This window comes from Leucoraja erinacea, chromosome 3 (assembly GCF_028641065.1).
Source record: "Leucoraja erinacea ecotype New England chromosome 3, Leri_hhj_1, whole genome shotgun sequence".
NCBI classification, from domain to species: domain Eukaryota; kingdom Metazoa; phylum Chordata; class Chondrichthyes; order Rajiformes; family Rajidae; genus Leucoraja; species Leucoraja erinaceus.
The window spans coordinates 44,166,616-44,310,794 of NC_073379.1; the positions used below are offsets into that span (position 1 = coordinate 44,166,616).

A 144,179-nucleotide genomic window follows, 5' to 3' on the forward strand; every position below is an offset into this window, starting at 1 on the left:
TCTAAATGTGCTGCTATCCCATCTTTAATATCTGATTCTAGCAGTTTCCCCACTCCCGATGTTAGACTAACTGGTCTGTAATTCCCCGTTTTTTCTCTCCCTCTCTTTTTAAAAAATGGGGTTACATTAGCTACCCTCCAATCCTCAGGAACTATTCCAGAATCTAAAGAGATTTGAAAAATTATCACTAATGCATCCACTATTTCTGGGGCTATTTCCTTAAGTACTCTGGGATGCAGCCTATCTGGCCCTGGGGATTTATCGGCCTTTAATCCATTCAATTTACCTAACACCACTTCCCGGCTAACCTGGACTTCACTCAGTTCCTCCTTCTCATTTGACCCCCGGTCCCCTGCTATTTCCGGCAGATTATTTATCTCTCCCTTAGTGAAGACAGAACCAAAGTAGTTATTCAAGTGGTATGCCATGTCCTTGTTCCCCATGATCAATTCACCTGTATCTGACTGCAAGGGACCTACATTTGTTTTAACTAATCTTTTTCTCTTCACATATCTATAAAAACTTTTGCAGTCAGTTTTTATGTTCCCTGCCAGTTTTCTTTCATAATCTATTTTCCCTTTCCTAATTAAGCCCTTTGTCCTCCTCTGCTGGACTCTGAATTTCTCCCAGTCCTCTGGTAGGCAGCTTTTCTGGCTAATTTGTATGCTTTATCTTTTGTTTTTATACTACCTCTGATTTCCCTTGTTATCCACGTATGCACTACCTTCCCTGATTTATTCTTTTGCCAAACTGGGATGAACAATTGTTGTAGTTCATCCATGCATTCTTTAAATGCCTTCCATTGCATATCCACCGTCAACCCTTTAAGAATCAATTGCCAGTCTATCTTGGCCAATTCACGTCTCATACCCTCAAAGTTACCTTTCTTTAAGTTCAGGACCCTTGTTTCTGAATTAACAATGTCACTCTCCATCCTAATGAAGAATTCAACCATATTATGGTCATTCTTGCCCAAGGGGCCACGCACAACAAGACTGCTAACTAACCCTTCCTCATTACTCAATACCCAGTCTAAAATAGCCTGCTCTCTCGTTGGTTCCTCTACATGTTGGTTTAGAAAACTATCCCGCATACATTCCAAGAAATCCTCTTCCTCAGCACCCTTGCAAATTTGATTCACCCAATCTATATGTAGATTGAAGTCACCCATTATAACTGTTTTACCTTTGTTGCACGCATTTCTAATTTCCTGTTTGATGCCATCCCCAACTGCACTACTACTGTTAGGTGGCCTGTACACAACTCCCACCAGCGTTTTCTGCCCCTTAGTGTTTCGCAGCTCTATCCATATCGATTCCATATCCTCCAAGCTAATGTCCTTCCTTTTTATTGCGTTAATCTCCTCTCTAACCAGCAACGCTACCCCACCTCCTTTTTCTTTCTGTCTATCCCTCCTGAATATTGAATATCCCTGGATGTTCAGCTCCCAGCCTTGGTTACCCTGGAGCCATGTCTCCGTGATCCCAAATATATCATATTTTTTAATAGCTATCTGCACATTCAACTCATCCACCTTATTACGAATACTCCTTGCATTGAGACACAAAGCCTTCAGGCTTGTTTTTACAACACTCTTACCCCTTGTACAATTATGTTGAATAGTGGCCCTTTTTGATTTTTGCCCTGGATTTGTCTGCCTTCACTTTTACTTTTCACCTTGCTACCTATTGCTTCTACCCTCATTTTACACCCCTCTGTCTCTCCGCTCACACATTTAAGAAACCCTTTCCCTTTAACTCCATCCTCGACTATCCCATTTGACACCCCACTACCCTTATTCAGTTTAATGTTGGACCAATCGAGGTACCAACGACGAGCAAAGCTTCATCTTTGCGGCAACAACACACCCCACGCCTCCATTGGCGTTACTGAAGATGGTGGCATCATGAAAGCTGGGCAGAGGTCTCTAAGCCGAGGCCCAAGTCGGCCTCAGGGGAAAAATATTGGACCATCTACGTTGTTAATATTTACACTTGTTTTTTTGTACAAATGATAATGATAACGTGTTTAGTTTATGTGTTGTATGAAAGTAGAATTCCTTGATAAGGATGGTAGGGGCCCTAGTGGCCTTACAACACACAAATGGTTGTGCCATGTAACCATGTAAAGAACTGCACAGTACTAGGGTTCCGAGCACAGAATTGGGGCCAGAATTGTGTTTCGTGGCCAGGATTGGTTTTCAACACAGGCTCGGAATTCGGGCCAGAGTTGTGGCTAGAGCAGGTACGGAATTGGCAGGCATGGCCTGTTCATTGTGAAAGATGCAGAATGTCATTTAACTCGCATGTGGAGTATCAATTTTTCTGAATAGGAAACTTTGCATCTGATATCCATAGGATGCTCCCATTTACAGAGATCACCGGACACATTTGTAGTTTATCTGGATAAGGGCAATGATAAAAACATTGCAAATGGGTTAACTTCAGCTCCCAGGTTATTTACCAGATTACTAAAACCGATGCTTGCTCAGAGCTCAAAAACATTTGTTATGTCTTGTCTGGAGGATATTCTAATGCTGTATGTTGGTAAAATCAACTGTTTCAGCCTCAAACTATGTTTAAGAATAAGGTGATACCAACTAGACTTGTTCATCATTGGGATTTACCTTTAACTATTAATTAGCCTGTGACTCCGCCCTGGGGTAAGAGATTGGAATTAATAGGAGCCTGTAACAATCTTGTTGTGATAAAGCAGCCTTCTATTCATCAAGTGTAATTGGCACTACAGTTTTGTCCAAATTTATACAGATGCATCAAAAGATTCAGTAGATAAAGTAGGAGCAGCATTTATTGTACCAGAATTTCACATCAAAGTAGGGAAGAGGATCAATAATGAGGTCTCAGCATACACAAGTGAAATGATTGCAATATTGTTAGCGGTACAGTGGGTCGAGGATACTAGGCCTTTAAGGACAGTTATTTGTTCAGATTTAAGTTTAGCAATAAAGAGTTTACAGCACAGCCATTCAGATAGTAGACCAGACATTTTGATTGAAATACAACAAACACTATTCAGAATTCAAATGATGGGGCTTACAGTCATATTTTTATGGGTACCAGCACACATTGGCATTAGAGGAAATGAAATGGCAGATAAGGTAGCAAAAGAGGTAACAAAAATAAGTAAGATTGATTTAAGTATTAACATAGGTAAAACTGAAATCAAAGACATTATTAAGCAAAGACTGAAGGAAAGATGGCAAAAGCAATGGGAGGAAGAGCGGAATGGACGGTGGTTCTACAGAGTCCAGAGGAAAGTGGGAGAAATGAGATGTGCGGGAAAAAACAGAAAAGAGGAGACAGTAATTTCAAGAATTAGATTTGGACACACTGGTCTGAACAGTACACTTTTTATAATAGGCAAGCATAATACAGGCAGATGTGAATACTGTGGGCAAGAAGAGACAATAGAGCATGTCATTGTACATTGTGAGAGGTATGAGGAGGAGAGAGGACGGATGAGTGAGCAGTTCAGAAAAGAAAGAGTACAATTTGATTTGGTAGATATTTTGCAAGAGAGTTCATATAAGTGCTATCAAATCCTGTTGCTTTTTCTTAGGGTAACCAATTTGTTCAGAAGGATATAGGTTATTAGTATATGTAATGGTGTTGTTTGATCCACACTCCATGCCAGTTGGTGGCGGTAATGCACCAAAAAAGTTGTTTGCCAACCGCCTAAAAACACTACATAGAAGAAGAAGTAGAAGAAGTGTAATTGGCAATATAGTAGCTGTGATTCAGCTGTGCAAGTAGGGGAGCTTACATCGTGCAGAGTAGTAATCTCTCAAGTGCCATGTAGGGCTTTGTGACAGACATTATGCTATTACCAGCTGAAGCTACCAAAGTCATAATGGTGGACGAACAGTATTTAGCATTGCCCCAGTAGTCTGGTCAGTAAAATTGTGTTATATTATAAACTGATGGGGCTCTAAGGTGGAAAATTATGAATGCCATCTCTAGTTCGGAGATGGAGGAGATTTGCATGAGTTATCAATTATTCAGTTATTGGTATCAACTACCTATAGACACTAGGTGCATTCTATAGGTTAAAGGGTTATTGAGTGAATATGCATAATCTGCATGCTCAACATTGAGTTGATACACTATGGTGGTGACATAAGTTAGTCACATGGGTGCAATCAAGTCAGAATATCCTGTAATAATTTACCTAATCTCATTTTGCGTTAGAGTATCATCGCGTACAATCAATGACAACACAAAATGGATATTGGATCATTAAGTATTTAATGAAATTATGGCTCGATGGAACACCGAATATCGATAAGTTTGTTTCCAGGCTCATTTACCGGTTGCAAAAATGTGTGGCATAACAGTGGTGAAGGATACATTCTCGCTTCAAGGAGAAGGAAGTTATTTTTGTCTCCCTCTATTTTGCCTCATCAGTCGGGGCTTGCAATAAAGTCAGCAAGATCCCGCTTTAGGTTGTCATTCTGTCTGACTGGCCTATGCAGCCATACTTCTTTTGTCGGGAATAATAATACAACCTTTTATGGTTATTCTAAATGTAAAACTTTGCTGGTTCAGCCTGTGGCTCGGGAAACCAGCCTCTGCATGATAAAATCAATTTATTGACTTATAGATTCCGAGTAGACTGCTCTTGTGGCTCGGATTGTCAGACCAATCCATGTTTGTGCTCAATGCAAAGTGCAGGGATAGCACCAAAAAAGATAAGCATTACATTTCCTCTTCAGGAGATGGGAAGTGTTTTTTTTTTAAATATTAATGTTACATCTAATACGGTACAGATAACTGACATCTTGGAGTTTGTTTCAAATGAGTCTTTGACAACAAATTAAGTTATAAGACCATTAACTGTGTCCAACGTGTCTTCCCATCATCTTTGCTGCAGCAAACAGGACTCACTCTGTTGGGTTTCACCCTCTGATCCAGAGATTATAAAGGATATCTTTCACAGAAGTTCTCCCAGGACAAGCACAGGGCAGTATGGGATATTGACATGGTATTAACACTATTTCACCAGGGGGGCTCCAGCTACATCCTTAGCTTTGGCTCGGCTCTCATAAGGTAGTTATGCTCATGGCGCTGGTCTCAGCGCAACGGGTTCAGTCACTACATATTGTGACTGGACAGGATGGTTACATTGCAAATAATATTATATTTTAATGTTTAGTTAAGTAGAGCAGACTTGAGGTCTCAAACTAGTTTCATGGCATACCCCATGGACCTTCGATTATGTATGGTCACACATATACAACAATACGTCAAGGTCATGAAGAGCCTTAGAGGCTCTGAACTAGCAATGTTTGTTAATTACAAAAACTTTATAGAAAGGTATTGGTTCAGACCATCTCCAGGTGGTTAAAACGCGATTTGGCTCATGCAGGAGTAGATACTGATATTTTTCAAATCTCACTCCACCAGGGCTGCTACAACATGAGCAGCAAAGGTTATGTACGTTCTGCTGGACCACATCCTAGCGACTGCAGAATGGTCGAATGAACAAACTTTCTGAACATTTCATAATAACCTATTGCCAGACCAGGGGTATTTGCCAACTCTATTTTAAGTTCAGTGGTTAGTTTACTCCCGGATGAGAGGAGTTAATATTATTTTTCATTATGAATGTTTCCCTCATTTGTCAATGAAGCAGTTGTGGTTGTGTAGACTCGTTTCTCACGGCATGAAATCACAGAGCTTTGAAATCTTCACGGAATCACACGTGACTCCGAAGTAAAATAGTAAGATTAAGCGAGAACTTACCAGTTTGAAGTTTGGATCTTTATTTCATGAGGAGTTACGATGAGCGATTTCTTTCCCTACCGCTCCCTACCCTCTCTCATAAAGATCACTCGGCAGTTCTAGTCTTCTCTAAGTCTTACTATGTTACTTCAACTACTGTTATCTGTGATTTCACACCGCTGCTTTGAAGATTGACGCGCATGCGGACTGGCGGGGACTTTTCACGTAATCACTCATCGTAACTCCACATAAAATAAAGATCAAACTTCAAAATGGTATGTTCTCTTTATTCTTACTATTACTTGTCACTAAGAATATCCAACTGCATAAAACTCATCTTGGCAGATACATTGGTTAAGGTATATATGAGTTTTCAATAGACAATAGATGCAGGAGTAGGCCATTCGGCCCTTCGAGCCAGCACCACAATTCACTGTGATCATGGTTGATCATCCACAATCAGTACCCCGTTCCTGCCTTCTCCCCATATCTCTTGACTCCTATCTTTAAGAGCTCTATCTAACTCTCTCTTGAAAGCATCCAGAGAATTGGCCTCCACTGTCTTCTGAGGCAGAGAATTTCACAGATTCACAACTCTCTGGGTGAAAAGGTTTTTCCTCATCTCCGTTCTAAATGTTCTACCCCTTATTCTTAAACTGCGGCCCCTGGTTCTGGACTTCCCCAACATTGGGAACATGTTTTCTGCCTCTAGCATGTCCAATCCCTTAATAATATTATATGTTTCAATAAGATATCCTCTCATCCTTCTATATTCCAGGGTATACAAACCCAGTCGCTCCATTCTATCAACATATGACAGTCCTGCCATCCTGGGAATGAACCTCGTGATCCCACGCTGCACTCCCTCAATAGCAAGAATGTCCTTCCTCAAATTTGGAGGCCAAAACTGCACACAATACACAAGGTGTGGTCTCACTAGGGCTCTGTACAAGGACCTCTGCAGAAGGACCTCTTTGCTCCTATACTCAACTCCTCTTGTTTTGAAGGCCAACATGCCATTAGCTTTATTCACTGTTTGCTGTACCTGCATTGTTCAGTGACTGATGAACAAGGACCCCCTCCCCCCCCCCCCCCCCAGATCTGGTTGTACTTCCCCTTTTCCTAACTTGACACCATTCAGATAATAATCTGCCTTCCTGTTCTTGCCACCAAAATGTCATATTGCCACCACCTCATATTTATCCACATTAAACTGCATCTGCCATGCATCTGCCCACTCACCAAATCTGTCCAAGTCACCCTGCATCCTCGTAGCAACCTCCTCACAGTTCACACTGCCACCCAGCTTTGTGTCATCTGCAAATTTGCTAATGTTACTTTTAATCCCTTCATCTAAATCATTAATATATTTTGTAAATAGCTGCAGTCCCAGCACCGAGCCTTGCGGTACTCCACTAGTCACTGCCTGCCATTCTGAAAGGGACCCGTTAATCCCTACTCTTTGTTTCCTGTCTGCAAACCAATTTTCTATCCAAGTCAGTACCCTACCCCCAACACCATGTGCTCTAATTTTGCCCACTAATCTCCTATGTGGGACCACTGATGTCAGGCTAACTGGTCTATAATGTAGCAGTTAATATATATGTGTTATCATAGAGGATCATGTGTTGTACTGACTTATTGTATTTGGCTTTGAACCTGCAAAAAAATATGGGGGGAAAAAACACTTCACTCTTAGCCAACTTCTCAGTGTGGGTACAAATCTGTTTGTAGCTAGCCGTAACAGTAACTATGAATTTATAGCAAATTAGCAATTTCGCAGAGAGATAATGCAAAAATAAAAAAAACCCAACAGAATAGGAACTGGTGACAACAACAGAATAGACATGACACTTACAAAGTTAATTTGAGCACAGTTAAAGGAACCACTCAATCTGGCATCTTTAAAAACCTCAGGATATTGCATATTAAAATCAATTATATTGTACTTTAGATGTGTTATCAGTACTGTGGCACAGATAAAGAGACAACCGGTTTGCACATAAAATACCCTACAGACAACTAGCTGTTTTAAGAGGTGCTGAATATAAGACCGTTCACCAGCTGGGATGCTATAAAGAATCTCCTGTTTGAATAATGGTATGTGATTTTTTTAATGTCCATCAAGAGGCAGACAGGGTTTTTACTATCTTATTCAAAAAAACAGCACCTATAACAGTGTAAGATTTACACTGAAGCTTCAGCCTAAATTATTTAGTTAGGATTCTCATGCGGGGTTTGACCTTTCAAACTTGCGAAGAAAAAGCAGGAATAATATCGCTGAGCTAAGGTCTTTTAGAACAATGCTATAGGATTAGATTGCCTCATGTTTATTTTACATTGGCCATTCCAGGTTTATACCTATCATTTCTAGCAGTCGTGACTTATTATTGTTTCTTGCTTCCTCTGTTGTAATGTCTCTTCCTACTTACACCTCCGCCTGATCCAACTTTTGCTATTCTTTAGCCTCTCGGACGCTGTCCCCACTTTTGGTGTTCAACCACTACTATGTTACACCCTATCACAGATCTTCCAGCTTGTTTCCTTCACCCCTGCTGCCTCCCTCCCATTTTTCTGGAACCATTACTTATTTTACCACCATTGTTTCACATTCTGATGAATGATGATTAACATGCAACAACAACTCTGATTATCCCTCCACAGATACTGCCTGACCTGCAGAGAATTTCCAGGATTTTCTGTTTGTTTCCGATCTCAGGTATCTGCAGATTTTTGCTTTGGATTTATATATGGTTAAATAATTGTCGGTGTACTGCTTTTTAAAAGGCTGGTTTCCTGTAGTGACACAAGTTACTTCAGATGTTGGTCTTCTCCAAAACACTAAGTGTTGGAGGAACTCAGCAGGTCAGGCAACATCTACGGAGGAAATGGTCAGATGATGTTTCGGGTCGAGACCTTTCTTCAGACTGATGTGAGGAGAGAGGAGAAAGGGAAAAGAATGGAGGGGGTTGATGAAAGCCTGCCAAGTGAAAAGTGGATATAATTGTGGAGTATTTTGATTGCCAGATGGATGGAGTAAGTGACAAATGAGAAGTGAAAAGGCGGCAAAGATTGTCAAATAAGGAGAAAAATTAAGTGGAATGTAAAACCAGAGGAAGGGATCGGTGAAAGTGAATGGGGAGAAGGGAAAAGAGGTGGAATAAAAAATAAATAAAGGATTTGGGAATGGAAGTGTACAATGGAGAGGAAAGGAACAAGGTGACTTGAAGGGTGGGAGATAGTGGGATAAATGGTTACACACCAGGGGAAAGGAGGTGCAGGGAAGAGAGTGGGTATAGTGAGATATGACTTGAAATTGGAGAATTCAGTGTTCATACCATTGGGTTGTAAGTTATCCAAGTAGAATTTGAGGTGCTGTTGCTCTAGATTGTGTGTCGATTCAATCTGGCCATGCAGAAGGCTTAGAACAGACAGGTCGGCAAGTTTAAGTTTAGGTTTAGGTTTAGGTTTAAGTGTTTATTGAAATGTATACCAAGGTACAAATACATTTTGTTTTGCACGCTATCCAAATAGATCAGATATATCATAAATAAATACAATCAAGTCAAATTCAAGCCCAATAGATGGAGCAAAGAGGTACATATAAAGTACAGAATATAGTTCTCGGCATTGTAGAGCATCAGTTCCATAGACAAAGTCTATGGAATGGATGGAACGTTAGTTATAGCGCGTATCTAGTCCTACCTTAGAAAGAACCTGGACCCAATACAATTCCAGCTCAATCGGCGAATTCACTGATGGCACCACTGTTATTGGACAAATTATGGATAATTATGTCAAAATTATAAGGAAGATCGATCATCTGATTGGATAGTGCCAGAACAACAACTTTGCTCTCAATATCAGTAAGATTGTTGTCATTAGAAGAGAAAGACTGAGAATCCACAAACATGTGTTCATCCAGTGATGGTGAGAGTCAACAATTTCAACTTCCTGGGTGCATATCTCTGAAGATCTGTCCTGGACCCAGCATATTGATGCAATCATAAAGAAAGCTCATCAACCCCTCAACTTCCTTAGAAGATTGAAGAGATTTGCTCTGTCCATTTCTACAGGTGTACAGTAGAGAGCATATTGGCCAGTTGCATCGCAGCCTGGTTCAACAAATCAAATCAAATACATTCTAGGGTGCATCTGTAGAGGGGGCATCTCGAGTCACAGGGGGAACTGTCAGTGTGCCTTATGGCTGTCACATAAATTTAGTTGGTTCACAACTGATCATTGGAAATAGTAATGCCAAGGAACTTGAAGCTCTGAACCATTTCCATTTCGTCACCATTGTTGCTGATTGGATAAGGGGATGCTTTCTGAAGTCAATAACTAGCTACTTCATTCTGCCGGCATTGAGGGAAAGATTAGTGTCCTGATATCACGTCATTAAGTGCTCTATGTCCTTTCTGTATTCCATCGTCATTTTTTGTGATTTGTCCCATCACAAGTTTGAATACTGTGCAACCCTGTAGATGGAATTAGAGCCAAATTTGGCCACACAGTCTTGAGTGTATATGGAGCATAGTACTGGACTGAGAGCACATCCTTGCAGGGCACCAATGTTGAGAATTATTGTGGAGGAGGTGTTGTCAATAATCCTCACTGATTGAGGTATGTGGGTCAGAAAGGTGAGGAGGTGATTCCTAGGTCCAGGAGTTTGGATTGGATTATAGTCGATACATAGTTTAACACAGGAGTCCTTGTTGTTCAGATGTTCCTGAGATTAGTTTATGGCCAGGAAAATGGCATCTGCTAATGACCTGTTGCAAAATGCTGTGGTTCACCACTGGCTGGGAGGCTGGAGTTAAAGTGTGGGAGTGTGAATGGGTATTAAAACGGTGAGCAATTGGGAGATCCAGCAGGCCGAGGTAGAGAGATCATGGTGCAAGTGCATGGTGAAAGGGTCGCCTTGTCAACTTGATCTCTTTGATGTAAAGGAGGCCACATTGTAAAGGAGCACTGAATGCAGTAGAAGTTTGAAGAGGTCCATATGAATCTCTGTCTCATGTGGAAGATCTGCTAGGGTCCCTGGATGGAGCTTTCTGTTTCTTCATTATTAACGCAGATTTCTCAGTCCAGTTGACTGAGATTGGCATTCATTTCTCATATGTCAATCTCCATATCAGGCAACAGCCTGAGAGAAACCAGGACTTCAGTCTGAGGAAGGGTCTCGACACGAAAAGTTGCCAATTCCTTCTCTCCATAGATGCTGCCTCACCCGCTGAGTTTCTCTGCCATTTTTTGTCTACCATCATGAATAATTCTGTTCGGTATTCTCCGAGTTATGTTTTCTGTTTTATTTTCACTGATGCCTTTCTCTACGGGCCCCATCCATTTCCTAAGTGTTTTCTATGCATTTTACCATCTATTCATCAGTAATTTATCGAAAGGATTAATTGTTGTTTTGAGTAAATATCAGTAAAGTCGGATTTTATTCTCATGTATTTCTTCTTCTGTTTTTCAAATCCTTATTACTTTAGCATTGATTTGAGTTTCAATGTAATTTGCAAAGATTTTACAAGATTGTTTTATTGCTCTGGACATGTTTATTCCCCCAAAGTTTGTTAATATTCTCCAATCCACACCTGTCAATTTTGCACTTCAAGAAAGGTGGAATGACAGGGAAAGGTCCTCTTGGATTTCTCAGACAGGCTCCATGGAATACATTTGTGAGATGGCATTGATTAGGAATGGCCCTGGAGGAATTAAGTGTGAAATGCTGGGCTCTTAACTTATTAGACCAGAGAGGTCACCAACTTCAGCCTCATGATGCCCTTGATTAGTATCTTTCAATAAAATAAACAGATTTCATAACTGAACTCATTGACTGTCTTCAAGTTTCCTATATTTTTGATTTTCTGCCCTTTCCTATTTTTCGTTCTTGCCAACATATGTCTTTAACGATGACTCCTGGGACTGTTTCAGACTTTCAAATAACTTACCAGAGCATTTTTGTTTAGTTTCATTTATGGAGATTCTATAAATCTTTTGTCCTTGATTTTCCTTTTCTCTTTTGTTTTTCACTAACTTTTCTCCCCAAGGCATTCTTGCAAAAAGTTTGCTTTTGGGCCTGTCTCTATGTTGATTACTGCATTTTTCATTTTTTACCCTTTGACCTTTAAATCCATCCAAGATTCACTGATTTTCTAAAGTAAAACATGACCATGTTGCAACATTGGAGAAGTTCATCTTGATTTTTTTTGTATTTGATCTTAATTGAAGGCTGAAAATTTTAAATAAAACACAATATAGAAAAAGGACGCCAGAGTTTTGGACGTTATTGAAAATAACACATAGTAGATTGATCAAGACCACAATCTAACCTTGTCTGAAAATGCCAATGATGTGGAAGAGGGTTTCACGTGCAAAAGGACAAAGGTAGGGGAGATCATTGATGCGATTGAAGAGAGGATGTTGAGTCGAAAACGAACACATGATTTTAAGGTTGACAATAATTTGAATCAGCGTGTTGGAAGGAACTGCAGATGCTGGTTTAAACTGAAGAGAGACACAAAATGCAGGAGTAACTCAGTGGGAGAGGCAACATCTCGGGAGAGAACGAATAGGTGACATTTCGGGTGAAACAGTTTGGGAACAGGGATCACCAACAGCAGAGCAAATTTCATCAGTAATTTTAGCTGCTGGAGAATCTTTAAGGTGGCCAAGTGGGATTTTGAGTTTAATCCATGTTTAAAGCAAAGTACCAACTGTGTGAATGAGTTGGTGCAGTATTTAAATCACTGAGAGAATGGCCAAGGACTAATTGTCAATAACATTGCTTTACTGCCCTCCTGATTGCCAGTGACAGGGTGATCTCTGACATTAAGCCCCACCCCAACCCTACCCGGCCCCCGAGGAAAGCTTCGCATCCCTTTGATCACTGCCAGAATGATCCCTTTTGGCAATGAACATGTACCTTGACTTCACATGGAGCCCAAGAAAGGGAGTTTGTTGAGTGCCTCCGAGATGGATTCTTAGAGCAGCTTGTACTGGAGCCTACCAGGGAGAAGGCAATTCTGGATTTAGTGTTGTGTAATGAACCGGATTTGAGGGGAACTTAAGGTAAAGGAACCATTAGGAGGTTGTGATCAAAGTATGATACGTTTTAATCTACTATTTGAGAGGAAGATGGTAAAACCAGAAGTGTTAGTTTTGCAGTTGAACAAAGGAGATGATGGAGGCATGAGCAAGGAACTGGCCAGAGATGACTGGATAGGGAGCCTAGCAGGGATGACATTGAAATGACAATGGAAGGTATATCTAGGAATAATACAAAAGGTGCAGGAGTACTTCATTCCAAACAGGAAGAAAGATTATAAGGGGAGTAAGAGGCAACTGTGGCTGACAAGATAAGTCAAGGACGGTATAAAACGAAAAGAGAAGACTTATATCATAGCAAAGATGAACGGGAAGCCGGAAGATTGGGTAACATTTAAAGAACAACAGAAGGTAACCAAAAAGGTACTACGGGGAGAAAAGACGATGTACAAAGGTAAGCTAGCCAAGAATACAAAGGAGGATAGTAAAAGCTTCTTTAGGTATGTGAAAAGGAAAACATTAGTTAAGATAAATGTGGGTCCCTTGAAGTTAATTTATCATGGGGAACAAGGAAATGGCAGAAGAGTTGAACAGGTAATTTGGTTCTGTCTTCACTAAGGAAGACACAAACAATCTCCCAGATGTACAGAGGATCTAGGGTGATGGAGGAACTGAAGGAAATTCACATTAGACAGAAAATGGAGGTGGGTAGACTGATGGGACTGAAGGCTGATAAATCCCCAGGGCCTGATGATCTGCATCACAGGGTACTCAAGGAGGTGGCTCTAAAATTGGTGATCATTTTCCAATGTTCTATAGATTCTGAAGCAGTTCCTGTTGATTGGAGGGTAACTAATGTTATCCTACTTTTTAAGAAATGCGGGAGAGCGAAAACAGGGAATTTTACTTCGGAGTCACGTGAGTGACTACGTGAAGAGCCCGCTCAGCACGCATGCGCGACATTGCGTTCACGCAGGCAACAGCGTCGCAGCGGGAGTAGGCAGCTCCCGCTACAAGCCTGAAGGAAAGGAGCGTTAGGTAAGTACTTACCTTCAGTTTAAACTATCGACTTTGCATTTGTTTTTGCTCCAGGGGGAAATCTTGCTTGACTAAACTTCCGGAATTTTTTGAGGATTTAACATGTAAAATTGGTATGGGAGAGCCAGTGGATGTCACATATCAGGACTTTCAGAAAGCCTTTGATAAGGTCCAACCCTCAGTATAGCGGCCAAAATTAGAGCACAAGGCATTGGGGTAGTGTATTGACATGGATAGAACATTGGTTGGCAGACAGGAAACAAAGGGTAGCAATTAACAGTTCCCTTTCAGAATGGAAGGTAGTGACTAGTGGGGTGCCGCAAGGCTCAGTGCTGGGACCACACTTATTCACAATATATATTAATGATTCAGATGAGGAATTAAAAGTAACTTTAGCATATTTGCAGATGACACAAAGCTGGGTGTCAGTGTGAACTGTGAAGAGGATGCTATGAGGATGCAGGGTGACTTGGGTAGGTTGGGTGAGTGGGCAGATGCATGGCAAATGCAGTATAATGTGGATAAATGTGAGGTTATCCAATTTGGTGGCAAGAACAAGAAGGAAGATTATTATCTGAATGGTGTCAGATTAGGAAAAAGGAAAGTGCAACAAGTCCTGGGTGTCCTTGTACATTAGTCACAGAAAGTAAGCATGTAGGTACAGCAGGCAGTGATGAAAGCTAATGGCATGTTGACCTTCATACTAAGAAGATTTGAGTATAGGAGCAAGGAGGTCCTACTGCAGTTGTATAGGGCCCCGGTGAGACTGCACTTGGAATATTGTGTGCAGTTTTCGTCTCCTTATTTGTGGAATGACATTCATGCTATTGAGTGAGTGCAATATAGATTAACGGTTAATTCCCGGGGTAGCGGGACTGTCATATGATGAAAGAATGGAACGACTGGGCTTGTATGCACTGGAATTTAGAAGGATGAGAGGATATCTTATAGAAACATAGAAACATAGAAATTAGGTGCAGGAGTAGGCCATTCGGCCCTTCGAGCCTGCACCGCCATTCAATATGATCATGGCTGATCATCCAACTCAGTATCCCGTACCTGCCTTCTCTCCATACCCCCTCATCCCCTTAGCCACAAGGGCCACATCTAACTCCCTCTTAAATATATGGCCTCAACTACCCTCTGTGGCAGAGAGTTCCAGAGATTCCAGAGATTCCAGAGATTCACCACTCTCAGTGTGAAAAAAGTTCTCCTCATCGCAGTTTTAAAGGATTTCCCCTTTATCCTTAAGCTGTGACCCCTTGTCCTGGACTTCCCTAACATCGGGAACAATCTTCCTGCATCTAGCCTGTCCAACCCCTTAAGAATTTTGTAAGTTTCTCTAAGATCCCCTCTCAATCTTCTAAATTCTAGAGAGTATAAACCAAGTCTATCCAGTCTTTCTTCATAAGACAGTCCTGACATCCCAGGAATCAGTCTGGTGAACCGTCTCTGCACTCCCTCTACATATAAAATGATTAAGGGAATTGACACACTAGATGCAGGAAACATGTTCCCAATGTTGGGGGAGTCCAGAACCAGGGGCCACAGTTTTAGTGTAAGGGGTAGGCCATTTAGAAATGAGATGAGGAAAAACATTTTCACCCAGAGAGTTGTGAATTTGTGGTATTCTCTGCCTCAGAAGGCAGTGGAGGTTGATTGTATACTGGATGCATTCAAAAGAGAGTTAGATAGAGCTCTTAGGGATAAGGAAATCACGGGATATGAGGAGAAGGTAGGAACCGGGTACTGATTGTGGATGATCAGTCATAATCACATTGAATGGTGGTGCTGGATCGAAGGACCGAATGGCCTTCTACTGCACCTATTTTCTATGTACCTATGTATCTATATGCTGGGAAATTTGAAATAAAAACAGAAAATCTCTAGAAATACTCTGCAGGTCAGGCAGTACCCCTGGGAAGAGAAATAGTGTTAGAACCTTCTTTGACCTGAATCCTTAATCCTATTTCTCTCTTTATTGATCCTGCCTTCCCAGGATATTTTTCTGTGTCATCTCTAGATTTCTAGACCTATTGATTTGAATTTACAAGCTTTGCATTATACAGTGCAAAGGATGTTTTTTCCCTGAATGAAAATTTGGAATTGAGTTTTACTGTGTATAGAAATGACTGGCCCATGACCTGAACAGAAGAGTAAGTGGATGGTTATAGAACAAGGAGGGAAATGGGGGGGAGTGGAGGGGGTGGAAAGGCTTTGTGGAACTCAACATTTTTTTCTGAGACATGCTGCATGCGGTATGTTCTTTTTAAAGTATGTAGCAACTTTTTCTTTCAAAAACTTTTAATTTAGTTTAGTTTCGAGATGCAGCATGGAAACAGGCTCTTTGGCCCACGGAGTCCCCGCTGACCATCAATCACCTATTCACACTAGTTTTATGTTATCCCAGTTTTGCTTCCACTCCCTACACACAAAGGGCAATCTAGTCTAGTTTAGCTTAGTTTATGTCACATGTACCGAGGTACAGTGAAAAACCTTTGTTTGTGCGCTATCCGGGCAAAGAAAAGACTATAAGTGTATATAATCAAGCCGTTCGCAGTGCATATATAAAGGATACAACATTTAGTGCAAGATACAACATTAAACTCTGATAAAATCCGATTAAGAGATCAAAGGCCTCCAATGAGGTAGATGATAGGTCAGGACAGCATTCTAACTAATGAGAGATTGTTCAGTTACCTGATAACAGCTGGGAAGAAGCTGTTCCTCAATCTGGAAGTATGTGTTTTCAAACTTCTATACCTCCTGGAGAGGAGAGAAGAGGGCGTGACCATGGTGAGACTGGTCCTTCATTATGCTGGCAGCCTTGCCAAGGCAATGTGAAGTATAGATAGAGTCAATGGAAGGAAGGCTGGTCTGGGCCATATCCACAACTCTCTGCAATTTCCTGCAGTCTTATATGGAGCTGTCCAGAAAACAGGCTGCGATGCATCCCGATATGCTTTCCAAGGCTCATTGTAGTTCATGAAGTTTTTGAGTACATGCCGAACTTCCTAAGCTTTTTAAGGAAATAGAAGCCTTGATGGGCTTTCTTGGCAATAGCTTAGATGTGATTTGTCCAGGACAAATTTCTGATGACGTTCATTATGAGAAAATTGAAGGTTTTGACCATCTCTACTTCATTCATTGTAGACCAGGGTGTGGGTACGACTTCATTTCCTGAAGTCAATGACAACCTCCTTTGTCTTGCTGACATTGAGGGGGAGGTTGTTGTCTTGGCACTAAGTTCCAAGGTTCTCATTCTTTGTTCTGTACTCCATCTCATTCAATATCGGGTCCATGACAGTGGTGTCATCTGTGAACTTTTTAAATTGAAGATGGACACAAAATGCTGGAATAACTCAGCGTGTCAGGCAGCATCTCTGAAGAAAAGGAATAGGTGATGTTTCAGGTCGAGCCCGTCCCTCAGACGGTATCTGGCTGCACAGTCGTGAATATATAATGGGGCTGAGAAAGTATCCTTGCAGGGAACCAATGTTGGGAATCATTGGCCAGTAAACTTACTTACTTACTTAGTGACAGCCTGGAGAGACTGCTAACCAGAGAGAATAGACCCCACCGGGGCTGGCATGGGCTAGCTCCTCTTGCCAGCAGGATCCATCGTTAATCAGCCTTTTGGATCCACCCTTATATTGCTACAGAAGGAATTGACTATGAATAAGAGAACTAGCACAGCAATTGACAGAGCAGCTGCCCCAGCAGGACATAAGCTACGAAGCTGCACCTGTTGCTGGGAAAGGATAACATCAGAGAAGGGTCTCAAGATCCACCAGGGCAGGTAAAAGTGCCTGGGAGAGCTTGGTGTGGGGCCACGCATTGACCATTACCTTCTAAGAGGTAGGTCAAATCAGTCGAGTGAAGCCCAGTGGCAGGTTAACCACCACAGTCCACAGGGTATCAGCACCCCAGGCGAAGCTCAACCAAGTACTGTCCCACCAACGGACACGAGTCCAGAGCCCAACCAGCCACAGTCAGCGGTAGAGAGGAAGATGGAAGGAAAAAAGCAGAAGGGAGCAGTCACTGGCTGTGGCTGCAGAGAAAAGATGCTGTCTGGGCTGCCACGTGACTATCTAGAGGCTAACCATAAGACACACACCCAGGGTTGATAACCCTGTGGTGGGCCTGCCTCGACTGAGGGTGCCTTGTGATAAAAGGCCGAAACACCCAGTGATGTTGAGGTACACAACTGAAGATGTGTCTGTTTGGTAGCAAAATCACCTAGTGGTCACCCCCAAGAATACCGGTTGTCAGTTGTGGTGAAGAACCTTAGGGATTGTAACATCCAGTCCTATTATTCAATATCTCAAACATCTTAATGAGTAAGGGGATCATCCTGACCTGCTGAGCATAAACACTTCAATGGCAAAATCCTGGTCTCCAAATCTAACAGCACATGCAGATATCGTCAAGAACCACCGCGGTTCACAAAGGTAATTCAGCATCCTCTCGTCTGGGGCAAAAGGAGATGGAGAAATCCCACGTGAACAAAATGTGCTTTTATTTCTTGAGACATTCTTTCATATTTCTGTAATCATTATTACTGATTGGGATGAAATGTTCTTTCCCTTTAAGTTAATTGTGTTTTACAATGTCTCAGTATAGCAAATCTCTTTCACAAGAGGTTGAGAAAGTATTAGTTGTATCTGGAGACTAACATAAACAAGTTGTACTAACATATTTCCCCTTAATGTACTGAACATGTAACAGTGAAAGTAACATTTATTTTTGTTCTTCTGAACTATGCAATCCATGTGATGCAAGACAAAGCATAACATTGTTTTCAGACAGCACAGTGACACAGCTAGTGGAGCTGCTGTCTCATAGCACCGTAGACCCAGTTCAATCCTGAGCTCAGATGCTGTCTGTATTGAGTTTGCATGTTCCCCCTGTGACCGTGTGGGTTGCCTCCCATATCCTTGCAGGTTGTGACCGTGTGGGTTTCCTCCCATAAGGCTTGCAGGTTTGTGGGCCTCCATAAATTGTCCCTAGTATAACAGGACTGGATGCAAATGGGAGATAGGATAGAACTAGTGTGAATGGTCAGCATGGAATTGATGAGCTGAAGGGGCCTGTTTCCATGCTGTATCTCCAAAGTTGTCACGGATCACCATATTGGGTGCCATTCTGTAGGATATTCTCCTGGTTGATAATATTATTGAATGGTCATAATTTGGAAGCTTCTTTAAAATTTACTCTTTCTCAAATGTTGCAAGGGCTTAATAGCATTCTTGTTTTGTGCAAAAGGGCCAAGTTCATACATTGCAGAGACAACCTAGATTAACACTTTGTTACAGGGGCAGCAGTACAGCTGGAGATGCCATCTGCAGATGAGACGTGCCAGAAATGTTCCTGGGTTCCTCACAACAATTTCAATATAAATATTATATATACAATTGGTTTTGCCTGCCATTTATTTCACCCTCCATACATCCCATAGAAAGATTAATACATTTTTTTAGCTATTTTTAGCTGTTGATGATGTGAAGAATGCATTCTGCCTTTTATTTTTAAAACTCCCAGTAGTTTCTGCATTGTACAGTCTGATTCTTCTATCAGAATGTTCACTGCAGCTGGGATGACTGTTAATAACCTAAAGGATTGTATAAAGGTGTGCAGGCCACATTAGCCTCTGGAAAAGACAGCAGAAGTGGTAGGTTTAGATTCAGGACGAAGTTTATTATTGTGCCCATGTACTGAGCTACAGTGAAAAACTTTGCTTTGCATACATTCCAATCAGATCTATAATATTATACATGAATATAAACGTCAAACTCAAGTTTTATGATTAGGTCTTTGATTAGGGAAAGGTCGCTTTACTGAGGCAGCATGAAGTGTAGATGGAGTCAATGGCGGGAAGTCTGGTCCATGTGATGGACCGGGCTACATCTACAACTCACTGCAATTTCTTATGATCAGAGCTATTTCAAAACCAGGCAGGATTATTTCTATGGAGCATCTGTAGAAGTTTGTTCGAGTCATTGGAGACATACCAAATGTTCTCAGTCTCCACAGGAAGTAGAAGCATTGGTGTGTCTTCTTGGCTGTTGCATCAATAGAGTTAGAGCTATAGAGGCACAGAGTCATACAGCAGAAGGACAGGCCTTCAGCCCAACTGCACTAGTCCCACCTGTCCATGTTTCAACCAGATACCTGTAAACCTTTCCTCTCCATGTACCTATCCAAATGTATTTTAAATGTTGTTACGTTGGTCTAAAACAGATTATTGGTAATATTAACGCCAAGGAACATGAAACTCTCAACCATTTCCACTTTGGCACAATTGATGATGATTGGAGCATGTACTTGCCATGTTTCCTGAAGTCGTTAACTAGCTCCTTTGTCTTGCTGACATTGTGGAAGAGGTTTTGTCCTGACATCATGTTACTAACATGTATGTGTGGAAAGGAACTGCAGATGCTGGTTTATACTGAAGATAGACATAAAGAGCTGGAATAACTCAACGGGTCAAGTAGCATCTCTGGAGAAAAAGAATGGGTGATGTTTTGGGTCGGGACCCTTCTTTAGACTACTGACATATGTGTTGTTACAAGTAAGATTTATTTGTTCTGTTTCAGACTATATGAGTGTGGAATTCTCTGCCTCAGAGGGCAGTGGAGGCAGGTTCTCTGGATACTTTCAAGAGAGAGCTAGATAGGGCTCTTAAATATAGCAGAGTCAGGGGATATGGGGAGAAGGAAGGAACGGGGTACTGATTGGGGATGATCAGCCATGATCACATTAAATGGCTGTGCTGGCCCGAAGGGCTAAATGGCCAACTCCTGAACCTATTGTCTAATGTCTATTGTCTATTGACAATAACTTACTCTTGACTCATGGCTATATTCTTTAGCTCCTTTCTATACTCTGTCTCTTCATTGTTCATGCAAAGAGGTTTTTATATTTAGGGTTCATTCAAAGATTTAGTCACAATTAGAAAAAATAAGAAAATTCAGAACGTAGTTCTGCATAAACCCTGATTTCTAATTATTGATGTTGGCAGAATCTGGTCATTGTGACTGCTGACTTACATTGCTGGCATTGAATACAGAAAACAAATTATTCAAACATGGTCTCCTGTTTTAGGCAAGTTGATAAACACAATTACGCCAGAGAGATACAACTAATTTCAAACTCTCTTCGCATATTTATCAAGCGTCAACTCCCCCCGTATACATTTCTAGACAACATTTTTTAAATAATTCAATATATCACAATCAATATTATTTTAATATTTTATTGAATATATTTTCACAATTCTTCTTGCATTCTAACCCTCTTGAAATTTGTCATCAGCGTAGTTTGTAGAAGCAATGATAAATGCCAATATCTTTAATGTCTCCTTGAATGTCCATGCTTCTACTTCAGTAGAATTCCCAGCTATAAAGAACCGTTCAATGTTTTTATTAGTACAGTGTCTGGGGACAATGTTCTTTTAACAGTTCTATATTTTATATATTTCTCAAATTGAGATTGTGTAATTGGCTTTCACTGGAACCTTTAGGTTTTATTTGTACAATTCAAAGTAATTGTATACCAATTTGCAATTAAAATTTGAAGATGCTGATATTTGGTTGCAGTATTCCACAGCCTGACCTAACACATGCTTTTAGAGTTTTCAGTATTATTTTTGATACAGTAATGTCCACTTGTATGCTGCTATCATTGTTGTAACCATTGTTGTGCTAACATGTGTGAAGTGATGAGTGTTGAGTGTTGAGGGGTTGTGTGAGCGGTGTGTGTGGGGGGGGGGGGGGGGGGTGACCTTATAGAGGTGTATAAAATCATGAGAGGAATAGATCAGGTAGAGGGACAGAGTAGGGGAATCGAGAACCAGAGGACATACCTGTAGGTTTTGGTGAAAGGGAAAAGATTTAATAGGAATCTGAGGGGTAACATTTTCACACAAATGGTGGTGGGTGTATGGTATTCGCTGCCAGAGGAGGTAGTTGAAGCAGGGACTATTACAACATTTAAGAAACAATTAGACAGATACATGGATAGGACAGGTTTGGAGGGACATGGGCCAAATGCAGGCAGGTGGGACTGGTGAAGATGGGACATGCTGGTCGGTGTGGGCAAGTTGGGCCGAAAGGCCTGTTTCTACTCTGTATGACTATGACTATGATTTTATGATATGGAGGAATAAAGGTAGGAAGCTATATGATGGTCTTAACATCCAGTTCAGCACAGGTATTGTGGGCCGAAGGGCCTGTTCTTGTGCTATACTGTTTTATATTCTATTTTTTCTATGCATTATCATAATTTCCTGTATTTCAATCTTAGATTTATAGATCGGATTAAAAGTAGGGTCATAGCGTTTCATTTTTTTGTAAACTATGAACTCCAAAGAAAGATGCACGAGACAACCAAACTCTCAGTCAAGGGGTTGGTTTTAAGAAGGGTCTTAAAAGGAACAGAGGAGAAATCGAGGATTGCGGAGGGAATTCAAGGGTTTAAGGCCCATTCATAGAACATAGAACTTAGTACATTTCAGCACAAGAAAAGGCCATTCTGTCCACAATGTCTGTGTTGAACATGATGCCAAGATAAACTATATGCAATTGCCTGCACTTGATCCATATCCCTCTAGTCCCTGCACATCCATGTGCCTATGTAATAACGTCAAACACCACTAAAATATCTACCTCCACCAACACTCAAGGTTCCAGGTACCCACTACCCTCTGTGTAAAAAAATTGCCCCACTCATCTCCCTTAAATTTTGTCCCTCTTACCTTAAAGCTATGGCCTCCAGTCTTTGTAATTTCCACCCTGGGAAAAAGACTGTCTGACTGTCTCTCACTTATATACATCTCTCAGGTCTCCCCTCAACCTTCAGTATTCCAACAAAAACAATTCAACTTTGACTTTCTATTTGTTTAGTTTAGAGATACAGTGTGGAAACAGGCCCTTTGGCCTACCAAGTTTGCGCCGACCAGCAATCACCTATACACCAGTTCTATCCTACATACTAGGGACAATTTTCAGAAGCCAATTAACCAAAACCTGCACGTCTTTGGAATGTGGGAGGACAGCACCCGTAGTAAGGGTCGAACCCAGGTTTCTGGAACTGTATGGCAGCAACTCTACTGTTGCAGGAGGCTACTAGCATGGAGGACTTGCAGTGAAGCTGGATAGAGACGGTGGAATATTGGTTAATTTCATTTTTACGGAGAGTTGAATTCTCAAAGAGCCTGGAACTGGCTCTGGTTGATGGTTTCACTACATGATGGATTCAGCAGCAGGGGCAGAAACAGATCCCCTTCTACTTTCTAACTTTACTAAGAAATGCAACTACCCAGAAATCTCATTGCACAACCTTTTTTCTCCCCCAACTTTGTTCCACAGTATTGATTTTCGTTTTCCAGAGTGAAAAACAAAAATAAACACATCCAGAAACTGATGGTAAGTCAGTCTCGTGTCATTGACGTGATTTCCACATGTTAGAACAGTGCAGGGGATGGGATAGGGAGAAGTCTGCTCGAGTTCCCAATTAATGTTGGTAACCGGTTTAATATTGCTCAAAGGACACAACTTGTGGGCAAAAGACATCCTTTTGGGAGGATGTGAGGAAAAATATTGTTTTTATATAAACGGTTGTTATGATCTAGAACTCGTTACCTGAAAGGAAGGCGGAAATAGAGTCAATGAAGACTTTTGAAAGGAAATTATAAAGTCACGTGAGCCAAAAACATTAATGGGTCTACAGTGAACATGAATGTGAATAAATTGCTCTGCAAGAGCCAGTATGAATTTGATGCACTGAATCATCTCCTTATGATTCTATAATGGCATTTCTTATGTTACAGACTATAGTGAATTTGATTGAGAAGTCTTTGTGGTGGAATAGTTTGCTAACAACTATTGTTCAGCGTCTTGCATAAAGAACAGCCATTTGGATAAGTCATGTTGGAACTGCTTACATGATTTATAAGCAATGATTTGAGAACAGGAACCATTTTTTAACAGAAGTAAAATTCCAAACTATTAACTTGCAAATCATTTGAACATACAAGCTTCAGCATGACAAAATATTCCTATTTTTACCCAGAATTCTTCTGGTAGTGTGAAGTTCTGATAAGTTTGTGTTAGCATTGAATAACATGTTCTCAATGTGATAGATTGAACTATCCACCATTAAGATCAACATTTTCAGTTCTGGTTAGTTGCCAGCACAGCATGCAAATGCACTATGTTTGTTGTAGACTTAAGTCCAAATGAAGTATTAAGGTTTCATCCAATTGTTTAAGTAAAGTCATGAATTTAAGTGCAGTAAACTTATACCATAACCACCTACAATTCAATGCAATGCAAAGCGTTAAATCGAGAATGGAACCACTTTAGCCTCTTCACTAATGCATAAAACAATTTAAAATAAATTGCAGACAAAAAGAAACAATAGGCAATGTAAAAAGAAAATTAGTACAGGGAGGACAAATTAAAAGCATAACAGCAAAGCAAATAATTCTCTAATGTTTCTGTTGCCCTCTCTCAGTCCCAAAAGAACAAATTTCCCTTTAAGTTCTGATGAAATGCTTATGCCTGAAGTGTTCTCTTTCCAAAGTTAAATAAAACAGGAAATACTGGAACCCCTGCTTCTCTCTCCACAGATGCTGCTGTTTCTAGCATTTTCTGTTTTGGTTTCAAATTTCCAGCATTTTGTTTGATTTACATTTTCTTTCCATTGTAATTTAAGTCTGGTACATTTCTATTTGTATTTTTGTTGAATTGTTGAGACCTAGTCTACCTAGATCCACTGTCCCAGATTTTTGCAAGAAAAATGATATCACTACTCACCATTTTGACAGAAATATCATATCACTGTAATTGTCTTCATAGAGCAACTGCATAGAAACTGCTTCTTCTGGTAGATGAGTGAATAACTGAGATCATAGGTTTAAAATAATTGGATAAACCTGGAGGCGAAATATACATATTTTGTTTTACTCAGAAGAGTTGTTATGATCTGAAACACAAGAGCATAAAAATCTCATGCATTTCTTGTTCTCCCCTTTATAAACGTGTTTGTAGTCATACGAATATTCATGCCCAGCTTCTCTTGAGCTCTCTTTATTATTCTACATAATCATCGTTGATCTAAGTTAAGTGGATGTGGGGAGAATGAAATTTGTTAAGACAGGATAGGTGTAAAAAGTAGGTGCTTGGTGGTCAGTGGCTAAAGAGCTGGTTTTCTTTCTATTTCTCTCCAAAGCTCTACGGATCTCCAAATTGATCCATTTCTCAATCTCCCCAAATCTTAAAAAAAAATGTCAGTCTTGCATATAGGCAATAACTTCAACTCTGCCTTAAATGTCTCACTCCTTATTTTGAAATGATGTCTCTTAGTTCTAATCTCTCCAACAAAGGGTAAAAAACATTTTGTCATCCACCGTGAACATAAATCTTAATCATTTAAGGAGATCCTCTTTCCTCCAAACTCCAAGATATAGGTCCCATCTCCCCAATCGTTTATGCGAGGAAATCTCTGTCATCCCAGGAAACAATAAAGTACTGTAGTGGCACCTGCTGGTGCCCGCAGGTAATCAAACCCTGCGGTTGGGTGCCTCGGACATGTGACTCTGGGGAGGGGTTGTGTTTCGCGTGCTTTCTAGGCGATGCCCCTTCAGTCGTTCAGGACCACCATTGTGGCTGGATCTGTGTATTGACTGTGTTGAGTTGTTTCATTGATTGCATCGTTTTATTAATAAAACTCGTTTTGGAAAATCAACTCTCGTCTCCTGTCCATCCCGATGACGTTCCGAAAACCACCATCATCACCCCGTTCGGCCTGTTCGAGTGGCTTCGGATGCCTTTTGGCCTAAAGAACGCTGCGCAGGCGTTCCACCGGCTCATGGACCAGGTCGGTCGGGGCCTGCCTTTTGTTTTCATTTATTTGGATGACATGCTTGTCGCCAGCTTTTCCCAGATGGAGCATATCCCCTACCTCCGTCTTTTATTTCTGCGCCTCCGTGAGAACGGCCCGGTAATTAACCCCGCGAAGCACCAGTTTGGCCTGCGTTCCATTTCATTCCTGGGACACCGGGTTACCTGCAGGGCACTACCCCACTCCCTGCAAAAGTTGAGGCCACCCGGCAGTTTCTCCGGCCGCTCACCGTCAAGGGGCTACAGGAGTTGGTCGGCATGGTGAATTTTTATCACCGTTTCGTGCCAGCGGCTGCTGCCCTCATACGCCCTCCCCTTTCTGGTGCCTGGCGGGCAAACTGCGGGATCTGGTGTGATCTGTGGAGACAGACACGGCGTTTGATGGTGCCAAGCTAACGCCACCATGCTGGTGCAACCGCGCGCGTCCGCTCCCACAGCGTTCACCGTGAATGCCTCGGATGCTGCCGTTGGTGCAGTTTTGGAACAGTCTGTTGACGGCCGTTGGCAGCTGTTGGCAACCGTTGGCATTTTTCAGCCGGAAGCTGCGGGCCCCTGAGTGCAAATACAGCGCTTTCGATCGCGAGCTCCTAGCGCTCTACCTGGCCATCAGGCATTTCAGGTATTTTCTCGAGGGCCGCGCTTTCATCGCGTTCACGGACCACAAACCCCTTACTTTCGCCCTCAGTAAGATCGCGGATCCGTGGTCTGCCCGACAGCAGCGACACCTTGCCTATGTCTCGGAATTCACGACAGATATCCGACGCGTAGCTGGGAAGCTTAACATCGTCGCTGACGCCTTGTCCCACCACGCCATTCCCTCCATTTCGGCCCTCGACCATGGACATGTGACTCTGGGGAGGGGTTGCGTTTCGCGTGCTGTCTGGGCGATGCCCCTTCAGTCGTTCTGGACCACCGTTGTGGCAGAATCTGTGTATTGGCTGTGTTGAGTTGTTTCTTTGATTGCATCGTTTGAACTCATTTGGAAAATCAACTCTCGTCTCCTCCACCAAAGTACATCCTTTTACATCCAGGATATGTACATCTTCCCAAAGATGAGAGAAGATCTGCATACAACAGGTGTGTTCCCATGAAAACTGCACACTGGCCTCACCTTGCACTAAATGTTATTTCCTTATCATGTATCTATACTCTGTGAATGGATTGATTGCAATCATGTATTTCTTTCAGCTGACTAGTTACCAAGCAACAAAAGCTTTTCACTGCACCTCAGTAGACGTGAAAACAAACTAAACTGAACTGAGCTGAACTGAACTGAACAGAATTGAAATGAACTACTGTTGCAGGCTTATGTTACTTTTGTTTTTTATTTCCAGAACAGTTGCAGAATCTGACTCACTTTGCTAGATTCCAACCCAAGAGCGGAACTCGCTATCAAAACATGGAGGGGATGGGGGACACAATTTTTTGGCAACCACGCGCGCACGCGCGCACACACACACGCACGCATGCACGCACACGCACGCACACGTGCGCGGCTTCGGAGGCTCAATCCAGCGCTAAATGCAGCTCAACTCTGCCTGTCTCACCGGGTTAACTATAGCCCTGTCTGAACTGATGGGATACCAGCGCTACTTCTCCACGCTGGCCATATTTCCTGCAGGAAGGCTGTAGGCTCACCTGGCGGGACAGGCAGAGTTGAGCTGGTTTTAGCACTGTTTCTCTGCACTGGCCCGTCTGATTCCTGACCAAATATCCTATAGCGGAGGATCCTTGCTGCCGACCATGGGGGGTACTCGGGAGGGGACAGGACAGCATCGGTGACCCGGCCGGGTTCGATCCTGGCTGCGGATGAAGCGCAGGTTTGTGTCACGTCTCCCTCCTCCAATCACCGCACTCTATCCTCAGTCCCACCCCCCCCCCCACCTACTCCCTCCTCCAATCATCGCACTGAACCATGTCCAGCCCCCATTGCCTGCTGACCGATGTCTCTCTCGTCCAAACGGCGCCCTCGATCATCAGTCCCATCCCCACTGTCTGGCGGAAAGCGGAGATTTCACCGGGTTTTAAAATCCGGATTAAAAAACTTGGAGGGGGGGATGTCCCCCACCTCTCAAATCATGGAGGGGACGAAAAATGGAACTTCCTCAATAGGTCAAACAGCATATGCAGAGAGAGAAAGTGTTAACTTTCAAGGTCAAAACTTCTTCAGGATCATTATTGTATTTTACAGAATTATGAGCTCTTTAATCTAAGACTATCTTCAAGATCTTAATACATTATTTTTGAAACGTTGATCATCACACCTATGAATTAATTTCTTAATCCACTTTAGCCAGCTCATGCCTTTATATGGCTTTAATAATATTTATGACTGGTTTCATGTTTAAGAATCTCACCATTGAACTCAGTGTCAAATTATGATCATTTTTCCTCAAAGTGTACTTTACTATGATATTACTAATTAACTCTGTCTCATTACAGTTATGTGATCTAAATTAATCTCTTCCCCATTGATCTCATTACATATTGTTCTAGGAAACTGCAATCTATCAAATCATCGTCAAGAATACTCAAACAAAAAGGATTTGAAAATATGTAAAATTAACTTCTCTCATAGGTTTATTGGCATATGCCAGAGAGAGACTATATGTTAACTTTCTAGATCAAACACTTCTTCAGGATCATTATTGTTATTATCAGGGCCTATAAACTATTAATCTAAGGTGACTATCTGACAAGATCTTAATGCATTATTTTTGAAATGTTGACCATACACCTATGAATGTATCTTTTCTTAATTTTCCCACTTTGCTGATGCTGATATCTCTGTTAATCTGATGCCAGATCATTCCTTGCCACCGTTTATGTCATCATTAACAAGACCATGATAACTCTTCCGTCTTCACCAGACCCATTGATCCTTCTTTCTCTGTGTCAAAAGATCTCATATGCTTTTTTGCCTCAAAGCTTGTTCTTTACTATGCATATTACCAATTAACTCTGTCTCATTACATTATGTGACTCTAAAAAAGTAATCTCTTCCCAAGGGATCTCATTACATATTGGTCTCGAGGAAACTGCAATCTATGAAATCATCGTCAAGAATACTCTTGCAAACTTGATTTGACCAATCTATATGTAAATTAAAATCTCTCATATTTATTGGATTGCCATTAATGCACACTATATTTAGCTCTGATTCACACATGCTCAACAGTATAGTTATTATCAGAGGGCCTATAAACTATTTCCACTGGTGACATCTGACCCTTGCTTTTCAATTGATTTGGTTGCTGTGCAATGTTCGATAAACTATTCCACTGACGTTATCTTTTCCTTGATTTTCCCATGTTTGCTGATGCTGATTCTCTGTTCTGCTGAGCACAGATCATTCCTTGCCACCGTCCTTATGTCATCATTAACAAGACCATGATAACTCTTCCGTCTTCACCAGACCCATTGATCCTTCTTTCTCTGTGCTCAAAAGATCTCATATGCTGAGATATTTGCTCTCCAAGCTTGTTCCATTTCAAAGCACACTACCAAGGCAATGGAATGGCTGGTGTTATCAGATTCCATTGGGACTTTTAAAAAGGATCTGACATCCAAGGGAGGGAAAAGAAGAATGGTCTCGACGAGCAACGTCACCCACTACTTCTCTCCAGAGATGCTGCCTGATCCCCCTGAGTTACTCCAGCATTTTGTGTCTACCTTCGAGGGAAAAGAAGCAGTGGTTTTCTTCAAAACAGTCAAATTGAAGAATTCTTAAGAACTTGATTTAAATGGTGTATAGAAAGTCACATTAATATTTGGGAACACGAACAATATTTGGAGGGGAGGGATAAGCAAATCAGAAAAAGTACAAGTAATTTTATGTAATAAGACTCCATAATAATAAAATAAATGATTCTGAGTTAGATATGTTGCTCAGTAGTAATACGTCCTGCATTCTTGATCGCATTGTCCTCATCTGGAAAGAAAAGGATATACCAGGAGACCTGAAAATGCCACTAATGTGATCATCTTCTAAAATGGAGGCAGGTCTGAGTCTTGTAGATGCATAGGGATTTCCCTGCTGTATGCTGGGGATACTTCTGAAACTTCTCATCCCATTGACCAAGTAGCTCCCTGCATCGCTGCGTGGATTCAATCCATGCACATTGGATATGATGTTCATCACATGACAAGTCCAAGAAAATGCAAAGATGGCATAAGTCAATATACAAGGCTGTTTTAACTCACGAGAGCCTACTCTATGATTATTCATAGTGTCATGGAGTCTTAGGGTCATACAGCATGAAAACACCCCTGCAGTCCAACCTGCCCACGCTGACCGAGATGCCCCATCTACACTAGTACCCTGTGTTTGGCACATATCCCTCAAAACCGTTCCTACCCATGTTCCTGTCCAACTGTCTTTTAAATGTTGCTGTAGTTCCTGCCTCTATTACCTCCTGTAACAGGTTGTTCCATATGCCTACCACCCCCTGTGTGACAAAGTTGCCACAGGTTCCTATTAAATATTTTCCCTCTCACCTTAAACCTACAGTATGTCCCCAGGTTCTTGATTCCCCTGCTCTGGGTAAAAGATGCTGTGTAATCATCCTATCTATTCCCCTCATGATTTTATTCACCACAATAAGGTCACCCCTCATCTCCTGCGTTCCAAAGAACAAAGTCCTAACCTGCCCAACATCTCCCTATAGCTCTAGCCCTCAAGTCCTGGCAATATATTCATGAATCTTTTCTGCACTCTTTCCAGCTTATTGACATCCTTTCTATATCAGGGTGACCAACATTGAAAACACTACCAATATGGCCGTAACAATTTATTGTACTTTCTGTTCTTCTGTAACATAACATCCCAACTTCTATACACAGTACTCTAACTGATGAAGGCCAATGTACTAATAGCCTTTTTGAACCACCCTATCTACCTGTGATGCCACTTTCAATGAACCTGCCTTCCTAGACCCCTGTACTCATCAACATTCTCCAGGACCCTGCCATTCATTATGTAGGTCCTTCCCTGGTTTGACTTCCCAAAATGCAAAACCTCACACATCTGCATTAAACTCCATTAATCATTCCTCAGCCCACTTATCCAACTGATAAAGATCCTGTTGTAATTTTTGATAACCATCTTTGTTATCTATGACACCACCTACTTTAGTGCCATCTGCAAATCATGCCTTCTACATTCTCATCCAAATTGTTGATATAAACCCAAAACAGCTATTGGGCCCAATACCGATCACGGAGGCATACCACCAGTCACAGGCCTCCAATCTTAAAAAAACAACCTCCCACCATCACCCTCTGCCTCCTTCCATGAAGCCAATTCTCTATTCAGTCAGCTGGTTCTCCTTGGATGCCATTAAATTTAACCTTCTAGAGAAGCCAATCATATGGAACCTTGTTAAAGGTCTTGCTGAAGTCCATATAGATAATTTCTACAGCTTTGCCATCATCAGCCTTTTCAGTTATTTCTTCAAAAATCTCAGTCAGATTCATAAGAAAATCATGAAAAACTATGAAGCAATATTGTGTCCATCTTTACAATATCGTGAAAATCATGCCCCTCCCTAGTCAATCTGAAGAAGCATCAGTGTAACATTACCCCAACTTCTTTTGCAATCTTCCCTGCCCTTGAGTCTTATCTCTCCTTCAACAAATATGTTATGGGAGTATAGCTACTTGGGGGAAAAGATTCAACCATTGCTGACCACACTTCACAACAAGGATCACCAGATATCTCCGAAGTTGGGCTGCAAAAGCAGATGCTGTTTATGTTTCGCACCAAGCCCTAAGCCTTTTGATTAAATTACCATTATATACACGAGGATGGGCCTTGTACTCAACATCTGCAGAACAAGCATCGACCAACAGCCCCAGCTGTGCTGAACTGCACCGCACTGTCAGCCAACAATAACGGTTCATGGCAAAACCCTGGAAAACAAAGAGCACTTTTCAAGCCTTAGGAACCACCTCTCAGAGAAGACATATTGATGATGAAAATAATCATCCCTTACAATGCCACAGCAATGCCTGTGTCGCCAATTGAGATGTTTGAGCATCAAAACCGCCTTTCTGCCAGCAAATTCATGATCTACTGGGCAGCAGTGATCCCTGTCTCCTGCGGCCTGCAGCAAGACATTGGGAAGATAGCATCAGTGATGTCTCTGCAAAAAGTCTCCCAATCTTCACAAAGGGTAAGGGAACAAATGTCAAAACACAAAGTGCTGGAGTAACTCAACAGGTCAGGCAGCATCTCTGGAGGGAATGGACAGGCAATGTTTTGAGTCTTCAAAAACCCGACCTAAACTGTTGTCTATCAATTCACTCCAAGATGCTGCCTGACCTGCTCAGTTACTCCAGCACTTTGTGTTTCACTCAAGATTCAAGCATCTGCAGTTCATTGCATCTCCAGGGAAGTAATGTCAGTCCTTTTCAAGGTCAACATTCCCAGCACTGAGGTCCGCGTTCCACCCAGCCGGTTACATTGGACAGGCCATTTCACCTACAATTCTAGATTCTAAAAATGGAAGCTTGATTCTATGCTCTGACAGGAGAAGAGATTAACAGATGGACAAAGGAAAAGATTCAAGGCGTGTTCTCAAATCTTCCTTGAGAAAATAATCCTCCTTGAGAAAAAAATCCTCCTCATAATATCCCCATTAACTCTTGGAATTCATGGTCCATGGCCATTCAAAATGGAGAAGAAGCATTTAGGTTGTAACTAGACTAAGTGGGACCCGTTGGGTCCCAGCATCATACAGAAGGGCTGGTCATCCAACGCAATATTCCACCTCTCCACCAATTCTAATATTGGTGTCCAGTTGGGGGGGGGGGGGGGGGGGGGGGCTTTCTGGAGCGCTAGTATGGATGTTGTGGGCTGAAGGGACTGGTTTCCAGAGGGCTAGTATGCACATTGTGCGCCAAATGGATTCTTGGGCTGGCGTCTCAGTCAATCAAGCCTGTTGTGCTGGCAATTCATTCACTCACGGCTGGTGGGCTGGTGGTTGACACGGCTAATCCTTGAAATTCTATTTCAAGCAGGGTATAAGGCCACCAAATTCAAGTGCAGTTTCTTACCACTTCTAGCAGGGTGCAAGGCCACCAAATTCAAGTGCAGTGTCATACCATTTGAAGTAGCGTGCAAAGCCACTAATGACAGCGAGTCGTGACCTCTCCCTCCTCCATCTTGCAGAAACTGAGCCACACCCACATTTCCGGGTTTTATAACACCCCCCCCCCCACCGACCACCCCCACCAGAAAAGGTGTGGCTTTCATGGAGTGATTGACAGGAGAAAGATTCTCAACATTTAAAAAAAAATAACACTTTTATTTTTCACTGATGGGGAGATTTCTCTGCACCTGCTCAGCGGAGGGGGACTGAGTAAGATGGCCAAAAATCACAGCCTTAAGTGGTAGCATTTTATCTAAAATCAATATACAGTATACACAGTGCAAACAGGAAGTAAGTGCATTTACAGTAGTGCCTTTTAACTTCAAGCCAAAGCACCCAAGCCACTATTTGCCGTAGTAAGTAGTGCCTTTCAACTTCAAGCCAATGCACCCATGCCATCATTTGCAGTAAGTAGCAGCTTTCAACTTCAAACCACACCCAGGCCACACCCAAGCCACCCAAGCCACCATTAGCAGTAACAGGTGTCTTTCAACTTCAAGCCAAAGTAACCAAGCCACCATTTGCAGTAAGTAGTGCCTTTCAACTTCAAGCCAATGCACCCACGCCCCCATTTGCAGTAAGTAATGCATTTTAACTTCAAGCCATTGCAGCCAAGCCACCATCTGCAGTAAGTAGTGCCTTTCAACTTCATGCCACCATTTGCAGTAAGTGGTGTCTTTAAACTTCAAGCCACACCCAAGCCATCATTTGCAGTAAGTGGTGTCTTTCAACTTCAAGCCAAAGCACCCAAGCTATCATTTGCAGTAAATTTGCAGTAGCCTTTCAACTTCAACTTCAAGCCAAAGCCTTTCACCAAGCCACCATTTGCAGTAAATAGTGCCTTTCAACTTCAAACCAAAACTCCCAAGCCACCATTTGCAGTAAGTAGTGCTTTCAACTTCGAGCCAAAGCACCCAAGCCACCATTTACAGTAAGTAGTGCCTTTCAACTTCAAGCCAAAGCAACCAAGCCACCATTTGCAGTAATAGTTTGCAGTAGTGCCTTTCAACTTCAAGCAAAAGCTCCCAAGCCACCATCTGCAGTAAGTAGTGCCTTTCAACTTCAAGCCAATGCACCCACGCCCCCATTTGCAGTAAGTAATGCATTTTAACTTCAACCCATTGCACCCACCACCATCTGCAGTAAGTAGTGCCAATAGAACCAATAGAGGCACATTTTGCAAGCTTTAGAACCACTAGACATTTTTTGGCAAGCTTAAGAACCAATAGACATTTTTTTGCAAGCTTTAGAACCAACAGACATTTTTTTGCCAACTTTAGAACCAATAGACATTTTTTGCCAGCTTTAGAACCTATAGACATTTTTTTGCAAGCTTTAGAACCAATAGGCATATTTTTGCAAGCTTTAGAACCAATAGACATATTCTTGCAAGCTTTAGAACCAATAGAGACACTTTTTGCAAGCACTTTGCAAGCTTTAGAACCTATAGACATATTTTAGAACCTATAGACATATTTTTGCCAGATTTAGAACCAATAGACATATTTTTGCCAGATTTAGAACCAATAAACATATTTTTGCCAGCTTAAGAACCAATAGACATATTTTTGCAAGCTTTAGAACCAATAGACATATTTTTGCCAGATTTAGAACCAATAGACATATTTTTGCCAGCTTTAGTACCCATAGACACAATCTGCAAGCATTGTAGAACCAAAAGAGACACTCTTTGCAAACATTTTATAACCAATAGGCACATTCTGCAAGCATTTTAGAACCACTAAGGACACTTACATTTGAGTAGACATGTGTTCAGTGTTATTCACAGCTCAAAGAAACGTGACCCTCTGCCTTCATCCATCTTGAAGAGACTGTGTGGCACACCACTTCCTGGTTTTATAGTCCCTCCCCCCTGCCGCCAGCGGGGGCAGCAGAGAGAATGGGGAATTTTGTTAAAACATTAATATCTCTGTCATTTTTAATCAACGGGAAAAATCCTCAGCACACATGCGGCGGAGGTGGGCTCTGAGCAAGTTGGCCAAAAATGACAGCCGTAGGTGGCGGCGGTCTCTCGGAAATCGCAGCACAGATGGCCAAAACCGGTCAAGAACAGACTTTTAGTAATATAGATGAGAAGCTCAATTCTCTGCACTGGAACTACTGAGTTACTCCAGCACTTTGTGTTTTGACATTTGTTCCCTTACCCTTTCTGCACTGGAGCTCACATAAGTAGTGGAAGGTGCACACCACCTCTTAAACCACTCCAGATATCCATCAGGCACCTCAATCCTCATTTGTGTAAAAGTCTGTAGTTCCCACATTGACTTCATTAGTCATTTTAGAACATGCAAAACGGGAGTGGAAGCAAGTCACCCTCCAGCTCAAGGGACTGCCCGAAGAAGAAGAAGAAACATTAGGATTAGCTCCGTTTTTACTGAGTGATGAAGCAAGCTCGCAGTCGCCACATGGTCTACTCTATATTCCGTTCCTTATGTTTTTAATAATTCCTCAGGTTAACAGTTAATCTCACCTCTGGTTTCTGCCAAAAGCATTGTACTGTTCAATCAAGTAACATTTGAAAGCTCCAGTCAGGTAAATGCTTTGTAATCACAGCCAGACTTACAGTACTCTGTCTCTCTCTCTCTCTCTGTCTCTCTCTCTCTCTCTGTCGCTCTTGCTCTTGCTCTCTTATTTCCCTCTCTCACACGCTCTCTATCTCCCCCTCTCTCCCTCTCCCCCTCTCTCTCACTTACAATATATAACAGGTTTTAAAAATATATATATTTATCCAATGAACATCCTACATATTTATTAAACTTAAGTCCAATGTTCTGTAACTCATAATTATGAAGTCACATTAAAGTAGAAGAAGTACAGGTAAAGAATGATTTGGCTAAATGTTGCCATAGGCAGAGCCTTTGTGCAATCAGTGCACCACTGAAAATTATTATGTGATCATATTTCTCTAATGTATCCTTGCTGTGCAAAGCCCTCTAGTTGTAATGTAATTCACAAATGTTGTTGTGTTTTGTCAGCGGTAAAAGGATTCAGCTCTGAAACGTCTCCCTAAGCTGATGTTATCCAGACAGAGAAGGGTGGGTTTGCCACAAATTAGGATCACAAAGAAAGAAAGAAAGAAAAAAATGGGACTCCTAACATGTTGGGACTTGTGGTGGTTTGAGTATTGAATAACTTGGTAGCCTACTTTACACTGTATGCAATTTTTCCCAAAGGCTGGAAGCATGTGCCTCAGTTAAAAATGGTGGGTAAATGAAACGAGCTGCCAGAGGAGTTGGTTGAGGTAAGTACTATAACAGCATTTAAACACTTGGACAAGTACATGCATAGGAAAGATTTAGAGGGATATAGGCGAAACACAGGCAAGTAGGACTAATTTAGATGGATCATATTGGTCGGGCGGCATAGACGAGTTGGGCTGGAGGGCCTGTTTCGGTGCTGCATGCCTCTACGACGCTATGTGTACTTCTCATCTGGACCCAATTGATAATTACTCCATTATTCAGACCTTCCTGAGAAATGCATATCATTGCCAACATGAAAGTTGGCAATGATAATTTATTAAGTCTATTCCAGCCATCAGTGAGATCATGTTTATTAAGTAACCTAACTGGATATCTATGTTTTTTACCATAATCCTTGATTCTTTTGAGTTGCAGTTGCTCTTGCAGTGGTAATTGGTCCATCGATTATTTTTTCTCTACTTTTTAGTTTTGGTTAGTTTCGGGACACAGGCCCTTTGGTCCACCAAGTCCAAGTCGACCAGCGATCCCCGTACACTGGCACGGTCCTACATACACTAGGGACAATTTACAATTTTATCAAAGCCAATTAGCCTACAAACCTGAATGTCTGGAGTGTGGGAGGAAACCGGAGATCACACAGTGAAAACCCATGCAGGTCATAGGGAGAACGTTCAAACTCCGTACAGACAGCACCCACAGTCATGATCAAACCCGGGTCTCTGGCGCTGTCAGGCAGCAACTCTACCACTGTGCCACCATGCCACCCTTTTTGTGGACAGAATATATCTGGGCAACTTTACTTACGATCTATATGTATTATACTTCAATGTTATTAATCTCATCATCGCAATGGACCAGCTTGGTTAGAGTCACAGCTAGGTTTGTCGACAAGCTGATCAGGAAGGCCGGCTCAGTGGTTGGGGCTGAGCAACTGACGGTCCAGCAGGTGGTAGAGGCCAGAACTCTGACCAAACTGGGTTCAATAATAACCAACCCCACTCACCCACTCCACGCCCTGAAGGTGATCAAGGGCAGCATCTTCAGTCAGAGACTGATTGCACCAATGTGAAAAACTGAGAGATATAGGAAGTCTTGTATACCAGCTGCCATAAGGTTTTATAATGCACAAAAATAATTTTGCATTTTTTTAGTATTCATTCATTGTATTTTAACTTATTAAGTATGGAAGCTATCTGAGGAAATGTGTGATGTTATGTCTGTCTTGAAGCTGTTGTGGCACTGTAATTTCCTGTAAAGAATTATTAAAGGATCTAATCTAATCTAATCTAATCTAATCTAATCTAGTCACTTCAGCATCTTGGAAGTTGTTTAGTCCTGTAAATTTAACAGCTCTTGGCTGTTTCTTAATGCAACACAGATAAAAGCTATTTATCTCAGATGTTCAGTTCAAGTGTTTATACCAAGACTATTACTTTAATTATCACTTTTCACCCATCTCCCATTTTCTTCCGGTCTATTCGCCATTAAACATTCACCATACTTACTACTAACTCCATCTGTGTTAAAAATTCCAACTGCCCCAAGTGGCAAGAAGTTTCACATTGTTACATTACTTTTCTGAGGTTGTGTGCATAGTCGTTCGATGTTTTTTAAATAATATGGTTCTACTAATGCAAAACACTAGCAATTTTGCGGATGACACAAAGCTGGGTGGCAGTGTGAGCTGTGAAGAGGATGTTAGGAGGTTGCAGTGTGACCTGGACAGGTTGAGTGAGTGGGCAGATGCGTGGCAAATGCAGTATAATATAGATAAATGTGAAGTTATCCACTTTGGCGGCAAAAACAAGGGGGCTGATTATTATCTCAATGGGGTTAGGTTAGGTAAGGAGGAGGTGCAGCGAGACCTGGGTGTCCTTGTACACCGGTCACTGAAAGTTGGCTTACAGGTACAGCAGGCAGTGAGAAAAGCTAATGGAATGTTGGCCTTCATAACAAGAGGATTTCAGTATAGGAGTAAAGAGGTTCTTCTGCAGTTGTATAGGGCTCTGGTGAGACCACATCTGGAGTATTGTGTACAGTGTTGGTCTTCTAATTTGAGGAAGGACATCCTTGTGATTGAGGCAGTGCAGCGAAGGTTCACGAGATTGATCCCTGGAATGGCGGGACTTTTCATATGAGGAAAGATTGAAAAGACTGTGCTTGTATTCACTGGAGTTTAGAAGGATGAGGGGTGATCCTATAGAAACATATATAATTATAAAAGGACTGGACAAGCTAGATGCAGGAAAAATGTTCCCAATGTTGGGCGAGTCCAGAACTAGGGGGCCACAGTCTTAGAATAAAGGGGAGGTAATTTAAAACTTTTTCACCCAGAGAGTTGTGAATTTATGGAATTCCCTGCCACAGAGGGCAGTGGGGGCCAAGTCACTGGATGGATTTAAGAGAGAGTTAGATAGAGCTCTAGGGGCTAGTGGAGTCAAGGGATATGGGGAGAAGGCAGGCACGAGTTATTTACAGGGGATGAACAGCCATGATCACAATGAATGGCGGTGCTGGCTCGAAGGGCCGAATGGCCTCCTCCTGCACCTATGTTCTATGTTTCTATGTAATGCTTTTCCTTCTAGTAATTAAGTGATGTCATAAAGAAAATTAATTTGAGTCTCAGTAAATTTAGGCATCAAATCTTTTAACTTTTATGGTATACGTTCTGCATTAACCACTTTGTTTCTATGGGAGCCTGTTTAAAAAAAAAAATCATATTAATCATTTATACATTGTTTAGCTCCTCCTCTACTGCTCCTAGAAACTTGATATCTAACAGGCAACTGAGTAAAGCCAGATGCAAAGCAACTTCACAATAGCTCTTGTTATTCCTTTGTCTTACACAAGCATTCCATCGTCATTTTTAGGCAAACAAAACCCCTCTTTCACTCTGTTTAAATGATACATTGTTACCATCCAAGTGCCTTGTCATCTTACATTATTTGCTTGGTGGTTCCATGTTACATTTTCTCCTCCCTACTCCCTGCAAATCCTCCCAATCACAGACATTTCTCCTGTTATTCTACCTCTGAACCCTTTGAGGGCCCACTTTTAAATTTGGCTACAATAAAACCTCAGCAGAATTTCCCTGAGTACATACCACTTTCTTGCAGTGATATGGTTAGCACTTTTATTATAAATGCATCATATGGAATCTTTTAAGACCATTAAAATTGTGTCAATGATATTGTGATAGATATATGAGCAAATACAAAGGAGAGAGTAACATGATCTGGCTTGGTAAGCATCCAGTGGTGCTGCTGTGCATTTATGTTAAATAACTCCCTTTCTCACAGAATGGTCTTGCAATTAGTTGAAAGGCCACAAATAAACTCGGAATATGGGTTTTCCCCCTGTTTATGCTCGAGATTCATGACAGTGAAAAATAGATTTGAAATCGAAGCAGCATGCCCTGAAGAGTCGATGGAATTAAAACAAAAATATTGTAAATAGACTGTTTGTAAATTAAGGCAAATTCATAAAGACAATGTGGTACTAGAAAAGCTGCTGAATCCAACAGTTCTGCCTTGCATTAGCTTTCAGATTGAGTTTAACATGGATATAAAATCTAAAGCGTGCTGTTGTATTATAACACTTAAGTGAATGCATACTAGTTGGAAATCATAAGTGAGGAGTTTCAAAGTAAATTTGGGATTGAGATTATTACATCTAGAAATCAGTCTTTGCCTCAGTGGACATGTTAGGCCAGTAAAGCTAAAGCTAAGGACAAAGTGCAAGAGACTCCATTAGCAACTTTCTCTTATGCAAAAGCCGGAGGCATTTAGTGATTGGGTTTCTGATTCAATTCCAGGACACCCTGCAGCAGAAGGAAGAACATATTTCAACTACAGATCTTCTACACTAAACTAAAGCACGTAGCACTTTAGCAATGATTTGTAACTAGACTGTAACAGGAACTCTTTGCCTCATTGTGGTCAAACATACCTCAGAATAATACTAATTATGTGTAAATTCAATGGGAAATATATCAGTTATTCTTTGTGATGGGAAGAATCCTTTACTGGTCAAATTACTAATGTGTGTAAGCTGGCCCAGAATAACATCAACGTCATCATCAAATCATCAACACTGATTTCCATATGTGGTCATACTTCTATGGAATGCTGAACTTAGCTGATGTAAAGCCTATTTGTAGTTTAGTTTATTTTAGAAATACAGCATGGAAACAGGCCTTTTGGCCCACCGAATCTGCGCCGACCACGGATCCCCAAACACTAATGCTATTTTACACAAACTATGGACAATTTACAGTTATACCAAGCCAATTAGCCTACAAGCTTGTACATCTTTGGAGTGTGGAAGGAAACCAGAGATCCTGGAGAAAACCCACGCAGGTTACAGGGAGAACGTACAAACTCCGTAAAGATAGCTCCCGTAGTCAAGATTTAACGCAGGTCTCTGGTGCTGTAAGGTAGCAACTCTACCACTGCACCACTGTGCTGCCCTATTGTTAAGGGAAAGCTTTCATTAGATTTATTGACTAATAGTATGTAAAGCAGATATATGATTGATTAAGAAAGTGGATAATTTTTTGACTGATAGAAAGTTAAGAGATTTTTTTTAATTTAGTTGTCAGAGATGGTGCAACATGGGGAGAGGAACTCTTATTATTTTTTGAGGTTGAGAAATTATACAATGCAACTTGCAATGATTCGTTAAAAATATACCCCTTTTTCCATCCGTTTGGAAACCATAAAAGGCCAACCACACTTTATAATCCAAATGTTTCTTCTTCTTTGGCTTTTGCTGTAATTTTTAAATGCTGGAGAAGACCACAATGGCCTGGGGAATCAGGACAGCTGCTCTGTTTCTTTTGGAAAAACGTTCAAAGTGAAGCAATGTTGGTTATGTTTGGGTTAGATGGGTTTCCCCTCAGAAAGGGATATCAGTCTGCATGCAAACAGATGGCAAAGCAACTTACCATAGCTTCTGCAGTCATTAGGTCCGCCATGTTCATATGCAGGAATTTTTTTTAACACCTTGAGGAGGTTTGTTGAGGTGAATGGATAGCAAATAATTTGATTTACAATGCCCTGTTATGGAATGTTGGAAACATATACTTCTGTTTCTTACATAACTACACAGCCATGTGGAATAGTTTAGTTTAGTTTATTATTGTCCTGTGTACCGAGATACAGTGAAAAATGTTTGTTTGTGTGCTATCCAGTAAAAAAAAATGAATACAATCCAATTGTCTACAGTGCACAGATAAAGGGTAAAGGTGCAACATTTAGTGCAAGATATAATATTGAAGCCTGATAAAGACCAATTAAAGATAGTTCGAACGTCTCCAATGAAGCATAGGAAGTCAGGGCTGCACTAGCTGATAAGAGGACTGTTCAGTTGCCTGATACCAGCTGGGAAGAAACTGTCCCTGAATCTGGAGGTATGCATTTTCAAACTTCTGTACCTCTTGCCTGAATGGGAGAGGTGAGAAGACATTGGTCCTTGATTACAGATCACTGAATATATACTGATCAACCAGCATCTCTGCAAAGAATTCTAAGCTAATACAGTATATTCCATGTTCATTTATCAAACACCACTCTCGCTCCAAGGAATCATTCAATGATAATACAAGAAATCACTCAATACATTATGTCTACAGCTTGCTCCTATATTTTTAATTTCAAAGACGCTTTCGCATTCAAGGATCTTGAAACAGTCAGTGTACTATGAATCTCAATATCACTGGAGGAAAACAAAACTAGTTACGGGAAGCAAGCAACTGGTGCCAGCACATTCAACCATGAGCCCAGTAATAAATGCGTGGAGGAATTTGCTTTGCTTTTTGTGGGGGAATACTCTGTAAACACGGGATAAAGTAATGTTATTGCCCAATCCCTAGCTTCAAATTAATAACATTCTTATTTCTTCTTCTTTCTGCTATGGATTTGTCACAGTCAGTCATCCTGTCAGTTTAAGACTTATATGTGCAGCAAAACAATATAGCATACCATGGGTTGCCTGGTGAAGTATATTTTGAACAATGTTGGGCAGAAAGCAATAAATGCGTCTACACTAATATTAATTCATTCTCTTTGTTTTCCTTTATCTACAGTATTTTATCTATACCTTGATATTAGTTTGAACATATGGCTTATGCCTGTGGATGACTACATATCAAGTCATCCCTCAGACTGTATGTTGGAAGATAGAGCACAGTATTCTGTGTGGCCAGATGGTTTCAATTGCTGCTTTGGTGGGCGGAGAAGTGTTCTTTATGAGGATTATAAATGGCCAAGATCTTCCATTTTCCTCTGGCAGTGAACAATATGAGCTTATAGTTACATTGCCAAGACCTATATAAATTACAAAACACAAAGTGCTGGAGTAACTCAGCAGCACAGGCAGCATCTGTGGAAGGAATGAATAGGTGACAATTTGGGTCAATACCCTTCCAAAAAATCTGCTATGTAGAGCAGAATGTGAAGAAGGGTCCCAAATCAAAATGTCACCTATCAATTCCTTCCACAGATGCTGCCTGACTGAGTCACTTCACCACTTTGCATTTTATTTTAGACTCCAGCATCGGCAGTTCCTTGTGTTTCCAGGTGGCACATTACTCATGCATTTTGCTGTTGTGGATAAGGTCCAAATCCAAACTGGGGAAGTGATAAATACTGTATGCTAAATGGCAGGAAAATAATGTTTACTTATTTTTCGGTTCCCGGCTACTTCTCCCATTGAAACTATGAGCTTTCAAGACTGAACCAAGTTCAATGATTACTAATTCATTGGGCAGTTTTCCAAGGCAAAAGTACTGAGAATTCTTTGAGATTTGAACCTGTGGAGCACCATCAATGGTGCATAGATGCCTTGGTATTGTAATTCACTGAGCAGAAGTTAATGGGCCTGTCCCACTTAGGCATTTTTCAGCAGACTGCCGGCGACTGTCAAACACTTTGCTTCCTTCACCAGCCCATGTGAATTGTTTAAACAGTGCTCTGCCACTTGCCCTGTCTAAAAAATCCACACAGGAATTTAATAACTTCACAAGATGCCAAGCCAAGGTGATACAGACACACACTTCAAAGCCAAGGTGATACAGACACACACCGCGATGAACAGGAAGGTTGGTGCTGTAAAAAGACAGCTAAAGCACAGGGTAAGTCCTTTAAAAGAGGGGGGGAGGAGGAGGAGGAGGGAGAGGGGGGGGGGGGGGGAGAAGGGGGGGAAGGAGTGGAGACAACTTTTAAGAAGCCAGCGATACACGGCTGTGAAGCTCGGCGGACATTTAACATTACCAGTCGGTTATCCTTGGTTCTGAAAACTACTGCTTACCTCTTTATTTCCCAAATGAGCCAATGAAATTCACTGGTTAGCACTGGCTACAACCTATGAGATCCTCCGAGAACCTTCGACCTCCTGGCAACGCACTAGGACTTTCTGGCGACCCACCTGTGGCTCGAGAAATCTCGCTACTCTCCATTGCGGCTTAATTCTAGTCGCCGCTAACTTTTCAACATGTTGAAAAATTCACGGCGACCATAATGAGGCCGCGACTAGTTCCCAGAATGCGGGAACTCCTCGCGACCATGAAGGCGACTCCCTGACAACCACCCGCGAACATGTGGGGACCATGTGGCAAACGCACAGTCTCCTGCAGTCGCCTAAAAAGTCGCCTAAGTGGGGCAGGCCCATTAGGGCTTCCATCATCTTTGGTTGAAAAACACAAACCTTCATCTTGTGAAGTTATTAAATTACTAAATTTCAGTCTGTAAATGTTTAATGTGCAGGCTAAAAACCGGTTCTTGTGCATGGATGTGTGCTGGAATGCATGGGAAGAAGTTGATGACTGCTGAAGGAATGGCGTGAGATTGAGAAAGACAAACAATTGCTAAAGTTACTCATAGGTTACTATGATGAAAGAGCTCAAACCAAGTGATAATATAATTAGACAACCAATGGAGACCTTGTAGGAAGACAATGCACTCAATGCTGACAAATGTTACAGAGGCGGATAAAGGACTAGAGCAACTAGAGACTGCAGATGCTGGAGTCTTGAGCAATACATAAAATGCTGGAAAAACTCAGCAAGTCAGGCAGCATCTGTGGGAGGAATGGACAGGCAGGAAGTTCATAAGTGAATATGGTTACCTTGCTGTTCCTCAGAGGTATTGTGAATTGTGAGTTTGATTAGGCTGCAGCAAGAGATATTTCTGGCTTGAGATATCCAAAACATGGAGTTTTAGAAAGATGGGCATGGACTTAGGAGGTTCCATTTGACGTTGAAACTTCAGCAGTAGATCTTATCTTCGAGAGGTTGGTGGGAGAGGCGATAGTGACAACCTCGATATGGAGAGGTAAAAGTGAAACAATTCTTGAAGAAATAAAAGCAGTTCTAAAACTTGTTGTTTGTTAGCTTCAGACAAAGGAAAAGATGGGTGTTGGGATTGGAGAAAAATGGTAACAGATAGCCCAGGAGATAAATGCAAGCAAGAGGAACTCAGCAAGTAACCACAAGCCCAGTAGCTATCTTGAGAGAAAAAAAACCTCCTAATCTCCTCCCTCTCCTCCTGTCTTCATTGGGGACATCCGACACCCACTGGTGCCATATTGTTTGACATACTTGCAGCCATATGCTGTGGCTGCAGGCTGAACATACCACAGTGCTATGCAAGGACTTCAAGTGTGTTCTTCCAGAAGAGTATAAGCAGCTTTAAAACTCAATTTTTATTTCAAATCTAGATTTATTTATTGACATTTATTGACAATTTTCTGCACTCTGAGCTGCACAATGAATTTTGCACATATCATGGACTGAACACAAGATCAATAATCTCAGGCGTACCAAGAGCATGGATCAGCACAAGAGAGATTGGTGCACAGAAGCAACCCAATTTACAATATGAAGTTCTCGATTAATGGTCAGTATGTGAATAAGGTGAAAGTAGACACAAAATACTGGAGCAACTCAGTGTCCATGGAGAGAAGGAATGGGTGATGTTTTGGTCGAGACCCTTCCACAGACTGCAGATTTTAATATGTTTTGTCTGATGTATGATGGTGATCAAAAAAATGATAGCTTATTCTGCATGACCCATTGTTCAGTCTGAAGAAGGGTCTCGACCCAAAACGTCTCTCCATCTCTCCATAGATGCTGCCTCACCTGCTGAGTTACTCCAGCATTTTGTGTCTACTTTCGATTTTATCCAGCATCTGCAGTTCTTTCTCACACATTTTGTGAACAAGGTGATACTGGTCAGTTTGGTAGTGTGAGCTGGTTGTGTATCTATTTTTAGTGAAGGTATGAGATGTCAATGCCTTTATCAGGCGCTGTTCCTAAAACCTACCTTTGCATTGTGCCACTTGACAGTACGGTCTAGTTTAAGACAGCGCAAACAATTACTACTCCACCACAACAATGAATCAGCTGTTGAACATAACGGTTAGGCTAAGGCTACATCTGGAAGTAGCAGCATTGATACTGATTATAATTGAAGCTACCGGCCCTGGCATCTGTTTTTGACAGTGTCCCCACACTAACTAAGGCCATGTACATCAGCTTTGGAAGTTTCAGTTGGAGCCAGCCACGTTGCGCTTTCTGCATCAACCAAATCACGTTGTGGTACACAAAATCTGGACAGGAAGTAAACTGGACTGGACAGCTTAAACTGATGTGCATTCAACATTTCATCAGAAGCAGGCAACAGAAGAATTTCCCTGACTGTTTTAGCACAGATGGCTAACAGTTGGTAAATGCATGAAAAATTAGGTCCAGATTTCAATTGCATTCACTATGTGTACCTCCCAAAAAGGCATTCCTGCTGTCTCTTTTGTTGCTTTACTCAAATCTTCCACAAATTTAAAATAAACTCAAGTCCTTGGCCATTTGCAAAACAAATAAATGGTTCACGTTATGTGGCGGTGTTTCCTATATTCCTTTTTTAAATAATATTTCATAGTGAAAATGGTAATCATGTGGAATTTAAACATGTCAGCGTTTTCTCTGATAGATTTTAATATGTTTTGTCTGATGTTTGATGGAGATCCTTACAGAGCTATGATTAATTTGGCTCCGGACAATAAACAGAATATAGAACTGGATTTGGAAATGGAAGCAAATGACAACAGCTTTTTCAGCAGATATTAGCCCACAGGGAGGAGAAAATAGTCTTACCTCACTTTAAGACTGATAGTCATGGGGCTAGGGGTGGAGAGGGGGGGGTGGCGGAGGGGGTGGTTAACAGTGTTGCAATAGCCCCTGGGCTAATCATTCACGATGTACATGCATATGCATGTAATATATGTTTAACACACCTCTCCAAAAGCAGTCAGTTTAAAACTCCTGCCTGTGTCTCTCCCCCAAAGTAATCAGTACATTTCACGGAGGAGATTTACAAAAAGGCTACTGGACTGTAGCGCTTTATTTATGTAAACAGATTGGATGGGGCTACCTCTCTTTTGCAGTTTTTTGCCTCCTTCTCCCATTAGTCTGAAGAAGGTCATGAACCAAAACATAATCTGTCCATTCCCTTCACTGATGCTGTCTGACCCAGTTCTTCCAGCATTTAGTTTTTGTTATTGATTAAAATGTATTGTGTCGGAGTAAACCTGCAATGAAGGGGTGGAGAAAATAAATAACGATGCTGGAACACTGTAAAGGGTTGAGAGAGTGTAAATGGGTGGTTTATGGCATGGATTTGGTGGGCTTATTTCCATGCTGGATCTCCTCAAGACTATAAGAAATTTTACAAGCAGGAAGAGGCCCATCAGGGTAATCTTCTTTGATAAATCAATCACGCCAGCAGACTTTTCACTACGAGACCCAAACTCTGTTTCCAGGACAGCGTCTTCATCTGGATTCTTTCTGCTTTGGTTATTTACCTGACAGTTTAGAGTTTGGAGTTTAGAGCTACATCATGAAAACAGGGCCTTCTGGCCACAGAGGCCATGTCGGCCATCGATCACCCGATCATTAGTTCTATGTTATCTCATATTCTCATCTACTCTCTACACCCTAGATACAATTTATAGAGGCCAATTAACCTGCAAGCCCTCACATCCTTTGGTTGTGTGAGGAAACCGGAGCACCTGGAGGAAACTCCCGTGGTAACAAACTCCAGGAAATTTCCATTAATAGCAGGAACATGACAACTTATAATATTAATCAGCTGACATTTGAGTATTTCGAGCAGGAATCGTCATTTCTATCTGAGAGCACTACAACTTGGTCTGTTTCCCTGGTTCCATACAGTTCTTTTCAATTGAAAGATTGTGCCTGCCAAAAAGTACCACTCCCCCAAAGCAACATAACCAAGCCACCTACCTTCATGTCCAAACATATACAACTGTGAAATTCTTAGGCCTTTCTATCTTTTGCACTCAGGAGAGGATCCAGATGAGGACATAAGATAAACGTTTGATGGCATTGGGCCTGTACTCGCTGGAGTTTAGGTGAAGAGTGACCTCATTGAGACTTACCGAACAGTGAAAAGGCCTGGATGGTGTGGATATGAAGAGGGTGTTTCCACTAGTGCAAGAGTCTAGGACAAGAGGCCATAGCTTCAGAATAAAAGGACATAACTTTACAAATTTATAAAGGAGTTGAGGAGTAATTTGTTTAGTCAGAGGGTGGTGAATCTGTGGAATTCATTGCCACAGAAGGTTACGGAGGCTAAGTCAATGGATATTTTTAAGCCAGAGACTGACATATACGAGTGTAAGGGGTTATGGGGAGAAGGCAGGAGAATAGGGTTGAGAGGGAATGTTAGATCAGCCATGACTGAATGGCGGAGTAGACTTGATGGGCTGAATGGCCCAATGCATCTTCTATAAATTATGAATCTATGAACATATGAATGATACAAGTCCATCTGAGGCATTCCGAAGGCCTCAAACATTTGGAGAAATAAGTTTGCGTTTTGACTGAAATTCATGTTGTCTTGCTCGTACACTTGGTATGCATAGAAGGGTGATAGGATCTTTAATGACCCCTGAATAAGACATGGATATAGTTGAATCCAAAACTTAGCAACACTAAAACCAAGGGAAGAAATGATCATGCAGAAAATAAAGTAGTTTTTAATGCCCCACCAAAAGGAATTTCCTAGATTGTTGTCATAGTACTATATAAGTTCATGTGTGCAGTTTCAGACAGCAGTAGTGAATATTAGTCACTATTTATGTTTCTTATACAGATGATTGCTGTAGCAGCATCAGCTCACTTTCACTTCATAGAAAACATCCCAGGAGTCTATAACAGATGACCAAAGATTTTGTGAAAAAAAGGCACTAAGGATCATAATTGAGAAAGGAAGATGTAGATGGGTAAAAGGTTTTAAAAGCGGCATCCCAGAACCTTAGCCTTAGGCAACAGATGGCCTGGAGTGGAAAGATACAAATAGGGAAGCATCAGAGGCCAGGATTTAGTGAGGGGCTTCAACCTAAATTGTGATGATTTGTGTGGCTCCTTCTGCCACACTGGTGAAGAATGATAAAATAAATTAGTACTTTTCAATCAATAACTCAAAAGAAAATAGAATAAAATAATTTTTAAAAGTCAATGTATTTTTGTTCTGTTTTCAGTAAATTATTTTGTGATTAACTGGAAAGAAAGCATGGAGATGGCCTGAATTACACTTGTCTCATTATGGTTGCCGCTAATTTTTCAACATGTTGAAAAATTAGCGATGACCAGAATGAACCTGCCATGGAGAGTAGCGAAAAATTTTGTGCCGTAGGTGAGTCGCCAGGAGATCCTAGTGGGTTGCCAGGAGGTCGAAGGTTCTCGTAGGTTCTCATAGGTTGTAGTCGGTGATGACCAGTGAATTTCATTGGCTCAGTGGGGGAAAGAAAACGTAAACAGTAGTTTTCAGAACTAAGGATAACCGACCAGCAATGTTAAATGTCCGCCGAGCTTCACAGCCGTGTAAATCTGGCTTCTTAATAGTTGTCTCCACTCCTTCTCCCTCTTTCTCCCCCCCCCTTCCCTCCCCCCTCTTTTAAAGGACTTACCATACACTGTGCTTTAGTCGTATTAATTACGGCGCCAACTTTCCTGTTCATCGCGGTGTGTGTCTGTATCACCTTGGCTTTGCACCGTGTGAATTTCACTCAGACAGCGCTCCCCCCACTTTTCCTGTCCCCCACCTGCATAATGGGCTGGTGAAGGAAGTGGTGTGTGTGGTTTGTGTGTGTTCCACTCTGACAGTCACCTTTCCAGTTGCCGGTTTTTAACGTGACTGCCGGCAACTTAACAGTCGCCTGAAAAATCGCCTAAGTGGGACAGGCCCATAACATAAACTATTAAATTGTAATTATTTCTCAAATGACTCTAGCTAATATTTTTTTAATTTACAACAGTACTGAACATGTTGAGAATGTTCTAATTAATGCACACTGTATTTTAAACATATAAGCATTGACATAAATCTGTGATGTAAAACAATAGGATGGAAAATATAGTTTTCATAACAAGACAGCAAGAACACATATGTACTGAAATGAAATAAACATAATTCCATTCTGAAATTGCTTTGGACTTTTCACATTTCTGCTCTAGTGACATTTTACTTCATATATGAACGGGAGTTCTTCATTGTGCAGTATTTCAACAGCTTCAGCAAAAGCCTTTACATCACCCACTCTTACTGATAAATGTCTTGGATGCTCAGTGAACAAGTGTGGAAAAAAGCTGCACCAAAGAAGGCAGAAGCTACGTCCTCTGGACTCGGCAGTGACGGATGATGCATGCACTTCTTCAAGTAATTCTTCTGTGGCCAGACCAAATAGATAGCGCATCTCTTTGTTCCAAATGCTACAGCAATGGAAAGGAGAGACGGCAAGGAATAGAATCGGTGTGGCATTTTGTTTCTGGTCATTAATCCAGGATGTCATAAAGGTGGCACAGTCATGCAGCTGGAAAGGCTGTTGTCTCACAGCATCAGACACTGTTCAATCCTGACCGTGGGTGCTGTATGTGTGAAGTTTGCACATTCTCCCTGTGATTGTGTGGGGTTCCTCTGGGTGTACGGGTTTCCTCCCACATCCCAAAGACGTGCAGGTTTGTAGATTAATTGGTCTCTGTGTACAGGGAATGGATGCAAAAACTGGGAATACATAGAACAAGTATGAGCAGGTGATCGATGGTCAGTGTGGATTTGGTGGGCCGACGGGCCTGTTTCCGTGCTGGACCACTCAATCAATGCCTCATGTCCAGATGAATTGAAAATAAAATTAAACTACAGATGCTGGAAAACTGAAACAAAAACAGAAAATGCAGGAAACACTGAGCAGGTCTGGCAGCATCTGGGGAAAAAGAACAGAGTTAATGTTTAAGGATGGATGGAAACCCTTTATCTGAACTGGAAAAGAGAGAAAACAAATGAGTTTTAAGTTACAAAGAAGGTGGGGAGGAGTGAGTAGAACTAAGGGAATATGGAGGAAGGAGGATCTTATAGAGAGGACTACAGAGGCTAGAATCAGAGAAAAAATAAGGAGGATCTTTGTAAGGCTCACAGTGATACTATGGAAGAAGTCCAGACCAAGTTAGAGGCTCAATTCAATCAAGCCGATGCCAGGCAAATGTATCAAATTCTGAATACTTTCACGACAGGGTGATCTCTGGCAATGCTGCATCTCTACCAGATAAGCTCAATGCATTATATGCACGTTTTGAAGCAAATAAAGTCCCATCAGTGCAAGAGCTCCCCATCCTTCACTGTCTCTGCCACTTATATCCCAGTGGCAGAGCTTAGATCTGCTTCCATGAAGGTAATCTCTCGGAAAGCTGTTGAGTCCTTATGGAGTCGTTGGATGGGTTCTGAAATTGTGCGCCAAGTAAATGGCCACAGTCTTCGCCAACATCCTGAGCTTTTCACTGCAACAGCCTTCTGTCTTCAATGAAGCCTCCAACATTTCAGTCACCAAGAAAAATAAAATGACCTCTGAATGGCTCGGACCCAGTTGTTGTTATATTGACCATAATGAAGAGCTTTGAAAGATTGATAATGGCCCACATTTGCACCAGCCTCCCTGACCAGCAGATGTCAGTCTGTCAGAATTGGTCAAAACTCTTCATCACCCTGACCCTCAACATGGTGCTCCTGAGGGTCGTGTGCTCAGTCTTCACCTGCTCTTCCCTCTCTGCACTTACAACCCTATGGTCAAAATATAATGCCAATCCGATCTTTAAGTTCACCGATGATACCCCGCTTGTCAGCTGAATTAACAACAATAATGAGACAAAGTACAGACAAAGATCATGCACTTTGTGTCATGGTGTCAGAACAACATTTTAACTCATTAATGTCAGCACGATGAAAGAATTGGTTGACCTAAAGAAGTGGGGGATAGGGTGTGTTGGGGTGAACACAACCTTCTCCTCATCAACGGGGCTGTAGAGACGGTTATCAACCTCGAGTTACTTGGCGTTCATATCATCAGCAAACTAACTTGATCCTTTCACATTGATGTGGTGATCAAGAACGTGCTTCAGTGTATTTACTTTCTGAGGCATCAGAGAAGTTTCAGCAGGTCCATGAGAATTCTCTCGAACTTCTACAGAAACGCTGTAGAAATATAGGATGCATCTCATCCTAGTATGGCTACTGCTTTGCTCTTGAACCATCAGAGAATGGAGAACATTGTCCAGTCCATCATAAGCTTATCACTTCCCTCCATCCAGTCCATCTTTACAATGCGTTGCATCCAAAAGACTGGAAATATCGGCAAGGATGACAGTAACTCTGGCCATTCCCTTTTCTCTCTTCTACCTATTGGGAGAAGGTACATGACCTTGAAAGCCCAGACAAACAGCCTTAAAAGAGCAGTTTCTTCCGGACAGAAAAAGAATCCTGAATCAATCACCTCTTTTTTACCCTCCTCCTGGTTTTGCTGACATGATGATGCTGATTACAATTTTTCAAACTACCAGTTATGATAGCAAAGGATTGGAGAATGACTAAAATTGTACCATTGCCTGCAAAGCAAAGGTGCTGAGCAAATTATTGGAATCCATGCTGAAGGAGAGATTAAACCTCCACTAAGAGAGACAAATTAATTAGGGATAATTGGCATGGATTTATTCAAGGAAGTTTGGACAAACTTGTTTGAACTTTTTGAGGAGGCAGCAAGTAGCACTGATGAGAGCAGTGTTTTTGATATTCGACATTGATTTTTGGAAACTTATTTTAAAGAAAACTTCATGGAATCTAAGAGAGAGTGTTAAATTCAATACAAAACCGGCAGGAAGAAAAGGATCAAGGCTAATGGGTGGTTTCGTGACTGCTATGGTTCACTGCACAATCTCTTGATTTTTGTAATATACATTAACCATTTCAATGAATGGGGAATGATAAAAGCATTTGCAGATGGTACAGATATTGGTCCTGTGTTTGAGAATGAAGGGAAACATGTTAAAACTGCTGGAAGTTATGGAACTTGAGCCATAGAATCACAGTCATACAACATGTTCTCAAGCCCATTCTTCCCAACTTTCCCACACCAACAAACATATCCCACCTACACAAGTACCACCTGTGACCTGAAAATCTGTAAACTGGTAGTCCATAATCATCAAATTTTATATTATCAAGATGTATGGATCTGGGGAGATGCAGTGAGCAGAGCAAGAAAGAGTAAAAAAGCCTTATTATAGATTCCATACTCCTGCTTCCATATCCTGATCATCTAGTTTCATCTCTGTGATAAATTAAATCCTCATTGCCAAAATAGAACCCTCGCAGTTGATTTATATATATATTGTGCAGCTCACTCTACTGGGTCCTAATATTGTGCCGACTTATTAATCAGTCAGTGGTAGCCATATTGTAAATTGCTCCTGCTAACCTTCCCACCAATCTAGTTTCAGTAAAAACATTGAATCAAACAACTAATCTGTATTTTATCAAAGCGCAATTACAGTTCAACTACTGTACCTATCCCACCGCGGGTTAGATCCTCGTATCTGCCTGATCAAGCCCTCTAGGCCTCGCTCAAACAGAGACACTCCAGAAGGTCACGCAGTCCCAAGCGTTCTCCCAGAAGATCAACACTGGACCTCATGGTAGCAGACTTTTATAGGTCCCGGACCTCGAGAGGCCGAACCACATGGTGGTGGTCTCTTAATAATCCAATTACAGATATCGATTAACCCCATACATAACAGACATTTCCCTAACCCAATAATACAGCAGCTTAATACATTGTATTCAATCAGGACTTCTCAAGGAAGCCAACTTAGAAACATTTACCCTGATCAAGAAACCCAGACAAGGCTCAATACCTCATCCAATCAACACTCGGCAAAGTAGAACTCTGTAACATTATTTACAATTATTTACAAGGTGCATGTCTGGTGTGCAGCCATCCAATTTATTCTATGCATTTTGTACCTAATTGACAGGGTCTGCAGATGTTCTTATTCTTTTCTTGCAACTTGTATCTAGGCTTTAGACACACTGGCACCACTCCGCAGCTTGTCCCAGCTCTGCAGAGAGCAATTCCAAATTGACCAAATCTCCCAGCAGCCCCGAAACTTTTACCCCTTTTTAAAGTCCTAGCCTCTCCAATTTGGCCAGGATTAACAATATCTTCAGATACTACATCCTGGATCATGGAATTTGGTTTCTTAAAATGTATGGATTGCTATTCTCTCCTTACCCTGAAAAAGTTAATAGACCATAGACACTAGGTGCAGGAGTAGCCCATTCGGCCTTTCGAGCCAGCACCGCCATTCAATGTGATCATGGCTGATCATCCCCAATCAGTAACCCATTCCTGCCTTCTCCCCATATCCCCTGACTGATATCTTTAAGAGCCCCATCTAGCTCTCTCTTGAAAGTATCCAGAGAACCATCCTCCACCGCCCTCCGAGGCAGAGAATTCCACACTCACAGCTCTGCGTGAAGAAGTGTTTCCTCATATCCGTTCTAAATGGCTTACCCCTTATTCTTAAACTGTGGCCCCTGGTTCTGGACTCCACCAACATATGGAACATGTTTCCGGCCTCTAGCATGTCCAAACCCTTTATAATCTTATATGTTTCAATAAGATCCCCTCTCTTCCTTCTAAATTCCAGAGTAGACAAGCCCAGCCACTCCATTCTCTCAGCATATAACAGTCCCTCCATCCCGGGAATTAACCTTGTAAACCTAGACTGCACTCCCTCAAAAGCAAGAATGACCTTCCTCAAATTAGGAGACCAAAACTGCACACAATACTCCAGGTGTGGTCTCACTAGGGCCCTGTATAACTGCAGAAGGACCTGAAAAGATATTTTCTTGCACATGTAGTTAGCCACCTAAATTGTTTTTTCTTTTATTTACTGGACATATCCACTATTTCTCTGCTAAATACCTTGGCATGTTTTGTTGGAAGAATATTACTGTATGAATATAAATTGTTGATGATGATAATTTCCTATATTATTCCCATGTTTCCCTTTTGACTCTCCATCTACTAATTATTTTCCTTCCATATCAATTTATCCAATGTGCAACACTTTAACTTTGTGAGTATTTAAAGTTTGTCTTCCATCTGTCTACCATTTACATAAGTGATCCAAACCCCATTGCAAATCCTCAGCTGAATCCTTGTAATTATTCATCTTTGAACAGTTGTCTTTCCTGGCAAGATATTTGTACATTCTCAGCAGCTCTCAAGCCAATCTTTTCCACATAGTTTATGCATAATCACAACCTGTTTTTATTCTATAAACTACATTTAATTTACAAAACCTATACTCAATAACTTTTCAATCAACACAAACTTTAATTGCTGGGAATTTATTTGTGGTTCAATGGAGAACAATGGTCTTCAGTCCATTATTGATGGATTGTTAATTTTATATCTCCATTTCTGCAAATCTGTTACCATGGTTCAGGCTGAAAACAATTTTGGCATAAACAATGCCTTCAATTTGAATTTTAAAAATAACTGTTGGCATTATTTTATTTTTCCTTCCACTGTTAAGCCAACTTGCATCTCCCAACTTTGCTCAAATCAGTTCAAACTCCCAGTTGATCTGTTTTTCACTCTGATGCTTCACTTATATAGCATTGCATTTTAAAGGTAGGCTCAATGTTGTATTCAGTTTTAGAACTGGTCCCATTTAAGAACTGAATTATTCAATCTATTTTTCTGTGCCATTACAGATGCTCTTCTGCAATAAGTCGTGACATTTTTTTAAATTCATATAAAGAATGTGGCAGCATTCAAGTACCCATCCCATGAGAAGATGTGCAGAGAGATGCCTTCTTGAGCTGCTGCTGTCTTTGCGGTGTGAGTATAACCACAATGTTGTTCAGGAGAGAGTTCCAAGACTTTGACCCACCAATATTGGAGGTACAGTGCTACATTTCCAGGTCATATCTTCTGAGATCCTCTAATGATAATGCAAGGGATCCTCTGTAATAAATCATTGGTGGCATGGCCTTAAGTCAAGTCAAGTCAAGTCAAGTCTATTTGTCACATACACATACGAGATGTGCAGTGAAATGAAAGTGGCAATGCTCGCGGGCTTTTGTGCAAAAGACAAACCAAACAACCAAACAAATTATGAACACAATCATAACACACATATTTTACATGATAAATAATGGAAGGAAAAACGTTCAGTAGAGTTAGTCCCTGGTGAGATAGGCGTTTACAGTCCGAATGGCCTCTGGGAAGAAACTCCTTCTCAACCTCTCCGCTCTCACCGCATGGCAACGGAGGCATTTGCCTGACCATAGCAGCTGGAACAGTCTGCTGCAGGGGTGGAAAGGGTCTCCCATGATTTTATTTGTTCTGGAGTTGCACCTCCTGTTGTATAGTTCCTGCAGGGGGGCGAGTGAAGTTCCCATAGTGCGTTTGGCCGAACGCACTACTCTCTGCAGAGTCTTCTTGTCCTTGGCAGAGCAATTCCCAAACCAGATGGTAATATTTCCGGACAAGATGTTTTCCACCGCCGCTGCGTAGAAGCACTGGAGGATCCTCGGAGACACTCTGAATTTCCTCAATTGCCTGAGGTGGTAAAGGCGCTGCCTTGCCTTACTCATGAGTGCTGAGGCGTGTGATGCCCATGTCATATCCTCGGAGATGTGGACTCCCAGATATTTAAAACAGTTCACCCTATCCCCAGGATCCCCATTTATCCTCAATGGAGTGTACGTCCTCGGATGATGTGCCCTCCTAAAGTCCATGATCAGCTCCTTCGTTTTTTTGATGTTCAAGAGGAGGCTGTTATCCTGGCACCAGAGTGCTAGATCAGCCACCTCCTACCGGTAGGCCTTCTCGTCGTTGTCTGAGATCAGGCCCACCACCACAGTGTCATCAGCAAACTTAATTATTGAGTTGGAGCTAAACCTAGCCACACAGTCATGTGTGTACATGGAGTACAATAGGGGGCTGAGGACGCAACCCTGGGGCGATCCTGTGCTTAGGGTGAGGGACTTCGATGTATTTCCTCCCATCTTGACTACCTGGGGCCTGGCGGTGAGAAAGTCCAGGACCCAGGCACACAGGGAGATGTTGAGCCTCAATTCCATTAGCTTCCCGGCCAGTCTGGTAGGGACTATCGTGTTGAAGGCTGAACTGTAGTCTATGAACAGCATCCTCACGTAGCCCCCCTTCTGGCTGTCCAGATGGGAGAGAGCGGTGTGTGCAAGACCTGGGGGAGACCGCATCGTCCGTGGATCTGTTCGGACGATATGCGAACTGCAACGGGTCCATGTTCCGAGGGAGGAAGGCGCAGATGTGATTCTTCACCAGCCTCTCAAAGCATTTCATGACTACCGAGGTAAGGGCCACCGGACGGTAGTCATTCAGACAGGCTGGGGAGGCATTTTTTGGTACCTTATACAATGTCAGTGGCTTCCTTGTCGGAATGAGTTGAGCTAATAAATGTCTGATCACTTTGACTGCCAGATAATTCATGTCCTTTGATATATCTAGAACTCTCTCAGATTGTAAAAACAACAAAACAAGTTTTTCAAAAAAAAAGAGGAAAATATATTTAAAAACAAGGGAATAAGAAACTGAGTAAACTCATTCAACTCAAGAATAAATAAAAGACCTTTAAAAGACCTAAGCTCTTAAATATGTTTTTAATCTAAAGAATTAATTGCAAATGTAAAAACAAAAGCAGAATGTTTTCACACTAAGAATCTAAAACTTTTAAAATCAACAACCTGAGACTCTCACAATTATTCGTTTCCTTTCAAAATAAGAGAGAAAATAAATTTACCGCTCTGTTTTTGTGCAAGGTTTTCCAAAGAATGAGAAACGGGAGCGCAGGACATTCTGTTCAAATTGCTGCTCAACAAGGACCCAGTCTTGAATGGCTGGTGGCAAGTTCTGGGTTTTCACATTGGCTTGTGCATGTGAATGAGGAATGTGCTGTCATTTACAGTGGGTAATGTTGGCAGCTACAGCCACGAAAACAGTTGGGATTCATCTTCTTGCACTTAACCATTTTGAAAACAACTTCACAGTGACAACCTGACCTTGGGCAGCCAGTAATAAGAACAACTTCTTGCTTCTCTCTGTTATTTAGATATAAACATTTTATAAACATACAAAATATTTTTAGCAAGCGTGACCCATATCGGTTCAGAAATCTAGAAATCTTGTTGATGGTTAGTACTGGCAAAATTTCTTGGAAACATCATGGGCTTTTTTTGCATATGTTCTTTATGGATGGTACAAAAAGGGGACTCAGGAACTTTTATGACTTTATAGCTCAGCGTCTCATAGTGAAAGCATACACATTTAGTATCACCATCAATTTTCTACATTATTGAGTAATTTATTATTTGAGCTATATTGAGTGTTTTCCAGTAACATAAAATAATTAGATTTATTGAAGACCTTCTGTAGAGATGCTACCTCACAATGCCAGAGGCCATGGTTCATTCCTGACCTTGGGTGATATCTGTGTGGAGTTTGCATGTTTTCCCTGTGATGAGAAACATGCAAAGCCCTTGTTTCCTGCAATGTCCCAAAGATGTGTGGTTAACAGATTAACTGGTGGTCATAAGTTTCCCCCTCTGAAAGAGAATGGTAGAATCAAGGGAGAGTGTAAGTTGGTGAGAATGCAGGAATAACAAAAAAAATAGGATTAATGTAGGATTAGTGTAAATGAATGGTTGGCATGTAATTGGTTGGCCAAAGGACTGGTAACCATGCTCTATATCTATGACTATAAAACTGGATGACCAGAGGTATAACTACCTGCAAGTAGTGTCTCTCAATGTAATTTTGGAAGGTGCTGTCGTGATATTGAAATCAGTGCTCATCAGTTCAAGCCTTCATTTAAGACCAACTTTATCTCTTTCTATAAAACTAAGAGATGAGAACGATATCTTCAAAATGCTCTCACACTGATGCTTCTACAACTTATTTACAAACATTCCCTTTGAATCTCGAGATACAATTCTGTTCCTCCATCAGAACTATCTGAGTTCTGGCTCAAAAATCACTCCTGAATGCACTTTCAATATTTTATCCTCTCAATGCCTTTCACACTGAAGCAATCCCAGTTAATACTGGGGAAGTTGAAGTGGCCTACTAGCCTAACCCCATTACTCATACATCATCCTGTGGTTTACCTCTGTATCTGCTCTTCAGTCTCTTGCTGACTGTTAGGGAGGCCTGAAGTGCACCTCCAGCTAAGTGATCATCCCCATTTTGTTCCCATGCATGGGTTTTGGTTTAAGTTTATTATTGTCACGTGCACCGAGGTACAGGGAATAACGTTGTTTTGCTTACTATTCAAACAGATCAGATATTCTATGCATAAATACAATCATGTCAAACTCAAGCATAATAGATGGAGCAAAAGGGAAGATGCAGAGTACAGAATATATTTCTGCCCATATAGTCACATTTCAAGAACCTTTTGTGGTATCCTCCCTCATTACTGCAATCATGGATTCGTTCATCAATGGTGTAATGCCACCTATTCCTTCTCCATCCCTTCTCCATTGCACCTGGAGTCATAAAGTCAGAGCGAGATACAGAGTATAGCAGCCCCATCACACTAACAATTAACTACCTCTTTTGCATTAATCCTACATGAATCCAATTGTGTTCTCCCTACATTCTCATGGACTCCGCAAGATTCTACCACTCACCTACAAAATAGAGGTGATTGAACGTGGTCAATTAGTCTACCGACCTGGGCGTCTTTTGGATGTGGGGGGAAAGTAGGGCACCTGAAGGAAACCCACACAGTCACAGTGAGCACAAACTCCAAATAGACAGCACTGCCTCACAGCACCAGGATTGAATCCAGGTCTTTGGTGCCATGAGACATTGGCTCTATTAGCTGTACCACTATGGTGGCCAAGGCGTTAAAGTCTGTAGTTATTCTTATAGACTAGCATTACTGGACTGATTTTGTTTCCCTTCTATTTACTTTACTGCACCTTACCCACAGTCCCGTCCAAATGAGCTGATAATTAAGGCAATCGTGGTTAGTGACTGAAGTGGGTAGATCATGCCACTTTTTGCTCGTTACACATTTTCAGCACTGTTGTGCTGTTTCCGAAACATCAAGGACTTCTGTCAAAGCCTTTACCCTATGGGAAGGTAGTGAGAGGACAAGGACAACAAAGAAGCACTTATCTGAGGTTAATTCAAGAAATCTGTTCAGGCAAACTGAATAGCAGAGACTCCAGGTAAATCATGTTCTAAAGCAAATCTTGATCCAATTCAGTGAAAGGTTAAACCAATGGAATATAGTACATGGCTCAGTAAAATAACAGTGCAGTGTTGTTTTTTTAACTTTCTCATTATTACGTGGGCTGGTTGAAATTAAGGTAATGAGAGGTGAAATTTTCTGGAATGGTTACTTTATGTTCATTTACTGACTATGCATTAAAGCAATTTAACAATTAATCTCTCGCCTTTATCCGTTAAAATGTAAATGAAATACACATGAAGGTCTTGATATTGCATTTCATAAAACAAAGGGGGCTTTATTGTCACGCTCGTACAACTAGATACTGAACAAGTCAAACAAGCTCCAGATTGTAAAGGCCATTAGATTGCTACAGAATAAATAAGTGAAACAGAATCTGGAGATTTTGGGGAATAGCCTGAGATTTGTAACTGGGTTTCTATGACAGATTATACTGACATTTTATATTTGTTTTGAACAGAAGATTTTATCCACTTTTCGAAGGGTAAAGAAACTGCATCCTTATGTTCAACGGAAGAGAGAGCATTATTCTGTCACTAATCTGTGCTCCAATTCACACGGGAGCTCTCGATGTTATATAATGGTTATATAAGCCGGAAATATCCTCTGCTTCATGTCGCAAATGTATTTCTTACTTTATTGAATGCAAAAGATTAACCACCCTCCTCCTGAAAATAAAAACCTAAACAAATTGTTTCATGTTGAGATGGACTGATGTGGAACGGCAAAAAGGCCAAAACATTAGGGGCATGCAACAGCAACGACAAGCTAGACCCAAGAATATTGTGAATCTTTCATACACTTTGCGCTCTAGAAGCTCTCCTTTGTCTGATCTTGATAAATGATGAGTACCACAGCGGTGATGAGGGATGGAAGATGCATGTGAAAGATCCTGATTCAGCAATTAGACTACAAATGAGACAGTTTGACATTTCGAATGGTATCCCTTTCTTTGACAAAGTCGAGGACAAAATTAGGTAATTACTTGTATGGTTTTATTTAAAGCCCTGTAGTCAAACTGCTTCTTAATGAGCTGTTAGTTCCTTATGTTTAACCCCTTTTTAATTGTGATTTCAAAGCAAACTTTGTTAAATATGATAGGTGAGAAAATTGCATCCTGGCATTTTCTTTTGCTAAATATATATAAAATCGAATCAGAGGAACAAACTAGGCCAGGTTGACTTGATTAAACCCATCTCTTTCCATCAGCTATAATTATCCTATACGAGTAAAAAAAAATCAGGCTGCATGAGGTAAATGTTTTAAGAAACTTGACTCCACAGCACAAACTTGCTATTGGTTCACTCCCAACCTGCATTACTCATAATCCCCTAGGGGTGACTTTGAGAAATGGCTACACACTTCGTGGAGAGAAGTTAAGGCAATGTTCTTAGGTTAGGAAATGATTCTGGCGTTGTGCTTGTTCGGTGTTACTGCTATCTCAAGGCGATTGGTGTTAAACCTGTAGGTTTGAAATTCAAACGCACAGCCAAATTTTTCATGAGAATTTCATTCAAATTGTTCTAAAACTAATGCACGTCCTGGTATGCATAGCGCATAAAATGACTTGAAATCATCTGGTTCCATGTACATGGCCCACAGAGCAAGTGGAGTACACATGCCCCTGCCATGACGCTGTGCAATGCACAAATGGTGCCACTTCTGTGAAATGTATTCATGAATCTGTAATTAACACCCAGTGTGAATTAATACAGGGAAGAAGGCAGTGCTTGACTCTTCACAAGCCATTTAAAGGGATCATTGTTTGTGTATTTGTTCAGGATTCATTTGGGGGAAGAATGCATTGGGTTTTACAAGGCTGAAGGCAATAGATTGATGACTTAGAATGCATTGGATGATCGCTGAATAAGATTTCCATTTTATTGCAGCATCGAAGTTTGCCTGCCTTGAGAGGCTAGTTCTGGAACGCCTTAAATCCAGTCTACCAAGCTGCCTTGACCCACTGCAGCTTGCATACGGCCACAAAAGATCCACGGGCCTGGCCCTACATTCATCCCTGGAACACCTAGATATGAGAGACACCTACGTCAGATTCCTATTCATAGACTAGCTCTGCCTTTAACACCATTTTCCTATCCAAGCTCATCACCAAACTCGCAGCACTTGGAATCAGCACAAATCTCTGCAAATGGATTCTCAACTCTTTGACCATCAGACTCCAATTAGTAAGGACAGGGGACAAATAATCCTCTATGATAATCCTCAACACTGGTGCTCTGCAAGGCTGCGTTCTCAGCCCCCTTCTTTACTCTTTGTAGAGCCGTGAATTGCAATCATGTACCAATCTAATTCAATTTACAAATTCACGGACAACACCAACATTGTGGGCCGAATATCAAATAATGGTGAGACAGAGTACAGGAAGGAGATTGAGAACCTCATGACCTGGTGTCAAGACAATAACCTTTCTCTCAATGTCAGCAAGACCAAAGGAGATAGTGATCGACTTCATGAAGCGAAGCATGTTGATGATGAAACACTGTGGATGGCTCGATTGTAATCATGTATTGTCTTGCTGCTGAATGTTTTCACTGTACGTCGGTACACGTGGCAATAAACTAAACTCAAACTCACCAGGCAGCCTGCATGACCAGGAGCAAGAGGAAAGGGTCAGAGGCAAGATTAGTTCACCAAGCAAATCCATAGGAAGAGCACAAGTGCCTTGGCCAAAAACCTCTTCAGGCAACTGTGCTCCAAGATCTGGCAGCCTGCTATCTGAAGAGCAAGTCATAGAATCCCAACTTGCCCACACCAACCAACATGTTCCATCTACATTACTTCCACCTGCCTGTGTTTGGCCCATATCCCTCTAAACCTATCATATCCATGTACCTGTCTAAATGTTTCTTAAATGTTGCAATAGTACCTGCCTCAGCTACCTCCTCCGACAGCTCGTTCCATATACCCATCATCCTTTGTGTAAAAATGTTACCCCTTCAGGCTCCTATTAAATTTCAGAGGTCATGTCATAAGTGATAGGAGTAGAATTTCCCCAATCTATTCCACTCACAATTATGTACACCTCCCAGGGTATTTAAGGAAGTGGCTCTAGAAATTGTGGATGCATTGGTGATAATTTTCCAACGTTCTATTTACTTAGGATCAATTCCTGTGGATTGGAGGGTAACTAATGTTATCCCACTTTTTAAGAAAGGCGGGAGAGAGAAAACAGGGAATTATAGACCAGTTAGCCTGACATTGGTGGTGGGGAAGATGCTGGAGTCAATTATAAAAGTTGAGATAGCCGAACATTTGGTTAGCAGTAACAGGATCGGTCCGAGTCAGCATGGATTTACAAAGGGAAAATCATGCTTGACTAATCATCTGGAATTTTTTGAAGATGTAACTAGGAAAATGGACATGGGTGAGTCAGTGGATGTAACATATATATATATATATATATATATATATATATATATATATATATATATATATATATATATATATATACACATATAACAATTACAGCACAGAAACAGGCCATCTCGGCCCTACAAGTCCGTGCCGAACAATTATTTTCCCTTAGTCCCACATGCCTGCACTCATACCATAACCCTCCATTCCCTTCTCATCCATATGCCTATCCAATTTATTTTTAAATGATACCAACAAACCTGCCTCCACCACTTCCACTGGAAGCTCATTCCACACCGCTACCACTCTCTGAGTAAAGAAGTTCCCCCTCATGTTACCCCTAAACTTCTGTCCCTTAATCTGAAGTCATGTCCTCTTGTTTGAATCTTCCCTATTCTCAAAGGGAAAAGCTGATCCACATCAACTCTGTCTATCCCTCTCATCATTTTAAAGACCCCTATCCAAGTCCCCCCTTAACCTTCTGCGCTCCAAAGAATAAAGACCTAACTTATTCAACCTTTCTCTGTAACTTAGTTGTTGAAACCCAGGCAACATTCTAGTAAATCTCCTCTGTACTCTCTCTATTTTGGTGACGTCCTTCCTATAATTGGGCGACCAAAATTGTACACCATACTCCAGATTTGGTCTCACCAATGCCTTGTACAATTTTAACATTACATCCCAGCTTCTATACTCAATGCTCTGATTTAGAAAGGCTAGCACACCAAAAGCTTTCTTTACCACCCTGTCTATATGAGATTCCACCTTCAACCTGGACTTTCAGAAAGCATTTGATAAGGTCCCACACAGGAGATTAGTGGGCAAAATTAGGGCACATGGTATTGGGGGTAGAGTGCTGTCATGGATAGAGAAGTGGTTGGCAGACAGGAAACACATAGTAGGGATTAACGGGTCCCTTTGAGGAATCGAATATAGGAGCAAAGAGGTCCTTCTGCAGTTGTACAGAGCCCTAGTGAGACCACACCTGGAGTATTGTGTACAGATTTGGTCCCCTAATTTGAGGAAGGACATTCGTGCTATTGAGGGGGTGCAGCGTAGGACTACAAGGTTAATTCCCTGGATGGTGGGACTGTCATATGCTGAGAGATTGGAGCAGCTGGGTTTGTACACTCTGGAGTTTAGAAGGATGAGAGGATATCTCATTGGAACATATAAGATTGTTAAGGGTTTGGACACGCTAGAGACAGGAAACATGTTCCTGATGTTGGGGGAGTCCAGAACCAGTGGCCACACTTAAGAATATGGAGTAAGCCATTTAGACCAGATACGAGGAAACGTGTTTTCTCACAGAGAGTGGTGAGTCTGTGGAATTCTCTGCCTCAGAAGGCGTGGAGACGGGTTCTCTTGATACTTTCAAGAGAGAGCTAGATAGGGCTCTTAAAAAGAGCGGAGTCAGGGAATATGGGGAGAAGGCAGGAACGGGGTACTGATTGAGGATGATCAGCCATGATCACATTGAATGGCGGTGCTGGTTCGAAGGGCCAAATGGTCTACTCCTGCACCTATTATCTATTGTCTATTGTCCATAAGAACATCCCCTCATCCTCCTGCGCTCCAAGGAATAGAGGCCTATCCTGCTCAACCTCTCCCTGTAAATCAGTCCAAGTTCAAGTTCAAGCGAGTTTATTGTCATGTGTCCCTGTATAGGACAATGGAATTCTTGCTTTGCTTCAGCACACAGAACATAGTAGGCATTTACTACAGATCAGATAAGTGTGTACATATACCATCATATATATATATATATATATATATATATATATATACACATGAATAAATAAACTGATAAAGTGCAAATAACAGAAAATGGTTATTAATAATCAGAGTTTTGGCCTAGCCAGGTTTAATAGCCTGATGGCTGTGGGGAAGTAGCTATTCCTGAACCTGGTTGTTGCAGTCTTCAGGCTCCTGTACCTTCTACCTGAAGGTAGCAGGGAGATGAGTGTGTGGCCAGGATGGTGTGGGTCTTTGATGATACTGCCAGCCTTTTTGAGGCAGTGACTGCGATAAATCCCCTCGATGGAAGGAAGGTCAGAGCCGATGATGGACTGGGCAGTGTTCACTACTTTTTGTAGTCTTTTCCTCTCCAGGGCGCTCAAATTGCCGAACCAAGCCAGGATGCAACCGGTCAGCATGCTCTCTACTGTGCACCTATAGAAGTTAGAGAGAGTCCTCCTTGAAAAACCGACTCTCCGTAATCTTCTCAGGAAGTAGAGGCGCTGATGAGCTTTCTTGATAATTGCATTAGTGTTCTCGGACCAGGAAAGATCTTCGGAGACGTGCACGCCCAGGAATTTGAAGCTCTTGACCCTTTCAACCATCGGCCCGTTGATATAAATGGGGTTGTGGGTCCCCCTCCTACTCCACAATCAGTTCCTTGGTTTTGCTGGTGTTGAGGGCCAGGTTATTGCACTGGCACCATATGGACAGTTGCTCAATCTCTTCTCTATACTCTGCCTCATCCCCATCAGTGATACGCCCCACAACAGTGGTGTCGTCAGCGAACTTGATGATGGAGTTCGCACTGTGATTGGCTACGCAGTCATGAGTATAGAGTGGGTACAGCAGGGGGCTGAGCATGCAGCGTTGAGGTGCTCCCGTGCTGATTGTTATCGAGGCTGACACATTTCCACCAATACGAACAGACTGTGGTCCGTGAATGAAGAAGTTGAGGATCCAATTGCAGAGGGATGCGCAGAGACCCAGTTCTGCGAGTTTGGTGACCAGCTGGGAGGGGATGATTGTGTTAAATGCCGAGCTGTAATCGATGAATAACAGCCTGACATATGAGTTTTTGTTGTCCAAGTGGACCAAAGCGGAGTGGAGGGCCAGCGAGATCGCATCCACCGTTGATCTGTTTTGGCGGTACGCGAACTGCAGTGAGTCCAGGTTTTTGTCGAGGTAGGAGTTGATTTGCTCCATGATCAGCCTCTCAAAGCACTTCATCATCACCGGCGTTAGTGCCACAGGTCGATAGTCATTGAGGCACGTCACCTTACTCTTCTTGGGCACCGGTATAATTGATGCCCTTTTAAAGCAGATGGGGACCTCAGACCTCAGAAGTGAGAGGTTGAAAATGTCCGTAAAAACTCCAGCCAGTTGGTCCGCACAGGTTTTTAGAACACGACCGGGTATACCATCAGGTCCAGGCGCTTTTCGGGGGTTCACCCCTCTGAAGGATTTTCTGACATCGGCCTCTGTGACTGAGACTGAAATGCCATCACAGCGAATGGGGGATCGGGAAGGCACATCTGTATTCTCCCTATCAAAGCGTGCGCAAAACGCATTGAGCTCGTCAGGCAGTGATGTTTCGCCGACATTCAAGCTGCCTCCTGGTTTCGCCTTGTAGGAGGTGATTGCATTTAGGCCCCGCCACAGCTGCTGAACATCTGTTTCATCCTCCAGTTTGGAGCAGAAGTCCCTTTTGGCCTTTTTGATGGCCTTACCAAGGTCATATCTGGATTTCATGTAGGCCACTGTGTCATTGGTCTGTGTCAAAGTGAATGCCCTGTGTCTGGTCTTTAGAAGAGTGCGGATCTCAAAGTTCATCCAAGGTTTCTGATTGGGAAACACTCGGAAGGTTTTTGTAGGGATGCAGTCCTCCACACATTTCTTTACGAAGTCTGTAACGACTGTGGCGTATTCGATCAAGTCCGTTGCCGAGTCCTTGAACAATGCCCAGTCTACAGACTCCAAACAGTCCTGGAGTTGTTCCTCTGCCCCCTCATTGAAACATACAGAATAGTGAAAGGCTTGGATAGAGTGGATGTGGATAGGATGTTTCCACTAGTGGGAGAATCTAGGACGAAAGGTCATAGCCTCAGATTTATAGGACGTTCATTTGGGATGGAGATGAGCAGAAATATCTTTCATCAGAGGGTGGTGAATCTGTGGAATTCTTTGCCATAGAAGGCTGTGGAGGCTGTCAGTGGATATTTTTAAGACAGAGATAGATAGATTCTTGATTACTAAAGGTGTCAAAGGTTATGGGGAGAAGGCAGGAGAATGGGGCGAGGAGGGAGAGATAGATCAGCCATGATTAAACGGTGGAGTAGACTTGACCACATGAACTGAAGTCGATTGAAAGGCTAAGAATCTCTAAGACAGTGGTGATTTCAGTTTCCATTCTCACGTGAAATTCCAGCCACATGCCTACATGCAACCTGCTTTGTATCAGAGATGGAGGTCACCATTACCCAGAGTTCTTTGGGGACCAATTAATTCAATGTAGCTTTCGTTGATAAACGATGTATCCAAATTTACAATTCTTCATGGCACATGAATACAATACAATACAATATATTTATTCAATGTCATTTGACCCTCAGTGAGGCTCAAACAAACTCTGTTTCTACAGCCATACAAACAAAACAATTCCTACAAGACACGCAAACAATTCAATTCACACAAACATCCATCACAGTGAATCTCCTCCTCACTGTGATGGAAGGCAAAGTCTTTTCTCTCCCCTGTGCACCATTTTTCTCCCGATATTGAAGCCCCAGGTGGGCGATGGTAAGTCTCACGGCCATTAAAGTGACGCCGGGCGATGTACTGCCCCGCTCCAGGTCTAAATGTCTCAAAGGTGGAGCCCCCGGCGGGCGTTGGAATATCCCGTGACCATTGAAGCCGCGCCGGGCGATGTAAGGCCCGCTCCGGATCATTCCAACCCCAAGACACAGGTGGGAAAAGTTGCGTTGCGGAGCTCCGAACAGCCGTCTCCACCAGGCACGCACGAGCTCCCAATGTCCCGTCCACCGGGCCTGTGGCTGGAGCCTCCGAGCTCCGGAGTCGGGCCACAGCAGTGAGCCACCACCGCTCCCCACGCTCCGAGGCCGGCCAGCCCCACGATGGTAAGTCCGCAGCTCCGCAGGCTCCGCGACTGGAGCCCCCAGGTCATTCTGGTTGGAGGCCGCTCCACGGTGCTAGGACCCAAGGACAACGGAGACCCGACAGGGAAAAGGTCGGGTCTTCCGTGCAGGGAAGAGATGACCACCCAGCAGAGACCAGCAGGCAAAGGGATCTAAACACAAAGTGCTGGATAACTCTGTTGGCCAGGCAGCATCTGTGGATGGATTGGACAAGCAACATTTCATCTTGGGACTCTTCTTAAAACTGCATCTGCATTACCTTGTGTCTCCAGGTACACGGATCTTCCAGGATTATAAGGTTATGGAAATGTAATGGAACGATAGGTGGTAGTCATTTCCCACTGCAGGTTCTCTCATTTTGGTTCTCTACCATCATGCTCTGAATGCACAGATGGTGCCTCGCCATCAATAGCAGTACCTCACGGGTAGCACGCTGAGAGGTTTGCATGCCAATACTTCTGTGCCCGCTGCAATTCAAACATTATTTTCTGGATGAACAAATTGACATTCGGAGGATGGCCTCCCACCCAGGCCCCTTTTCATGTTGAATGGCACAAAGATAGATGAAAAAACTTGGCGTCTGGCATTTAATACAGATTGCCATTGAAACATTGAGGCTCTGACCAATGAGTCACACACACACACACAACTTCGTCGTCATCATAATCCTCAGGTGAGCACATCAAGTGGGATTAAGAAAGGAGTCTCATCCTTCAGTGTGCTTGCATATGTGATCCCTTTTCCTCTGGCGTGGTTATGGTTCAATCATGCCTGGTCACTTACAATGATTCAATGACACTTTATTGTCACATGTACCTAAGTACAGTGAAATGCTTTGTTTTGCATACAATTGGTAAAATCATATCACAGACCTCACCTAGGCAGCATCATGTGCTGATTCATCTTCTAAACAACATTTTCCAGATTCCCTGGATGCAGAAACTGAGCAAGTGAATGTGAGCGTCAGATGCAGTGAAATAGTCTTCTAGTTATAGAGATACAGCATGTAAACTGGCCCTTTGACCAAGAACCATATCATAATCCTCCATTAATCCTCAATGTTTTATTCTTTGCCTATTCTCGTGATGTCCACCTGGATCCTGCCGCTCAATTCCAAACACGGGGCCATTTATAGTGACCAATTCATCTACCAGTCGCACAACAGCAGAGCTGCTAGTGAATGTCAAGGGTGAGGGTATTCCTGTCATTGTTGAATAAGTCACAGAGCTATGCAGGATAGAAACAGGCCTTTCAGCACAACTTGTCCATGCTTACCAAGTTGGTATTCCGGGCTAGGCCTATTTATTGTCTTTTTACTGGCTGGTTAGCATGCAACTAAAGCTTTTCACTGTACATACAACAGTAAACTAAACTCAAACTGAAATTATTTGCCTACATTTTGCCCATATTCCTCTAAAACCCTCACTATCCTTAAGTCCATAAGTCTTTTGAAAGTCATAATTGTTTCCTTCTCCTGCTCCATCTGGTAGCTCATTCCAGATAGGAACTACCCTCTGAGTGGAAAGGTTGCCCCTCTCAACTTAAGCCTATGCCCTCTAGTTTTAGAATCCTCTGCCCTGGGAAAAATACTAGACTGGTCAATCTATCCATGCCCCTTATGATTTTGTACACTTTCCAATAATGTCACACTTCAGCCTCCTAGACTCCAAAGAAAAAGTCCCCACCTATCCAGCCTCTCCCTATAAGTTAAATCCCGCAAGTCGAGATCTATCTAAGGTGTGTGATGTGTATTTGAGTTTAACTCTACTAATTTAGTAATGCAGATACTGGCAGATAAATATTGTTAATTTATGCAATAATGTTGAGGTCATTCAATTTCTTATAGCATTAGCACTAAGCCCCGATTATATAATTGTAGTCATTTCTCTCCCCGATTGATGCTTCATTGCTGCGTCAAGTGGCTTCTTGGTCTCATTGGCACTTAGAATTGTCTTCCAATTGTCCATCGCTCCTTCTGAGGCTTCAAGATCAACTTCCATGAATTGGCATTCATACACCAGTGCTCTGCTGCCTGGGCTCCCATGAATACTGAACAAAGCTTTGCTTTGGTTTCCAACAATGGTTAGATTTATTGGCCACCCACCCTTTAAGACCTCAAGCATGATGCCAGCATTGGTCTGTTTTAGCAGGGACAGTGATTAGTACGGGTGTCAGAGGTTATGGGAAGAAGGAAGGAGAATGGGGTTAGGAGGGACAGATAGATCAGCCATGATTGAATGGCGTAGTAGACTTAATGGGCCCGATTCTAACACATGACCTTATGAATTTGGATGTGAACATGTACCAATAAGAATAGTATCTGAAGCTCACAAGTGTGGTCAAGGTATGTGGTTGATAACAATGTATCAATGGAATCAAAGAAACAGGAAGTGCATCTTTTAGCGGCTCATGAGCTTATGGTGCCTTGTGTCAAGAAACAGAATCTATGGAAGCGCAATGAAGTTTCACAATCAAAGCTCTTAATTAAAATAGTCACAAAATATGTTGAAGTCACAATATGGTGGGTCATTTTATTTCTCTGTCTAAGTCATTAAGTTCTCAAACTTTCAAAGTCAATAGACAATAGACAATAGGTGTAGGAGTATGCCATTCGGCCCTTCGAGCCAGCACCGCCATTCACTGTGATCATTGCTGATCATCCACATTCAGTACCCCGATCCTGCCTTCTCACCATTGACTCTGCTATCTTTAAGAGCTCCATCTAACTCTCTCTTGAAGTCATAAAGTCATGCAGCACAGAAGCAGACCCTTTGGCCCAAATTGCCATGCTAACCCAATCATGCTAGTCCCACCTGCCTATGTTTGGTACATTTCCCTCTAAACCTTTCTGATTCATGTACGTATCAAAATGTATTTTATATGTTGTACTGCTACCTGCCTCAACTACCTCCTCTGGCAGCTCGTTCCATATACCCATCACCCTCTGTGGGAAATATAGCCCTTCCAGTTTCTATTAAATCTTTCCCCACTCACCTTAAACCTCTGTCCCCTGATATTTGAATCTGGGTTAAAGACTCAGTACATTCACCCTAACTATTCCCCTCATGGTATATAAGATTACCACTCAGCTGCCTGGGCCCCTTGTGACAAGATGATTTATCCCAAGATGAGCTTCAAGAAATAGCCGGCTTAAACAGCATGACTGTGTACTGTCATGTCTGTAAATCTGCTCAGCTCCTAACCTGCTCAACTCTACTGACTCCAAATCTGCTGCAGCCTCAATTAAAAAAAAATCCCTATTCATGGCCCTGCCTTTCCTCCTGTCTTTCTAACTCATACAGCTCTAAAGCCTTTTGAAATTCTAAGTTAAGTAATATTAGTCCAAATTTCAGTTGATGAGTGCTGTGTTTTTAATAATACGCGTATGTTCTGTCAGAGTGGCTGTACAACAAGAGGCTTACAAAATATATCTGAAATGCACGTGAGTTAACCTTCCCTCAAAAGACTAATATTACAGGATGCAAGTCACTAGCGTAGACTGGTTGCACAGCTTGATTTCATTAAACTTAAACAGTACAATAAAGACTGTCCACTTACATTTACGAAAAAAAAAACTTAGATTTCTGTAAGCTAAGAATGTGTAAGGAAATGTTGATTAGGCTGCCTTACAATTATTACTTTCATACAAGAAATTGAAAGAAGCCATATGTGTACTGTAAATTACTGTAACTGTGTTGGAAAATACTGGGAGTGAGGTCATTTGATTTTCTAACCTTGTTCAGTAGAAAGTTTGTACAGATTGTGTGAGGCTCTGTCACAGGGTACATACATTCCTGAAACCCAAGGGTGAGAACATGTCCTTGGTGTAACCAAAGCCAAACAAATGTGTTTTATTCATCTGTTGAATAAGAGCAGTGAACCATTAATTGCCTGCTGATTTTCTTTCCTGTGGGGAGAAACTGCACATACTGCCTCACCTGATATATTACAATGATGGCAATCTTGCCCTGCAGAGAATTGCCACCGGATTCGATCCGCTTCCTACTAATTCTTGCAACGACGCTTTGGGATCCTGGTTCATTTTTCCTCTCAGGTGCCTTTTTGTTTACAAGTATCTAATCTCCTGTGATATCGCTCAGATTGAGTTGGAACATGCAGGTAGTTAAGGGGGGGGGGGGGGGGGGGGGGGGGGGGGGGAGGGGGGGGGGGGGATGAACGGGTCTGGACTGGGAGACAAAGAAGTTGGAATTGCATTTGCAATTGTCATAGGAGTAACTTGATATCAAGTCATTTTGAAGTCAAGTGAAACCAAATATTGGGTGGAGCGTAGAATATATAAACCATAAAATGCTGCACTTTTTCTGCTCCCACCAGGCACCATTTTATAATTTCCCACTTCATAGAAATTGGAGTGTTGCTAACAACATACGAGGAGGAAGGTGCTTCAAAAAGTGGAAGTGAAGAAAAACAGAAAGTGTTAGTTATTTTGAGCTTAGTTAGTTATTTTATTTAATAAACTACAATCTGCATTGCAATAAGTTGGGGGGGCTGGGGTGCGATTGTGATCAACAATTAAGTACAGCAAATAATTTTGAAATATATTTTTGAGCGTCAAATGTGAGAACACATTTCCTTGGTAAAACCAAAGCCAAACAAATGTGTTTTATTCATCTGTTGAATAAGAGCAGTGAACCATTAATTGCCTGCTGATTTTTCAAGATAATATGGGAGAAAATGATGCACATACTGCCTCACCTGATATATTACAATGATGGCAATCTTGCCCTGCAGAGAATTGCCACCGGATTCGATCCGCTTCCTACTAATTCTTGCAACGACGCTTTGGGATCCTGGTTCATTTTTCCTCTCAGGTGCCTTTTTGTTTACAAGTATCTAATCTCCTGTGATATCGCTCAGATTGAGTTGGAACATGCAGGTAGTTAAGGGGAGGGGGGGGGGGGGTTGAACGGGTCTGGACTGGGAGACAAAGAAGTTGGAATTGCATTTGCAATTGTCATAGGAGTAACTTGATATCAAGTCATTTTGAAGTCAAGTGAAACCAAATATTGGGTGGAGCGTAGAATATATAAACCATAAAATGCTGCACTTTTTCTGCTCCCACCAGGCACCATTTTATAATTTCCCACTTCATAGAAATTGGAGTGTTGCTAACAACATACGAGGAGGAAGGTGCTTCAAAAAGTGGAAGTGAAGAAAAACAGAAAGTGTTAGTTATTTTGAGCTTAGTTAGTTATTTTATTTAATAAACTACAATCTGCATTGCAATAAGTTGCAAATAATTTGATCAACAATTAAGTACTGCAAATAATTTTGAAATATATTTTTGAGTGCCAATGTGTTTCTGCTTTTTGTATTGAACTGGTAATTTTTGAAATATATTGCTTGGTCAGGAAGTTGGTTGGCATGATAGACCTTATTTTAGAGGAAGGAATGAAATACTATCAAGATAATATGGAGTGAAAATGATGGGATAAAGCCTATCGAGATAATAGACAACATTCATCATTGTTTCGAAAGAATGACAGGCGGGGCGAGTCCAAAGTTAATATAGTTCCTAGTGCATTTAGATTTATGTTTAGGTTTATTAAACCTAATAAACCTACACATAAATGTAAATGCACTAGGAACAATAATAATTTTGGATTTGCCCGTTCATTCTTATTCTTCCTAACAATAGTGAATGTTGCCTATTCTTTCGTTGGGCTTTGACTCGGCATTTTCACTCCATATTATCTCCATGGCGTCATTCCTTAGAGTCAGAGTCATAAGTTCAGTTTAGTTTATTGTCATGTGTACCAAGGTACAGTGAAAATATTTTTGTTGTGTGCTAACCAGTTAGCAGGAAGACAGTACATGATTACATCCAATCCATTTACATTGTATAGATACATGATAAGAGAATAAAGTTTAGTGCAAGGTTAAGCCAGCAAAGTCCGGTCAAGGATAGTCCGATGGACATCAGAGGCAGATAGTAGTACATTGGAGTCATGGAGCCATTCAGCCCATCATGTCCAGTGGCATCCATCTGTCCATCTACATTAATCCCATCTTCCAGCACATGGCCCATTGCTTTCATTTCCTAGGCAATTTGAGCTTGACTAGATTCTAAAATGATATGTTTCACTTTTTCCACCACTCTCTTTGACAGTGAATTCCAGAAAAAGGCTTAAGCAACAAAAGCTTTTCACTGTACCTCAGTACACATGACAATTATAAAAAACTGAACAGATGCTCATCACTTCCTCTTTGATTCTCTTGAAACCTCACATGCATTACCAAGATCTATGTCCTCCAGTTTTATTCACCCCTAATAAGACATAAAGATTTCTGGAATCTTCTCTGTCTCTACCAATGTACATTTGGACAGGTACATGGATACATTTAGATAGATACATGGATAGGAAATATTTAGAGTAATATGAGCCAAATGCAGGCAGGTGGACTAGTGTAGATGGGGCATGTTGGTCAGTGTGGGCAAATTGGGCCAAAGGGCCTGTTTCCATACTGTATGATTCTATGACACTGACGCTACCCCTCATCATTTTATATAGTATGAGGCAGTTAGTCACACCAGATCCCAGGATCAAGTCATCCTTGAGATCCAAAGGCACCGTATGGTCTGACATGGAAGATTGTTAGAAGGGAGTTGCCATATAATGCCAAAGAAGATTGAGAAGAGAGTTATGGCACAGTCTTGACCGCAGTCTGCACTGGGTATGCTTCTTGGCAGAACGATTGGCAAGGTTGGAAGCCTACAGAAAATTGGCTACAACTCAAATAAAAATTGTTTATATTGTGCCTGGTAAGGAAGGTATAGCTGAGATTTACTCAGATGGAAAGCGTAAAGGACAGATTTGGCTGGAAAAAAACCTAACATTTAAACAATGCAAGTCTTTCTTCATAAGCAGGAAGAGGAACCCCATGAATTGCAAATTGCTATAATTTGGTTGTTGATTTGCACTGTATCAGCAATGGCTTAGCAGAAATGCCATCTTGCGTGGTTTTTATGAAGTTGATGAATTTGTACATTAATTGGCCTTAACCTCAACACAAAAGAAGTTAGCCCATTAATTAACGGTGTAAAAACCTTTTCAGAAATGTGTGAATTGTTAGGTAATTGCTATTGACTGTGAATCAATCGCTGCTGCCTAGAAAGCATACAATGGAAAATGTATAGATTCATTCCTTTCAGTTTGACAACTGTTTTAGATTTTGGAATGCCGATTTATAAAATAATAATATTTTTCCTTCTAGTCCTCTCTCTCTCTCTCTCTCTCTCTCTCTCTCTCTCTCTCTCTCTCTCTCTCTCTCTCTCTCTCTCTCTCTCTCCTCTCTCTCTCTCTCTCTCTCTCTCTCTCTCTCTCTCTCTCTCTCTCTCTCTCTCTCTCTCTCTCTCTCTCTTCCCCTCTCTCTCTCTCTCCCCCACCTTCCCTTCCTCTCCCCCTCTCTCTCACTCACTCTTTTTCTTTCTCTCCCACTCCCTCCCTCTCCTTTTCGCTCTCCTCTCTCTCTCTCTCTCTCTCTCTCTCTCTCTCTCTCTCTCTCTCTCTCTCTCTCTCTCTCTCTCTCTCTCTCACTCTCTCTCTCTCTCTCTACTCTCACACACTCTCAATCTCCCAATCTTCTCTCCCTCATCTGGTTTGGTTAGGGGTTGCATTATTCACCCCATCACACACAAAGATCCCAGATTGCCTTTGTGTCCACTCTACACATTTTCCCAGCTCACAGCTTGAATTAAAAATATTACAATCGAACACAGTTCCCGCCCCACATCACACTCCAACAGAACTTAGCCCAGTACCCTAGAGGCAACTCCCGATGGTGAATAAGGGGCTGGCTGATCATCAAAATATCTTTTTTGAAGGTACTGTTCCCTTGCAGAAAGCCTTGGACAGACTGCCTGAACAGAATGACCCACGTCCAATTCAGGCTCAAATGACTCAGATCTCTCTCTGCTGGCTTTATCCCAGGCACCTCAACATCCACCTTTGTTTTTTACAGCTGCTCCTTTGCTGTTCCTCGCCGTATTGGTATAGGAGAGCAAGGGCTTCCCACAGGAAGGTAGTTAGAGGCCAGATTAATCGGGCAAATGTCAATAGCAAAAAAAGCTGTTTAATTAGCATTAAGTTTCTGAGGCAAATGAAGTACTTTGAAATACTTTAGATAAGACTAGGCTAAGTGCAGACCATAGGGTCTGCTCCCCAACACAACCCGATCCCACAACACAATATTCCACCACTCACGCATAGCCCCTAGCTGCACAGGCACAGCTCATTTCCCCTCATCCCCTAGCACTCCCTCCCCCTCTGCCTCATCCTCCCTCTTCTTTCACCTCTCCTCCTTCCCTCCCTCAATCCTCCCTCACTTCTCCCTCCCTCTCCTTTCTCCTACCCTCAGTCACTCCCTCCCTCGATAAATAGCAGCATCTACAGTTCCTTCCTCCACAGGTCATTCATTGTTAGTTGTGGTTTAGATCCTGTTGACTTGACAAATGGACCAGTTTGCTGTGTGTGTGTGTGTGTGTGTGTGTGTGTGTGTGTGTGTGTGTGTGTGTGTGTGTGTGTGTGTGTGTGTGTGTGTGTGTGTGTGTGTGTGTGTGTGTGTGTGTGTGTGTGTGTGTGTGTGTGTGTGTGTGTGTGTGTGTGTGTGTGTGTGTGTGTGTGTGCGCGCGTGTGTGCATGTGTTCCTCAAACTCTGCGCAAACTGCTCGGCCACCTGCAACCCGGCTCTGCCTCCATCCCTCTGCCCACTCTGGCTCAGCCGCCACTTGACCCATCCCCGTCCTGCCTGTTGCTGCCATTTGGCTCATCCTCACCCTGCCCACCCGCCTACCTACCTGCCTGCTGCCGGGCCGCGGGGGTGCGATGGAGTCGGTATTCGTCACGGTGGGCACCATGAGTTTCGACAAGCTGGTGGAGGTGATCTCCTCTGAGAGGGCCGTGATGGTGAGTTACCGGGCAGCGATAGTGGAGGAGACAGATGGTCATGTATAGATAGATAAATACAATGTAACTGCATTTCTTACTGGGTCAGATAGGGAAAAGGACTGGAAGCAGGCCCTTTACCCTGTTGTGTTTGTAACCATCAAAAAGCACAGTTTTTGCACCAATCCTACCCTAACCCATGTTCTTCTCCCGACCTTCCCACCAATTGTTAATGGAGTTATGCGGGGCAAGTTTTTTTACACAGAGAGTGGTGGGTATTTGAAGACAATGCTGGGGGTAGTGGTGGAGGCAGATACTATAGTGGCGTTTAAGAGGCTTGTAGATAAGTACATGGCAATGGATAGAATAGAGGGATATGGATTATGTACTGTAAGATGAGATTAGTTTGACGTGGCATCATGTTTGGGATGAGTAGTCTCGGTCCAAGGGACCGCTCATGTGTTGTACCTATCTATGTTCTATGTTCTAAATCCCCCCCCCCTCCCAAATTCTACCATTCATCTACACACGTTAGGCTTTACCAATTAACCCGCTAACTCCATCCCAGTTCAAAACAACCATGAGATTCGAATGAAGTTTGACATAGCTGTTATTATTTCGATGGATTGCTCTTTTTAAACAAATGGTGCAGGGGTTACAGGGAAGGCCAGCATTTAATGCCCATCCCTAAAAACCCTTGTGATTATGGTAGTGAAGATATTCCTACCTTGCTGCTGGGGAGGTGGTTCCAGGATGGGTAATGTGTTTCAGACTCAGGGTTTGCAGAGAAACTGCAGTATGTGGTGTTCCTTTGTGCCTGCTGCCTTTACAAAAATTGCGAAACACCTGTTTTCACTTCTTCATTCTGGGGTATTGTGTGTAGATTGATGATAAAAAAAAATGTTTTAATCCATTTTAAAATAAGGCTGTAATGTAACAAAATATGGAAAAAGTGAATGTGTCTGAATACTTTCTGAATGCACTGTATCTTGGTTCTGAACCAGAAGGTAATCCATCAGCATCCAAAATGTCTGAAAAAAGGTCCCGACTCACAACGCCACCAATCCATGTTCTTCAGAGAAGATGCCTGAGCTGTTGAGTTACTCCAACACTTTGTATCCTTTTATTATAATTCAGTAGCACCATGATTATTATTGCCTCCTTATTAAATTACAAACTGATGCACTTTTAATCCAGCAGCCGCCATGTTAGAATTCAAGCTCATGTACCTAGATCAAAAATGCCGGTCTCAGCAAATTTTGTCCTGTGATAGTCGCAGTGTTGCCGTGCTCAGACACATTCAAAACCTGTAAATGCTCCTTATAATGAATAAGGAGAAATTGTTTCCGCTAGCAGCGGGGTCAGTAATTAAAGACCATCAATTTAAAATAATTATGGTACATATTAGAACAGCACTCAAGAGATATTTATTTCCAACAACTAGTATAGTCATAATGTTCCCCTTGTATGATTCAATGACCTTCACAGTATTATTGCACCAAGAATCCTTGATTTTCTTGCTCTTCTTGCTGCCTTTTCTCCCTGGAGCTTGTTGTCAGAGCTAACCAATAACAAGGACTTCACGTATTAAAACTATCTGCAAAGTCCAACCAGAACTACACTGACAGACCAACGAGAGGAATGGCCCCAGCTAGTCATGGGAATTTAGTGTTTCACTTCCATTTTGAGTCCTAAGCTTCCTATTTGAAATACTTTCTGAATTAAAGATGGTTCTTTACTCTTGCACCATAACACCAACGGTATAGAGTAACATTTCAATACAATATGAAACTGAATTATATAACATCACTGATGTAAAATGATATGTTGGAGACAGAAGAAAATGCAGTTGCTGGAATTTTGATAAAAACACAAAATGCTGGTGAAACTCAATGGGTCAAGCGGCATCTGTGGAGGGAATAGATAGCCAACATCAGACTGAAGAAGGGTTCGGACCTGAAACATCACCTGTTTATTCCTTCTACTGATGCTGCATGACCTACTGAGTTATTTCAGCATATTATGTTTTTAACATGATATATTACTGTTATATCATTAAAAAATAATAGAACATATTTATTTTTATCTTTAAAATGACATTTGTACAAAGGACGATTATTGTGTCAGTTCCTAGTGCTGTCATCTCTTTCGCTTATATAAGGTTGATCACGAACAAACAGGATTTGTCCCCTATCTAACGAATACATTTTGCAACAATACTTAAAACTCCTGTGGTCAAATTCAAGATAGATAACTCAAATTCTCACAAAGAAACTGTTTCACTTGGTCAAAACTATGAAGTTCGTAAGTTTGGAGACACAAGACGTGGTAGGTGCTGGAATATGAAACAAAAACAAATTGCTGGAAGAATTCAGTATTGCGTTTACCCGATCTATTTCTCTCATTATATGAGATTATCCTTCATCCTTCATCATCCTGCGCTCCAAGGAATAAAGTCTTAGCCTGCTCAACTTCTCCCTATAGCTCAGGCCCTCGAGGTCTGGCAACATCCTTATAAATCTTCTCGGTACCCTTTACATCTTTCCAGAGGCCCACGTTTAATTTTGTGCTCTTTCAGATGTGTCTTGGATTTCTGACTTCTCATGAAGAAATCATTGAAGTCCCTGTGGGTATTTTATTCAGGCTGTAACACTAGTCTATGACTTTATTTGAATCTACACAGAAGGCCTAGGTATTTGCTCTTTTGCACACATCCTCAGTTTCTGGTTACGTCTGTTATTATTGTCTCCATTTCCAAGTCTGGAAACACACTTTTACCGCTATGCTTTGCTAACAGCCATTGTGGTTTACTTCAAGCATTCATTTCCCAGTTAATCACCCTTTCAATGACAGTGAGATTGTTGAAGCAGAGGCATCTCACCTTTCAGCTCAAGAAGGTCCACCCTGTAAGTTGGTAGAACTGTGTACAATAATAATGCACAGATGGCAATGGCATGCATTGGACTTTAGTGAATGATGAATCCATTGCTTACTTAGAACAGAAGATAAACAGAAGCAGGAGCAGGACATCTGGTCCTTAGTTCTACTATTCATCAAGATCATGGCTAATCTTCAGTACACAAGAGTCGCCATGTTTCTGGCACCGACAAAGCTACAAAAATTTACCGAGCAGTTTTACCTTCTGCCAGCCGCCGCACGTGGCAGCAGATCTCCTCAATATTCTACAATAAATGGTGGAATAAAAACTATCAATGGAAGATTCATAATTATTATTTCACTTTACAAGGCAAAGCTTAGGATGTTTAGGAATAGTGGTGTAGGGGTGGGGGTGGAATGGAGTTGGTGGAATGCTGAAAATGTTAAACACTGGGAAAATATGTTATGTGAATTACAATACAACTTGCATGCTTACAGATTGTCCTCACCTTCCACCCTATTAGCCGTCTCATACAACATATAATCCTCCGACATTTTTGCCACCTCCAGCGGGATCCCACCACTGGCCACATCTTCCCATCTCCTCCTCTTTCTGCTTTCCGCAGAAACCATTCCCTCCCTGGTCAATTCGTCCCTTCCCACCCAAACCACCCCCTCCCCTGGTACTTTCCCTTGCAACCGCAGGAAATGCTTAGCCTCTCCCCTCAACTCCATCCAAGGACCCAAGCAGTCTTTCCAGGTGAGACAGAGGTTCACCTGCACCTCCTCCAAACTCATCTACTGCATCCGCTGTTTTTGGTGTCAACTTCTCTAAATCGGTAAGACCAAGCCCAGGCTTGGCGATCGCTTCGCTCAACGCCTCGACTCAGTTTGCACTAACCAACCTGATCTCCTGGTGAATCAGCACCAACTCCCTCTACCATTCTAAATCCAACCTTTCTGTCCTGGGCCTCCTCTATTGCCAGAGTGAGGCCCAGCGCAAATTGGTGGAACAGCACCTCATATTTCGATTGGGTAGTTTACACCCCCAGCGGTATGAACATTGACTTCTCCAATTTCAGATAGTCCTTGCTTTCTCCCTCCTTCCCCTCCCCTTCCCAGCTCTCCCACAAACCTACTGTCTCCGCCTATTCCTTTCTTTTTCCCACCACCCCCTCCCCCCTAACATCAGTCTGAAGATGGATCTTGACCCGAAACATCGCCTATTCCTTCTCTTCATTGATGCTGCTTCACCCGCTGAGTTTCTCCAGCATTTGTGTCTACATACAGATTGAAATATTCATTATCGCACTATTTGGAATTTCCTAGAATATTTCCAGTTGGTTCATGTAGGAAAGAACTTTAGCGAGGCTTCTGCCCGAGAGTACATCGATATTTGACTAGTTTTGTTGAAGTTGAAGTATCACCGAAATCAAAGTGTTAACTTGCTTCCCTATTACTTTGCTAAGCTTTCTTTCTTTCAATCTGCAAATAAATGTAACCAACATGTGTATTATCAAGAAAATTGGGTGAAAGTGGATGTACACTTTCTGGATGGGTTTCAAGTGCAATGTACCAAGAAACAAAACAAACAGTGCAGTTTTGAAATGCCAGTTTAAGTTATGATCTAGCTCTGCCATCAGAGTTTTGTGGGCAAGAGGCAAGTCTCTGTGAAAATATACAAAATAACTTCAAATATACAAATTGACATAAAAATCTATCAAAGACATTATGGTGGGGGGAAGTTTATTAGCTGTTTACAATGGCAATTCTGGCTTAAACCACACTGTCACCAACTGACTAATCCAGGTAGCACATCTATGATTGCCTCTACTGAAACAAATTGCTGCATATTTCCTCACATTTTCTGAAAAAGGGTCTCGACCCGAAACGTCACCCATTCCTTCCCTACAGGGCTGCTGCCTGTCCCGCAGAGTTACTCCAGCGTTTTGTGTCAATCTCTGGTTTGAAGCAGCATCTGCAGTTCCTTCTTGCACCTAATTTCTTCAACTGCTGACTTTGCACAATGGAAAATCCAAGAACATGCTTATGTTCAATAGCGGCAGAATCCAGCATGTGAGAGATACTTGCAACTATGCTCACCAGAAATAGTGAGTGGATGATGCATCCTGAGATCCCCACCAGCACAAACCCAGGTTCCAGTCAACTCCAGTCACTTGCAGAAACAAGGAACTGGAGATGCTAATTTACACAAAAAGAAACAAGGAGTAACTCAGCGGGTCGGGCAGCATCTCTGGAGATCATGGCACCTTCTTGTGAAGGAGCAGTGGAATGCTGATAAGGTCACAGGACCAGACTGCATCTCAATTGTAGTATTGAGGACCTGATCCCTAGAATTAGCGGCACTACTAGCCAAACTGCTCTCCTACAGTGAAAACATTATAGCTTCCCTGAAAGTACGGAAAATTTTCCTGTTTATAAAAAGCAGAAAATATCCCATCTGTGCAATTAATCAACCAGTTATCCAACATCAATGGTCAGCAAAATGATGGAAGTTATTGATGACAGTGCTGTCAAGTGACATTAAAGGGCCTGTCCCACTGTACGAGGTAATTCAAGAGTTTTCCCGAGTTTTCTCCCGATTCGACCTCGGAGAATGTCCGTAGCGGGTCCATAGGAGTTCTTGGATGTCTCCTAGCAGCATGTACGAGTAAAAAGTAACTATTTTTTTCATCAAGAGTATTTTTTTACTGGTGGACATTTTTCACTGTGTTGAAAAAACATCACAAGTTTACCGGATTTCCGGAGTACCTACCGTTACTCATACGAGCCGCTACGAGACATCCACAAACTCCTATGGACCCGCTACGGATATTCTCCGAGTTCGAATCAGGGGACAACTCGGGAGAACTCTTGAATTACCTCGTACAGTGGGACAGGTCCTTTACTCAACCACAACCTACTGATGCCTACTTTATGTTTCAATAGGACCATTCGGCTCCAAACCTCATCATAGCCTTGGTTCCAATCAGGATTGGACAGCTATATTCCAGGGATGAGATAGGAGAGACTGCCCTTGAATTTGACTCGTGCAACATCGGGTCTTCTGGTAAAAATAAAGTTAGAGCATCAAAGATAAAACACTCAGTAGTAGTTGTAGCTTGGATGAAGCATAATTATCATCATCCCAACCTCAGGATATCATTGCAAAAGGTCTTCAGGGAAAGTATCCTAAACCCAACAATCTCCAGTTGCCTCATTAATGATCTTCTTTCCAGCATAATGTCAGAGGTAAGGATGTATATCATACACACAATGTTTAATTTCATTCAAAACTTCTCAGCAATGGCCAAGAAAGTACACCGAAAGTACACCGATGCCTCTGCTTCCTTCAGAAGTTTGGCGTGGTGGGAGATTGCAACCTTCACGTAGTCCACCCTGTTTCGACGAATGCAATCATCCTGGCGTGCATAATCAAATAAGATCAAATAGAACAAGTTGTCCTACAACTTTAGGCTGTGCACGCCATATGCAAGAAGAAGAAGAAGAAGTTTGGCATGTCCCCAACAACCCTCACCAACTTCTACAGATGCGCTGTAGAAAGCAACATATCGTGATGCCTGGTTTGGAAACAACCCTATCCAAGACCACAATAAATTATAGAGAGTTACTGACATAGCTCAGATATTCACACAATCCAGTCTCCCTTCCATCAACACCATCTACACTTCATACTGCCTAGGCAAGGCCACCAGCATTATCAAAGGCCAGTCTTACTCCAGTCACTCTCCCCTCAAGGGCACAAATCTAGCGCAATGTGAACGTTCTAAACCAGCGCGTTCACAGGATCCCACTAGAAAGCTGATTTAAAATGGACTTTAATTTACAGCAATTGAACACTAAATTCCTTCCATTTGGCCTATAAATTAATGTAAATGAGATTTAAAAATCATGTTTTATTGTGAATTATTTATGAATATTATTTGGACACTTAGGCTATTTAAAAATGTTAATCATTTATTAAGAAATGGATAGAGGTTTAGATCTAGTAATTGACGTTTGAAATTAGCTACACTTGGGTAACTAACTAATTATATGCTTTAATTTCAGGTCATCCAAGTAAGATTATTTTATATTTGTTTCAGAATGCTTCAATCTATGATAACTGAAAATTTCATTCAGTTCTCTTAATTTTTAAGAAGGTTATGGGCTTTTGACTGCACACGATCACAGCTTTTTTGTTATGTCCATAGAAAATCAATAGGGAACAAGACACTTATTTCTGAGTATGAAAATGGCCATAACTTTTTAAATACTTGAGATATGAAAGTGAATTAGGTGTCAAATTAAACTTCTTGTTATGCTTTATCTGATGGGATAAATTACAGACTTGATTTTTTTAAATCTCAAAATTTGTAACATTGCTATTCAATGCCAACAACTTTCTCAAACCAAGACCTGATCCAGGACAAAGCAATCTAATTGATTGGCCTCATCCACCACCCTAAATGGACAGTCCATCCATTATTGCACAGAAGCTGCAGTGTTAATCATCTGCAAAATGCATGGCATTTACTCTTCCTGGACTATACTAACAGTACCTTCCAAACCCATAACTTCAACTATCAAGGGGAAAAAAGGGTAGCAGACGCATGAAGTCGAAATCATCTTCAGGTTTCCCACAACGTTATGTGTCATTCTAAACACATATCACCTTTCCTTCACGTTGCTGGGACTTAATCCTAGAACATCCTACCCAACAGCACTGCCGTAATGTCTTCTCCAGAAGGAGTACAACGGCAGCCCACAACCACCATATGAAGGAAATTTGGAGATGGGCAAGAAAAGTTGATCTTGCTAGTAATGCCCAAACCTGTAAAGTCAATTAATATAATAATCCTAAATTGAAGCCTCTTTGGGAAAAGAGTTCAAAGAAGATTTACAATATTTATGCCCTTGTCTAAATCAATGAAGAAAACCAGAATCTCGATAAACTAAGAATCTAATTCAAAATTAAGTAAGTGAGCACTACACGCGCACATACAGATACATACATGTGTGTGCATGTATGCACACAAGCACACACCACACCATACACATGTATGCGTGGGTGTAAATACATACACATAGACACACTCACACAAATGCGCACATACACGTGTGTGCATGCATGCAGGCAACCACATACCACACCATACACATGGATGCTTGGGTGCAAACACACACACATAGACACACACACATTCACGTGTGTGCAGGCAAGCAGATAAATACACACCACAGCATACACATATATGCGTTGGTGCAAACACAGGCCAGCCATACACACACAATCAACAGAACTATGTATATACAGTAATCTGCACACAGAAACCACTGATACTATATAGAAATTAAACCACACACAAAGGCACATACATCAAAATCCTACATGCCAAGGCCTGTAAAAATAGTAACATCAGAAAAAATAACCACCCAAACACAAAGTTTTGGGTGGTTACCTTTTCTGAAGTTTGGACAATGTTTGAAGTCAAAATCCAATCAATAACTCCTCTTCTGTGGAGTGCAATTCATGATTGAATGGTATTCTCAAGAAGACATTGCTGTTCTTCATTAAAATAGTTCAAATCTTTCTTTTATTATCATCTTTGGGATGAATATTTCAATGAGTGGTAAACCTAACGATCAGACTCCCTGAGGGGAAGCAGAAAGGAATGATTTATTTCAGAATATGTTAAAATGAATTATAGTAAATTAGTAATTTGAGACACAGCATTTCATAAGTTTAGTAGATCTCAGATGAGCAAGTGGGCTTGGATTTAAGGGGCCAACTCGTTTTGGGGATGTAGGGAGAAAATGATGGGGGTGCTGGTTACTGGGTGAGAAACCTGGAGGAACATATTTCCATTGATTTTGACAAATTCAACGGAAACAACTCTTTCTGAAATCTATTTCTTGACCACAAGGGAAGGAATAAGTTGAAGTTGAAATGTGCGTGAGCCAAGCAGATAGCATCTGGGAAGTCGAGGAGGTGATTGCAGGGGTCAGGAGAAAAGACGGAAGGAAAGAGGGACTGAGATATATCAGCAGAGTGTGTTTTGGAGGAGATGGGGCAAACGAGGATGGGGAGAAGAAGAAAATTATATGGAAGCCATAGTGATCAGGGGGTTTAAAGAGATTAGAAGGACATGGGGTTCCCGAAGTAGAACATTTTAGATAATTGGGAGAAGATGGTGAGCCATGGGAGAGATTGGAAGGAGTCACTTGGGAGATTTAGTTTTAGTTTAGTTTTAGTCTAATTTAGCGAAACAGCATGGAAACGGACCCACTAAGTCCAAGGTAACATTCGATCATGGCACGTGCCCCTTCACACTAATTATATGTTATCCCACTAATTGAATTCAACTAAAGAACAAGTGAAAACTTGCCATATTTATTCAGACGCTGAGGTAGTTTCTGGTCCCTGACCTCACAATCAAAGGTAGAATAGAGGTGCAACAGCTAAAAAATCAACGACAATCCTGAGCAACAAATGCAACCAATGTATGTAGATTTCAGAATTCCTCAATCAACTGCAAAAGAAAACAAACCAGTCCTACATAAGTCTGTATCTGGTGTCATCAACCTTAATTTTTGGAGCAGCAAGAAAGTCCTATTGTTTTTAGAATGGGAGTCTGTTTTTTTTTAGAGTTCCCAGAGAGGATATTCTTGGTGACGTAGTTTGAAGAGGCAAATAAGAGGTTTTACTATTGAATCTACATAATACAACTGCATGGGTTCTGCCCCTTCACTGAATCCAATTATGAGAAAAACAACATCCGGGATTTGAAATGAAATAATTCAAACATATTTCTGCAGTTTGTTGTCTAGGGCTAAATTGGACAGTGACATAACTTTACATAGCTTGGAAAGGCCACTCATTATGCATGTGTAGATGCCGGTTTACACCGAAGATAGACAAAAAATGATGGAGTAACTCAGGATGCTGCCTGTCCTGCTGAGTTACTCCAGCATTTGTCTCACTTAGTATTATTCATTGTTAACTGCATTGTATTTGCCACATTCAATTCCAGGTTGTTTGATTGTATTAGCTTGAACTCACCATTTGTAAAAATATGAACAATGAACAATGAAATATGAATATGAACATATCAGAATTTAAATTTATAAATGTAGCCTTACAAAAATAAAGATTAAGAGTCACTACTTCAAAAATATCAGTTGAAATCAAAGAAGTAGATAACATGGGATACATTAGAATCAGCAGCCTACCTGTGATTACTGGAAATTAATATCCATTTAATATGTTAGTGGGTGAAAGGATGAATGATTAGGTCATAATAGGTTATAAAATGTTTCTCCTGATTATTATGCAAATTTCCTGCCTTTCCACCCCATCATTGCCAAATGTAAGGATATTTAAATTGTTTTAAGATGAGGAATCAAAACCAACAGATGTACAGCTACAAAGCAGAATTAATATTTTGACCTTTAGTAAGTCCTATTATTTCAATATCTGACAAACGGCAGGTAGGAACAATCAGCTGTGCTTCATCCCTTTCCCCACAAATCATTATAACTGTAGGAATTGTGTGTTAGTAAGTGTGCTTTGTGGACAATGCAGCTTCAATTAGTATCTGTTAAACAGGCATGAACATACAAATGAACATTCGAATTGGGAGCAAGTGTCAGTCACTCAGCCCTAGCACCCTCTCCACAATTTAGGAAGATCTTGATAGGATTGTAATCTCAACTCTGCACACCCATCTAGGGTGCAGAAGAGGTTTGCCAGAATGCTGAAAATAGACACAAAGTGCTGAAGTAAAGGGCTGTCCCACTTTCACGGCCTAATTCACAACCTTTTTTACTCGTGGACATTTTTCATCATGCTAGAAAAACGCCCCGACGTACTTGATGCCACGAGTACCTGCGACTAGCATCACGGCCTGCTACGACCTACCTACGTCCTCCTACGGCCTCCTAGACCTCTTACGACCTCGTGACAACCATGCTGCGAGTATGAGTCAAGAAAATTAGTGGTGCACCTGCACTAGTTCCATCCTACACACGGGCCAATTTACAACAAACAATTAACCCACAAATCCACATATCTTGGGGATGTGGGAGCAAACCACAGCATCCAAAGAAAACCCACCTGGTCACAGTGAGAATGTATCCAGTGAAACCACAGACAGCACCCAACATCAGGATTGAACCTGGGTCTCTGGTGCCATGAGGCAGAAATTCTACCACTGCGCTACTGTAATGCCCTTTTTATGAATACGTTTATGAATAGGTTTATTGGCCAAGTATGCACACATACAAGGAATTTGCCTTGGTGTTCCGCTCGCAAGTAACAACACGACATACAGTAACAGTGACACATAAACCATTAAACATTAATAATAAAACATTATAATTTAAACATGTGAATGAAATAAAATACCAGAGCAAAAAGAGGCTACGGGCTTTTAAAAATAAAGAACTTCTTAGTTCTCAACAGTGACCCAGAATTCAATAATCCCCCACAAAAAGAAATACCCTCTCCATCCTTTCAGGAGCTTAGAGGTTTTGATCAAATTCCCTCTCACTCTTCTAATCTCCAGAAGACATAAACATAGTCCACCTTACATTACCAATACATGGTCATTGGCTTTCCCAGAACTGCATGCTACATGTTAATATCCTTCTTTGAATAAGATGGCCAACATCACCCAGTAGTCCAGATGTGATCTCAGAATGTCCTCCATATGTAGAACATAGAACAGTGCAGCACAGGAACAGGCCCTTCAGCCCAAAATGTTTGTACCATACATGATGCCAAGATCAACTCTTAACTGTTGCTCATCATCAGTAACACTCCATTGTCCATATATGCAAGTGCCTATCCAAAGGCCTCTTAAATACCACTGTGGTATCTGCCTCAACCAGATTCACACCAGGCACATCTCCTTTAAACCTTTCTCCACACACCTTTAGACTTGCCCTCTAGCATTTGATATTTCCATCCTAAGGAAAAGGTCTGACTGTCTATACTATCTATGCTTTTCATAATTTTTATAGACTTCTTTCAGGTCTCCCCTCAAACTGAAGGACTAAAACTGCCCCTGATTCTTTTTTGGTAAAAGATCTAAGACATCGCAACTGCTATGCGTCAATTCGTCAGCTTCGAAGATCTTCTTCTCAGTAAAAGCAGATGAGAAGTATTCACTTAGGATCTCCCCATCTCTTGTGGCTCCGCACATCGCCAACCATCGATCTTTGAGGGGACATTATTTTCCTAGCCAATGTTTGTCTCATAATATACTTATAGAATCTCTTAGGATTTTATTTTTGCTTTGCCTGCCAGCTCCATTATTCCATTAGCTCTCCTAATTACTTGCTGTATCTGCATACTAGCTCTTTGGGAATCAAGCGCTGGGCTCATTCATCGACACCTCAAAGTTTAGCAATGCCTCGCCATGTGGATTGTATGTTTTTATTTTATTCTTGTGAAGGAGCGATTGGCCAGTTAGGGTCACAACCATTTTAAAAGGTCTGGTAGGGGTTTGAGAGAAATACTTAGTGGCCAGATGTGGTCACTTACTACAGTGCCGTCCTATTTCATTCCCATTTTTTGACAAATTTACTCAAACTGGACAAATTGCTTGTTAAAATTTACTCTCTGTTCCCAAGTGATCAGTCTGACTTGCACCTGCTCTTGCAGCAGACTATGAACAAATAAACTAAACTAACCATAACCAACAAAATCTAAGCTCAGTATAAAGGACCAGAAGTTAACAGTTCAGAAACCAAGAGATAAATTGAGAATTCAGGAAAGTGGAGAAAAGAAAATGGACACTATTGTTGCAGCTTCATTCATAAGTCTTCTTGCCAAAAAAACAACACCAGCTATACAGTTTATTATATCGCCATATATCCACAGGATCTGATTTAGAAAGCAGCTTGCATTAGTTCAATCAAGCCAACACTTAAGCAGTACTTCATAGGAGTATCATGTGCCTAAAACCAGTGGTGGAAATTATTGCAGAGATAGTTGAAGCCCGTCAGAAGTTAGGGTTGATCATGGGGGAAACTGAACACCAATTTCTACAAAAGGTCTTGAACCTTTATAAAAGAGTTGGAGATTATTTTAAAAGGTTCACTTTCCACAGGGGGCTAGGAAGTCCTCCAGGATGCACCAATGGGAAGAGTTGAAACTCTTACCCTTATAAGTGACAGACAAAAGACATTCCAACTAGAGTCTAGTGCAACTCAGTCTTCAATCACCTAAAACATATATTCATTTAATCCTCAATAGCTTTGCATTTTGGTCACTGTTAGATCACTATTTCAACTTCTCACATGTTACTAAATCACAAGAATCACAATTTGGATGCAAAGAGAGGAAGTGGTCAGGCTCACACTGAGGGGTCGCAGTCTTCTCTGGGTCTCAGACTAAGGTCACTTCCTCTGTTATGGCTGTTTTCACATTGCCACCATCAACGGTTAAAAGATTCCTTCTTGTATATGTTTCATCTAGTCTTCAAGAATGAACACTGATACTCTCCTGCCCAGGGCTCTCATAATTCTAAGGTCATTCCTTCAAGATTGGGGTAAACAGGATATACACCTATTCCATTGTTCCCTATAACTTAACTTAGCAATCATTGGCCTCAGGACAGTTATAACCTTAACACTAGGTGTCTAATGATTCAGTCTGGTTCTGCATCCTTCTACCAAAATTGACCATTGTATATGTGTGGTTGACTTATTTTCCCATTGCATATTTGGAGACTTTAGCTTTAGTTGTTAGCTTTATGGTTAGAAATTCAACACATGTGATCAAATTCACTGAGGATGCCATCAAATTCCATCTGCAAACAACAGCACCCTGTGGGCTCACACAGAGCAGCATGCTGTACTCAACCTAATATTCAAATGCCCCAAAATTCTCTGCTCCAAGTCTCGGAACCACATCTCACAGCTTCCATAGCCAGCTATCTTCTATAAAGGCATATCACCCAAAACACATGGTAACTCACGCACTAAAGCACTTCCGCTTCCTTACCTTAGTCCTACACAAACTGAAAGTTTACCATCGTACCATGGGGAATAAGCATGATCTAATGGTTTGTCATTTTGAATGATAGATTGCCAGCCTTTATAGCACCAGCCACTGCAGAGTCCATGACCACGGGCTGGAGTGGTAGGATTGAATTATCTTCTAACCTTCCATCCTATTTCTATCTCCTTTTGTAATTCTAAATCACTTTAGATTTCCAAACTACAAGTGCTTTAAGCATGCCCCTCTTAATCATAAACTTTTCACCACCATCACTCCTCTTCATAACCCCACTCTTCAGCGTTTGTTCTTTCAGAGATCAAGAGGACCCAGTTGGCCAAAGTAGTGATGGCTGTGCTGCAAGGCTGTGATGCAGGAAGCAACACAGTATTCAAGTTCACATTTGCTGCCACCAACTACTAAGGAGCTTGGTGGTGAGACATGGGATCAGTCATCAGCCACAGTGGCTGACAGGTAGAGAGACTGGAGGAGAAAGGGAGCCTTAGTGCCAGCTCCACGAGAAAGCAAGCTCCCACACCAATTTGGCCAGAATGGACAAGGATGCAGCCTTCAGTAGATCAGGTTATAAAATGTAACGCAAAACCTGTTCTTTCACCTCATCCCTTCCCACCATTCATGGACCCAATCATAAAGCAGTGATTCCTTGCATTTTTTCCAGTTTAACATACTACATTCAATGCCCACAACATGATCTCTTCCACTTCAGAACAATGTGTTCTCCTCTATGTCAGAACAACCTGCACAAATTTGGTGGTTGCTTTGTGGAGCTCCTGCATTAAATCTGAAGAGATGATCCTGAGCTTCCCATTGCCTGCCACTTTAATTCCCCCACTCTGACTTGCCATCCTGTGGTCACCTGCACTGTTATAATGAGAGCCAACACAGGCTTGAAGAAGAACATCTCCTCCTCCACCTGGGTACTTTGCAGTCTTCTGGACTCAATATTGAATTCCACATTCAGCTAATTTGATTTCTTGGTCTTTGTCAGTTGTCCATCTGTGATATTGACGATATTGGAAAAACTGAATGAATATCGCCAATATCACAAAAGGAAAACTGATACAGACCGATAAATCTAGTTAGTTAAACTTGTGGAACAGTGCAGAAACATTCCTTTCGGCCCACCGGGTCCATGCCGACCAGCGATCACCCCGTACACTAACACTATCCTACACACTATGGACAATTTACAATTTTACCAAAGCCGATTAACCTACAAACCTGCACATATTTGGAGTGTGGGAGGAATCAGGAGCACCCTGAGAAAACCCACACATTCATAGGGAGAACGTACAAACTCCGTACAGACAGCACCCATAGTCTGGATCCAACCCGGATCTCTAGTGCTGTAAGGCAGCAACTCTATCACAACACCATAGTGCCACCTTACACATTGTAAATATACCTGCCAACATGCAAGCAGACTATCTTCTATGCAAATAGAACAGCAGATTATTCTATCTCATTTATAGTGCATGTTGGCACAAACAATGTCGGAAAGAAGGGGATGAATAGAAGCATGAATTTAGAGATGGGAGACATATGACCTGAATGTGTGGCTGAGGAACTGGTGCAGGGGGCAGGGATTTAGATTCATAGACCACTGGGACCTGTTTTGGAGTAAGGGGAACAGTACAAAAGGTACAGATTGCACCGTAACAGGTGGGGGACCGGCATTCTGGCAGGCAGGTTTGCCACTGCGACATAGGTAGCTTTAAGCTAAATGGGGGGGTCAAATGGGATAGTCAAGGACAGAGTTTAAGGGGAATGGAGTAAAGGGATAGTTAATGACCTCAGAATTAACGGGAAAGAAAGCTCACAAAGGGATAGGAGAGTATGGCCAAGTGTAATAGAGATTGATATGAATGGTGAGATGCGTAAGGAGTTAAAAGTTATTGTATTTGAATGCGCGAAGTATAAGAAGTAATGTATATGAGCTTGAGGCTCAGATAGAGGTTGGTAGATATGACATTGTGGGGATTACCGAGACGTGGCTGCAGGAGGATCGTGTTTGGGAACTTAATATTCAGGGTTATACATCCTATAGAAAGGACAGGCAGGTGGGCGGAGGAGGGGGGATACTCTTCTGGTGAGGGATAGAATTCAGTTCCTTGCGAGGGAAGACATAGGGACTGATGGGGTAGAGTCATTGTGGATTGAGTTGAGTAATTACAAAGGCAAGAAGACACTAATTGGTGTTATCTACAGACCCCCAAATAGTATCCCGGATATAGGGTGTAAGTTGCAGCAGGAGGTAAAACTGGCTTGTAACAAAGATAATGCCACTGTGGTGATGGGGAATTTAAATATGCAGGTAGACTGGGAAAATCAGGTTGGTTCAGGACCCCAAGAAAGAGAGTTTGTAGAATGCCTCCGAGATGGATTCTTAGAGCAGCTTGTAATCGTCCAGGAGCCGACCAGAGAAAAGGCAATTCTGGATTTAGTGTTGTCCAATTAACCAAATTTGATAAGATAACTCGAGGTAAAGGAACCACTTGGAGGTAGTGATCATAATATGATTAGTTTTAATCTGCAATTTAAGAAGGAGAAGGTTAAATCGGAAGTGGCAGTGATGCAGTTGAACAAAGGGGATTATGAAGGCATGAGAGAGGAGCTGGCCAAGGTAGACTGGAAAGGAATACTAGCAGGAATGACGGTGGAACAGCAATAGCAGGAATTACTAGGCATAATCCGGAAGACGCAGGACGATTTCATTCCAAATAGGAAGAGAGATTCTAAAGGGAGTAAGAGTCAACTGTGGCTGACAAGAGAAGTTAGGGATAGAAAAAAACTAAAAGAAAAGATGTATAACACAGCAAAGAGTAGCCAGAAACCAGAGGATTGGGAAACTTTCATAGGACAACAGAAGGAAACAAAACGGGCACTAAGGGGTGAAAAGATGAAATAGGAGGGGAACCTGGCCAGAAATGTAAAGAAGGACAGTAAAAGCTTCTTTAGATATATTAAAGGAAAAAGGATAGCAAAGTCAAATGTGAGTCCCTTGAAGGCAGACACGGTGAAATTATTATGGGGAACAAGGAAATGGCAGAAGAGTTGAACAGGTACTTTGGATCTGCCTTCACTAAGGAAGACACAATCAATCTCCCAGAAGTACTGGAGGACAGAGGATCTAAGGGGTCGAGGAACTGAAAGAAAGTTTCATTAGGTGAGAAATAGTATTGGGTAGGCAAATGGGACTGAAGGATGATAAAATCCCTGGGCCTGATGGACTGCATCCCAGGGTTCTCATGGAGGTGGCTCTGGAAATAGTGGATGCATTGGTGATCATTTTCCAATGTTCAATAGATTCAGGATCAGTTCCTGTGGATTGGAGGATAGCTAATGTTATCCCACTTTTCAAGAAAAGAGCGAGAGAGAAAACGGGGAATTACAGACCAGTTAGCCTGACTTTGATGGTGGGAAAGATGCTGGAGTCAATTATTAAAGAGGTAATAATGGGGCATTTGGATAGCAGTAAAATAATTAGTCCAAGTCAGCATGGATTTATGAAAGGAAAATCATGCTCGACTAATCTTCTGGAATTTTTTGAGGATGTGACAAGTAAAATGGATGAAGAGAAGCCAGTGGATGTAGTGTATCTAGACTTTCAGAAAGCCTTTGCTAAGGTCCCGCATGGGAGACTGGTGACTAAAATTAGAGCACATGGTATTGGGGGTAGGGTGATGACGTGGATAGAAAATTAGTTGACAGACAGGAAACAAAGAGTAGGAGTGAACGGGTCCTTTTCAGAATGGCAGGCAGTGGCGAGTGGAGTGCCGCAAGGCTCGGTGTTGGGGCCGCAACTGTTTACCACATATATTAATGATTTGGAAGAGCAAATTAGGAACAACACTAGCAAGTTTGCAGATGACGCAAAGCTGGGTGGCAGTGTGAACTGTGAAGAGGATGTTAGGAGGTTGCAGGGTGACCTGGACAGGTTGAGTGAGTGGGTAGATGCGTGGCAGATGCAGTGTAATATAGATAAATTTGAGGTTATCCTCTTTGGTGGCAAAGAGGATAACCTCACTTCTATCTGCTGGTGTTGAGGGCCAGGTTATTGTGCTGGCACCATTTGGTCAGTCGGTCGATCTCTCTTCTATACTCTGACTCGTCCCCATCAGTGATACGCCCCACAACAGTGGTGTCGTCAGTGAACTTGATGATGGAGTTCGCACTATGACTGGCTACGCAGTCATGAGTATAGAGTGAGTACAGCAGGGGGCTGAGCATGCAGCCTTGAGGTGCTCCCGTGCTGATTGTTATCGAGGCTGACACATTTCCACAATTACAAACAGTCTGTGGTCTGTGAATGAGGAAGTCGAGTATCCAATTGCAGAGGGATGCGCAGAGACCCAGTTCTACGAGTTTGGTAACCAGCTTGGAGGAGATGATTGTATTAAATGCCGAGCTGTAATTGTATTGTATTGTATTGTATATCTTTATTGTCATTTCCTGAGTATTCGCATACCCAGAGGAAACAAAAAAATGTTGCTCAACCAGTGTCCATTCAGTGTGCATGAAAAATAAATAGAAATAAAAAATACATGTATCATGAACAAATTTAACACTCTACTAAACATTCAACAGCCGTTCCGACCGGCAGCGGCACAACAGTGGCTCTGCTGCAGTGTGGGGGTTTGTGCGCGATACTTGGCAGGGGACAAAGTCCATTTAACAGTCTTATAGCCTGTGGAAAGAAGCTGAAGAGCATCCTGCTGGTTTTGCAGCTAATGCTCCTGTACCTCTTCCCAGATGGGAGGATGGTAATCAATGAATAACAGCCTGACATATGAGTTTTTGTTGTCCAAGTAGTCCAGAGCAGAGTGGAGAGCCAGCGAGATCGCATCCATTGTTGATCTGTTGTGGCGGTAAGTGAACTGCTGTGGATCCAGGTTTTTGTCGAGGTAAGAGTTGATTTGCGCCATGATCAACTTCTCAAAGCACTTCATCATTACAGGCGTTAGTGCCACTGGTCGATAGTCATTGAGGCACGTCACCTTGCTCTTCTTGGGCACCGGTATAATTGATGTCCTTTTAAAGCAGGTGGGAACCTCAGACCTCAGAAGTGAGAGGTTGAAAATGTCCGTAAAAACTCCAGCCAGTTGGTCCGCACAGGTTTTTAGAACACAACCGAGTATGCCATCAGGACCAGGTGCTTTTCGAGGTTTCACCCCTCTGAAGGATCTTCTGACGTCGGCCTCTGTGACTGCGTCTGAAATACCATCACAGCGAATGGGGCCTCGAGAAGGCACATCAGTATTCTCCCTATCAAAGCGTGCGTAAAATGCAATGAGCTCGTCAGGGAGTGATTTTTACGCCGACATTCGAGCTGTCTCCTGATCTCGCCTTGTAGGAGATGATTGCATTCAAGCCCCGCCACAGCTGCTGAACATCTGTCTCATCCTCCAGTTTGGAGCAGTGGTCCATATGGAGCAATAGCACCATATATGCAGGAACCACTCAGCAGGTCAGGCAGCATCTGTGGAGATGGAAACACAGTTAATGTTTCAGGTCGATGACCTTTGAAATCTTTTGGATTTCCAACCTCAACAGTTTTTTTGCTTTCCATTTATTAGGCATATGTTAATTGAAACCTAAAAGATCATGCGGGTTAATAGGAGAGGATATTTCCTCCTGTGGGAAATTCTAGAAGTAAGAGTCAGAGACACAAGAAAACAAACCGATGTATCTACACATCCAGTGGAGCAGCATCTGCAGGGGCAAAGAATCAGTTGTCATTTCAGGATTAAGTCAGGTTTCCATTTTTAAAAGGAGGGACAACAAATTTAAGGCGAGAATGAAGCAAAACAATTATCTCGCAGAGATTTGTGGGTCAAAGAAACGCTCTTTCTTAAAATATAGTCTTTAAATATTTTAATGAAAAATTCTTAGTAAGTAAAGGGATGCTATCATAAAGTTGGATACTGGACTAGTTATCCAATTTGTCCATGCTGTAACTCCAGATAAACATTTCCAGATAAACTTTCCACCAACCTCTTGACAGATGGTCTGCGGTGCTGGACCAATAATCTGTGGTTCCCAATCAGATGCTGTACTTAGTTTGATCGATGTCACAGCTGGCTCTATAAATCTAATCATAAACCTGGATAACCTTGTGTGCTAATGTTCCAGCATTTCTATAATGGCAGAAATCAAGGCCCCAGCTGAAATTGACTCTTGTGAATCTGAACGAGACCAAGCCAAATGCTTATCCAAATGTGTGTTAAGGCCTCAAAATGAATCAGACTGAATCCCACACAGACACTTAAACATTGGAAGTGAAAATAAATGTCTCCACCGAATAGTGGCAATCTTTCTTTCTTGATAAGATTTCTTTGTTATTGTTTAAATGAAACATTTGGACCCTAATTATTTATACTTACATAAAAACGATGCTTTGATATTTCTAAATGCTCTGTAGAAATTTAGCCTTTATTCCCTCTTATGCTTAATCCTTTTGGTTCATCTAATGAAAATTACACTCAACTATGTCTCACAGTTAGTTCCAACTGCATTTCCTGCCTGAGCAAAGTTATAACATTCCATTCTTTTTAATCCCCGAGGTCTGCAGAAATACTTTTGAAGCAGGACGAAAAAAAACAAAATTTACAAAGGCTTTGGATATACGGGAATTCTTGTAAAGCAAGGGACCATTTGTCATTCCCTTTACTTCATGGTGATCATCATTTTGATTGGAGTATGTTAATGAGGACGCTGCAATGAATTTTCTGATTGCAAAGGATTAGCGGGGCTTGTTCGTTGGATCCGATCACTTTGCTCAGGAACAGTATACAGAAGAGGGGAGACAAAATGAGCTGCAGATACTGGTTTATACCAAAGATACACAAAGTGCTGGAGGAACTCAGCGGCTCAGGCAGCATCTCTGGAGAAAAGGGACAAAATATGTAGGAAGGAACTCCTGCAGAAGGAGGAGAGTTGCTAATAAATTGTGTCGTTTCTCGTCAGCAGCTGTGGCTAGGAATTGGATTTCACCCTTTTTGCTGGCGTGTTAGATGTGTAATATATTCAGTTCTATCACCCATTTGAATCTGTGTCACAGAGACTTATAGCCCACCGGGTTCACGTCAAACATCAAACACCTATTGCATTGATCCAATATTTTGCTCCCCAAATTTACAACAACTCTCTTGGAATCTATGACTCACCATCACACTAAGGATATTTACAGTGGTCAGTTTGGTTTGAGGGAGGAAACCAGAGCACCTAAAGGAAAACCACAAGATCATAGGGACAACCTGCAAACTCCATGCAAATAGCATCTGAGGCCAGGTCTCTAGCAGTGTGAGGCAGCGGCCCTGCTGGCTGCACCACTTTGCCAGCAAAATACATGAAATGAGGCAAGCATATGCTCAAAGCAGCACACTGTCAGTTTTTACAGGGAGTTATGCACTACAGTAGAAATAGGCAGCTTCCCATTGGGAGATGCCTAAAGGGCCTCTCCCACTTGGGCGTCATTTGCGCGTCATTTATGTGACATAATTTACGCATCACGATGCACAATGCGAGCGTTGTGACGCGCACGTGATGCGCGTATAGTGCGCACTACGCACGCGTAGTGTGTGGTGACATAGGCAGTGACGAGCTGTCGTGCGTGGCGCCCCCGTATTTTGGGATGTACAAAATCTTTGCGCAAATGACGCCCAAGTGGGACACGCCCTTAAAGAACTCAATACTGCTGGAAAGCTGGAAAGAATGCAGGGAAGATTTACAAAGGATGTTGCCAGGATTTGAGACACTGAGCTCTAGGGAGCTGGGTAGGCTTGGATTTTATTCCTTGGAGTGCAGGAGGATGAGAGATGATCCTATAGAGGTGTGTACAATCATGAGAGACATAGATAGGGTGAATGCACAGTCTTTTACCCATAGTAGGGGAACCATGAACCAGAGGACATAGGTTTAAGGTGAGAGGGAAAAGATTTAATAGGAAGCTAAGGGGCAACTTTTTCACAAGATGGTGGTATAATGAATGAGATACTAGAGGAAGTAATTCGTAGCAAAAGGATTTGAGTATAGGAGCAGGGAGGTTCTACTGCAGTTGTACAGGGTCTTGGTGAGACCACACCTGGAGTATTGCATACAGTTTTGGTCTCCTAATCTGAGGAAAGACATTCTTGCAATAGAGACAAGTTCACCAGACTGATTCCTGGGATGTCAGGACTTTCATATGAAGAAAGACTGGATAGTCTCGGCTTGTACCCGCTAGAATTTAGAAGATTGAGGGGGGATCTTATAGAAACTTACAACATTCTTAAGGGGTTGGACAGGCTAGATGCAGGAAGATTGTTCCCGATGTTGGGGAAGTTCAGAACAAGGGGTCACAGTTTAAGGATAAGGGGGAAATCTTTTGGGACCGAGATGAGGAAAACATTTTTCACACAGAGTGTGGTGAATCTCTGGGCCAGTTCATTGGCTATATTTAATAGGGAGTTAGATGTGGCCCTTGTGGCTAAAGGGACCAGGGGGTATGGAGAGAAGGCAGGTACAGGATACGGAGTTGGATGATCAGCCATGATCATATTGAATGGCGGTGCAGGCTCGAAGGGCTGAATGGCTTACTCCTGCACCTATTTTCTATGTTTATGTTTCTATGTCTATATACAATAATAACATTTAAAAGATATTTGGACAGGTACATGGATAGGAAAAGATTAAAGGGATGTGTGCCAAACATGGGAAAATGTGACTAGCTTAGATTGGGTTCTATGTCAGTGTGGGTGAGTTGGTCCAAAGGGCCTGTTCCCATGCGGTATGACTCAATGCTACATCATTCTTGTGCAGGCTATTGGGAAATGGGTTAAACCTAAGAGGACCTTTCTCTATGCAGCTTTAGAACAAATGCATTACGCACTACCTTGGACTTCAGCAACACAGCAGTGTGCACGAGCGTGTGTGTATGCGTAGAGAAGCTCTGTACTACTCTGCTCTGGTCAAGAGCCAGCAATTTCTCAATCAGCATGTGGCATGTGATGTTCAACAGGTTAGAGAGTGTATCTTGGAAATCTGGGGAGAATTGGACTAAAGGTGAAAGGACAATCAGTGAGGAAGTAACATTGAATATTGAGGCTGGCAAACACATGTCATTGTACGCACCTCTTAAAAGGCAATCTCTCAGAAATTCCTTGCAGTGTATTCCCAGTGTATTGCCAATTGGTGCAATTTAACCCAGAAATGGGCACTAAAATAATCTTAACCAAAGTAATAATTATATGTGTCATATATGACAAAACAAACCCATGTGAATGAATCAATGTTTTAGGCTCTATAGTTTATATATGCTTTCAGAGATTTGGACATATAAAAACAAATAAGATGTACGTTTGTTGTTCTACGTGAGATGTACTTAAACTGCAAGTTACAACTAAATGAGATAAATGGAAACTGCTGCACTCAAGAATTTGCTTAAATAATTCTTAACTTCTGTTACCCCACCCCATCCCAAACAAGCATTTGTCAGATGACAAAAATATTTAACTTTCTGATGAAATACCTATGGATAAAAAGGCAATGGCTTGAAAGTTTGGGGAAAGTTCCTTGGGAATATATGCGAGGTTGGAGTATGGCAGGGACTTTCATGGAAGTACCTATGCTGGAGAAGACATAAAGTATCAATAGTTGCATATCAGATGCGAGTTAAAAACAAGAAATGGCTGTTGGCTGAGGCCACCCAAGAGAATGTCTGAACAGGACATTCTTGCTTCAGTTGCTGAATGATTGGCCTGGAGTCTACGGTGGTAGTGGCAGCAAGACTTTTTGCCACCAGTAGACCATGAAGCTGACAGCAGCTTAACTCAATTAATGTGGAAGTCAAAATTAAAAGCCTACGAATCCCTGCTTTTTCATAGCAGCATCCTTTTTGCATCCTTCCTCAAAAAGTTAGAAACCAATGACTTGACGAAAGCTTCAGGTACTTATGATCTATTTTTATTGCAATAAAATCTGAAAATGCAATGGGGAGGTGAATTTTAATACCATTGTTAACTCGAGTCTGAAGAAGGGTCTCGACCCAAAAGGTCACTTATCCATGTTCACCAGAGATGTTTCCCGATCTGCTGTTACTCCAGCATTTTGTGTCATTTTTCGTTTAATACCACTTGTTGTTACTTTGCAGTTCCCAGGTCTGAAGATGATACTATCTGAACTGTCATTCACTGAGATAATTACATTAAAATGATGTGCTGTTTAAAATAATATGAAATATTTTTTTTATTTTTAGAGTGTATATAGTATCTCAGATTTTGTTTTAATTTCCTAATTTATATTCCAAAAGTTTTTTTTCACCATCTGTAAAATATTTAAATATTTTACATTTTGTGCTTTTTACCTGCTGGTACGCAAGCTGTTCTTCATTGTGATTTCTGCACAACCAACAGAGTTATGTCATGCAGACCATTTGAGCTCACTTAATGGATCAATCCAATTAAACACACTTTCCTGCCCAACGACTTTTCGTTTTCTCTTTCCAGCTTTTATCCAATCCTCCTTTGAATTACACAGTTAAAACCATTTCTGTTTCTTTTTCACGTGCTGCTTCCTACACCATTACAATTTGCTATGTCGAAAAACATTCCCGCATTGCTTTTGGTTGCTTAATGATATTTATACATCAAATTTTCCATACATTTCCAAATGATGCAGGCACCTTGGAAGTTGCTGGGAAATCTGGAACAGATTTACGGAGTGATCTTCTTTTCATTGTGAATAAATTGTGTGTTGATGGATGAGAAACCTTTGCTGTTGATCAAGGAGCATTTTAGTTATTTTTTTAGAGATACAGCATGGAAACAGGCCCATCGACGCTCCGGGTCTATGCCGATCATCAATCACCCATTCACATTAGTTCTGTTATCCCACTTTCGCATCCATTCCCAACGTAAAAAGGGCAATTTGCAGCAGCCAATTAACCGGCAAACCGCCCAAAGTTTGGGAATTGGGAGGAAGCTGGAGCACCCAATGGAAACCGATGCGGCCACAGGGAAAATGTGTAAACTCCACACAGACAGTACCCAAGGTCAAGATTGAGTTTGGGTCTCTGGCACTGTGAGGAAGCAGCTCTATGAGCTGCGTCACTGTGCTGTCAAGGTGATTGCTGCAACTGAGCCGTTGAAGCCAATCTGCTTCTGTGGAAACTCAATGAGATCTGGACAATTAAACGTCCACTGAAGGGCCTGTCCCACTTGCCGATTTTTTTGGCGACTGTCGGCATCATTGACTGACCTATCAGGATATTGAAAAAGTCGTGGCGTGACGACGTATTGACGCGTGCGTCTCCTCAAGTGACGCAACATTTTTTTTGTCGCTGCTGAATTTTGAAATGTTCAAAATCTTTCAGCGACCCTGATACGTCAATCAATGACGCTGTCAGTCGCCGAAAAAAATCGGCAAGTGGGACAGGCCCTTCAGTATGTCAGGCCAAATCACAAGCTAAGTTGATGCAATTGAATTCTCGGTCAAACAGGACTTCCGTCACCGTCAGTCTGAAGAAGAGTTTCGGCCCGAAACGTTACCTATCTCCTTCGCTCCATGCTGCTGCACCCGCTGTGTTTCTCCAGCATTTTTGTGTACCTTCCGTCACCTGCCTTGTGCACTTCTGTACTGCTAATTGTGACATCCTGCAAGTTACATCCACCAGCGCTTTGAAAGGCATTTGCCATCCAAAATTGAGGGTTGGGCACAGCCATTGCGTCTACTTGTGTTCATTCATCATCAGGCTAAATCGCAAACTTTAAAAAAAAATAAAAAATCTGAGAATCATTAAGTAAAAGAACATGGAAACAAGCCCTACGGCCACCCACTCTGCTGATCATCAATCACCCATTTGCACTAATCCTACCTTAAGCTTATTTTTTTTAATTCTCTCCTACATTCTCATCAACTTCCCCCAGCTTCTACAATTCTATTACACACTCTGGGCAATTTTACTGTGGCCAATTAATCTACTAGACCGCATGTGTTAGGGATGTGAGGGGAAACCAGAGCATCCAGGATACAAACCCGCAGTGTTGCAGGGAGAACTTGCAAACAACGCACAGAGATCGGTGAAAAATAGTCAAATTAATGTATCCGGAGAACTTTGGGATTGAGCGATTGTCCAACTTGAAGGATTGAAGTCCATGGGCAGATTGATTAGAGGTTTTTTGACTGTTGAAATGCTAATGGAAAAAACTGTTTCTACTAGCAGGCAGGTTGTTTCCCAGAAGACACATTTAAAATAATTGACCAAAGCTACAGGAGGAATGATTGCTTCTAAACAGCCAGTTGTTATAATGTGGAACATCTTGCCTCAAAGGATGGTGCAAGCAGGTTCAAAGTTATATTAAAAACAGAATTCCGTCTCTCATAAAAATAAATAGACCACTGAAGAAACAATCAGGGGTTGGGGGGTGTGTGTGGGGGGGGGGGGGGGGGGGGGGTGGCGCGGGGAGGAGAGGGGGGGGGGGGAGTAAGGTAGTGAATCTGTTTGGCAACTCCTTCAAGGAACTAACACAAAGGGAAAATAGTTCCCTTCCTTCAATGGAGTCAATGAGTCATACAGCAAGGAAACAGGCTCATCAAGTACACAGAGATCATCAAACACCTATTTACACTAATCTGTATTAAAACCCAATTTTTAAATTCTCCCTAAATTCTCATTAACTCCCTCCCTCCCCCACCCCCGTGACTGATTCTCCAACACACCCAAAGGAACAATTTACAAAGTCCACTAACCTACCAATTTGCACGTCTTTGGGATTTAGGAGCAAAGTAGAACCTCATGTGGTTACTGTGAGAATGTGCAACCTTTACATAGCACTGGAGGTCAGGATTGATCTTATTCAGTGGAAGTGAATATAAGGGAAGAGGACAGCAGTGAACAAAATGTCTCATTGACCAAATATCAGTTTTCAGCTCCAGCAATTCAATGTCCTCTCTGTCATTGTTTCTACAATCCACAAGAAGCAAATTTATTGACTTAACTAATTATTTAAAAAAAATGTCATAAACCAAGATTCAGAACAACTTTATGTGTGGTCTGAGCTACAACTTGAGGTAAAAATTGTTTGCAATGTAGCTGAAGCCAAAGCTGGTATAAATCATTGTCGTCCATTGTTGATGGACAACAAAGAATGCTTTTTACTGCAGACCAGGATATAAACTCTATAAGAAGGAAGATGAGTTTAGTGAATGGAATATAGAGGAATATGAAAATACAGAGAACTGTTAGAGCAGGTGCAACTGGTTTATTTATCTCTCCAACCAGGCTGTGTGTGTGTGTGCGCATCCATCATACATATACATCATATCTTTATTTACACAATACTCCGTCTTTTTCAAAGTTTCTCAGTATCTACCGATTTAACAATCTCACAGGTTTTCTGAACCTGTTGAACTCCAGGGAACATGACATTGGCATGGTGTTCATATCTTGACTGTGTCAGTTCTTGATAGTTCAGCAAGAGTTCAGTGTCTTCTTGCAGACCTCCACTGCTGGAATTAGACAATCATCTTTCGGCAATTTCGATTTAATCCTTTCACACCCTACATCTGCATTCACATATCATAACCCAGACCATGCTTTCTCAGTAGCATTTTGGTTCAAATAAGAAAAGAGGGCCTATCCTTACATTCATATGGAATCACTATTGGGCTGAAGAAGGGTCTATACCCGAAACATCACCTATTGCTTTTCTCCAGAGACACACTGGCTTACTCCAGCTTTTTGTGTCTATCTTTGGTTGAAACCAGCATCTGCAGTTCCTTCCTACACACTGTTGGTATTACCCACTTAGAACCAAGAATCGCTAATGAAGGCTTCTGGTATGTGATGAAAATAGCATGTCAGCCCATAGAAACCAATGAAGCTTTTTCATTCGGAAGAAAACACCTAATGCCTTTTTCCCAATGTGAGAATGATTTCTCCCACTTTGTCAATGTACGTGTTAGTTTAGAGATACAGCACAGAAACAGGTCAACACCGACCTGCGATCCCCACACATTAACGCTATCCTACACACATTGGGGACAATTTACACTTATACCAAGCCAATTAACCTACAAACCTGTAAGTCTTTGGAGTGTAGGAGGAAACCGAAGATCTCGGAGAAAACCCACGTGGCCACAGAATACAAACTCTGTAGACAGCACCCGTAGTCGGATTGAATCTGGGTCAAAAGTGCTGCAAGCGCTGTAAGGAGGCAACTCTACCACTGCACCACCGTGCCACCCAATGCACACCGCAGCATGCCAATGTGAAGGAATTGAGGATAGATACAAAAAGCTGGAGTACCTCAGCAGGTCAGGCAGCATCTCTGGAGCAAAGAAATTGGTGATGTTTTGGGTAGAGACCCTTCTTCAGTGATGTAATGGAATTGGTAGTTCTCAACAATCATCCACTGCTTAACCATGATACTCCCAATCTATAAATTGAAGCAACAGATGCAAGTTTCAACATACCTGTTGTATCGTAGTAAAGAAGGACTCATTTCCTAGACTTTTCTTCAAGTTGTATCCCAATTGAATTTTTTATTGCACCAATGCAATTTCCATGTTTCTTCAGTACTGTTGCAAGATCGGACTGAGATCTAACATTGCTCATACCTAACCATGCACAGTGCTATGTTTTACAATGTTTATGGGTTTCCTTGGCCACAATTGCTTCCAGCTTTTTTTTCACTGGTTGCAATTTAATTGTATTTGTTTTTTTAGCCTCGAGTTGTTTTTATTATCTTCTGAAAAAATAGGCACCAACTTATTTTCTGTTTAACATTGTGCTCATGTAGCTGCCTAAACATTTATAAAACTTTATTTTCCATATAGGCAGCAATCACTACATCATAGGGACTGCATGACTGTGACGTACCTTGTAAGATCTTGTGGAAGATGTGAAAAGCAAAGAAAAAAAGCCTACAGATGTTGGAAATCTAAAATAAAAACAGAAAATGCTAGATATAGTGAACAAGTCAAGGTGTAGCATAAGCTGAAAATTTGCCATGGTCCCTGGTCCCGGGGAGCTGCGCACACGGCAGGAGTGTCCCGCAGAGCCAAGCAGGCTTGATCCGCGCTGCCGACTACCAGAACGACGACCGAAGACTGGAACTCGCCCCGGTAGGCCCGACTCACCAGGGAACTGTGGTGAAGCCGGGCGGCGAGGCCTGTCTGGGCCAATGGACCCTCAGCACTGGCGGCGGTGGCAGTGGGTTCCTCAGCGGCAACGGGAGCTTCAGTGGCAGTGGGGCCTCGTGGTCGATGAGCATGAGGGGGGAGGGGAAGACAATGGGGACCCGGCATGTGGGGACCACTGTGAAGAACAATGGGGACCCTGCGTGGGGGGGGGGGCCGCCATGAAGGATGGTGGGTGAACAAAGGGGGACCCGGTGTGGGGGGGGGGGCACTCTAATTTAGAATCCTCTGCCCAGGGGATAAGTCTGTGTTCGTTCATTTGTGCTGGTGAGGGCACTGTGCATACAGCAGCCAGCCAACAGTCACTTGACTTTTTCTTTTTGTTTTCACTGATAATTTCATGTTTTTGTGTACCTTGTGTGTAGTGACTGTCGGCAGATCAATTTCCCTCCGGAGATAAATAAAGTTTATTGTATCATATATCTGAAGAGGCAACAAAAGGAGCTTTTTAAGCTGTAGAGATAATGAGGAGGGGGTTGGATAATTCTGGGGTGGCCATGCGGATAAGCAGTAAACAAGGTCACGTGGACTGAACCAGAGGATTTTTCCCATTGATGAAAAATCAGAGAGATATTAATGTTTTTTTTTAAATCGCCATTCTCTCTGCTGCCCCCCTGGCGGCAGGGGGGAGGGACTATAAAATTTGGAACTGTCGTGCCTCACTCAGTCTCTGCCAGACGGAGGAAGCGAGGGTCCCCACTGCAAATAACACTGAACGCACGTCTACTCCACGGTGAGTCCCCGGGATGTGGTTTTCAGCAAATGTGTTTGTTGTTTCCAAAGTGTTTGCCTAATTGGGTTGGCTTTTTAAAGGGCTTTCAGCAAATGTGTTTTGGTGGCTTGCAAAGTGTTTTGTCCAATAGGCTTGGCTTTTAAAGGGCTTGCTTGCAACAGTTTTCGGATGGATAAAGCATGAATAAACATTTTATTAGATCAGGACTGTTTAATTTCAAAATTGGCGCTCATTCTGTGATTTTGACTTGGTTGCAAGATGACGTCGATGACGTCATTTCCGGTTAGTGCCAATATGGCGCGGAGTGCGTCATTTCCGGTTCGTGGCAAGAAGCGATAGGGTGACTTCAAGATGGTACCGAGTGCAGGCGCCGTTGAATAATTCAAGAGAGCTGACTGCTCTGTCTATGGTGAGTGTTTTTGTTGGATGTTATTTAAAGCACGTTTTTGCTACAGCACCAGCAGCCTCCACAGGAGGCTTTAAACATTTGTTTTACACACTGTATATTCAATACGTTCTGAAGTTACTTGCCATTTTAGTATTGGGTGAGTGTGTGTGAGTGAATGAGTGTGTGTGTGTGTCTGAGTGTATGAGTGAATGAGTGTGTGAGTGAGTGAGTGTGTGAGTGAGTGAGTGAGTGAGTGAGTGAGTGAGTGAGTGAGTGAGTGAGCGAGTGAGTGAGTGAGCGAGCGAGTGAGTGTGAGAGAGAGAGAGAGTCTCTGTGTGAGAGAGAGTCTGTGTGTGTGTGTCTGTGTGAGGTGCAGGGTATGTGTGACCAACAAATAGTACAAACTAGTGCAACAGAACAGAACCCCCCCCCCCCCCCCCCCCCCCCTTGGAACTAATATTGGAATTGGTGGAGAGGTGGAATATTGCTTTGGGTGACCACCCCTCCCTTGTGATGCTGGGACCCAACGGGTCCCACTTAGTTTAGTCTGGTCTAATATATATATATATATATATATATATATATATATATATATATATATATATATATATATATATATATATATATATATATATATATATATATATATATATATATATATATATATATATATATATATATATATATATAATGCTAACACTGACAAATATCGTAGAAATCATATGAACATTAGACAGATTATTACAGCAGAGCATCAAATTATGACTTTCATATCTACTGCTATACTTTAATCATTCTTTGCAACATTGCGATACTGTAATTGCAGAAATTTCAGTGTGTAGAAAGAAGAAAGATAAAATTCATAAGAATGCAAGCAATATTTTGTTGATCTCCTCTGCCATAAAAATTGTTAAAAAGCTTGCTAACGGTTGTGAAATGGTCACTGCTCCTTGATATTTGCTGTGCCGGACTAATAATCCCGAGGTTTGGACTAATGACTGAGAAGCGCGAGTTGAAATCCCACTGCACCAGCTGGGGAATTTAAATTCAATGAGTAAAATAAATCTAATATGAAAAGCTTCTATCAGTATTGTTAATCGTGAAACTACTAGACTGTTCTCAATAGCCTGTCTGGTTTATTGGTGTCCCATGGGGAAGGAAATCTAACATCCTCAGCCAGCCCGATCGGTCTATATGTGACTCCATACTCTGAAGTGAATCAGTGAACCATTCAATCCAATTTCAACTAGCAGTAGGTAATAAATATTGGGCTTATCAGAGGTACCCAAACAAGCACAGAATTTAAAAGAAACATCACCACTTTTTCTAAATTCTTTCTATTTGCCTAAACCTTTATATAAGGAAAGCTTAATATCTTGCAGCAGTGAATTTCACTTTGACTTAAAAGTGAATTGTGGAGAGTTGATATCTGTCGTACAAGAAGCAAAATTATAAGATTTTGTAAACAAAATAATTTAGATATGTCATTCTATTTCTTATTTAAATGCTTAATTTTATCTTTAATTATCCACTTTGATTGAACAAGGAACCAAAATGAGGAATTATTTGCGACTCGCAGCTTGTTAAGAATGAAACAGGTTTGAACAATGTTTTTTGTAAACCTTAGGGCTGCTATCAGGAAACTCTTCGGAATGACATCATTGTGTGGCTCGCAGAGCTTGGGTGGAATAAATCTCTCATTCGTGATTGAAAAGAGATACATATTCTAATTTGGCAATTTTACCACTAGCAAACTGCCAAGTGCAAATTGTAAACTTTCTCATACTTCGTTTTCGAAGTAAGGAATTATTTCCAATAGGACGCATATTATTGCAACTTTGCCGGACAGTTATTTTGAATGCAAGCATCGACATTCCTGAATGGTAAAATAAAAATGTTGTTTGTTTGTCTGAGACTAGGTGGCAGACAGAATGAGTTTGAACATGCTTATAGCTGCAAATCCTAAGCTGCAGTGCAGCTGCATCTATTATTGATAATGTCTGACCAACATTTCCTTGTTCTCTACAGAGAAGTACATTAAAATTATGTATTACTTTCATTTTAGTTTTCCTTCCTTAACAATTAATGGACAAGACCCGATGGGCACAGAGAGGGGAACCGATCACTGTTTCAGGCACAGACCTTGGCTCAAAATTTCAATTTTACCCAAGGCTTCAGTTGTAACTGACCTGGTGTGGCATACACTCGGCATAAATAATGTGACACCCTGTACACCTTCAGACGCCAGTTTCCTGATAACTCCGGTACTGTTGCTGTAACTTACACAAAACGGTAGGTAATTAATTATTTATTGTAAAGCTAAATGAATCATGAAACACTTAAGTTCTTCAAGGCTTCTTTTAACAGACACACAGATCTTTCTTCTTCTTTATCCACTAAAAATCTCATACCCTTTATCTTAAACTCTCCAATCTTGAAGACCCAACAAAGGCAATTATCTCTTAATCATCTTATCTAGCTCTGATGCTGCATTCTGGGATCATTGGACATGTATACACTGTTCCTCAGTACTTCCTAGGGTTCTATTCTTAATTCTGTATATCCTAGCCTTATGCTTCTTTCGAAAATGCATCATCTTACCAACTCATCAATATCATTCCTTAGCTAAGACTACATTCCTCTCTATTAATAACCTCAACAATGTTTATGTCAGCTTCCTAATAATACCTCCCATGTTCATATCCAGATTGTTAATGCATATAAACTATAACAAGCATCCCAACACTGACAAGCCATTGGTCACAAGCTTCCAATTGTAACAGTTGACAATCGTCTACTGATTCCTACCAGCAAGTTCCTTTCAGACTTAATTGGTCAAATTGCCCTGAACTGGTCAAAATGCCCATGTGGGTCCTTAAAGAAGTCTATCAACTCCACTACCTTCTTCAACACCTCAGATACAGAGAAGTGGGTGTCTGCTCCTCCCTATGCAACCAAGTCCTTGACTTCCTCAATGTTAAACCTCAATCAGGACAGATTAGCAACAACACCAACTCCACGCTAACCATCACTATAGGGTCACCTCAAGGCTGTGTGCGCAGTCCTCTGCTCTACTCTTCCTATACTGGAAGTGTCTAGAACTGGTGGTCATAGCCTCATAATTAAAGGACGTTCTTTTAGGAAGAATTTGAGGAGAAATTTATTTAGTCAGAGAATGGTGGATCTGTGGAATTTTTTGCCACAGAAGGCTGTAGAGGCCAAGTCAGTGGATATTTTTAAGGCAGAGTTAGATTTTAATTAGTATAGGTGTCAGAGGTTATGGGGAGAAGGCAGGAGAACAGGCTTAGGAGGGAGAGATACTGGAGATCAACCATGATTGAATAGCGGAGTAGACTTGATGAGCCGAATGGCCTAATTCCACTCTTACCACGTAATCAAAGGTATCAAAGGTATCAAAGGTATTTTATTGGTCACATTCACATACACCGAGGTGTAATGAAGTGAAATGCTTTTTGCCATTTTGACCTTATACCCATGATTGTGTAGCCAGACACCGTTCCCAATCCATATTTAAATTTGCCATGATACTTCCATCATTGGATGAATAATGTGTAAAGTCAGTGTACAGGAGGGAGATTGATGAATGGTACCAGAACAACAATCTTGCTCTTAATATTGGCAGGACCAAGGAGCTGATTGTTGACTTTAGGCAGGGAGAGCAGAGGGACCATGCACCTGACTTTATTGATGGGATAGCTGCAGTGGAGAGTCAACATCTTCAAGTTGGGTGTGCACATCTCTGACGATTTGTCCCAAGCCCAGCAAATTGATGCAATCTCAAAGAACGCTCAACAGCGCAGATATCGCCTGCAGCAATTAGGAATGTAATTATTTAGTGCATATGACAAAAAAACATTCATGACTTTTGAAACATTCACCCAATTTCACCATGTAGAATGTTCCCTTAACAGACCTATGCTGACAGACCATTGTTAATCACTGCCCCTCTAAATGCAGATTTATCCAGATTTACTGATATGTAATTCCCCGTCTTATCCCTGTTGCCCTTTTTGAATAAAGGTACCATCTTTATTGTCCTCCAGTCATCAATCATCAAACACGTTTGTCAATGCCTCAGCATTCTCCTCCCTTCCCTCCCACGGCAGCCAAGGATACACCTCATCAAGCTCTACAGAAAGATAAAGACCGCTGAGGCATCTACCACGTCCTTTTCAACAATAATTTGATCCAGAATTTCACTATTCAATTCCCTGAATTCACCAACTATAATGTCTTCTCCACAGTGAATATAGATGAGAGGTACAGATTTAAGACCTCATTCCCATCCTCTGTCTTCACATATAAATTGCCACTTTGATCCCTAATGAGCCCTATTCGGTCCTTCGAGCCATTCAATATGATCATCCAAAATCAGTACCCCATTACTGCTTTTTCCCTCTATCCCTTAATTCCGTTGATATTCGTCCACCGGTGCCATTTTGTGGCTTCTATTTGTCTTCCTGATTAGTTTCTGTACTCCTGTCTGGTCTCTTTTGTTTTCAGTTCTCTAAACCTGATATTAGCTACTATTTTCTTCTTTATTTTACCTTTACTGACACATGACATCTGGTGTTTGATGTTGTTACTCCTTGAGCAATTATTCAGGATTATATATTATATTTACACTCATGAGAACAATGTGGGACTCTTCTGCAGATGGGACCTGGGGTATCTGACCCATTGGGTGAGTGTTACGATCTACAATTGGAGAGGGTGAAGGGTAAATCAGAAGTGTCAGTATTATATTTGAACAAAGGGGACTATGGAGCCAAGAGTGAGGAGCTGGCCAAAGTTGACTGGAAAGAAACCCTAGCAGGGATGACAGTGGAACAACAGTGGCAGGTATTTCTGGGAATAATACAGAAGGTGCAGGATCAGTTCATTCCAAAGAGGAAGAAAGAATCCAAGGGGAGTAAGGGGTGACTGTGGCTGACAAGGGATGTCAGGGACAGTATAAAAATAAAAGAGAAGAAGTACAACACAGCAAAGATGAACGAGAGCCAGAGGATTGGGTAACATTTGAAGAGCAACAGAACAAAACAAAAAAGGCAATACAGGGAGAAAAGATGAGCAATGAAGGTAAGCTAGCTAAAAATATAAAGGAGGATAGTAAAAGCTTTTTTGGGTATGTGAAGAGGAAAAAAATAGTTTAGACCAAAGTTGGACCCTTGAAGACTGAAAAGGTGAATTTATTATTGGGAACAAGGAAATGGCAGATGAGTTGAACAGGTCTTCCTGATGTAGTGGCCAGAGGATCTGGAGTGACGGAGGAACTGAAGGAAATCCACATTAGGCAGGAAATGGTGTTGGGCAGATTGATGGGATTGGAGGCTGATAAGTCCCCAGGGCCAGATGGTCTGCATCCCAGAGTACTTAAGGAAGTGGCTCTAGAAGTAATTGGTGATCATTTTCCAATGTTCTATATATTCAGATAAATCCTTGTGGATTGGAGGGTAGCTAATGTTATCCCACTTTTTAAGAAAGGCGGGAGAGAGAAAACAGGGAATTGAATTAGCCGGACATCGGTAATGGGGAAGATGAAATAGCAACACATTTGGATAGCAGTAACAGGATCAGTCCAAGTCAGCATGGATTTACAAAGGGGAAATCATGCTTGACCAATCTTCTGGAATTTTTTTGAGGATGTAACTAGGAAAATGGACAAGTGAGAACCAGTGGATGTAGTGTACCTGGACTTTCAGAAAGCATTCGATAAGGTCCCACATAGGGGATTAGTGGGCAAAATTAGGGCAGATGGTATGGGGGTAGAGTGCTGACATGGATAGAGAAGTGGGTGACAGACAGGTAACAAGGAGTAGGGATTAATGGGTCTTTTTCAGAATGGCAGGCAGTGACTAGTGGGGTACCGCAAGGCTTGGTGCTGGGACCGCAGCTATTTACAATATATATTAATGATTTAGATGAAGGGATCCAAAGTAACATTAGTAAATTTGCAGATGACACAAAGCTGGGTGGCAGTGTGAAAGGAGAATGCTATGAGAATGCAGGGTGACTTGGACAGGTTGGGGGAGTGGGCAGATGCATGGCAGATGCAGTTTAATGTGGATAAATGTGAGGTTATCCACTTTGGTAGCAAAAATAGGAAGGCAGATTGCTATCTAAATGGCGTCAAGTTCGGAAAAGGGGAAGTACAATGGGATCTGGGGAGTCCTTGTTCATCAGTCAATGAAAGTAAGCATGCAGGTACTGCAGGCAGTGACGAAAAGTGAATGACATGTTGGCCTTCATAACAAGAGGAGTTGAGTATAGGGGCAAAGAGGTCCTTCTGCAGTTGTATAGGGCCCTAATGAGACCACACCTGGAGTATTGTGTGCAGTTTTGGTCTCCAAATTTGAGGAAGGACATTCTTGAGGGAGTGCACCGTCGGTTCACAAGATTAATTCCCGGGATGGCTGGACTGTCATATGCCTCCACATTTTCTCACAGAGAGCGGTGAGTCTGTGGAATTCTCTGCCTCAGAGGGCGGTGGAGGCAGGTTCTCTGTTTTCTTTCAAGAGAGAGCTAGATAGGACTCTTAAAAATAGCAGAGTCAGGGGATATGAGGAGAAGGCAGGAATGTGATACTGATTGGGGATGATCAGCCAAGATCACATTGAATGGCAGTGCTAGCTCTAAGGGCAAAATGGCCTACTCCTGCACCTATTGTTTATTGTCTATTATTGTCTATAAAACGGCATAAGAACCAGCAGTCCCTTTCCAATCTGCCTGTAGTTCTGGATGTAGAGATGTACAGCATGTATCAGCCCACTAAATCAACCTATACTTACACTAATAGACAATAGACAAATCGACAAATAGACAAATAGACAATAGGCAATAGACAAATAGACTAATCTTACATCATCCCAACACTCTCCCCACATTTTCATCAATGTGGCCCTTTGATTCTACCCACTCAGGTATACATTAGGAGAAATTCATAGTGGACAATTAACCTACCACTGTACATTTTCTTGGGATGTGGGAGGAAACTGGAACACCCGGGAAAAACACATACCATTACAAGGAGAATGTGCAAACTCTACACAGATAGCACACAAGGTTGATCAGGTTTCCCATGCTGTAAGGCAGCATATCTGCCTTACAGCTCTTGTTTATTTCTGAGTAATGTGTGAAAATACTATTAGTTTTTCCTGGCCATCATCCATAACATGACTGATGATTGTGCTTGATCCACTGCACACACAAACAATACGAGTGGGTTAACTCAGCAATGTTAACCATGTAGGAAATGTAAGTTGCTTTTACTGCTGATGTTAGGTTGGGAGAATGGTGGCAATGTACTTGTTCCTCCAATCAATATATCTTTGCTATTAGTCGCTGGAAAGAGTGCAGATTTCAAGGATGTTGCCAGCACTTGGGGACGAGTTATAGGGAGAGTTCGGCAGGCTAGGACTTTATTGTTCAGAGCACGAGGATGAGGGATGATCTTATAGAGGTGTCTTTTTTGTATGTTTTTGTTATTTATTATTATATGTATGACTGCAGGCAATGAAATTTCGTTCAGACCGAAAGATCTGAATGACAATAAAGGAATCCAATCCAATAAGGGAATAGATGTGGTGAATGCAGTTTTTTTACCCAGAGTATGGGAATCAAGAACCAGAGGACATATGTTTGTGATAGGGGAAAAATTAAATAGGAACGTGATGGGCAACCTTGTCATACAGAGGGTGGCAGGTACATGAAATCAACTGCCAGAGGAGGTAATTAAGGCAGGTACACTCATGACTGTGCAGCAAAATACCAATCCAACTCAATTTACAAGTTTGCTAATGACATCACCTTAGAAAGCCATGTATCAAATAATGACAAGACGGAATGCAGAAAGAAGATCGAGAACCTTGTAAACTAGTGCCAAGACAACAACCTTTCCCTCAATGTCAGCTAGACAAAGGGGATTGAGATTGATTTCAGTTAGTGAAGCAATGCACACAACCCGGGATACATTAATGGCACCGAAGTAGAGATAATCAAAAGTTTTTCGGAATAAATATCACCAGCAATTTATCCTGGACCAGCCGCATCAAAACTACGGCCAAGAAACTACTTCCATAGAAAGCTTAATATGTTCAGCAGGTCCCCGACAACCATCATCAACCTTTACAGATGTGCCATTGAAAGCATTTATCGGGATGCATCACAGCCTGGTTTAGGTACAGCTCCATCCACGACCACAAGAAATTGTGAACATAGCACGGACCTTCACGCAAACCAATCTTCCTTTCATTGACTCCATCTACACCTCGCATTGCCTCGGCAAACCACCACCATAATCAAGGACTAATCTCACTCTGGTCACTCTCTCTTCTCCCCTTTCCCATTAGGCAAGAGATACAGAAGATGGGAAACACATACCTTCAGATTCAGGGACAGTTTCTTCACAGCTGTATCAGGCAACTGAACCATCCTATCACCAATTAAACAGCAGCCCTGTCCTACCATCTACCTCATTGGATACCTGTGAACTCGTTTTAATCAAACTTTATCTTGCACTAAATGTTGTACCCTTGATTCATTATCAATGCAATGTGGATGGCTTGATTATAATCATGTATAGTCTTTTCCTTGACTACAAAACAAAAGTTCTTCACTGTTCTTCACCTTGGTACATGTGACAAAAACAAAGTAAATTAAACTAAACTAAAATAACAATGTTTAAAAGACATTTGGACAAGTACATGGATAGGAAACGTTTAGAGACCTGAGGGCCAAATGCAGGCAGGAGGGACTAGTGTAGATGGGTCATCTTGGTCAACTATTTTTCAAGTTGGGCTGAAGACCCTGCTTCCAAGTTGCATTAATCTCTGTCGCTATGACTCTACCTGTTTTCCCTGGGAGCATTCTTGGCTGTGTTTATCTATTGTTTAATGACCAGCTTCTAACTATTTTCCACAGGGAGAGAGAATGTAAATTCAGAAATCTCTCACTAATATCAAGGCACCTCGATGGTGGCACATCTGGGAAATAATATTTAGAAATACGTTAACTATCTGTGCCCTGTTTTGTAATCTGTAAATCTGAGCAGACTTGTTCACAATACCCCAGAGTACTCTTGGCAATTAGGCAGCCATCTTAGCTAACAAATAGAACCAAATGCTAAACACCTGTTACCAAGGATTGGGTTTCTCCTTTGGTTCCAGCTTCTTTTGCATGCTAGTAACCTAAGTGGTAGTTTCATTTAGACTAGAGAGTTTGCGTTCGCCTTATTAATAGATTGTTACTCATATTTGTTTTAGCTGCTTATTGTTGAACAATTATCCTTTGTAAACTTGATGCACCAGATACCTTGTCTGTACCTAAACTTGTTAGGCAAGGATAAGTGGCCTATACATCAATGAGGAAGCAGGCATGCACTTAATTCCAGATAAATAGAAACTACAATTGTGCTGTTTTTTCCAGTAGTCACAAAAGGAAATTAGGTATTGAATTTGATTGACAACTGCTAAAATGAAGCCATCAGCAGAAAGAAGGGATATAATTGAAAGAAGAGACAAGCAAAGTTTTTGAATTAAAAGAGGATCTGCCATAAAGGAAATTGGGTTTGAATGTTGAACTGTAGTAAACAACCTTCGAGAAAAATCATTATTTGCTATTGAAATGAAAACCAAACGTGTTCAATACAGATTTGGTCATTTCATGCATTACCGTTTCACATCCTTCAGGTTGGCTAGCATTACTGAATTGAGGCTTTTTAATGTTGATTCTTTGTCTTCCAGGACCTGAAGCACAGGTTCCTAGAGAGGCAACAGACAGTGGAAGTAGGGAAAAGGCAATGGACATTGAATACAAAACTTTTACAAATCCTTTTATGTAATGTTACTGCAGAACATGGAGTTGGTAGAGATAATATATTGGGAATCTGGAGAAGAGAGTAGAAGTTGCCTTCTTGGACTGTTGCAAGAAAAGAGTGGTATCCCACAGTGTTTAATTCTGGGCTGACTTCCAATCACCATGTCAATCAGTTGTTTGGACAGCATCCCCCCCAAAAATAAGAATTATAACACTTACAAACTATTCCAAAACAAAATACTACACAGATAACTACTAATGGCTTCAAATTCAGTCAAGAAGAAATGTTCACTTTATTCCTTCACGTGCGAATCATTGTTTTCCACAACATCATGGAACTACATCATTTTCTGAGCTGAATTTTGCCACTCTGGAAATTTGACCAGGAACATGGGATTACGATCTTGGTTAAGGGGATTTACATTTTCCATGTTGGACCTACACATAACAGCATTATTTCAAGTACAATGTTGCGAGAGGAAGGTGGGTCATCTAACATGTATCTCCAACTGTATTGTGGGGTGGGAGATTGCAACCTTCATGTGGTCCACCCTGTTTTGACTAATGCAATCAACCTGACGTGCACAAACAAATAGATCAAATAGAACAAGTTGACCGACAACTTTAGGCTGTGCACGCCATACGCAAGAAGAAGAACTGTAAAATCATCTCTCAATCACAGAACTCATGGGATTGAGATGTAGGAGTTTGGGCAGACTGAGACTTTATTCCTTGGAGCACAGAAGACTGAAGGGTGATCTAATAGAGGTATGGGACGTAGATAGGGTGAATGCATACTATCACTTCCCTAGTGTTGGGGAATCCAGATTAGATTTAAGATGAGAAGAGAAAGATTTAATTGGAATCTGAGGCATGGCATTTTCACATGGATGTTGTACGTATAGGAAACCAGCTGCCAGAGGAAGTGGTTGAGGCAAGTACAAAAAAATGGTTAAAAGATATTTGGACACGTGCATGGATAGGAAACATTTGGAAGGATATGGGCCAAATGTGGGTAAATAGGACAAGCTTAGATGGGTATCTTGGTCGTAATTGGGCCTGTTTCCATGCTGTATACCTTCATGACTATGACTCAACAACTCTCCCCTAAAAATGATCAACCGACTCAACTCGCTATCGAGACACCAATTACCTAAAGGTATTGACACACTGATCACCTGTCCTGACCCCAACCATGTGCACCATCACCAACACCCCTCACATTTTAATGCTCTTCCCCCCCCCCCAATCCTTTCCCTATGTTCACGCCAACGTATGCAGGCCCAGGACCAAATTGGACCTACCGGTCGGAATGGGTCGTATGTGGCCCGCGGGCCATAGTTTGGAGACCCCCTGATGTGTGCGTACGTACATACACATGATAAGGTAATTACAGTTAGCACTGGCTTAAGTGTAGCGCTAGCTTCCTTCCGTGGTGGCTGGGAGCACTTAGGGGGGGTAAAGGGGCCGGAAATAGGCCTAATTTACGTTTTGACATACAAGAAAACATGGGGGGGGGAATGTCCCCCGCCTCTCAAAACATGGGAGGGGCACATCCACCACACCCCCCCCCCGGATTTCCGCCCATGGCTTACTGGAGTGGCAGAATTTGTATTGGAGAGGACTTCAGTAACACCTGGCACCTTGACCTTCAGACTCTGAACAAGTTCCCAGACGTGTAACCACACTCAATGTAGTCCGTGGCACACCCCCAGTGACTAATCACCGCTTCTCCGCAGGCTGAACTTCTCAGTAAAATTGCCGAAGATAGATAATGAAGATTACCGCTTGCACTAAATCAATTGAACAATTCACCTCGGGGATTAGGTTCTTTGTAGAATTCAAGGTTCAGTGAGGATTAGATAACATTCAGGATCATAAAGACTCCAAACAAAGTGAATAAAGAGTAATAATTTCCATGTTTAGAATCAGAGAACCCTGATTTAAACAGAATGACTAAAGAAGCAATGTGACATGAACAAAAATGTTTTACACGTGGAAATATTTGAATGAAAGGGTGACTTTTAAAGTGAATTGAATAGACAAAAAATGAAAAATTAATAATGCAAAGAAAAAAACAGGCCCTTTGGCCCACCGTATCCAAGACTACTAGCGATCCCCGTACACTAGCACTAACCTATACACTCGGGACAATTTACAATTTTACCAAAGCCAATTAACCTACAAACCTGTACATCTTTATAGAGTGGGAGGAACCCAGAGCACCTAGAGAAAACGCATGCAGTCACAGGGAGAATGTACAAGTTCTGTACAGACAGCACCCATAGTTAGTATTGAACCCGAATCTCTGGTGTTGTAAGGCAGCAAGTCTACTGCTGCGCCACTGTGCCATACCTTGGTGGTCCAAGTACTAGAAGAAAAATGTTTTTTGGCCTCCCTTTTTATCTTTGTGGCAGCATGACTTTTGTTTCCTTTGTATTCTCCACACTTGTGCAGGCTTTGAGCAGTAGGAGACAAATGTTGGGCAGGGAGCTCTTTCCTCCACTCAGTTACACTTTGGTCTGAATAAAATGACTTGTGCAGCAGTTGCTTCCAAACTTGTTAGTGGCTTTCTATTAACATCTTATACTTTTCAAATGTTATTCACTGTAGTCCAAGATCCTTTGCATTGTTCAGTGTAGGAAAAGAGGAGACATGGCTACTCCTCAGATATGTAAAGTTCATCATCATTATCTTGTGATCATGGTCACAGATGAAATGAATGTTCAGGGATTGATATCGTCTGTTTCCTGTGATTATCACAGAATTCGTGTGGGCACTCAAAACAATGTCAGTGAAGTCAATGACCCATTAGCTTGATTTTTTTTTAAGTGCAGATGCTGAAAACTTGAAAAAACCCCAGAGAAATTGTGTTTTTCTGCATGTTCGCACCATTTTCCTTTAGCTTGGTTCCTTTTAGTGCACTCCATGCTAGGAGAAACAAAGGAAATTAAACATTCAATGCTTTAAATACTCAGCAGGTCAGGTCAAGCAGTGTCTGCGGGGAGAGAATTAATGTCTTTAGTCAGTGAACTTCCTAATGCAGCAGTCAAGTTACTGTGATATTACCTTCATCTCCAGCACCAGCCTGGGAAGAGTCAAAGGTACCGAAGTTCAGAGTAAAAGTGATTTTCACTGCCATGGTCAAGGGGGCTCTGGTACTGATGTGGGGATGAGGATGTGTCAGCATTGTTGGTTCGTGTCCTTGAGGACCTGTTTTAAGAAGTAAAATGGCCTCGGGCATTGCTCTTCTGTCAAATTGATGTAGGGCTCATTGGATCTTTTTTGTAATCAGCACACTGTTCTAATTAACAGATTAGCCAGGAAATTATTCACAGCTGCTCCAGCCTGTACAGCTTACTTGGCCAGAGGAGCTGTGGAAACCATGCTTTAGGTATAATTCTAGGTTATCAGCTGCAGTTTACTTCCCACCTGTTAGTCAACTCTTCCAGTGGCTCCAACTTAGTTAAACATTACCTACTCTTCCTGATTTGTTACTGCCTTCCCATTAAAATCATACGCCCTTTAAATATTCTTCACTACAGTCAGAGATTCGCTTTATTGCTCAGTGTAAGAAAGGATTTTTCCTTTAATTTTTTTTAAATCTAGATAATGTTTTGAGAAATATTTAATCGTTATTAAATTATTAAATGGTTATTATCCTCCAATAACATGTAAACACTGTAAATAAGAAAAAAAAAACTTGTGTCTGTGCATGTTGTTCCATTATTTAAAAAGGGTTCTAAAGGGCCGGTCCCACGAGAATGCGACTCCATGCAGCAATCGCGACCTAACGTGGTTGCTTGAGCCTTACGGCCTCGCAGGGCCAGTCCCACTTCGATCGCCGGAGCCTTATGCAGTTGTGGAGTTATGGAGCTGGTCACGACATCGCGCGTGGCTCCGAAAAACTGACCGTGTTCAAAAATTCCGCGCGGCAACGGCCTGTCTGCCCGCAACCGCCTCAACGCCGTACGCACCGCCTCAATGCCGTACGCACCGCCTCGACGCTGTACGCACCGCCCCGACGGGCGTACACAGCGTCTCGATGACGTATGCAGCATCTCGACGCCGTACGTCACGCGCGAACTTACCGCGGACTTAGCTCGAGCTTCACGTCACTCACTCGACCTCCGCGCGGCCCCCGCTTCCGGTTTGGTCGCGCTCGCTGCATGCAGGCACCTGCTGGTGGGACCGGCCCTGTACGGGGATCACTCGACCTCCGCGCGGCCCCCGCTTCCAGTTTAGTCGCGTTTGCCGCATGCAGGTCGCATGCTCGTGGGACAGGCCCTTAAGAGTAAACCTAGCAATTATAGACCTGTTAGTTTGACTTCAGTGGTGGGCAAATTAATGGAAAGGATACTTAGAGATAATATATATAAGCATCTGGATAAACAGGGTCTAATTAGGAACAGTCAACATGGATTTGTGCCTGGAAGGTCATGTTTGACTAATGTTCTTGAATATTTTAAAGAGGTTACTAGGGAAATTGATGAGGGTAAAGCAGTGGATGTTGTCTATATGGACTTCAGTAAGGCCTTTGACAAGGTTCCAAATGGAAGGTTGGTTAAGAAGGTTCAATTGTTGGGTATTAATGGTGGAGTAGCAAGATGGATTCAACAGTGGCTGAATGGGAGATGCCAGAGAATAATGGTGGATGGCTGTTTGTCAGGTTGGAGGCTGGTGACTAGTGGGGTGCCTCAGTGTTTGGGTCCACTGTTGTTTCTCATATACATCAATGATCTGGATGATGGTGTGGTAAATTGGATACTAAGATAGGTGGTGTTGTGGATAATGAAGTCGATTTTCAAAGTCTACAGAGAGATTTAGGCCATTTGGAAGAGTGGGCTGAAAGATGGCAGATGAAGTTTAATGCTGATAAGTGTGAGGTGCTACATCTTAGCAGGACAAATCAAAATAGGACATACATGGTAAATGGTAGCGAATTGAGGAATGCAGTTGAACAGAGGGATCTAGGAATAACTGTGCATAGTTCCCTGAATGTGGAATCTCATGTAGATATGGCAGTGAAGAAAGCTTTTGGTGTGCTGGCCTTTATAAATCAGAGCATTGGGTATAGAAGTTGGGATGTAATGTTAAAATTGTACAAGGCATTGGTGAGGCCAATTCTGGAGTATGGTGTACAATGTTGGTCGCCAAATTATAGGAAAGATGTCAACAAAATAGAGAGAGTACAGAGGAGATTTACTAGAATGTTGCGTAGGTTTCAGCAACTAAGTTACAGAGAAAGGTTGAACAAGTTAGGTCTTTATTCTTTGGAGCACTGAAGGTTAAGGGGGGACTTGATAGAGGTCTTTAAAATGATGAGAGAGATAGACAGAGTTGACGTGGATAAGCTTTTTCCTTTGAGAGTAGGGAAGATTCTAACAAGAGGACATGATTTGAGAATTAAGGGACAGAAGTTTAGGGGTAACATGAGGGGGAACTTTACTCAGAGAGTGGTAGCTGTGTGGAATGAGCTTTCAGTGGAAGTGGTGGAGGCAGGTTTGATTTTATCATTTAAAAATACATTGGATAGTTATATGAACGGGAAAGGAATGGAGGGTTATGGTCTGAGTGCAGGTAGATGGGACTAGGTGAGAGTAATTTTTCTGCACGGACTAGAAGGGCCGAGATGGCCTGATTCCGTGCTGTAATTGTTATATGGTTATATGCCTGTTAGGCTCATTATATTGAGCTACATTCAATAAATAAAGAATCTGGAGGAAATGTAAATATTTTGCTCATGATGCATAATGTTTAAGAGGAAGGTGATTTGAAAATACCTCCACAACAAGATGAAAGAGTGCATGCTAAAGAACAATGTCATTATGTGTAGTCTGGGTTCAGTTAGCAAAGTAAATGAGCTCTCTATTCAAGCCACCATTATGATAACCAGAATCTAATAGACTTCTTCCAAGAAGTTACAAGAGCTGTTCTTTACTACAAATCACATGCAGATATCCAACTACAGGGAATAATCTAACTGACATGTTCTCACATGGCTTGGCATCTAATCCTTAGAGAGCATGAAAGCTTACATCCATAATTACTTGCATACTGTAAGCAAATCTAAACCTAATATGTCTCATTATGTTTAGATTCTGGTCACCGCTACAACCAATTGAAAACTGAAAACTGTAACATCCAGGTTCAGGAACAGCTTCTTCCCTACAGCCATCAGGCTATTTTACTTCGGAGTCATGTGAGTGACTTCGTGAAGAAGGCCGTCATCCCACTTAGCGCTTCATTACATGGACTCGCTTTGCACAAACAAGCCGACTGGCGGCAGCATTTGCGCTGTCCAGCAGTAAGTTTAAACCAACAAGGTAAGTTTTAAATTTACCTCTGGGATTGATTTTTGTTTTATAGGAAACTCATTACAGAGTTTGCCTGCTGGATTGGGGGTGTAGGTAAACCATTATGGACCACGGGGAACCCCAGTCACGGAACAGAGGGAATCCCGATCATGATCTCGGGGATACCGGAAACGCACCACGGAACCCGCTACGGAGACCGCGGAAGTGCGAGTAGCGGGTGGCGGTTGAAATTCATCTCTTGAATCGCTGGCAGTGGAGCCAGCAGCATCGGACTGATGCCGACAGCACCTAGACAGCCGTTGGAAGGTTAGTCACAAAAATTGTATCTCCCTCTCTGCGGAGGGGAGTGTAGGGAAGAGGCCCATTCGTTAAAACAAAATAGGCCAGGAGTACCCAGGCAAACCCAATTGGAGGGTTAGCCACTATTTGATATCTCGCTCTGAGGGAGGGAGCGCAAGGCGAAAGCCCGCAAACAAGTCGGGCCAGGAGGATTCCGGATGGAGAGGATTAACTCCTTTATGGGTAACATGTTTAAACGTTCAAACCCACATGGAGCACCTGGTGGAGAGGTGCTCCATAATGATATACTCCAAAGGAGGGAGTTATCAGCCCGGGCATTATGGAGAACCAACAGGCAGTGGCACCTGTTTCAGGGCTGCACAAATGTCTCCTGCTCTGAGGAGAGGAGCATCCAGGGTCAGTTTCAGTCTGACCCAAAGCAAAGAACCTGATATAGGTCCGCTGGAGAGGCCATGTCAGTGCAGGTATCCTCAGGGGCCTGCGACAGCACCTGTTTTCAGGGCTGCCTACAAATCTCACTCTCTGTGGAGGGGAGTGCGAGTGGTCAGTAGGTAACTGATCTCAAATTTAAAGTACGAACATACTGAAGCACATGCATATGGCCTCAAGAGTACTCGCAAACAAAGGGTTTGCTGCCGGAAGACTTGGTCTCCAGTCATTGGCAGAATAACCGGAAGGAGCCCGAGTTCTCATGCTACAAGTGCCGGCAAGGGAACATTGGAGGGCGAAATCCAGGAAATGAAACCAGCCGCCAAAACCCTCTCTTCAGGTAAGACCAGAAGAAGGAAGCAAAAGCTGTCGGACTAATTAAGGTACCAACGACAAGCAAAGCTTCATCAGTAGGCGACAACATACCCCACACCTCGATAGGGGGTAAGCAGTCACTGAAGCTGGTGGTAGCTTGAAAGCTGGGCACGGAAATATGACCAGAGTCGTCTTTCAAGGCAGACTCAGAGTTATGGCCAGAATTGTCCGACAAGGCAGGCTCAGTATGATGAGGTTTCAGACCAAGACCCAAGCCAGGGTCAGGAGAAATATGGAATCCACACTCCCTACCAGTCCTACTCCCCAATCAAGGAGAGTAAAGGAACCCGTATCAGCGGCCTTTTGGCTTACCATAAGACCACCGGTAGCCATGGAGGTAGGTGGGTCTGGGTTTTCCGAAACAAGGGATTGTGGACGTTACATGTTGGTAATTTTTACTCTTGTGTTTTTGTACAAATGACAATGAAAAACAACATGAGAGTCAGATCTGGTTTAAAAAAACAAATGATAACATGTGATTACTTTTCCTGCACAACATACATAGGTTCTAAGCAGACTTGGAATTGGGACCGGAGCTGTCTTCGAGGCAGGCCCATTATTATGGGCATGATTGCCTTTCAGGACAGGTGACAGATGAAGGATGTCACTTCATCCAGTTTTAACTCGTATGTGCAGTACAGACTTTCAGAATAGTAAATTTCTTTACGGTCTAACAACTGTTTTTTATAGGAGCTATATTGCAAGCATCGATCTCAAAGATGCATGCTATGCAGTTTCCCATTCACTGGGATCGCCGGAGATATTTGAAATTTATCTGGATGGGTCTATAATAACAGTTAAGGCATTGCAAAATAGGCTAACTTCAGTTCCCAAGTCTATTTACCAAATTTCTAAAACCAGAGCTTGGGCTGCTCAGAGCTCAAGAACATTAGTTATCGCCTATCTGGATGATGTTAAATGCTGTTTTTTGCTAAAAAATTAACTGTTGTAGGCCCAAATATATTTGAGGAATCAGGGTCCCAAAACTCATCCAGTCAAATTTACATTGATACCAATCAGAACTACTGATTATTGGGATTTACATTTAACAATCAACCTAACAGGGACTCAGCCCTGGAGCAAGAGATGCAATTAACAGAAGCCTGTAACAACCTCGTTGGTTATTAAGCAGCCTTCTATTCATCAAATGTAGTTGACAATATAGCAGGTGTGTATCAGCGGTACAAATTGGGCTTTGCATTACCAGAACTTATAACATGCAAGAATTAACCTCTCAAATACCATATAGGTCATTACAAATAAACCTATGCTATTCTCAGCTGAAGCTACCAAAGTCACAATGGTGGCAGTATTCAGCATTGCTCCAGTATTTTGGTCAGTAATACTCAGTTATTACAAATTGATCCTTCTGCTCAAAAATGAGAAGTATGGAATGCCATCTCCAGTTACGGAGGCGGATGCAGGTTGCATAAGTTACCGAATTTTCAGTAATTGGTATCCACTACCTATAACTCGGTGCATTCTATACGTTAAAGTATATTGTAAGAATGTGCACAATCTGCATGCTTAACTCCAAGTTGATACACTATGGGGGTGGCATCTGTTAGTCACATGGGTGCTATGAATTTTAAATATCCTGTGATATTTACCTAATCTCATTTGAAACTACGTTCTCATGTGAAATCAATGACAACACAAGATGGATGTTGGATTACAAAGTATTTAATGTCATTGTGGCTCGGAACACCTAATATCGATATGTTTACATACAGGCTCATTTACCAGCTGAAAAACATGTGGCATACAGTGGCAAGAGATACATTATCGCCACTCGGTGGAGGAATGTTATTGCATGTGTTTTTTCTCCATTCTGCCTCATCAGTCGGGTTTTGCAATTTATCCAGTAAGATACCGCTTCAGGCCTCAAACTGCCTGACTGGCATACGTAGCCATGGCTCCCACTAATGTAGGGAATGATTTAGAACCTTATATGGTTATTCAAAACATAAAACTTGCTGGTACAGCCTGTGACTCGGGAGACCAGCCTCTGCATGATACATCAAGTCATTGACTTGAAGACTCCGAGACGATTTTCCTGTGCCGCGGATTGTCAGACCAATCCGTGTAGTGCTCACTGCAGAATGCAGGATAAGCACCAAAAAAGGCAGGACATCTGCACTTCAGCAGATGGGAAACGTATTTGGCTGAATACACATGTTACATAATATACAGCACGGATAACTGATGTTCTAGAGTTCATTTCAAATGAGTCTTTGACAATACTAAGTTACAGTGCCATTAAACTGTGCAAACGTGCTTTCTCATCATATTTGCTGCAACAAGTGGAACCCACACTGTTGGGCCTTACCCTCTGATATCCAGAATTATATAGGATATCTTAACACAAGTTCTCCCAGGCCCAGTAACATGGGAGTATGGGACAATGACGTAATGTTAACATTACTTCGGCAGGGGACGCCAGCTACATCTTTATCTTAAGCCAGCTCTCAAAACGTAACAATCCTCATGGCACTGGCCTCAGTGCAACGGGTCCGGTCACGACATAAACGACTGGACAGGGTGGTTACATCTGCTAATAACATAATATATTATGTTTTAATTTAATAAACCAGAGCTAACCAGGCGTTGGGTACAAACAGTTTCATGGCACACCCGATGGACCTTCGAGAATGTGTGGTCACACATTCACAAGAATACGTCTAGATCACTTAGAGCCTCAAAGGCTCCAAACGAAACAATGTTTGTTAGTAAAGAAAAATTAAAAAAATATATATATAAACTCCATAAGAAGTTTAGTTCTACCATCTCCACATGGTAAAATGGGGTTTTCGCGAATGCAGGAGTCAATAGTAATATTTTCAACAGCACTCCACCGGGGCAGCTACCACATCAGCTCAAAGGATTATGTACGTTTCCATTGGACCACTTCCTAGCAGCTGCAGGATGGTCAAACGAACATACTTTACCAACTTTAAATACAACCCGTTGCCAAATCGGGGATATTTGCCAACTCCATTTTTTTACTCAGTTTATAGATTCCTCTGGATGAGAGGGGTCACTATTATTTTCATTGGATGATTAAGCATCAGCATAACAAACCAAATCATGTCTTAATGCATGAATCTTTTTTCACTCATCCATGGTCACTTCATGCAGTGTGTAACACATGGCTTCGTTTCCGGCATGAAATCACAGAGCTTTGAAATCTTCACATAGTCACTCACGTGACTACGAAGTAAAATAGTAAGATTAAACAAGAACTTACCAGTTTGATCTTGATTTTATGAGGAGTTACGTTGAGCGATTACGTGCCCACCGCTCCCACCCTCATTTTATCAAGATCATATGGTAGTTCTAGTTCTCAAAATCTTACTAAGTTTAGGTCAACTACTTGTTTCTGTGATTCCATACTGCAGCTTTGAAGTATGACGCGCCAAGTGGGATGACGGCCTTCTTCACGTAATCGCTCATCGTAACTCCTCATAAAATCAAGATCAAACTTCCAACTGGTAAGTTCTCGTTTAATCTTACTATTAAACACTACAACCTCCAATAAGCTCTGAACTACATAGACCATATTGTTATTATTGCACTATTATTATTTGTTTTATTTAATTGTTCTATCTGGGACATGTGACAATAAAACACTCTTGACTTGACTCTTGATTATTGAACAACCACACGTATTATACACCTCATAAGTAAATGGAAGAATGAATTTACCTATAGAGAGTGAGATAGTTTGGAGAAAACCAGGAAAACATTTATCAGCTGATAATACACCTTTTTTTATTATCCATGTACTCAGTATTGTTGACGTGTATTGTACATTTCTCTCTCATCCACTATGCCTTTGGTTGAACAGAACACACACTGCACTTTGGTTCTTGGCTGCCATGACAGGGTCCTTGAGTAGCCTCTTGGCGCCGCTTTCCCTGTGGTAGGTGGCTGGTAAACCCCTCTGATTTTACCTCAATCAGATTGATCAAGCATCTTGGAGATGGCAATGATTACAACATTTCTGAGCGGCCCTGGAGTATCTTTCACTTCCAAAGTGTAAACAATGAAGCTATGTGCACATAACTGAGGTTCTTAACCACTGGTTTTAAAACTTCACAGGATATCATTTTTGGGTTGGGTGAAGGCCTTTGCGATAAGAGGTAAGACCAGTCCTGTGGGCTGCTGAGAGGTGGAATCAAAGGCACTCACATCATAGAAAGATTTACATCATGGAATGAGTTCTCTCCTGTGGGCGTTGCCTGGCAGATTCACCTCCATTCTACTTCTCATTGTGGTGGGAATGGGTATCTGAGTCATGGATGGACTTCACAATGCGACGCTTTTCATGGCTCTCAGCAAGTTATGACCCTCGTGTTTTTTCCACCCACTATCTCCTCTTTAGGTCACAGGGTTCCTGTTGGACCTCAGTCTTCAGGAGACTGTAAATTTCCTTTTTCCCCTTGTGCTACGGTGGTGCTTCCAATCCAGAAATGTTTCACATTAGGTGCTAAGTATCTCCTTGATCTACTGGTCATTCTCATCTGTTTTGTAGAGAAACCAAGAACCTCTTCACAATTGCCAAATACAGTGTTTTTAAGGTAGCTCACACACTCTTGTCAGGCTGTGGCTTCTATTGACTGGGAGTCAATAGGCTGGCTTCGAGGCAATGAAGAACCGACTTTGTGGATTCCTAGAAGAACTTCCTTTGTGAGACCCCAAAGAATTGCCAGTGACAGCACTTCTGTTGATGGCAATGTTTTGAGCCCAGGTTGATGCCACAACCCCATAATCGAGTGTAACAGCTAGTGCTCAGTCCAATAATCATCTGTGCCTGTTGTGGATATTCCCAGCAGCGACAGACAGACCTGAATGTTGGTATCATAGGTTGAGGAACTTAACATCAACAACACCATCTTGAGATGCACATAATGTTTGGAGGGTTTAAGAAAAAAACAGTGAATGCACTTCTTCTGTTGGAAGAGGAATGTTGGCCCCATGAGGTGAATTTGGCCATCAAGAATGAACATGTCATAGTGCCTCATCACCTTGTAGTGCCAAATATTTTGAGTGCTTCATGACGCGTTAACTCATGCTGACAAGTCCAGAGACCCGGGTTCGATCCCGACTACGGGTGCTGTCTATATGGAGTTTTTGCGTTCTCCTCGTGACAGCATGGGTTTTCCCAGGGTGCTTTGGTTTTCTCCCACACCCCAAAGACGTACAGGTTTGCAGATTAATTGGCTTCAGTAAAAATTGTAAATTGTTCCTAGTATGAAGGCTAGTGCTAATAGAGTCATAGAGTGATACAGCATGAAAACAGGCACTTCGGTCCAACTTGCCCCAACTACATTAGTCCCAACCTGCCTGCATTTGGTCCATATCCCTCCAAACCTGTCCGATCCATGTACCTGTCTAACTGTTACTTAAACGTTGGGATGGTCCAAGCCTCAACTACCTCTTATGGCAGCTTGTTCCATACACCCACAATGCCGTATGATATATGGTAATCGCTAGTCAGCTTGGACTTGATCGTCCAAAGGGCCTGTTTCCCCACTGTATCGCTAAATTAAACAAATCTAAAGTCATAGGTAGACAGAAATGCTGGAGAAACTCAGCGTGTGAGGCACCATCTATGGAGCGAAGGAATAGGTGACGTTTTGGGTTGAGACCCTTCTTCAGAGTGATATGGGGGTGGGGGAAGGTGGGAAGAAGAAAGGAACAGGCGGAGACAGTGGGCTGTGGGAGAGCTGAGAAGGGGAGGGGAAGGAGGGAGAAAGCAAGTTCTACCTGAAATATGAGAAGTCAATGTTCATACCGCTGCGGTGTAAACTACCCAAGCAAAATATGAGGTGCTGCTCCTCCAATTTGCAGTGGGACTCACTCTGGACATGGAGGAGGCCCAGTAGTGAAAGGTCAGATTTGGAAAGGGAGGGGGAGTTGAAGTCCTGAGCCACCAGCAGATCAGGTTGGTTAATGCGGACTGAGCGGAGGTGTTGCACAAAGCGATCGCCAAGCCTGCGCTTGGTCTTACCGATGTAGAGCAGTTGACACCTAGAGCAGCAGATGCATAGATGAGGTTGGTGGAGGTGCAGGTGAACCTCTGCCTCACCTGGAAAGACTGCTTGGGTCCTTGGATGGAGTCAAGGGGGGAGGTAATGTGTCAAGTGTAGCATTTCCTGCGGTTGCATGGGAAAGTACCAGGGGAGGGGGTGGTTTGGTTGGGAAGGGACGAATTGACTAGGGAGTTACGGATGGAGTGGTCTCTGCGGAAAGCTGAAAGGGGAGGAGATGGGAAGATGTGGCCAGTGATGGGATTCCGTTGGAGGTGGCGAAAATGTCGAAGGATTATCTGGTGTATGTGACGGCTGGTAGGGTGGAAGGTGAGGACAAGGGGGACTTTGCCCTTGTTACGAGTGGGGGGGGGTGAGGAGTGAGAGCGGAGCTACGGGATATAGAAGAGACCCTGGTGAGAGCCTCAGCTACAGTCAAAGAGGGGAACTCCCGTTCCCTAAAGAATGGGGACATCTCCAATGCCCTGGTTTGGAACACCTCATCCTGGGTGCAGATGTGGCATAAACTAAAGTCATAATCATCGATGTAAACACCTCAACCCTAGAAACTGTGAGTCAAGCACAGGAGGGCTTTTTACTAACTGTGAAAATATTCAGGTTCCAATCCAGGGAGAGACGAACAAACCCTCTTGGACCAATGCCAGGATGGGAAAAGAAGCAGCAGATTGGCAAGGTCTATTTGGTAAGGAAATTATGGGAATTGTTAATTCCAATTGGGTTGTTTTCCTGACAAATTGCTTGGAGCACAATGTTTTCAAAGACATATTTCATCAAAGAGACAAAAGCAAGGATTCATGGCATTGAAGGATGTACTGAATACAATATGCAGACATGGATTTAATACCCACAAGCAGTGAAGTTTTTCTAATGGAGTTACTTCAGACTTATTCTCCAGTTATGGGGAACACTCAAAATAATTTCCTTAGAGATTTAGTCCATAGATTGTATTCACATCTTCGGGGTTTCCATGGATCCAGAAAGGTCAGAGCCATCCAGCCCATTAAATCTATGCAAGAGCAGTCATTCCATCCTATCCACCTGGAATATTGGAACTTACAATTTTTGATGTTCCTCAGCACTGTGGATTAAAAATAGTAACAAACAGATGTGAAATGTATTTTCTTATTGCCTCATGTGTGAACAACAATTCAAGTTTAACAACAGCATTAACGTACACAATAAATAGTGAACTGCATATGTAATGAATTACTCTTGGGTAATCTCAGATGAATGAAAATATCTGTTCACCCTGCTGCACACATTGCTTAATGTTCATCTCCAATTATAAAAGATTAGGTTCTTCCAACACAGAAGGAAGCTACCCGATAAGTTACCCACCTCAGTTTTTTCCAACTTCCTACAAATTAGTCCTCTTCAAGAAAGAAACAACATCCTCATTTCCTCTCTGGGTTCTTTTGCCAATTATTTAAAATCTCTGATTATCTATCTTTTCCCCAGAGCCAAGTGCTTTCCCTACTCATTCTATGAAAACCTTGCAGAACTTCTAATGAATCTATTGGGTTTCTCAAAAAGTTGTTTTACTCTAAAGAAAACAATCCCAGTGTTTCCGATCTCACCCCCTTAAATGAAGTCCTTCATCCCTTGCTTCATTCTGACAAATCTCCTTGTTTCCTTCACAAACGGCTTCACATCCTTCCCACAGAATAATTTCAAAACTGCACACGATGGCCCATCTGAGAGCTAAATAACAGTGGGTAAGCTTTATGGGCCTGTCCCACTTACACGACTTTTTCGGCGACTGCCGGCACCCGTCATAGGTCGGTGTGGGTCGCCGAAAATGTTCAACATGTTGAAAATCCAGCGGCGACCAGAAAGACGCTACGAATCTTTGGACGAGTGAGGACTGAGGAGACTACTCACGACCATACAGGCGACACCCCAGCAAAAAAGTCATGGGGTGAAGCCTGTATGGTCGTGATTAGTCGCCCAAAGAGTCGTACCTTGGTCTGGTCGCCGCTGGATTTTGAACATGTTGACTGGTGCCGGCAGTCGCCAAAAAAGTCTCGTAAGTGGGTAGGGCCCGTAAGTGTGCCAACCTTCTTTCTTATTTTGTAGAAGACACAATTACAAAAAGAAATATCCCACACTCTTTTTGCTAACCAGGAATGTTTACTGAAATTCTTATTTGCACTAATGTTTTTTGGCTATGCCATCTGTGCTGATAAATTACTATTATCTTGCATCATATGGTTTGAGGCGATGCTTTAGGCTGTACTTTCAAATTAAGATAAAAACAAAATTTACCAGTAATTCAAAGGAAACAGTCAAGTGCACCACATGTTTTCATCCATATTTTATTACATACATAATATTCCCCAAGGTAAACTCTGTGTAGATTATGGTTAACTCAATTAAATAGACTTGCTTCTACTGTTTCCAGTGGCAAAGGGTCAGCAACCAGAGGACACTGATTTAAGGTTATTGGCAAAAGAGCCCAAGGCCACATGAGGAAAGCATTTTTTTCAATGTGGATATTTGTTATGATCTGGAATGCACCCTCTGAAAGTCGAGTAGAAGGAAATTCAATAGCAGTCTCCAAAGGGGAATTGGATTAATCCTTGAAGGAAAATAATTTGGAGAGCTAAAAAGCCACAGCAGGGGTGAGAATAATTGGATATCTCTTCCAAAGAGCTAGCTCAGGCACGATGAAATGAGTGGCCTCCTTCTGTGCTACATTATTCTGATTCTATGAAATGGCTCAAAAAGGTTGCGGGTAACTGCTTCTGCCCAATGCAGTGGACCCAGAGGGTGATTGCATTGTACTCGAGTATGTAACATTCCGTTGAAAGCTATTTCTTGTAATGGTGCAGAAATATCTCAGTGAATTAAAGGGGAGGTCATTTAAGACTGAGGTGAGAAAAAACTTTTTCACCCGGAGAGTTGTGAATTTATGGCATTCCCTGCCACAGAGGGCAGTGGAGGCCAAGTCACTGGATGGATTTAACATTGAGTTAGATAGAGCTCAAAGGGCTAGTGGAGAAGGGATATGGGGAGAAGGTAGGCACGGGTTATTGATAGGGGACAATCAGCCATGATAACAATGAATGGCGATGCTGGCTCGAAGGGCCGAATGGCCTCCACGGGCACCTATTTTCTATGTTTCTATGTTAATTAGATTGTCAAACTTCTTTTTGCATCTGATTATTCTAAATGCAAACATGCAGCCTGGGGAGATTAGTACATATCTAGCAATCTGAAGCATTAGGATGATATTAATAATAATGATGGAAAGAGCGTTTTGTGTGGGAAGGAACTGCAGATGCTGGTTTACACCGAAGATAGACACAAAATGCTGGAGTAACTCAGCAGGACAGTAATGAAAATACTAGAAATAACTAACAAAGCAGGAAGCATAGTAGAGAAAGAAATGTATTTAATCAGCCAAATATGCAGTAATATCCCTGTAATTGTTCTTTCATTTTACAGTCCGTTGTGTGGCTCCCAATATTCTCAAGGCCTCGTCCCGAGGGTTGTCCTTGTGAAGGGGATTAGCCTGTGACATGTGAGTAGGTCCCAGAACATTCAGACTCCTCTGAGAGGCTTCTGATAGCTAGAAGCTGTCGAAAGCCTTCTGACCCGATGATCAGAGAGATCTGAATGAATGAATGAATAAATACTTTATTGTTACATATGACAAGTCACAGTGAAATTCTTTCCTTGCATACCCAAGATCCCAAAACGGTACAAATACTTCTCAATCATTTTTAAGAAAGAAAGGACATATGCATCTTTGAATACGATCAAACAAAAATGACCAAATACAAAGTAATTTAGTAAGTGTGTGTAAATGCACAAAATGTTGTGAATGGAAATGCCTGCTTGCCTGCCCCATTTTTTACTTTGCTCATATTTTCTAAAAATGTCTCTTTCTAGAAGTCATAATTGTCTGAGTCCTATACTGTGAAGTAGCCTCAACCTCCTGGCAGAGATTCCAGAGGTCCTCTCGCTACTGGTTATGCAAAAGGACTGGGACACCAACAAATACAGGTTCAAATACGTTGAGTAATAAAAGCTGAGGCTGGCAGATGCAAGAAGCAAGAAGCAATATATTAATGAAACAGCGGTCCATTTAACTAGCAGCACTTCATTGATTTGCTCCGAGATATTTTGTGACTGATCAGTCAGTGCAGGTCATGGAATACACTCTTAGAATCGTCCCCAGACATGCATCACCAGGCAAGCAACAGACATGCTGAAGTGAAACATGCCCAGAAATGTCCAAAACAGTTTCCCAATAACTCAGCAGGTCAGACAGTATCTCTGGAGTCAAGGAATAGGTGATGTTTCAGTTCGAGACCCTTTCTTAGACTGAGAGTCAGGAGAAAGGGAAGCGAGAGATATAGACGGAGATGTAGAGAGATATAGAACAAATAAATGAAAGACATGCAAATAAGAAAGATCTGACTCGCTATATAATTAGTTAGTGGGATTGCAGGCAACACAAGTGAGGATGGCTGTCAAGCTATATTATACAGCAGGGCAGTGGGATAAAGCTCAGCTATAGAAATAGGCAAAGAATTATGGATGGAGTTTAATTTGAACAAGTGTGAGGTGTTGCACTTTGGGAAAGTCCTGATGGAGGCGTTGAAGACCATTAGAAGCATTGATGTATGGAGAGATGTTGGGGTCCATGTCCATAGTCCCCTGTGAGTGGTGACAAGTAGAATGAGTGGTATAAAAGGTGTACAGTATGCATGCCTTCATCTGTCAGGGGCATTGAGAGTTAGTATATCATGTTGCAGCTTTATAGGACATTGTTTGGCCATATTTGGAGTTTTGTATGCAGTTCTGGTCACTGCATTGCAGAAAGGATGTGGAGACATTGGAGAGGGTGCAGAAGAGGTTTTGAAGAATGCCCATGGACTAGAGGGTATCGGCTATAAAGAGGTTGGACAAACTTGGATTGTTTTCTCTAGAACATTGGAGGCTGAGGGGTGACCTGATGGAAGTATGTAAGAGTATCAGAGGCATTGATTAAATACACAGTCAGAAACCTTTTCCCAAGGTGTGAATGTCAAAGAGTGAAGGGCATAGCTTTCAGGTGAAATGGGCAAAGTTTGAAGGAGATGTAGGGGGTATGTTTTTTTCATAAGTGTGATGGGTGCCTAGAATGCACTGCCAAAGATGGTGGTAGAGATATGTCAGGGGCTTATGACATAGATATGACAGGGACAGAGGGGTATTCAGGGAATAAAGGGAATAGAGGGATATGGATCACGTGCAGGCACGGGAGATTAGTTTATCTTGGCATCATGTTCTGCATGGATATTGGGGGCTGAAGGGCCTGTTCCTATGTTGTACTGTTCTATGTTCTATATACCAAGTTCATGATATATTAGATTTTAATGAACTTTGTTCCTACGCTGTATTTGAACCCTTGGTTGACATTATTGCCTTTTAATCATTCCCAGTATCCTTTGCTATCTCTGTTTTAATTTCCTGACAATCATCTGATAGTATTTTTCTGCAAGGAAGTAATCAAAGAAACATCTCAATGTATGGTCAGTATCATTTAAGTTCTGCTTTTGGCATTGATTTCATGTGACTTGAAAGAAAATATATGCCCTGGAAATGTTATAAATGGGAAAAAAGTGAATGTAAAATCTATTGGATGGCAATTTGATGATTAAACCATTAACAACATAGTTTATATCATCATGTGACACATGGGGCCTAATTACATAGTTCCAGAAAATGTTCCAAATATTTAAACACGTTTAGGAGAAATTAATGTATCATAACTTGCATCCTAGAAACACAACCTGGCTAAACTTCACAGGGAAATTTCAGTAGGACCAGGATATAGAGTTCATAAAATATCCCAACTAGTCCCTAAGTAATCGAGGTTCATAAGTGTTTCCACATACAATCAGAGTGTATTTTCTTTTCTTTAGAAAGATAAATTAGAGCAATTAAGTTTCCTCCCGTGGTAATTTCCAAGAGAGTTTTGTCCTGATGCTATCTGTCATGGAGGTCACATTATTTTTTTATGTCTGAAAGATGACAGTTTGCAATTCAATTTGATTGTCTCTGATGCTTTGATCCTAATTTGGTAAAGAATGATTGATCAAATCTATGAGTGATTTTTTTTGAGAGATGATGACTTTGGAATAGAATTGCGCAAAATTGAATTTCTTAAATATGTTAAGAATCATTTTGGAGCTAAGTTGCCTTGTCCAGAATATTTTCTTTCTATTCCTCTTCTTGGGTTTCTCTGTCACATGCTTCTCTTCCCCCTCCCTCCACTCCCTCCACTCCCTCCATTCCCTCCTCTGAACATGCAGAAGATCAATTCCCAGACCTTAATCAATTCCACACCATAAATTACTACCAAAACCTCTCCAGCATATTATATGTTTGCAATATTGCAAAACATTTAGAGAAGTTTAAATCCCTTGAAGCATCAAATATTTGAGATATTATATTAAGAAAAAAACATTAAATGCCGTCGCTTGGTCATGCAGCATCTGTGGGGGACATGGAGCGGTGATATTTTGGGTCAGAACCATCCTTCAGACTGATTGTAGTGGGGAGAGACAACTAGAAAAGAAGTGGGAGCAGGTCCATGCCTGGCAAGTGATATGTGGATGCAGGGGTCTGGGGGGTGGGTATTTTAATTGACAGATGAATGGACAATGTTTAGAGATAAAAAGGAGACAAAGGTGTAATGAGAGAAGAGGAGCAAAATGTGAAGCCTGAGGTAGGGTTATGCTGAGTTACTCCAGCACATTGCATTGTTTTAGTAAACCAGCATCTGCAGTTCCTTGCATTTACATTTAATATGTTACAGTTGATATCAGGAATTTGAGATATCATCCTAATACTCCATAAACTCCAGAGCCATTTGTCAACCTTCAAAATGGAGCACCAAGTCATTTATATCTGGTTACATTTATGAGGTGTGGGAAGGGGAGACAAATATTATCTCTTGAAGAGTAAACACAAATGGTTTACAGTCGCCATTCATTGCTTCAACATCCAATACTGTGGAAAATGGAGGGGGGGGGGGGGGGGGAGATTCAAAAAGTTTCCCCCCCCCCCCCCCCACCCACCCACCCCCGCCCCCCCCACACACACACCCCAACATAAAATAACAAAACTGAACATAAACACAGACACAAACTCAGCATAAAATTAGATTGTCGGGACAGGCTGCAGAGGCCGCTGCTAATTATATCATCCTATCCATAAACCCAATAGTATTTCAAAATGAGCAATGCAAATTTACTTTATGACTGAATTATCTCTTTACAGGCCCCACTGTGATTTATACATTTGACAGGAACCAGGATTCAAGGGCACAAAGTGTTGACGACTAGTATTCAGACATGCAACTTTTTAAAAAGTGAAACTTCAAGGGAATGTGTCTGTTACTTATAGAAGACAGGAGGTTGTGATGGAAGGGTTAGTTTGGTTTGGCTGGAGGTCTGTGACAAGTGGAGTTCTTCAGAGATCTGTGCTGGGACCTCTATTGTTCGCGATGTATACAAATGATTTGGCGTAAATGTAGGTTGGTAAGTTTGCAGACCACAATAAAATTGATGGAGTTGAGGACAGTGAGGAAGGCTGTCTAGCTGATGTAGATCAGCTACAGAAATGGGCGGTGAAATGACAGATGGAAGTTAATCCACGCAAGTCTGGATCATTTGTGGAATTGTTAATTATTACTTTGGTCCTGAATAAATCGAATGCCTTCAAAATCAATCTGAGAAGACGGTAAGGGATACCTAAGGTCAGTATTTGTATTGCCTAAAACAAGTTAAAAAAGTAAATAGAATGGATTATTTTCCAATCATGATTACCTGGGACAATATTTTAGTGCCAATGGCACAAATGCAGCCAAATGGTGCCTCTTGCATATGGACTCAGTGGACTGCTTTGTATATACTGCAGTAACTGGGGCGATTGTGTTTATATATGGGGATGGTCTTGTGGATCTGTATGCAAAAAAATGTATTTCACTGTACCTGGTACACGTGACAATAAAGAAACCATTGACCATCAGCTCTTGTCTATACACACCTTTGTATCATTAGGCATCTCAACATTAAAAATTGAGAAGCAGACAGATGTCTGAAAGCTTAAACTGAAACCACCTCTTGACTGGAAGTTCTAACCTGGTGGAGGGAGACAAAACAAGAACAACAAAATGAAATAAAGAACTTTCTTTTGTTTCATAGATATGGAATGTGATTGCATAAGGGAAAAATAAATTAAATAATTTATACTCCTCATGAACGCACAACTTCATTCAGATTTGGAAGGAAATGACAATCCAATCTAAAGTTCATCTTGACGTATCCTTCTTTTTTGATATTTCATTTCAATTGTATCAAGCCTTGTAATCTCAACCAAAAATCCTAATATTACCTCTGCTCAGAGTTCCATTTCCTGCCACCATGTCCCAGGGTGTCCTACTGAGCTCGCCGTACACAAAGGAAAGTCATTCCAGCAGCTTGTATGGATGAGGCACAAGGCCATTAAACTACTTTTGGTGCGGTGAAGATGAACTCTCTGCGCCATAGTGTTATTGGTGCAATGACTGCTCATTAAAGCTTACTCCAATGTGCTGCAGTCTCAGTTACCAAGCACTTTTTTTTATGACTCCATTGTTAATGAAGTTATGCATGTTTTCAGCAGTGTTTTATGATTGGGCATTTATTGGTCTCAAATGGAGCTGCTGGAACTACTTTTTAACATCTGCAATTAATTTTCTCATGCATCCTAATACCGTTGCAAAACCGATCCAACTCGTTCCTCTAACCTTTGTTCAACCATTCCTTCATATCTGATTCCAGACTTATTTTCCAGTTTGAGGCAGTCACTTACTTCTTTCTTGTTCTTTATTATCGTGAATTTATTTTTCATAAGTTCTTGAATATTTCTCTTGTGTTTATTTCCCCGCTTGTGTTATTTCTCCCTTTCGTGTCCAATGTAATGGTCTCGAATGTGATTAGTGGGCTGTTGCTTGTGACCCACCATAGCGCTAATCTTCAATTGACCACACAGCTGAAACACGGCACTGTCAAAACTTTCTGTACTTCTGTGCTCTCTGTAGCACAGGCTGGAAGTTACTTGCAATCCACATTCCTTTCCCTGTGATTCTCACTGCAAGTACTACTCAATATGTCTTGGTCAATTACAATTATGGCTTGCACTGTTGCAGGATATACAGTATAGAACATAGAACAGTATAGCACTGGAACAGTTCATTCGGTCCACAATGTTTGTGCTGAACATGGTGCCAATTTAAATTGATCTAATCCGCCTGTAAATAATCCATACTCCTCCATTCCCCCGCACTTCCACATGCCAATCTAAAAGCATCTGCCTCCACATTTCCATAAAACTGTCTCCCCCCTCACCTTAAGCTATGCCCTTTAATGTTGGACATTTCCACCCTGAGAAAAATGATCCGACTATCTATGCCTCCAATGATTATACTTATGATAAGTTATATCACGGAGTCATCAAGTCAAATAGCATGGAAACTGGTCCATTCAGCCCAAAAAGATCAACTATCTTTCTTGTTCTTCATTATCTTGATTTTCTTTGTCATAACTTCCTGAATATTTTTCTTATGTTTTTGTCCCTACTCATTTGTTATTTCTCCCATTTGCATCCCATGTAATAGTCCAGCCCATTTTTAGGGTTGAACTATTTAACATTCTTCTTCCTTTAGTGAAGGTAGGGAATTAGAAGATAGGAGTATAGAAATACATTTTTAAAAAAAAGATCCTTAAATTGCTCAGAGTGCTGCCATAACGCTGCTTTTGGAAGTCCAGTAAAGATCGTAATCTTCAGCTGTTGGTATTCATGACAGCACTGGAGAGTTTCCCTATGCTTTATCAACTTCAACCCACTGCAAAATGTTCAGGTGCTAACACTGAGCCTCAGGGCTGTGATCTTGGAACCCAGTATTTTAAATAGGCATGTGCACATAACCAGCAGCGCTCTCCCAGTGACTGGAGAGTGCAGCTTCTTAAATAATGGATGTTGCAATTCAAGGAGAAGGAGGGAGAGATGTTCTCCATTGGCTACGGGTATCTGGGCAGGGTTGTGGAGAATGCTACCTTCATGAAGCATACCTTGTCAAACACTACAGGTGGGGGCTCGTAGCAGGGAGGCCTCTGTTCGGTATAACATTTGCATGAGTACTTTGTGGGACCCTGCAGTAGTAAGAAATCTGTGTGCCTGTTCTGCCTGCCTCTGTGGGCTGAAGAAAAGATAGTTGAAGCCATCCCTCCTTGTGTTTAGAGTTTTGTTGACTGAACGTAACCACGAGCAGCAGACCACAAGCTGTGGCAGAGATCAACAGCAGTGGCCTGGAATGATCCTGAGGCTGGGAAGCTGAGAATGACAGTGAGCTTGATATCCTTGGACTGAGCTGTTTAGGCTTGTGCCTGAGCCTGCATTTAAATCCACAGGCGGTCACAGGTCTCAGAGAAGACTGAAGAAGACATTTCCCTTCAGAGAAGTAAAGTTTGCCTGGATAAGCCGTTGCCAAATTCTTCATCCCACATGATTGCTTTGGTTGCCCGTGATGTCTCTTGTAATCACCATGCTACCCAGTCAGTTTGTAATGTAGACCAATCTGCATTGGAAAATAGGTTGGAATTCAGAAGATGCAAGTACGACTTTGTCTTAAATGGGTGCAGCATCTAGAGAAAGATGCGAGACAGCAGAGTGTTGTGGAGTAACTTGTCAATGTATGCAGTTTTGAGGGTTGGGTCTTTGAATGGTTTCTGGGGAGAAGGGTTAGCAAAAGCTCTTAGTTATGTGAGTAAATAAGGAATGTTGTTTATCAGACCAGTGAGGCTGAAAATGATGCTGGAGACAAACTTTGGACATTGCACTATGTTGAGCTCATGAGGGAGTTTTATGTTGGGAAAATGTTTCCAGCATAACAAAAATCCCACTGGAAAATCACAAATCGTGTTTCTGCCAGGTCCTAAGAGCCATGGAAATGAACATAATATTGTTCTACTACGTTAAGCCTTTTTCCAATTGTACAGTACAGTATTTTAGTTTAGAGCTTTGAGATGGATTTGCAAGGCCACACTGATGCATGATCAAGTCTCTCTCATTCGAGTTATCACTGTTCTCCACTATTATTCCAGTTAGCATTCTTCCCCCCTATTCCTCCTGAAGAAAACATTGTGTCCCCTATGTTCCAACTTGGGATGGTACCAGGTTTCCTCATGAACCCACTCAGGTGGATATTGGTCACCAGTTTACCTCCATAAATGGTGTTACAACTTCGCACCTGCTTTCATTCCAAGTAGACTTGCACCCCCTACTTCCACTTAGGGGAATACTGTTCCCATTCTTATTCGTGTTCAGGGTCATGTTCTCTCTCTCTTAATTCAATTTAAAGTATTATTCTTCCCACCCTTTCTTCCATTCATCTTCTTCTCCCTTTTGCCTACATTCAATGGTCCACTCTAATGCTGCCTCCAGACAATGCACTGTACCATGCTTCACCTCATCTCATCTTCCTCACCCCAGATTTCTCCCCCCCTTCCATTCTGTCATTTTTTAATATTATAGATCCTTCTTCAATTTGTTGCTGGCACATTTAAATCTTTGAAGTTATCACATGGAAGATTCAACAAATGTATGCAGCCTGCCCCACTAGATTTCCAAAATGACAAGTAAGTTTAAAATGTACCCTAGTACTTGAAGCAAGAGAAGAGACGGATTTAATTAATTCAGAATCATATACAAAACAATCATGACGCTGACTGGCTGCTTGTATATACATATAATATACATATAATATATAACATATATTTTTATTATTTTTATTTCAGTTTCCCAGTTTCTCATTTTCTTTTAAAATACTGTAGACACAATCCTGCAGAAAGATATATTATATCCCAGGCAATTCATACAATCTTACGTTTGCTAATTGTGATTTACCCTGCCTGCTGATTACATTGACCTACTCATTCAGAACCATGGTAATGATTTAAAAGTATAATCTAAAGCATACTGCTGTTTGCCACAACAAAATAAAAAACTGCTCATTGGAAAAGTAACTTTAGTGTCATCTGCTATCTCCTTTGATAGTTGAGAATGTGGACAAAATGTCTTTCATTATATTTATACCTGCTACTTTATGTAGATTTGTTAGAAAATGTAACAAATTTTGTTTTTTGTGAACCAGAATTTATTTTACTTTAAAGAGTCTTGAGAAAATAAAACAACCCAATCATAAATCTGTTTTCCAAATAGTTATGGCTATCCTCAGGTTCAAGAAGGCTATTGTCGTGTATACTAGTATCACAATGTCCAAATTCCTGACCTTTTTAACTCTCCAACTGTAATCATAAAGATTATTTCTTCAGAAGCCAAGAGCTGCACTTGCCACTGCATGGTTTCTGCTCTCCATCTCAATGCTTCCAACAGCACTAATCTGCCAACTCTATTTTGAGTGCATAGTAAAATGCAAGGTCAACAGAAAATCCTGGTTTGAATTCAGTTAGCCAACTTTCGGAATGTTCCAAAATAAAACGTTAAACAATATCTGCATCACAAAACAAGATTTCAGCATGAATTGCATCAAACATGTATTCCGGAAGTGGCGGCCGCTGTTGACAGTCTGTTTTTATTGTTTTTGTTGTTTTCTTTTGTCTTGTTTTAGTTAAATTTTAGTTTATCAGGTTGTGTATATGTGTGGGGGCGGGGGGAGGTAAAACATGTTTTTTTGTCTCTTCCTTCGGGGGAATGCGACTCTTCTTGTCGTATCCCCCTTCTCTGCCTCAATCTGCCCTGAGGCCTAATGGCGGAGCTGGCAGCCTCCAACTGCGACCGACATCGAGGCTCCGGAGGCAGGGCCAGCCAGGACTTACCAACGCGAGGCGGGCCGAATTCGGAGCTGTGGCGGTGTTCCGGTGTTCCGGTGGCGGTGGCCCGGCTTCGGGGCTGAGGCGGCGTTCCGGCGTTCCGGCAACCTGAATTAGGGCCGCGGGCCCAGTGGACGACATCGTTTTTCCGCAACTACAGCTGCGTCCGCTGGACTGGACGGCGGCATCTTCGGCAGCTTCTACCACCCCGGGCCACGGAGCTTGAACCGGCCCATTCGCGGAGCTCGGTTGAGCTGTGGTACTTACTCACCATCATCCGGCGGGGTCACAACAACGGAAGCCTGGATCACCTCAGCGCAGAGGGAGAGCAAGGAGGGAAGAGACAGAGACTTTAAGACTTTTGCCTCCATCACAGTGAGGAGGTGTCTGGTGAACTCACTGTGGTGGATGTTAATTTGTGTTTATTGCATGTTTTGTTATTTATTATTATATGTATTACTGCAGGCAACGAAATTTCGTTCAGACGAAAAGGTCTGAATGACAATAAAGGAATCCAATCCAATCCAAGTATGGACTCTTTTAAAGTGCACCTCATTTCTCGGTTGTGCTGTCAAATATTTGCACTAATTTTTAGTTTATATCAAAGTTTTCAGTTCACATTATAGATACAGTAACTCTTATCAATAGCCAAATGAGTATACCATATTTTGTTAGGACTACATAGACAATGCAGTGGTCTATGAAATTATGTCCCTCTTCAGCTTAAATTCAGCCAGGAATAACATTCAGTGATCACCTTCTGGAAAAGCTCGCTTCACAATTCATCTTTGATTTAATCCCTTTTCAAGTGAAGAATCAAAGTAAGTTATACAAATCGTACGCTCGGTTTGAATGCCAGCCAATGTTC

The 144,179-nt window shown here is 41.8% G+C and overlaps 2 long non-coding RNA genes and 1 pseudogene across 6 annotated transcripts; 2 read left to right on the forward strand and 1 right to left on the reverse strand.

Annotated features, from left to right (window-relative positions):
* The first annotated feature begins 2,037 nt into the window (after positions 1–2,037).
* Positions 2,038–2,180, forward strand: LOC129695931 (U6atac minor spliceosomal RNA; annotated as a pseudogene).
* A 17,402-nt stretch (positions 2,181–19,582) lies between these two features.
* LOC129695546 (uncharacterized) lies at positions 19,583–35,956 on the reverse strand. The gene is made up of 3 exons (XR_008723186.1): positions 35,375–35,956; positions 24,647–24,815; positions 19,583–21,227 (listed from the first exon to the last, which is right to left on the reverse strand). It is a non-coding gene; the product is annotated as an uncharacterized LOC129695546 (long non-coding RNA).
* LOC129695545 (uncharacterized) lies at positions 35,312–63,159 on the forward strand. 5 transcript variants are annotated; one of them, XR_008723182.1, is made up of 4 exons: positions 35,312–35,436; positions 36,078–36,145; positions 55,232–55,358; positions 61,650–63,159. It is a non-coding gene; the product is annotated as an uncharacterized LOC129695545 (long non-coding RNA). The 5 variants fall into 5 exon arrangements; XR_008723183.1 differs by lacking the exon at positions 61,650–63,159 and adding an exon at positions 60,221–61,589 and having other exon boundaries at positions 55,232–56,856; XR_008723185.1 differs by lacking the exon at positions 61,650–63,159 and adding an exon at positions 60,221–61,589 and having other exon boundaries at positions 55,232–55,421.
* The last annotated feature ends 81,020 nt before the right edge of the window (positions 63,160–144,179 follow it).